The sequence below is a fragment of the Crinia signifera genome, chromosome 1 (genome assembly GCF_055691185.1).
Source record: "Crinia signifera chromosome 1, ASM5569118v1, whole genome shotgun sequence".
Taxonomy (NCBI): Eukaryota; Metazoa; Chordata; class Amphibia; order Anura; family Myobatrachidae; genus Crinia; species Crinia signifera.
This window is the reverse complement of record NC_139217.1, coordinates 324,004,653-324,133,249: the sequence shown is the minus strand read 5'-3', so window position 1 is coordinate 324,133,249 and position 128,597 is coordinate 324,004,653. Positions and strand designations below refer to the sequence as shown.

General features: G+C 44.3%; 4 protein-coding genes and 1 long non-coding RNA gene across 17 annotated transcripts; 2 read left to right on the top strand and 3 right to left on the bottom strand.

Annotated features, from left to right (window-relative positions):
* Positions 1–7,047: 7,047 nt before the first annotated feature.
* On the bottom strand, positions 7,048–23,341 carry NEDD8 (NEDD8 ubiquitin like modifier). Its single transcript, XM_083187970.1, has 4 exons — positions 23,055–23,341; positions 19,592–19,639; positions 11,860–11,942; positions 7,048–7,285 (listed from the first exon to the last, which is right to left on the bottom strand). The coding sequence occupies exons 1-4, from the start codon at positions 23,070–23,072 to the stop codon at positions 7,201–7,203; spliced, it is 234 nt and encodes a 77-aa protein (XP_083044096.1). The 5' UTR covers positions 23,073–23,341; the 3' UTR covers positions 7,048–7,200.
* A 39-nt stretch (positions 23,342–23,380) lies between these two features.
* GMPR2 (guanosine monophosphate reductase 2) lies at positions 23,381–53,479 on the top strand. The gene is made up of 10 exons (XM_083187958.1): positions 23,381–23,543; positions 23,928–24,023; positions 26,634–26,753; positions 35,951–36,034; positions 37,631–37,804; positions 37,898–37,979; positions 51,113–51,219; positions 52,224–52,266; positions 52,720–52,879; positions 52,992–53,479. Exons 2-10 carry the CDS (start codon positions 23,937–23,939, stop codon positions 53,176–53,178), a joined length of 1,044 nt encoding a protein of 347 aa, XP_083044084.1. The 5' UTR covers positions 23,381–23,543; positions 23,928–23,936; the 3' UTR covers positions 53,179–53,479.
* On the bottom strand, positions 52,412–65,059 carry TINF2 (TERF1 interacting nuclear factor 2). Of its 8 annotated transcripts, none has more exons than XM_083187928.1 (8): positions 64,924–65,059; positions 61,451–61,647; positions 57,625–57,726; positions 57,119–57,220; positions 56,902–57,012; positions 56,749–56,812; positions 53,515–53,617; positions 52,412–52,773 (listed from the first exon to the last, which is right to left on the bottom strand). In XM_083187928.1, exons 1-7 carry the CDS (start codon positions 64,979–64,981, stop codon positions 53,607–53,609), a joined length of 645 nt encoding a protein of 214 aa, XP_083044054.1. In that variant the 5' UTR covers positions 64,982–65,059; the 3' UTR covers positions 52,412–52,773; positions 53,515–53,606. The 8 variants fall into 8 exon arrangements, with proteins under 8 accessions (XP_083044054.1, XP_083044063.1, XP_083044025.1 ...); XM_083187937.1 differs by having other exon boundaries at positions 52,412–52,680; XM_083187899.1 differs by having other exon boundaries at positions 56,749–57,012.
* Positions 65,060–89,479: 24,420 nt separating this feature from the next.
* TGM1 (transglutaminase 1) lies at positions 89,480–105,862 on the bottom strand. Of its 6 annotated transcripts, none has more exons than XM_083187845.1 (15): positions 105,818–105,862; positions 102,803–103,058; positions 102,366–102,563; positions 101,478–101,696; positions 101,256–101,374; positions 99,472–99,579; positions 98,390–98,564; positions 97,245–97,383; positions 97,014–97,117; positions 94,303–94,391; positions 93,400–93,553; positions 92,874–93,158; positions 92,309–92,469; positions 91,069–91,205; positions 89,480–90,711 (listed from the first exon to the last, which is right to left on the bottom strand). In XM_083187845.1, exons 2-15 carry the CDS (start codon positions 103,047–103,049, stop codon positions 90,570–90,572), a joined length of 2,277 nt encoding a protein of 758 aa, XP_083043971.1. In that variant the 5' UTR covers positions 103,050–103,058; positions 105,818–105,862; the 3' UTR covers positions 89,480–90,569. The 6 variants fall into 6 exon arrangements, with proteins under 6 accessions (XP_083043971.1, XP_083043976.1, XP_083043994.1 ...); XM_083187850.1 differs by lacking the exon at positions 105,818–105,862 and adding an exon at positions 103,807–103,853; XM_083187868.1 differs by lacking the exon at positions 105,818–105,862 and adding an exon at positions 103,771–103,840.
* LOC146080503 (uncharacterized) lies at positions 98,282–99,675 on the top strand. The gene is made up of 2 exons (XR_014474896.1): positions 98,282–98,641; positions 99,446–99,675. It is a non-coding gene; the product is annotated as an uncharacterized LOC146080503 (long non-coding RNA).
* Positions 105,863–128,597: the final 22,735 nt, after the last annotated feature.

Genomic DNA, 128,597 nt, shown 5'->3' with positions numbered 1-128,597 from the left:
GTACTTCCGGGTTCGCAAAAGAAAGCCATGGATGGGTAGATTTCCACCACCTGACGCAAACATGTGACGGGTCACGTGATCGATCACATGACCAAGCCTCAGCCACAAATGGGAGCAGAAATATGACATGGCGCCGCATAATGGTGACACTCCGATCACGTGACATGCCACAATGCTCCCTGGGATGACGGCGCCGATCACGTGATGCAACAGATAGGATTATGGGCAGAATTTGCCGATCACGTGATGCACCGCCGAACATCATGGGAGGGTTGTCCTAATGTGATGGACATATAGCTTAAGCAATCAGCGATGTTTAATAGAACAGACCAACCCCTCACAATATAAGTGAAAGCCCGAGATAGGCTGACATGGATGTCAATCAGGGGGATGTAAAGGTACCCATACACTAGTAAGATTTATCTTCAGATCTGGCTGGTTGGAACAAAAACATGGTTATGGATGAGTGACAGTTTGTCAGTTTTCCAGCATTTCCAAGCAAATGGTCAACTGTCATTTGCTCTCATCCATAACCATGTTTTTGTTCCAACCAGCCAGATCTGAAGATAAATCTGCGTGTGTATGGCCACCTTAGGGATCTGACACCCGTGGAATGTCATGTGACCACAACTAACATGCCTGATTGGTGGCCTGATATCAATAAATATCTCTTGGAAAGGGCACCCTGGTTGGCCTTGAGAAAGCTGCGTGGGCAGTGAAACATGTGTTGGCTAGATCTATACTGAATGTCAATTAGCAGAATTGAAATAATCTTCAAATGTACATAGATATTTAAACTTTCCCTATATGTGCTACACCGAATGAAAAAAAATTGATGCTATGTACTCTTTGTAAACAGCAGAGGGCACCCATGCCTGTGAAGTATTCAAACTAGTATTGTGCTGGGGCTCTCTAGATCTGTTTACATAACAATTACTAGGTGGCAACAATAGAGGCAACACTGCCAGAATTAGTAAGACCACCCGGTTCCCGATTTAGGTGACTGTAGTTAATTGTTGGTACTTGAACATAACATATAGTACTCTTAATATATAAATTTTTTCCTGCATATAATACACTGACCAGGAAACAACTTAGTGCTATGTTCCCTTTATATACAGCAGAGGGCACCCTTGTTGATAAAGCATTTTAACTAACATATAGGGCGGTATTCAATGTGAATACCGGCGAGGTGCAGCGAATCCTGTTTAGGATTCGCTGCACATTCGCCACGTTACGGAGCCTCGCCGGCTCCGGTATTCAACGAGTCAGGGGCTCACTGCCCCTGACCGGCGAATATGAGCTCCTGCAGCGGACGCCGCAGGGAGCCTTAGGACCGTGGCAGGCAGGGAGATGGAAGTCTCTCTGCCTGCCCCAGAGCGTATGTGGGGGGGAGGTGGGCTCCCCGGGTGCCAGGCAGCACAGGCTGCCCCCCAGGAGTGCCAGCAGGGGACCGGGTATATTCACTACACCCGATCGTGCATATGTAACGATCGGGTGCAGTGAATATATGAATATCTAATGAGCGGCTCGGCTCCGGCGCCCCCTGCTGGCTGCTGTGTAAAAAAAATATATATATTTTTTTAAATTAAATATATATTCATGTGCTTACAGCACATGAATAAAAATAGCATGCCCCTCCTCAGAATAAAATTCCTGATTTTTTGACACCAAATGTAAAAAACAAAACACTTTATTTTAAACGTTCACATTCCACTTCACCATAAAAAGATAGCGATTGCTACTCGGTGAATCATGGCGAAAAAAACCTTCAAATGTATTCGCCATCTGGTCATTGAATAGGGTGATTCACCGTTTTAGTCAAAAATTCGCCAAACAGCACAAATTCGCCATAAAAACATGGCGAATCAGGCTAATTGAATACCGCCCATAGCCGGGCTCTCTAGATCAGTTTATAAAATACCTATTAGGTGGCAATAATAGAGGCAATTATGCCAGAATTATTAAGACCACCCGGTCCCTGAGCCAGGTGACTGTATCCATTTGTTGGTACCTGAACACAGTACAGGGGATATCCATATATCCACCCCTGGGCCTTATATATAAAAGTGCCTAGGACCCCTCAGCAGACCAGCAGAGGGCAGTAAAATAAGAGTATCAGAAATAAATAGTAGACATATTGGGTGTAAAAAAAGAAGAATTTTTTTGTCAGAAGTATTTATACAATAAAGACAATTTCTTGACGATAAACCTCTCTCCTATACATTGAAGATCTGCTGAACCAATAAAATTGACATTTTCAGTTAAAGATCTTTTTAGGATCACTTTTTCCTTACTATTTTTGGCACAAAAACACCACCTATGTGTATATATGTTTGTATGTGTGATTTTAACCCCTATAAATTCACTGCGGCCTCCCATCATATAATGGGATCTTTTAGAAATATGATCTATTAAAAGTTAAATTTTATGTAAATATTTTTGTTCAAAGTGCGCTCCCTGAATAACAGTCCTTTTTTCTTCTTGCCTAACACTGCAAAATTAAACTGGTTTCATAGTGCAAATGATTGCCGCTTAAAAAAAACCCTGGAGATTTCTTACCAAATCTCTCACCCTATTAATTCCCTCTCACCCTATTAATTCCCCCCCCCCCCTCCCCTATGTCTCTAATGATCCTGCTCTCATCCTAAATCAATAGGTGTACTAGATTTCCATGGTGCTATCACTGCGTTTTCCTGGGGGAAATGCAATAACCCTTTTTGCTGCTATTGCATTATAGAACAGAAATTGACCACAGATAAGAATCACTTGGCCCAATGAGTCTGCTTATTTTTTTAAATCTTTTTTGGTCACCTCAGCCCAAATTAATCCTTAAGGCACTACATCTACTTATGTATTATTTTACTGGAAATCATTTATTTTCATGAAGGATTGCGATCCGATGCGTTGCCCCAAGCATTGTTTTTTTAGTCTTCTTGCGGTGGGAAAGATATGAAAAGGTTTTAAAAGATTCCTTAGGTCATGCGCCGGGTCCCTGCTCTTGGGGTCGGGCGGCGCTTTGAACTAGTCTGCCCTAGTCTCCTCGCAAATGCTATGTTCACATTTGCACGCTGCAGCAAGGGACAGGCAAAGCATACCGCTCTGGTCAGGAAGGCAGTATACATGGACCGGACAGTAGCATCTTATGGTCTGACGGATATATTAGTGACGTAGCCCCAGTGACTAGTAATTTTTAGTCAACTTGAAAATAAAAGAAAGATCTGATTCTCTGTGTGCACAATGGTATCCAGACGAGTAGACAGCAAAAAGGTCGATAGCATTAGGTCAACATGGGTTTAGGTTGACATGTCCTTAAGTCGACACAAGCATTAGGTAGACAGTCAAAGGGTTAACATGGGGTTTTTCACTTGTTTTGGAGCAGACAGGCAGTATTTCATGCCCTACCATCCATTAGGGCATGGTGGGAGAATAAAATAGTGTGCCAAGCGTAGCGAGGCACAGTGCCTGAAGCTTGTGTCAACCTAAACTCTTGTCAACCTTTTTGCTGTCTACCCGTTGTCCCACACATGTGCACAATAAACCTGGATGCAGCTAAATAGTCAATGGGCGGTATTCAATGAGGCTGATTCGCCAGGTTTTTATGGCTGAAACGGTGAATCACCCTATTCAATGACCAGATGGCGAATACATTTCAAGTTTTTTTTCGCCATGATTCACCGAGTAGCAATCGCTATCTTTTTATGGTGAAGTGGAATGTGAACTTTTAAAATAAAGTGTTTTGTTTTTTACATTTGGTGTAAAAAAAAAAAAATAAAAAAATAAAAAATAAAAAAAAAAAAATCAGGAATTTTATTCTGAGGAGGGGCATGCTATTTTTATTCATGTGCTGTAAGCACATGAATATATATTTAATAAAAAAAAATATATATATATATATATATATTTTTTTTTTTTTTTACACAGACCAGCCAGCAGGGGGCCGGGAGCCGAGCCGCTCATTAGATATTCAGATATTCACTGCACCCGATCATTACATATGCATAATCGGGTGTAGTGAATATACCCGGTCCCCTGCTGGCACCCCCGGGGGGCAGCCTGTGCTACCTGGCTCCCGGGGGGCAGCCTGTGCTACCTGGCTCCCGGGGAGCCCACCTCCCCCCCACAAACGTTCTGGGGCAGGCAGGGAGACTTCCATCTCCCTGCCTGCCGCCGTCCCTCAGGCTCCCTGCGGCATCGCCGCAGGAGTTAAAATTCGCCGGTCAGGGGCAGTGAGCCCCTGACTCGTTGAATACAAGGCTCCGGAACGCGGCGAGCAGTGGCGAACGTGCAGCGAATCCTAAACAGGATTTGCTGCACATCGCCAAAATGCTCATTGAATACTGCCCAATGTAGTGGGTGTCATTCAAAACCACTTAAAGTACAGCAGTAAAAATAAACTTGAAAGCCAACGGGTGCACTGTCGGGGGAGTTTCCCACTTTCTGTCATGGATGTCAGAAAAGAGAAGATTGACAAAAAACGCGTAGGCACCTTCGCCACACAGCAGAGCTATTGCTGATCCACACAGCAGTGATAGCAGATTAGTCCACCCAATTCTTCAGGGTTCCACACTGCAAGCCTATCACAGAATCCTCAAAGCAGTTATAGTGAAGAAGTCTACAGTAGTGAATTTGTGTAAGTACACACAATGGAGAGTTGTCGAGCCCACACATGGCAGGTAATGCATTCCACAACGTACCTTGAAAAGTCTAACCCCATGAGCAACATCTTGGCGTTGTTCTGGATAGTGGCTTGAAACAATCAGGTATCAACCACAATCAAATTTTCATTGTTCTATGTAAGAAACATAACCAGAATCATGCACTTAATTCGCCCAGAAGATCCTCCTACACTCATACATGCATTTGTAACCTCACGCTTAGACTACTAAGCGTGAAAAAGAAGAAGAATTGCACCGCTTGCAGATGGTACAAAATGCAGCTGCCCGGCTATTAACCAACCAGCCACATAACACCCATTCCCTCTCCCTTCACTGGCTACCTCTACAATGGCAAATCACTTTTAAGATTGGCTTAATGACAGAGACCAAGGTACTTGAAGCAGCTCCTGATTCCTTGCATCCCTTCTAGATTACTGTGATCTGTATGGAATTCTTTTCCCAGCACAGTGCGAGAGGCCCCCAATGTATAATCTTTAAAAAATAGACTCAAGACTGTCCTGTTCAAGCATTTCACTAATATTCACTGTTAAAGCTTGATTTGTTTTATTATGTGCTGTAAAGGCAATGTAAAAGTACTTAAGGTGCCCATATACTTATCCGATTTGGAAAGAGTTCGCCTGAGAAATTGTCCCAAATCAAATGTGTTTGACACTGCCTCTGACACAATGCGCAATCCCAGATTTTAATATTCCATAATAGACCAAACAAGAACTGAAGTCTTGGAAGCATTCACGCATAAAATGAAACACCTGCTGTAATGGTAAGTTATATACAACCTTGATTATTTAATAAAATATCGCATTTTACTATCATACGTGTTTTGGCCACAATTTGTAAATGCGCCTCTCCTCTGACTCCGCACCCTTCATTCGTGGTTTGTCTGTGTGTACTCATTTTTTTCCCCGCATGGAGATAAAGCTCTGTACATAATCAAATAACTCTTTTTAAAAGAGAAGGTTATGGAGAAAAAAAAAAAAAAAAGACAGCTGCAAGCTACATTGTGTGTGTGGGAGGTTATGTCATGTAATACAGGTTGAGTATCCCCTATCCGAAATGCTCGGGACCACGAGCATTCCGGATAGGGGAATTTTCCGTTTTTTGGAATATATTTTTGTAGCCATACTTACCTGTCCCCTGATGGTGTCCGGTGGTCCCTCGGCGTCCGCGCAGTCCCCGGGCATCCACAGCAGGCCTCCGACATCTTCTCCTGGTCTCCAGCGGTCCCAGGAATGCATTGCGCGAGTGTGCGCGCGCGCACCGGTGACATCACCGGCGCGCGCGCACACTCGCGCAATGCATTCCTGGGACCGCTGGAGAAGATGCCGGAGGCCTGCTGTGGACGCCCGGGGACCTGGTAAGTATGAAAAGAGGGTTAGGGGGTTAAAAAAAAAAAAATTCGAATGGATTCCAAAAACCACGGTTTTTGGAATAATTCGGATAAGGGATGTCCGGATACCAGATACTCAACCTGTATATGACTTGCATACTAGTGATAGTATTAACCCCTTCCCGACATTTGACGTACATTTACGTCATGGTCGGGATGTACTTCCCGACACATGACGTAAATGTACGTCATGACTTTAAACTGTCACCGCGTCTATAGACGCGAAGACAGAGGGACGATGTCTGCTGTCCCTGACAGCAGACATCTTCCCTCATTGCCCAGGGGGGGCAGCGATGCCCCCCCCCCGATCGGCGATCGTTGCAATTGGCTGTTCAAATGTGAACAGCCAATTGCAGCGTTTACTGTGTTATGTATATAATTTTGACTCTGCTGCCCCCTAGTGTCCAAAAAAAATAAAAGAAAGTTGAAATAATGAATGAAACATAAAGTTTACATATGGTCTATGTTAGTTATGAACTATTTTGAGTGGTATGATTATTTGTCTCACAAGCAGAAAATTTAACATTTTGCAAATTGCTAAATGTTCAATTTTTTGACGACATTTTGGTATTTTAAAAAAAAAAAACTGTATCGACCAAAATTTACCACTAACTTAAAGTACAATGTGTCACGAGAAAACAATCTCAAAATCACTGGGATAAGTAAAAGCAGAAAAAAGTTATCCCCACTTAAGTGATACATGTCAGATTTGAAAAAAAGGCCTCTGTCAGGAAGGCAAAAACAGGCTGCGTCGGTAAGGGGTTAAAGCAAGTGCCATTCATGCCTTGCTACAGTTAAGCTATTAGGGAATGCTAAAACTATGGCGAGGCATGCTGGGATGTGTAGTTTCACTAGATGGAGGGGCACAGTTTGGCCATGCCAGTATTAGATATTAAATCCATAAATAATTTTTATCTATTCTTCAGTTTGAAAAATGACCAAAGCACCCTTATGTAAGTCGCAACAATGAGGAGGCAGAACTCTTGAAGGAGCATTTATTTATTGGTGAACAAAAACAACATCTAATTATTTTACATACAAGCTGGCAGAGGTTTGGACAGTCCAACACCACAGGACCACCGGAGGAAATCACCTCAACAGCTTAAAATACATATAGAAGGCTGTAGTTATCCTTCAGCAACCTCCTCTAAGTGCAAGAACCAAATGTAGCACGGACCCTCCTTGAATTTTATAGTCTGAAGCCGTTTTCTCATCATTCCTGAAATAAGGGACAGAGAAGGGAAGACGTTACCCATCAGAGGCAGAGCTGAACAGGCTATTGTTACCGTATAATAATAAATAAAAAAAAGCTGCCTTATGAAAAAAGTCCCAACATTTGCAGAAGACATTCAGAAATCTCAGCAGAGTGTTATGCGTGTCCTATTCTGTTTTTGATTTGCTAAATTCTTGAATCATCGCGCCCTAGGAGTATTAGAAACTTTTTGTTGGCACCCCTAGTATAAAAGGTTTTTTTTTATTGATTTGAATTAAAAAAAATAAAAAAATTATCCCTGTCAGTTATGTGGTGTGTACAACCAGAAGCACTGTAAACGTTTAATAAAAGGGGAAGCGGTCATCTATTTGAATGAACTTAGGTCTAGTCGACTGGCAGGAAGGTCGACCTGACTTAAGGTCGACATGGGCCAAGGTCGACATGACTTAAGGTCGAATTTGCATAAAGGTCGACATGAGGAAGGTCGACTGGTCATAAGGTCGACATGAGATTTTTCACTGTTTTTTGAGCCGACAGGCGGTATTTCATGCCCTACCATCCACTAGAGCGTGGAGGAGGTTATTAAAGCTGTGGCGAGCGAAGCGAGCCACCGTGCCCGATGCAGTGCGATCGAAGCAAGCGATGCGAGGGTCCGATTCTCATTGCCAACTGTGTCAACATTCGGATCAAAAAACAGTGAAAAACCCATGTTGACCTTATGACCAGTCGACCTTCCTCATGTCGACCTTTATGCAAATTCGACCTTAAGTCGTGTCGACATTGGCCCATGTCGACCTTAAATCAGGTCGACCTTCCAGCCAGTCGACCTAATGACTGTAGACCTAAGTTCATTCTGACAGATGTACCGATTCCAATAAAAGGTATCTAGGTCAAAATGGCAATGAAAAGAGTTGACATGAGTTTTTGTGGATAGTTTATTTTTTGGGGGCTTTCACACTGTACCATCCACGTGACCTCTAATGTTTGCAGACCACAGCAGAGTGAGGCACTTTGTCCAAAGCATGGAGAGCAAAAAGAGCCATGTGAGGGGACACAGAACACTAATTAGTGGTCCATGTGATGAAATCTACACACATTCACACACAAAAAAATAAAAATATATGAAACTCATACTAACCTTATGTTGACCTAGACACTATTGACCTTTATTAGCAGAACAGTTTTATGATGGCCAACCACTAGCACTGGTGTTACCCATCACTTTGACCATAAATTATTTGATATTTTACTTGGCCACCAACCCGAGGCACCCATGCAAGAGCAAGGCAGCACGCCAAGGTGTCTAGGTGCTTAATTGGGAACCACTCCACCGTATCGCAAATAATTTAGAGAATGATTGAATTCATCGAAATGTTGTCAAGATAAAAAGTGTAATCAATATTAAAAAAAGTGATTGTAACCTATTTTTTTTTTTTTTTAAATCGAACCTCTTATTACCTTTAGGGCAGTATTCAATGAGAAAAATTTGCCGTGTTTTATGGCGAGTTTGTGCTATTTTCGCGTTGGAAGGAGCATTTTGCTCTCCAAAGGTGAACCACCCTATTCAATGTGATATTTTCGCTGTCTTTCTAAGTGATTTTCGCTGTGTCTCTACGTGTAGCAATTCTCCATCTTTTCATGGAGAACTGGAATGTGAACTTTTAAACTAAAAAGGTTTTTTTTTTCATTTTGGTGTCAAAAAAAATCAGGAATTTTTTTCTGTGAAGGGGCATGCTATTTTTATTCATTTTTATTTATGCATGCTATAGCACATGAATATATATTTAATTTAAAAAATATATATTTAAAAATTTTTTTTTTTTTTTTTTACACAGAGCAGGGGGCAAGAGCTCTCGAGCCGCTCATTAGATATTCATATATTCACTGCACCAGATCATTACATATGCACGATCGGGTGCCGTGAATACTGGGTCCCCCCTGGCTATAGGGGGGGGGGGCAGCTTGTGCTGCCTGGGTCCCGGGGAGCCCACCTCCCCTCCACATATGTTCTGGGGCAGCCAGGGAGACTTTAATCTCCCTGGCTGCCACCGTCCCCCGGCTCCCTGCCAGCTCCCTGCCGTGGACGCTCGTCCGCTGCAGGGGTTAAGACTCGCCGCGAGTGGCGGCGAGTCTTAACCACATTGAATAGTGGGAGCAGGAGTGGCAGCGAGCCCTCCGGAACAGGGCGAGTGCATGCACGGAGAATAATTCTCATTGAATACTGCCCTTAGAGAAAGAGAAGAGCCTATATTTTATGGCTGAAAATGATTGCATCTAATTGGATACCTGGTTGGTCTCTGATTGTAGAAGCCGCACCTTTTTTCCAATATAAGTTCTGTTCCGCACTACGGGACCCGATTCTGGCTGACACACAGTGATCCAAATTCAGCCCCTGCCCCAAGGGTCGGGTTTGCACATGCGCATGTGCAAACCACAACAGCGAATTGGCATTGTGAGTTACACACTTGCCAGGCCGTTCAAAGTGGGTAGGGAGACCATTGAATGACAACTGAATGATTTCTCCTGCAGCAGCGGCATGCGTCTTAGTTACACATCCATTTACATGGTTGCTAGGAGAAATGGCAGTGTGGGGGGGAGGGGGGGGGGGGCACTGGCCTCTGACACTCAGTAATATACAAATGTCATCAGATCAACGGAGTGTACTCTTACACCTGAAAAAATTTACATTGTGACAAAGATGTATTTTCAGCAAAAAGCAGCCTGATGTTACCAGAGTTGCATGGGACATGGCTGCTCACTCATGCCAGGCATCTCATGCTGCATTGAGGCTAGATGTATGAGGACTCATCTGTATAAACAGCAGAGTCCTGGCTCAGACAAAATATTGGTCATTTATCCATTTATTATCCCCTTGGTGGTGGGTTTTTTTGGGGGAGCGCTCCCCACTGGGCGAGTTTTTTTATGGGGAGTGCTCCCTTAAAAAAAAGCCACCACTACCTCCCCAGGTCCGGGCAGCGCCGCTGCACTGTCAATCAGCGGCTGCCCGGACCTGCGCCCACACGCGGTGTCCCTGTCCCCGGCAGCCAGCTTGTCATAAGCCGGTGCCGGGGACTTCAATAAGAAACCCGGAGGGGAGGGGGGAGGAGGAGGCGCCGCAGAGGGGAGGGCTCCAAACAGTGGAAATCCCGAGAATTTTCCGGGCTTGCCAGACTGGGCACTGAGGCACAGCCCGGAAAATTCTAGGGATTGCCACTGAAGGGGTTAATGAAAATGTATTTCCCCTCCTCTTTTACTATTTTTTTACATATTTGAAGATATTTATTTTCATGGATGATTTGATGAGGATCCTATATTAAAAATATTGTTATGGTGCCTCTGGTGACCAGCCACCATTGTTGGTTTGCCTAGTCATTTGACACTGATGCCAAGACACCGTTTCTGCACCACCAATGCTAAGAAAAACATGGTTTCGCTATGAATGTGGTCTGTGCATAACACATCCAGCAATGTCTGAACGAGTGTAAAAACCATCAGCCAAGGATGATGCAGCCATTGCTACAGTTTACCATATAAATGGCTGTGACACCATGTGGTGCATTGGGGTACTTGCGAGGGTGCCATGGGTTGGTTGTACAGGACCAAATGTAATAGTTTCTAATCTTATAGGCCAAGCCAGTGGTAGTGACTGCAAGAAGCACAGCCCTGCATTCCACCACATAACTGACCCCAAGGATGACAGATAAGCGCAAGTCATATAATGTATTCATTTTTCCTGAACTTCCAAATGAGAAACTATTGGCCTAGGGGTATTGTGAAACAAATTTAGATACTCTGGGGATACCAGTTTTCAAGAAAGTTGGTAACCATTTGTATACTGAATGAATACATTTTCTTGACCCAATATATAGTCATAAAAAATTCCCAGACAATAGGAGCCGTTTTTGGACAAATATTAGACAGTTAAGTGATTAAAGTCATGGAAGCAGCTAAGACTGTAGCACGTGTACTGATTAATTACAAAATAGTTCAGTTACACATCTTACAAAAAGGTACAACTCTAAAAACACATGGGGTGAAGTTACTAAGATGGGAGTTCTATTGAAGATGGGATGTTGCCCATAGCAACCAGTCAGAGTCTACTCCTTATTTAGCACCTTTTAGAAGAGGATTCTAATGGTTGCTATGAGCAATATCCCATCTTCAATAGAACTCGCATTGTAGTTAATTTACCCCATGGTGGGCAGCAATGATTGATTTGTAATTTTAATACATTTAGGGCCTTATTCTAGTTCACTCTTTCTGACAAATTCCTTCTTAGATGGACACAACCATGTGCACTGCAGGTGGGGTAGATGTTACTTGTGCAGAGAGAATCAGATTTGGGTGGGGTTTTACTTCAAAGTGAGATCTATATTGCAGTCTAAAAATAAAGCAGCCAGTATTTACCCTGCACAGAAACAAAATAACTCACCCAAATCTAATTCTCTCTGCGCATTTTACATCTGCCCCCCTGCAGTGTACATGGTTTTGTCCATCTAAGAAGATTTTTTTTCAGAAAGAGTGAACTTAAATAAGGCCCATAGTTCGGATTCAGATACAAAGCAAACTACAACACTTACATTTGTTTCCCGCTATAGATCAGTCTTTGTTGTTGTGGTGGAATCCCTTCCTTCTCTTCCACTCGCTCTTTAATCCTCTCCACCTGCAGATTAACATCGAAAGCAAACACTGGTGAATGCACACAACATGGCATACTGAAATTAACTTGAAATGAACTGGTGGTACTCAGATCACTACTCACTAAGGGCGGGATGTAGTAATATACATCGCCGCCCTTCGCCTGACAGCCGCCGCATATGTACTAACATATGCGGCTAGAATCGGGTTACGGTGACGCAGACCCCCGCGATACCTGTGATGTGGTGTGCGGGGGTATCCATCACATCCCGGCGGCTGGCAGAGTCCCCCTGCGTCTCCTCCTCCCCCCTGCAGCCGGATGTCCTCCCGGCTGTGACACCTGCTGGGAGAGGAGATCAAAGGAGGACGGGAGGGGGGGTGCGCAGACGGCGATAGAAGTCCATAGGCTTCTATAGGGTATCGACACTCAGAGGGTGGCGATACCCTGCCAGGCGAAGACGGGGCGGACGGGTATTGGTACATAGGAAAATGCGGTAAAACCCTGTTTTACCGCATTTTCCCTTTAGTACATCCCGCCGTAAAATCAGTATTTGCACTAAGGAGGGGGGATTAAGTTAGCTCTGTTAACGTAATGGCAGAAAAAGAGGAGGTAGCCATCAGCATTAACTTTTTTTTTTTGAAAGACGTCACCATATAGAATCCTTCATGAGCTCCTGGACCAATGTATTAGCCAATGCCTGAAAATAAACTATTTAAAAGGGATTTCTTTTTGGGTCTTTTCAAATGCAACATGAAACTTCCTTTAAGTGCAGCCTGCAGGCTGCTTTTGGGGACTAACTAAATAGCCCACAGTGCTTTCATTAAGCCTTCCATTCACTAAGCTGCCACAGGATCCACTACTTCCTTGTGGCAGCCACAGTGATCTACGGATCCGATTGGATTTGAACCAAAGCACAAACCTGAGGTAAAACACATGATATGGCACTTTTCACATGACTTATCAGCCCGATGGGTCAAAATTATGTGAAAAAAGGGCCGTATCAAAAGTGTAAGGGCACATTTACTCACGGACATTTTAAAGCTATTTCATTTCCCTTATGATTCTGTGACGCGACCTGCAAGACATGCACTATGGCAGCCATGTGCAAACTGTGGCCCTCCAGCTGTTGTGAAACCACACATCCCAGCATGCCTTGCCATAGTTTTAGCATTTCCTAATAGCAAAACTGTGGCAAGGCATGATGGAAATTGTAGTTTCACAACAGCTGGAGGGCCATAGTTTAGACATGCCTGCACTATGGGGATCTGGTGGACAGAGTTTGAGAACTTGTGAGCTAGGTACCTTATAAAAATAAAACAAGAAATATATAACCAGTGATCATTTATGGCAATGGCAGGTTCCAATTGTGGAATTACAACAGTATGTGAGCACCAAGAGGTTCACAGGCGATTCCAGAAGCACAGCCAGGCTGGAAGCCAAAATGAAATGACGTAGGGGAGCCTCAGTTACAGAAACCAAACAGAGGTAGATTTGGCTTTTTTTTTTTTTAAACAAACCACATTCTCTTTAGAATGGAGGTGTATGAGGAGTCAAGTCAATATCAGTAATTTCATGTTTTTTGGTGTCTAGATTGACATAGGGCAACATGGACAGCATATAACATGGACAGCGTATAAGTGTAAAGGTGTACCCAAGCATGGCTTGATGTGCTTGCCATGCTTCGGGCATGGTGCCTTGCTGCGCTTGCCACACTATTATATTCTCCCTCCATGCCCACTGGGATAGTAAAGTATAAACAAGTCAATTCTAAAAATTGACTGCCGACCGAATGACTGCATACCAAGTGGGTGTGCGGGTCCATCTCATTTTCAAGAAGCAGAAATGTAGCCATTATATTCAAACTACAGACAGATTAATTATTGATTGACTGTATTAAAGGAGAAGAGACTATGTTGAACATGGCAACCGAAATGCCGTGACAGAAGATCAAAGCTGGTAAACTGCATTCCAAAAACACATTTGTGACCATTGTGAATAAGATTGCAGCAGAGGCTACAGTTATGCCATCATAAAGTTGGAGAGTCTGGAAAAAAAAAAAAAAAATCATAGCACCATGTGGCTTGTGGTTGGTCAACTTTTAGGGTGGCTTTAGCAGTGAGAAGTTTATATACAAAGAAAACAAAACCCTTCGCGGAGAAACAAAGCTAGCCATATAATAGCCACTGGCTTCTCCTGCTCTTATATTTAATTGTAGCTTACTAAATGGACCTCGGGTCTTGAGATTTACAATTGTGATATTTGTTCATCCAGATTAGTTTGTGGAGAGGATTATAATAATTTTATATTCTTTTTATTGTGGGGCTAGTCACATAGTTCCCACCTATTTGTTCCTTTTAGATCTATACCAATAAAAGGTTAGGTTGCACTTATAATGTGCTACAGTGATTGAACAAGTTTACTGCCTACTTCTATAGGGTACGAGACATAAGAGTTGCAGGTAGTCACAATGAGCCACTCCTGAACACACACTGCAGGCATTGCATAGAACAGATTTGCCTCCTAAAAGAGGCATCTTGTTGATATACTATAGGAGGACATAGTCATACAGCCGATGTATTATGGTATTTACAGTAAAACAGTTCAATCTGATATTTTTAGGAGTATTTTAGGAAACAAATTGATCAGAAAGACACAGGACAGTATGAGCCACAGTCATTTGAACCATTTCCTCGCCCTGTGCCGCAGTTCTCCAAACCTAAATAATGTATTTTAATTGCTGATCAGTATCATTCAATAACCTGAGTTGACTACCACTACTTGACTGTTTGCGGGAGTATTGCCAGGGTATATGCTGTATTAGACAGACTCGTCCAGAAAATATACAAATTATTTTCCATCCCATAAAATAGGAGAATGGGCTGGATTCCAAACAAAGGCACACAAGTTCCAGGGAACCAAAGGAATCAATTATTAATCAAGCTACTATAGTGGACAGTCTGCCACCAAACTAGTGTCCTTTCCAGGTTTATATTCCTTGCATGCGCAGAAGACGCTATGGGGCTGGGACGCAGAAACAGTTTTACTTTGTAGATTACAAAGAGCAGCAATATAAAGTCCATCCTGTCCTTAATGTGGTGAAAATGAATGTGCTTTTTTCCACTCAAATGAAAAGAACATAATTATTAGTAATCAATGCTCTGGATTCATCGCTTTTTTCGGTGAACTGGGCTGTTTTACAGCAAAACTGATTTTCTCCTAAAAGAATAGTCGCTGTATTCAATGTTCACCAAAAGCAATCAGTGAATGTTGGCCAGTTCTTCATTTCATAGTCGCTGCAAATCGCTGGTGTATTTTAATGGGGTTTTGACTCATTCGCAGGGAGTGTATTCAATGCTAGAATGGAGAACTGCTTTCACCGTGGGATGGTCATTAATATTCACTGCACTTGGTCCAGCTCATTCATATGCATGGAGCAGCACCAGAGCAGCACTCCCCACACCTCCCCTGTCTCCTGTCCGACCGCAGAAGACTCCTCGCCAGCCCCCTCCTCCCTGCCGTCCCCCCTGCTGCTGTGTGTGACTCTGGCAGGGAGGCCGCCATCCCCTATTCGCCGGCTAGGTGAAATTTTACGGTCGGGGCAGCGAGACCCTGACCAGTTGAATAGGTTGAAGCAGGGCGGGTAGCGAATCGGGTACCCCAGAGAATCACAGCGAATACAAAATGCTGTGCACTCACCGTAGCATTGAATAAGGGCCAATGAGTGAAAGTCATACCACATAGAAATCTTAAGTTACTAAATTTAGGAGCATGGCATATGTGTTTCCTAGAAGCAGAATGTGGCCATGGAGTATTTCTAAAAGAAAGCCATTTAACATTGTTCCCTATGTAAAATCGGGTCAATTGGGCCATTTAACATTGTTCTCTATGTAAAATCACAGTAATCGCGTCGGTCGCATCGCATGTGATTTTTTGGCCGCATGCGATGCGACCGACGCGATTTTTTACCTTGCGATGCCTAAGATCAAAATCGTGGGCGCCGTTCTAGGAAAAGAGTACCAAACGTAATTTATATTTTCTGTAGTTAAAGTCAAAATTAGGATATACCATTGCTTGTCCAATGTCTTCTTATATTCCACAGTAAATTAAAAACAGAAAGCAAAACGTCCATCAGACCGTGTATAATGCTGCTCTTTCCATCACTTGTGACTTCTCAAACTGCTTCTGATAAAACTTAATCTGAAGCAACATGTGTGATAATCTGGGCTGGAATAGGTCGAATAGGAATGAACGACAATTGGCAGTTTTGCTTAAAATAGCAATACCCTAAAAGTAAATTAAAAATACATTTCTACTGCTGGCATGTAGCACCGGAGCTTAATCCCCTTCAGCGCTGGACGTGATTGCATTGCAACCGTGACATTCATTAATATCGCATTATGAAAGATGTACATGTTTAAACATTTGGTATAACATAAGCTTTCTAGCATAGTGTTCACGCCTGACCAGGAAGCTACATTGTGGAGAGAACATCCATGCCTTCATTCAGGAAATGGGGCTTAGTTGTGCAACACAACCCTTATGTCACTTTAGGGGCATGCCTAGCACTTATGGACACGCTGGGCTGCCCCAGCACTCCTCTATTAAATGACATGTGCATGCACATGGCATCTACTAACCATCTGTGGGACATTGCAGCCTGCAGGTGGTGACACGGCATTGCTAAATTACAAAATGCGCCTTGCCTTTTATAATATAAGAATTGTGCCATGTGCAGCGTCCTATTACAACAACCAAGCATGAACCTTATAATATATTAAGTCCTCATTAGGCACATAATGTCAACATTCAGCCTTGATGGCATGACAGCAAGTGAAGTTTACCTTTATCTTACAGAGTCAGCAAAGGCTAATACATCCAAGGCTACATATGTAGAGAAGGCATGCACAGATAGCCCACCTTCTGCCTTCTAAATGTATGTCAAGGCTTAGGCCTCTTTCCCAAGAAGCTGAAACTGTTTTATTGAAATGGGCACTTAGTACTTCTAGAACCCTTTCATGAGCATTTCTAGTCTGCATTTAGGATTTCCTCTTAAAACAAATGGAAATAACTTGCTTTGAAGAGTAATGACATTTCCAAAGCAGAAGTTCTGGAAAACTAAACAGGGGCTGTGCACATTAGCTCTAGTGAACTCAGTGTTCTTTGATTTCATCCACCAATGGTGTGTAAAAGATAGCAACACACAGACCGTTAAAAAAAAAAAAAACCTGTCTTCAGTTTCATACTTCATTTGAACCTGTTTTGGTTCAAATTAGGCATCACCTGGAAATAAATAAATGACCAATTGTTCTAATGCACATATTTCTAAAAGAAAACACCTTCCGAGGATGTGTGAAATTGTTGCTTTAAATGGATTTAGATTAGAGTCACACCGTTTCAGAGATAGCTTTGAAAATCAGTTCTTCTCCCTTGCTTGTAAAGGCCCCCATACATTAGGCCGACTTGTCCTAAGGACAAGTCGGACCCAATTCTCCTCCGAGCCGCCCGGCAGCTCCCCGGGAGGCTCACATACAATTGAGGACTTGATGTGCCAATTTTTGCATGCGATTTATCACATAAAAAAAACAAACCGGGGAGCTAGAGGGCGGTGAGGCGGGCGGCGGCAGCTCTCAAATGAGTGGCCGGCGGGGGTGCCGGTGAAGAAGCAGTGCCGGTGGTAAAACAGTGGGGTGGGCTGTCAGTGTGCAGCGGTGATCAGTGTCCACAGCACCGCAGCGGGCAGGCATCAGCTGCAATTCCAACTTTTAAAAAGTGTAAAATGACTCTCCGGATCTTGATTGGCTGAGAGAGCACTCTCAGCCAATCAGCGGCCCAATCAATAGCTGGACAGTCATTTGACACTTTATTTTAAAGTTGTAGTTGCCGCTGCTGCCCGCCCACTGCGGTGCTGGACACACTGATCACCGCCGCCCGCCCGGTGCACACAGTGACAACATGCTGATGATCCCCGCCGCGGCTGCACTGCTTCCTCACGGGTACTCCCTTCACTCATTCAAGAGGCGCCGCTGCAGGTCAGACGTGATTGTACATGCTGTACGTCCGACCTCCTGATCCGGTCCGATGCGCACGGGACCGCGCATCGGATTGGATCAAATGTTAAACACATGTGATTTTGGTCCGATTTCACGCGAATTTATCGGCCCAAAATCGCATAGTGTATGGGGGCCTTAAGAGTATGGATTATGGACACCCAATACACCTTTATCTATGAGAAGTCAAATGCACACACTGAGGCAATAGGTCAACATTATTAAGATTAAACTTCCTACAGCTTCTTTACTTTGTGCATACTTACTACAAGAGTAGTTTTCTAAACACCTTAAAAATGTTCTGAATGGGAAAATTTACACTTATGTCTGACCTGGTGCTTGAAACTTTTTGACAAATCAAACTATGCTTTCATCCAAGCCATAAATACTATAAACCAGTGGTTCCCAAACTTTTTTGAATCACGGCACCCTAGAGCATCAAAATGTTTTCAAGGCACCCTAGGCCAAATGTTTCTTATTGAGAAATTTAGAAAAACAAATATTAAAGTAAGTACATTGTGTGTATATGTCACAGTTATGTGGTGAGGGACAGGGTTTGCTCATGTTTGTCCACATATATGATTGGCAGCCACAAGCACTAGTTTTGTCTGTTACATTGACCATTAATAATATGAATTGATCCTGGTCCACCAATCTAAGGCACCCCTGCAAGTGTCCTGAGGCACCCCAGGGAGCCTAGGCACACAGTTTGGGAACCACTGCTATAAACTGAAAGCTAACTCTTTCCTTTAGTCTACAGACTGCACTCAGTACAAAAGGCACCTACATGTTCAACATAGGTTACACATACTTTGTTGTTGTGACTTGTTATACTTCCACAAGAGGACTGAAAAGAATATGGTAGCTAATCCACCAGCTGTTTGGTAAGTCTCCATACAGCATTTGGGTGCAATTGCCCCCATAGGTATGAGCAAGTGTGCTAGGAAAATAGAACAGCCAAAACCCTTTTTTCAGCCTACCTAGCACTTCCTTAATGATGCACAGAACCAGCATTCCTCCAGGCATGCACTTTATTCATTTTTTATATCCAGATATGACTTTAGGTAGCTATCAATATTCCTGGCAAGAAGTAGTATAATTTTGCCAAAAAGATAGTAAGCTACAGAAAACCACAAACATGTCAGATCTGCCTACACTTGAGCCAGACAGAGGAACAGTAGATGCATTATACACACCAGGGAGACTGCCAATTGCAATGTCTGCAAACAAGGCAGATTTTAAATTAATCATTGCAGGCCGCAGTCGTCCCTTGGCCTGTTTTACCAACCAAATGGATCACTTCCCAGTGTCCTACTATGGAAAGTGGTTACCCACCCCAATGAAAATCACTCAGTGTGTGCTAAGTGATTTTCCGATTGTCGCTCGACATACACTGGGCAAAAACGCCCTATGTGTATGCGAAGTGGTAGCTAAGGAACCCAATTTTAAATGTTTTTTTTTTTTTAGAAATTAAAATAAAAACATTGAATTTGAAAATATTAAAAAAGGATATTGTGAAATAGGTTTCAGAATAAAAATAATAATACAGTATGAAACTTTACACGGCAAGTATCAGCAACAGCTAAAGGTCAGAAATGCTGCAATTAACTACCACCATTACCATACCTTGTCTGTAGGTTCTATATCAATTTCTATCTCCTTCCCCGTCAGCGTCTGAAATGATAGACATTAACGAGTTATTTTAAGCATTTAGGATTCATTAAATAGTATGCATGGTCACATTATCTCTCTCTCCACACATACATATACAGCTTTGTTAAGATGCACCATTTTGCAGTAGATGCCAAAAGTTTTTAAAAATTCACACTATTCTTTTCATTTTCACTTGAGAACGGGCCCAGCCAAGTTGCACAACTTGACTAAGTGCCTGATTCAGGACTGTGAGTGTTCGGAGCGCAGCAAGCAAGTAAACGCTGCCCTGCCAAACGCGTGCCCCCGCCCACGGACGCGTACATGCACACAGTGGGAAAATCATTCACCACCTAATGATTTTCCAGCGCTCGCGGCGCCAAGTAAGGCCATGGGGAGAAGAATGCCACTGATGACATCAGCGGCCCTCCCACCCAATGGTGAAAGAACAATTTCAGTTTCTGGAGCACACCCAGAGGCCGGCAGCTTCCCCCAAATGCCAACAGGGTTTCAATCACACATGCAAGCAGAGGCTAGCTTTCGTTCCATAACTTTGGACAGACGTCTCGCACATGTGCGTCGTTCGATATTAGCTCGGGCTGAGAATTTGCGGCCTGGAGAGCGGGACTGAATCAGGACCTACGGGCTTGATTCTACAGTATGTTGTACACTATTTGCATTACTCCTGCATCTTTGTACACAGCAGCGATGCAAAAATAGGTACTTGTGTATTTTGGCGGCGCCCACGATGAGGATCGCGTCCATCGTGTGTGAAAAATCGGGTCCATCGCGTCGCGTCGTGTGCATTAACATGGAACACGACGCGACCGACGCGATTTCTCCATAGGCTTCAATGTTAAAATATTTAAACATTGAAATCGTGTCGGTCGCGTCGGTCTTGTGCCATTATAATGGCACAAGATAAGATGGACTTGATAAAGTCCATTTTACATGGAATAAAATGGGAAATGGGCCAATATGGCCCATTTCTCATTGTATATGTCCCCGTCATGTCCAAATATAACTGCCCCCCCATTGTGAGCGGCACCCCAGTATTGACGTCAACCCGAAGCGTGGCGAGCGCAGCGAGCCCGCGAGGGGCGGCGGTGCGCGTCCCCCGACCTTTTCATACCCCTACTATCAACGTCGGCGTGGAGTTGAGAATAGAATAGCGTGGCGAGCCACCGAGCCCGAAGCGTGGCGAGCCCCGCGAGGGGACGCGGACACCTGTGAAGCCCGCGTGGGGACGCGGATACCTGTGAAGCCCGCGTGGGGACGCGGATATCTGTGAAGGTATCCGCGGGGCTCGCTGCGCTCGCCACGCTTCGGGCTCGGTGGCTCGCTGCGCTCGCCACACTATTCTATTCTCAACTCCACGCCGACGTGGATAGTAGGGGTATGAAAAGGTCGTAGGACGCGTACCGCCGCCGCTCGCCACGCTTCGGGTTGGCGTCAATACTGGGGTGCCGCTGACAATGGGGGCCATTTATATTTGGACATGACGGGGCCATATACAATGAGAAATGGGCCATATTGGCCCATTTCCCATTGTTTTCTATGTTAGATGGACTTTATCAACTACATTTGATCTTGTGCCATTATAATGGCACAAGTCCGACGCGACCGACAGTATTTCAATGTTAAAAATATTTTAACATTGAAGCCTATGGAGAAATCGTGTCGGTCGCGTCGTGTGCCTTAACTTTAAGGCACACGACGCGACGCGATGGACCCGATTTCTCCATCGGGTTCAATGTTAAAAATATTTTAACATTGAAGCCTATGGAGAAATCGCGTCGCGTCGTGTGCCTTAAAGTTAAGGCACACGATGCCCGCGACGGGCGCCGCCAAAATACACAAGTACCCAAAAATATGCTATACCACCTGGAGGCACCTGAGGACAAATGACGCCCATTGTCGACATTGCAGAATGACGCCCATTGTCGACATTGCAGAATGGGATCAGACCTTAGTTTGACATTATATATGATGGACTGAATAATCCATCAACAACGAAAATAACTTCTATACGTTATATTATCATTTAATAGTGCCACAAAGTGGTCAGTATTGTGCAAGCACTACACATAGTACAGTATTAGTGTAACCTGACTTATCATACAAAAAAAAAATATATATATATAGACTTGGTAAGATGAGAACACAAGGATAGGATATATTAGTGATGGCAATTCACAGCTGTCATCGATGGTTGATGGCTTTTTACCATTGTTAATTAGTTTTTGATGGTTTGACTATGTGAATGATGCACAGATGGCACCAGCAATCACCATCAGGGATCAGTAGGAAAAGGTTATCATCAGTAGCCTCCCATTGATGAAGAAAGCACTCACCATCAGATCATCGATAGTCAACCCTAGAAATCGTCCACTCACTATATTTTTCGAACTTAGTACATTTGGCCCTATATCTATATGAAAAGAAGCGATACATCAACAGGGAGGGAAAAGTAGTTGGTCACTCAATTAGTGGACCCAATTTAAGGGCAAGAGTGAAGACCAGAGCAACAAGCACAGCAGAACCTAAAACTCAGAGCAACATTTTGAAGCAAATTGTTTTTAAAATGTTTAGTATGAGTGTAGCTAGTGCTATTTTTGGTACTTATGAGTTATCTGGGCGCCCGATTTTTTGATTGTATGCCTTAAGTTAAGGCATACAATCAGATGCGATGTGATGCGATATCGCATCGCATGCGACCATCGGATGCGATGACCCGATTTTTCCATAGGAATCAATGTTAAAATAGACGGAGTCCATTTTAACATGGAATTCAATGGGAAAAAGGGGTCCTTTTCATACCCCTACTATCCAAGTGGGCATGGAGTTGGATATAAACCTGTAGCGAGCCACCGAGCCCGAAGCGTGGCGAGCGAAGCGAGCCCCGCGAGGGGACGGTATTCATTGTCCCCTCGCGGGACTCGCTACGCTCGCCACAGGTTTATATCCAACTCCATGCCCACTTGGATAGTAGGGGTTCCCATTGAATTCCAAGTTAAAATGGACTCAGTCCATTTTAACATTGATTCCTATGGAAAAATCGGGTCATCGCATCGCATCCGATGGTCGCATGCGATGCGATGTGCCCGATCCGACCCGATTTAGAAATCGGGCGCCCAGATAACTCACAAGTACCCTATTTTTAAATGTTAAAACTAATATTATGTTAATTTTACACACAGGAAACTCAATCCTTCTGTGTGGCTGCAGCATGCTCTCAGTGCCAGCACTGCAGCAATTGTGTCATGTAACGCTCAGGCCTCACCAAGTATTCCACCACCGAGTCGCCCCTCATTACACCTCAGGGGGCATTCTTCTCCCTCTACCGCCACCCGGATCCGGCGCTGGGTGTATTGCGTCTGACACCGGGCGAGCTGCCTACCCCGACCCCAACCCACACCCGCACGAGCCCAGCACCGACCTTTACTTTAATCAGCATGCTGGCGGCCTGCTGGGTGCGGGCTGCTTCCCTTCCTCTCTGTACTCTATGCAGTGGTGGCAGCAGCACTAGTCCTCCGGCTCTCACTACTGGTGGTGTGCACTGTGTATTGTCTTCCAGTTCCTGCGTCCGGGGGCGGAACAAGACGTTAGGGGAAGTAGGCGTTGTATAAAACTAGCCCCTCCCCTGGGAACAGGTCCGTTTATATTCCATCACGGTTACGACGAGCTGCTGTTGCTTTAGTTTCCCTGTCACTGCCGCGCGTATTGTTACCGCCCGGCAGAGACAGGGGCATTGCACAGTCTCTCAGACAGGGCCACTGGTGGGGGCAGAGCCCGCCCGCCATGCCGCTTCCTGTTGCCGGGGTCAGGAGGAGGCAGCAGGAAGCTGGTCGCTGTAGCAGCCGGATCTGCTTGTGTGACTGTGACACTGACAGCCGCAGCGACTGTCCTAGGATAACCTGAGCGCTAGGTGTGTGCAGCGCCGGGCACCCTCCTCTCCCGCGTCACTCACCTCTATCTACCCGCCTCGCATTAGCGTAATGCCCGGCACCGCTCCTTTGGCCCCTGTCGTCCCTGTCACCCGGCTGCCGGCCACCGCTGCTGTCTCCTCAGGCTTTGTCCTCTGCCACCCTCTGTGTAATGCCGGGGAACCCCCACCCACCCCCAAGTCACCTTATTAGTTGCCGCGTAGTGCTCTGTTCTCAGGGCTGCTAACCGCTATCATGCGCAGGTCCATCGCTGGAGGGGCCGCCGGGGTCTCTGATTCTAATCTATTATAGCTGTTCCCCGGGCTGTGTGTCCTGCCTCATCCCGTGCTGGGGTCACCTGTGTGTGTCTCTCTTTCTCTCTCTAGGTCACCACCATGCCGCGTATAGACAATGATATCAAGCTGGACTTTAAGGATGTTTTGCTGAGGCCAAAGAGAAGTACTTTAAAATCTCGCAGCGAGGTGAATGTTTGATAAAAGTCCGGTATTTTTGTTCTTGCTAAAAACCTGTCTATCACACAATAAAAAAAAGACAACTACCGAAGTAGTGATAGTCGGCGCTGCCAGGGATGTGTTGCCAAGAGCAGCCACTTAGAAGTGGGGGAAGAAGAAAAGCAAAAATAAATAAGTGGCACTTGGGAAATAATTAATAAAAATTCTTTATTATGCCAATTTGTAATAATAATAAAATAATATATTAAAAACAAGTGTGCATACATATAATAATGGTAAATAAAATGACAAGAGGACTAAGACCATTTACAATATATGAATGAAAGACGTTCCTATTATTCCGCCTTTAAGAAACCAATTCAATACCAGGTGTATTTGGGGTATGATGGTATTTCAATACTGTCTCAGAGGGTGCTGGATGATTGTTCTACAGTAGGGATTCCGACAGTCATTACACCGATGTCAGAATCCTGACTGTTAAAACCCAGACAGATGGGCAGCGGCTATTCTCCCTCGTGGGGGCAGCTAGCCTCTGTGCCTGCAGCGTGGCGAGTGCAGCAAGTTCGCAAGGGGCTTCGCTGCACTCCCTCTGCTGTCTGAGTCCCGGCAGTCGGCATTCCGACATTGAGCGGCTAATGAGGGCGGAATCCCGACTGTCGGTGTGCTATAACACACCTGTCTCGGAAGGGTAATAGTTACCAATCGCTGGAGACTTGTAATTCACAGGGGATAGCATATGCAGTAGGTGTCCTCACTAGATTCGAAATTCCCTGGGCAGCCAGGAGATATGCACAAGATGGACACCATGCTGATATATATTGTCAGGTGCAGCATTACAGGGTTCGGGCAGGTTAAAGATCAGTGTATCTAGTAGATCAGCTGAAAAAAGGAGATAAAAGTCAACGTGTTTCATCCCTTCTATCTAGGGACTTTTTTCAAGCCAATATCCGCATCAGTGGGACCCTTTTAGTGTGTATGGGGCTTAAGAGCTAAGCAATGTTGGAGAGCACGTGAATCTTTCCATGCTGACCAAAGGAGGATTGGTTTGCAAATGTAATGACAATTCCTGATCATACTGATAGCTAATAATTGTGGTTCTGCCCACGGAGCCAATATGTTGATCAGTGAGCACCTTTACTTAGTGATCAAGTCCACACTTAAAAATAAAATGCACAGTAAGTGAACTATAGTAATTTGAAATTCTTTTTAAGCATCTACACTTCTTATCAGCTTAACACATTTCATATGAGATGGCTAAAGTAGCATTAATAAAAAAAAGTTAAAATGTCTGGGATATAAATGGGATTTTCCTTTCTAAAATCTAAAGAAGCTACAATGAACCAGGTCTCTGCTTCATACTGAAAATTACTTAACTTTCAAATGTGATTAGTGTTAACCTTCACCAGTTCAGGCTCTTGCAATTTACTGAAAACTTATGTCTTCAGCATGTGAGAGTGTTTTCTGGATTTCAGTTCCTGCTATGTTGTCTCAGTATAACACAATATCATCATCTAGGGAAAATAGAACCCAATATTCAGTCCTAGGCAAAGCTTGACATGAGGGGTGAAATGTAATAGGGTGCGATTTTTTCAAATCGCACCCTAAATGTTACCAAAAATCGCAAGAAAAAAAATAGACCAGGTCCAGGCTGGCAAGTTTGACAGAACAATGCACAGGTCATTGAGATCTCTGCATGGTTCTGAACAAAAATGTGTCTAAAAGTAAAAAAAAAAAAAAAGAGAGACAACGATTCTCTCCCCACTCCCCGAGTATAACCAGCCCCGGGCTCATTGAGATGGTCCTGGTTACCCAAATTCTGAGGATAAAAACAGAGAGCAGCCTGTGAAAGTAAACATACCTCAAGCTTTTTTTTAGCCCCTTGGATAATATACTGGACAAGTGGACAGACTTGGGGGAGCATGTGCAAATTTGAGTATTTATGTCTGTGTGCGTGTATGTAATAAAGTTTTACTGTACATGGTGTGTGTGTGTAACTATTTCAGTCTTGGTCATGCTGTAAACTACAAGTCCAAGCAGGCCCTTTAATGCCCCGCATGCTGGGACTTTTGGTTCTCCAAGTCCTTTGCATGTGGGGGAGGCTTGCTGGGACTTACAGTTCAACCGCACAACCCGAGGTTACATGTTTAGGGCGGGATGTATTAAAATACATCGCCGCCCTTCGCGCGCCCCCCCGCCGCGATGCCAGCGCATATGTACTAATATATGCGGCTGGCATCGCGGTGCGGTAACGGAGACCCCCCGCGATACCTGTACTGTGGTGTGCAGGGGGTCTCCGTCACCTCCCAGCCAGCTCCTGATGCCTACACGCCGGGGACAGCTAAGCAAGCTGGCTCCGGCGCCTCCTCCAACCCCCTGCAGCCGGAAGGACGTATGGTGCAATTTTTTTTAGCTGTCTAAAAAACCACATCCTATTTCATCGCTCCATATGTTTATAAAAACAGTATTTTGCAATTCTAATTAATAAATGAATGAACTTTATTGTTTCCCAGAAAGTCTAATAATGCTGCATTGTATAAGATTATTCCATAACATTTTGAAACACTGTTCATGAGAATAATTCATTCTCATTAGAAATCATTATTTACATTGGTCTTGCAGGTGGATCTTTCTCGTACTTTTACATTCAGGAACTCTGGTCAGAGTTACCAAGGGATCCCTATAATTGCTGCTAATATGGACACAGTGGGGACCTTTGAGATGGCACGAGCCCTGTGCAAGGTAAGTATCAGACTGAACAGTATTAACATCATATTATCTAACACAGTGGTGCTCAAGGCACCCCAACAGTGCAGGTTTTAATGATATCCTTGCTTGTGCACAGATGGTTTAATCCAACTGACTGAGTTACTTATTAGATCACCTATGCCTAAGCATTGAAATTTGAACTGCTGGGGTGAATTGAGGACTGCGTTTGGGAACCACTGGACTTGCAGCGATATAAGCATTATAGATTGTCTTTGCATCACTTTACACTTACCTAAACTTCAATGCTGCCCCCTTGTCACCTTCTCAAAATAACTATACACTTAGTAGGCAAAATATTTTGACCACCGGATGCAGATAATGCTGATGTAGAATGTCTGACATTCTCGAAGAATCAAAACGCAAACGTACACAGACCCTGAATAGACCACTCTTGAAATAATAGGTAAATGATGCAACGCGACACTTTGAATGTGGAATAATTGTAGACAGCCAGGGAATTGTTTGAGGGCAGCAACTGTTAAAGTGTGCTCGGTGGACCTGCAGACAACCTAGTCTGAGAGAAAGGCATGTACTCTATGCTTTAGCAGAATATAGAATGCTGCACTCAAACACTACACTAGTGCAGCTATTGTGCTAATACTATTATTGCTGCTAGGGCTAACAATCAGCCCAAATTCAAATTACTGATAGTATAAAAGTAAGCATTACTGCCTTACAGCGCTGAGGTCATAGGTTCGAGCTCCCACCAGGGCTCGATTGTGTAGAGTTTGTATACTCTCCTGTGCAACTGACTAGGAAATATATTACTGGTTCCTGTCCGAATGTGCCCAGTAATGTCACTGATTCTTAGGGACATATTAACTAAAGCATGGGTTTACAGAAGAAGAGATGTTGTACATAGCAATCAATCACATTCTACCAATTATCTTCTAGAAGGTACTAGATGAGTAAGTAGAATCTGATTGATTGCCATGGGTAGTAGTGGTTTAGCACACAAATAGTATTCAGTGAGTTTGTCAAAAAGTGCTTTTAAACCTTCACTGTTCATTTGGGTATCCAGACAATGGGTGAAATGTAATTAGATGAGGGAATCAGAAAGTGAGAGATTTGGTAAGAAATCTCCAGTTTTTTTCAAGCGGCAATCATTTACACAGCAAAATCAAACTGGTCTTCCAATGTAAATGATTGCCGCTTTAAAAAAAACAAGATTTCTTACCAAATCTCTCACTTTCTGATTCGCTCATCCTATTAAATTTCACCCATGGTCTACGTCAACATGCATGATTGACATTGTCAAGAAGTCGACACACAAGCAAATGGCTATGGTCAACAGATGAAAAGTCAACATGAGGTTTTTGAACTTTTTCATACATTGTTTTCTACATTTACTATGATTGGGACCAGTAAAGTGTACCAAGCGCAGTGTTAGCAGAGCAAGGCACCTGGCCTGAGGCATGGTGAGGAAAACTACACTAATTAGGGGTCCATGTGCTCAGGTGTCAACATTGAACAAAAAAGAAAACATTAAGACTTATCGAACTAATGTCAAAAAATCGTGGGGTGTGTTACTTCAAATGCGCCCGTCCCAGCAGCCAATTTTTTCTCCACCAACTGGTTCAATCGGCCAGTGGAAATAATGCATGTAATAAAGAAATAGGTGGAGTAAATCAAAAGGCACTTAGGAAGAATATATGATTGGCTTTTTCAATATAAATTAATAAAAGTATTTATTTGTTTTAAAACACAAGAGGTCCGGAAAGCATCAAAAATAAGAAACCTTTTGCATAGTCCAGAGCATAACATAGATCGTATCTGTTTAATAAGACATGGGGTGGGAAATTAATGCACAATTCGTACCTCAAAGAGAAGGGGGTAGATGATACCCGCACCAGTCTTTAGTAATGAGACTTTCTTATCTCCTCCAATATTGGTATTCTTCAGGGATACTGTAACCTCTGTTTATCAATAGGAGGTGCTACCTACTACTTGAATACAGATTCATAACAAAAACAAGAAAAGAAAGTATATTGTAGGTGCACTGAAAGTCATTTAATGTCATATAAAATTTAACTTTTAATTGGTATGCAATAAAAATCGGTGAAATATTAAAATTTATAAGAAAGAAATAAAGAGCAGAAATAAGATTAAAATTTAATGGCCACAGCTCTACTCTGTCCTATATTTGCAGGGTTAAATAATCCCTGTGTGTTATCACTTGTGTCCTATTTTGGATTTTACCTCGGATTGTATTCCGTGATAATTGTCCCCTTACTCCCTATTTTTACAGTAGGAGAAATGATAGTATCGTACACTTTGCAATAACTATCGCTTAGGCTAAATAGCCTTCCAATAGGATTTGTGTTGCTTATGTGTGTCAGGGCTATTATGTCTATAGTTTTAATGTATGATTTCTTGGAGCAGTTCAATAGAAAGGTGTCTCCTATCACCTATAAGATTTTGTACTGTCTGATGATTCGACAGTTTGTATATATGCCGTCAATCATCCAAATTATTGTTGAATGAGGCTCATATATACAAAGGTCTTCTAGTATAATTACGATGAAGGGGTGGTGTGTCACTTTCGCAATGAGCAGTGTTGTTTGAGCTAAGGGAGATAGAATTTATAAGCCACTTAGTACTTAGTGGCTATTACCCCACTCGAACAAAACACTTATATATCTATCGCTGATATTGTACAATGTGTGGTACTCCCATCAATCCTTCAATCTGCCAATCTGCGGTATTACCTGTTTCCCAATAAGGCTTTAAACTACTGTTTTATGGGTTTATTACCTGTTAAATTTATTATAGAGAAGATGTTCGAATTTCACATCTGTTTCTACTGTTAAGTTTAGGGTACATATAATTTTTCAGCCACTTTGTATTTATTGGCTATTATCCCTCTTTAACAGTATCATTTAATGTGAATGGGTGTCAATACTTCATCATTCTCTAGTAGGTCCACTTGTCAGAATAGAGCCTTAATTGTACAGGTATTCTTCACGCTTTCAGAGTAACTAAATGGTGATAAGTTTTGCACAGAAATTACTACCATTGAGTTAAGGGATAGTGGTTAATCATCCGCTTTATATTCTACGGTTGTTACCCCACTCTAATGGTGTTTCTGTGTGATTGTCACCACTTATTGGACGGTGTGTATGGAGAACATCAATCTTCCAATTTCTGTTGTTTCTAGTCATAAAATAGACTTCTAATCATACTGTTATAATGAGGAGACAGTGTCACAGTTTATCACTAAAGAGGTATTGCGATTAGGGATATATCTTAGATTATTAAGTCGTTTTATTATTAGTTATCCTATTCACAATAATAGCACCCTGTAATTGCCACTGGAGATTGGATAGTGTGTATGTATTGCGTTTATCTGCCAATTCTTACTATTCCCAAATCTCTGATGATACACTGGTTAGTACAGTCAAGTTAGTTTAATTTTCAGAGATGGCAGTATCTCCGCTTTACATATATTATCATTCTTGGGCTAGATGCATGTTTTTTATGCGCCGTTAATTAGCCGGCAAATGTCCCCGTTCGGCTACTCCTTATTTCAGTAGCTGCCGTCTGTATAGTAGACGGCTCTCTCCTATTGCCGCGGGTCTGTGGCGGCTGTGACTCGCCGCTCTTGTGCTGTTACTCTGCGGCTATCTAGTGTGCCGCTCGCCCACCCAGGTAGAGTGATAAGCCTGTGTTTTCAAATACAGCAGGCTATCAAGCTGTTTGAGTGTCACTCGTGCTGCACTGTATGTCCCTCAATCGTCTGCATATATAGTACATCAAACGTATCCCTGACACATTTAAATTAGTACACATTAACACATTTTTATGAAACACAAACAGAGGAGCTGTGGTCGTTGCTAGCCAACGGCCGTTTCACCTAAGCTTCCTCAAGGCATTTGCCTTGAGGAAGCTTAGGTGAAATGGCCGTTGGCTAGCAACGACCACAGCTCCTCTGTTTGTGTTTCATAAAAATGTGTTAATGTGTACTAATTTAAATGTGTCAGGGATACGTTTGATGTACTATATATGCAGACGATTGAGGGACATACAGTGCAGCACGAGTGACACTCAAACAGCTTGATAGCCTGCTGTATTTGAAAACACAGGCTTATCACTCTACCTGGGTGGGCGAGCGGCACACAAGATAGCCGCAGTGTAACAACACAAGAGCGGCGAGTCACAGCCGCCACAGACCCGCGGCAATAGGAGAGAGCCGTCTACTATACAGACGGCAGCTACTGAAATAAGGAGTAGCCGAACGGGGACATTTGCCGGCTAATTAACGGCGCATAAAAAACATGCATCTAGCCCAAGAATGATAATATATGTAAAGCGGAGATACTGCCATCTCTGAAAATTAAACTAACTTGACTGTACTAACCAGTGTATCATCAGAGATTTGGGAATAGTAAGAATTGGCAGATAAACGCAATACATACACACTATCCAATCTCCAGTGGCAATTACAGGGTGCTATTATTGTGAATAGGATAACTAATAATAAAACGACTTAATAATCTAAGATATATCCCTAATCGCAATACCTCTTCAGTGATAAACTGTGACACTGTCTCCTCATTATAACAGTATGATTAGAAGTCTATTTTATGACTAGAAACAACAGAAATTGGAAGATTGATGTTCTCCATACACACCGTCCAATAAGTGGTGACAATCACACAGAAACACCATTAGAGTGGGGTAACAACCGTAGAATATAAAGCGGATGATTAACCACTATCCCTTAACTCAATGGTAGTAATTTCTGTGCAAAACTTATCACCATTTAATTACTCTGAAAGCGTGAAGAATACCTGTACAATTAAGGCTCTATTCTGACAAGTGGACCTACTAGAGAATGATGAAGTATTGACACCCATTCACATTAAATGATACTGTTAAAGAGGGATAATAGCCAATAAATACAAAGTGGCTGAAAAATTATATGTACCCTATACTTAACAGTAGAAACAGATGTGAAATTCGAACATCTTCTCTACAATAAATTTAACAGGTAATAAACCCATAAAACAGTAGTTTAAAGCCTTATTGGGAAACAGGTAATACCGCAGATTGGCAGATTGAAGGATTGATGGGAGTACCACACATTGTACAATATCAGCGATAGATATATAAGTGTTTTGTTCGAGTGGGGTAATAGCCAATAAGTACTAAGTGGCTTATAAATTCTATCTCCCTTAGCTCAAACAACACTGCTCATTGCGAAAGTGACACACCACCCCTTCATCGTAATTATACTAGAAGACCTTTGTATATATGAGCCTCATTCAACAATAATGTGGATGATTGACGGCATATATACAAACTGTCGAATCATCAGACAGTACAAAAACTTATAGGTGATAGGAGACACCTTTCTATTGAACTGCTCCAAGAAATCATACATTAAAACTATAGACATAATAGCCCTGACACACATAAGCAACACAAATCCTATTGGAAGGCTATTTAGCCTAAGCGATAGTTATTGCAAAGTGTACGATACTATCATTTCTCCTACTGTAAAAATAGGGAATAAGGGGACAATTATCACGGAATACAATCCGAGGTAAAATCCAAAATAGGACACAAGTGATAACACACAGGGATTATTTAACCCTGCAAATATAGGACAGAGTAGAGCTGTGGCCATTAAATTTTAATCTTATTTCTGCTCTTTATTTCTTTCTTATAAATTTTAATATTTCACCGATTTTTATTGCATACCAATTAAAAGTTAAATTTTATATGACATTAAATGACTTTCAGTGCACCTACAATATACTTTCTTTTCTTGTTTTTGTTACAATTCGTACCTCCACTCCTGTGTCTTCAGACACTTTCTCCGCTTGGTATAATCAGCGGTCAGCGAGTCCCCTGCAGCAAGGCGTCTGCTCCCGCTGTAGCTGTGGTCCAGGCTCTCTCTCCACTTGTTAAGATCAGTGCTCAGTGAGTTCCCCGCAGCAAAACGTCCGTTCCCGCTGCAGCCGCGGTCCCGGCTTTCACTGAGGCAATGGACAGTTCCTTTGTAAGCGGTGGATCCTTGTTAGAGTTCAAAGTCCCAGACTTTTGTGAGGTTAATGTAGTAAAATAGATAAAATATAGGTAACCACGTCCACCTGCTCTATGCCGCCAACAGGTTTGATACGAAATCGGAAATCCCGGCGTTCAAAGTCGCCACGCCAAAATCCCGACAAGGGGGGATGACGATCGCCCCACCTTGCGGGCTCGCTGCACTCGCCACACAGCGGGCCCGGTGCCTCGCTACGCTCGGCACAGTCATTTATTCTCCCTCTATGGGTGTCGTGGACACCCACAGAGGGAGAAAGTGTCAGGATTTTGGCGGTCGGGATTTTAAACGCCGGGATTATAACTGCATCCCGCCGCCAACGCATTTCCATTCACTTAGGGATCTTTATCAAGGCACGATCCTCCGCTTACAAAGCGCATTATCGAACTAATGAACCACATCTAATGACTACGTTCAACCTTAATATTTTGTCAGATCAATAAACATATTCAGAAGTGAGGGTTCTGTAGCAGAGTTTTGAATATGGTCATGTATCCTTTCAATTTATAATGTATGCTTTTCTTTGAACAGAGGGCTCTACTTTAGGTTTATTAAATGTTCTGTCTATTAGAGGTATTTTTAATAATGAATGATATCACTTATTACTAATCTTAAATGGTGTTCCAACCAATCAGCTCCTGTCATGTGTTTGAAAAATGACAGGAGCTGATTGGTTGGAGCACCATTTAAGATTAGTAATGAGCAATAACAAGAATATGACTTGCTACTATATATGCCACTTTGGGCCATATTCAATGAGAAAAATTCGCTGTGCATGGCGAGAGATTTTTTCTCTCGCCATGCACTCGCCCTGTTCCGGAGGGCTCGCTGCCACTCCTGCTCCCACTATTCAATGTGGTTAAGACTCGCCGCCACTCGCGGCGAGTCTTAACCCCTGCAGTGGACGAGCATCCGCGGCAGGGAGCTGGCAGGGAGCCGGGGGACGGTGGCAGCCAGGGAGATTAAAGTCTCCCTGGCTGCCCCAGAACATATGTGGAGGGGAGGAGGGCTCCTCGGGACCCAAGCAGCACAAGCTGCCCCCCCCCCTATAGCCAGCGGGGGACCCAGTATTCACTGCACCCGATTGTGCATATGTAATGATCGGGTGCAGTGAATATATGAATATCTAATGAGCAGCTCGAGAGCTCCGGCCCCCTGCTGGCTGCTCTTTGTAAAAAAAAAAAAAAATTAAAAAAAAATATATTTTTTTAAATTAACCCCTTCCCGACATTGCCTTTTATGGTAATTTTTTTTTTTTTTTTTTCTCCTTGCGTTCAAATAAGCGTAACTTTTTTAATTTTCCGGCTATAAAGACACATGAGGGCTTTTTTTTTGCGGGACAAGTTGTACTTTTTAATGGTACCATTTACTATACCGTATAATATTCTGGGGAATCAGGAAATAATTCAATGTGGGGTAAAAAGAAAAAAAAGCGCAATTCCACAATTTTGCGCTGGTTACGGTTTTTTTGGAGTTCATAGTTCGTTTAAAATGATGGGTTATCTTTATTCTATGGGTCGTTACGATTCCGGTGATACCAAACTTATATAGTTTTCGTTACATTTTACCACTAAAAAAAAAAATAGAAAATGTTACGGTTTTTCGAATTTGCGTCGCGTCGCCATGTTCTGCGGCTTATAACTTTTTTATTTTTCCACCTACGGACCTGGGTGAGGGCTCATTTTTTGCGGGCTGAAGTGTACTTTTTAATTAATACCATTATGGGATATGGGCGACTTTCTGATCTCTTTTAGCTATTTTTTTTTGGGTAGGCGATGCGACCAAAAAATGTAGTTTTGGCGTTGGGGATTATTTTCCGTTTACGCCTTTAACCGTGCGGGATAACTAATGTTATATTTTAATAGATCGGACTTTTAGGAACGCGGCGATACCAAATATGTTTATTTTTTTTATTTTTTATTTATTTTTATTTGGGAAATGGGGAAAGGGGGGTGATTTTAACTTTTAATATTTTTTTATTTTTTTTTTATTTTTAAACTTTATTTTTTTTTTTTTTTTACTTTTACTACAAGGCCCCCTAGTGTACTTGACCACTAGGGGGCGCGATCGCCTGTACTAGGTTCAGCCATAGAGCTCTATGGCTGAACGTAGTGATTTTATGCACTTCCTATTACATCCTGCCTCAGGCAGGATATGATAGGTATGCAGACACGGCCAGCACAGGGGTCTACATTAGACCCCTGGCTACCATGGCAACCGATCGGCACCCTCTGATCTCGCTGCGGGGGGCCCCGATCGGCGCCAGATGGGGGCGCCCCCCCTCCGATCAGCTATTTAAGCACTGCGGTCGCTTTGCCCGCGGTGCTTAAAGGGTTAAACGGCCACGATCGGCGAACTCGCCGCTCGTGGCCGTGAGAGCAGGGACCTGGCTGTAATATACAGCCATTACCTGCTCTCTTTCAAGCCAGCTCACTCCGTGAGCTGGCTTGATTCCCCCGCAACCGACATATGACGTATATATACGTCATATGTCGGGAAGGGGTTAAATATATATTCATGTGATAAAAGTACATGAATAAAAATAACATGCCCCTTCACAGAAAAAAATTCCTGATTTTTTGACACCAAAATTAAAAAAAAACCTTTTACTTTAAAAGTTCACATTCCAGTTCTCCATGAAAAGATGGAGAATTGCCACACGGAGAGACATGGCGAAAATCACTTAGAAAGACGGCGAAAATATCACATTGAATAGGGTGGTTCACTTTTGGAGAGCAAAATGCTCCTTCCAACGCGAAAATAGCACAAACTCGACATAAAACACGGCGAATTTTTCTCATTGAATATGGCCCTTAGGCTAGATACATACTAGAATATCCATCCAATCTTTTTGGTCGGAGTGAAAATCTGGTAATGTATGGCAGCAAATGACAACAAAAAATTGTTCATTTAAATTTTATATATCAAATGGGTTTAACTAATCCATTTGTGTCTGATTTCCAGTGTTTGGTGAAAAAAAATGTTTCCCATTTAAAAAGTTCTAATCAGTTTGCCATTATGACATGAAAGTTTTTCATTAATAAACCAGACCATAACCTGAGCTACCAATTTGAGAGAAAACAGTTTTATCATTTGTAATCTCTCTCTCTCTTTCTCCTTTTAGTATTCTCTTTTCACAGCAGTGCACAAGCATTATTCAGCTGAGGAATGGAAGAAGTTCGCTGCCAGTTCTCCAGAATGTCTGGAGGTGAATGATACAGTAGTCTTCTTTAACTACTTCAACTTGAGGAACTTCAACATGCCTTCATGCATTCTTCCTTTTACTTTTTGTTACCTACATATGACTATTTTAAAACGTTGCTGTTTCTTTACTCTCTCATGTATAATGATCAGCAGTGGTTACTACCCCTGGGTTGCAGTGCAGACCACAAAGTGCAGGGAGGAGGCACATATAGACATACATGTTATGATGCATGTAATATGGTTATCTACAGTAGGCATGTCCAAACTCTGGCCCTCCAGCTGTTGTGAAACTACACATCCCAGCATGCCTTGCCATAGTTTTAGCATTCCCTAATAGCAAAACTGTGGCAAGGCATGATGGAACTTGTAGTTTCACAACAGCTGGAGGGCCATAGTTTGGCCATGCATGATCTACAGTGTCTAGGTCTACAATCATATGGTTGACCACTAATGGTCGACAGGGTACAAAGGTCGACAGTCAAGAGGTCGGCATCAAAAAGGTCGACATGATTTTTTTATGTTTTTAGGGTGTCCATGTCGACTTAGGTCAACATGGACACAGTCTAAAGCTGTGTACACATTGCAATATATTGCTCAGTGTCTCCTTTTCATCAGGGACCAGAGATGGTCGCTGATGAATAGGAGACTCTGCCAGGTGAGCCGCAGAGGGAAACAGCTGATCTGAGGAGCAAGCCAGCGACCATAAGGAGGCTGAACACAGGAGCGTGCACCCGGCGATTTATCGCTGCAGCACAAACAAATTGCTGGCAATATGGTCGCTCAGCGTACTTTTCCTTCAAAGCCCACTCCCCATTGGCTAGTTTCACAGGAGTCTGGTGCAGAAGAAGCAGTGAATCCTAATGCCGAATACCAGGTGCTGCATGGTGGGTAATACACCCTAGAAAAACCAGGCAGCACCTATATTACATGGTATATACAAGAAGAATTGGAACATAACTGTAGTGCACTAAAATCTTAGCGCTGAGCACACTGAGGAAGACAACCTTGGTTGTCAGTGTGCTCAGCACTAAGATTTTAGTGCACTACAGTTGTGTTCCACTACCCAAGAAGCACCCTCTACTATGATGAATTCTGACATGGATGCAGTCCGAGATCTACACCTGGTAAAATATATCCCATTTGTGTGTAATTTGTAATTAGAACCCACAGTAGAGCGCTGCCCTCCGAAAAATTATTATTGTATATACCATGTAATATAGGTGCTGCCTGGTTTTTCTAGGGTGTATTACCCACCATGCAGCACCTGGTATTCGGCATTAGGATTTACTGCTCCTTCTGCACCAGACTCCTGTGAAACTAGCCAATGGGGGGGGGGCTTTGAAGGAAAAGTAAAGCCTTATGCCAAGTCCGAGGTGCTGCATGGCAGCTGTCATGCACGTAGCGTTGACGATCCCCGGATAACAGGCCAGCACATTTATACTACTTCTATCATAACACACGTTTATATTTGCTAAGATTCCCTTCCCCCTGCATTATGTGGTCAGCGCTGCAGCCATTGATTGTAACAGCAACCATCATTCTGCCACCAACCTTCTCTTCAATTGTCAGCTCTGAACACTACACTCTGCATGTTCTGCAGAATGTGGCTGTGAGCTCCGGTACGGGACAGTCTGATTTCCAGCATTTGGAGGATGTCTTATCTGCAGTCCCTCAAGTTCGCTACATCTGTCTGGATGTGGCAAATGGATATTCCGAGCAATTTGTACAACATGTGAAGGATGTAAGAGCCAGGTTCCCTAAGCATACTATCATGGTAAGCATAAAATACACACTCTTCTTACATTTACACGTTACAGATTATTGTTCCATTTTCTGATTCAACTTTCATAATAATGTTTGTGTTTAGGCTGGAAATGTAGTTACTGGTGAAATGGTAGAAGAATTGATCCTCTCTGGTGCAGATATTATCAAGGTTGGAATAGGACCAGGTACTCTTTTCTTACTTTACTGTTCACAAGAGAACTCGAATGGCAAGGCTGGTTTCACACACTCCGGCTCCTGCCGGACGGTGAAAGCCCGCACGGCCAGGGAGCCGTGCCGCACACACTAGTTTATCATGGAGGGGATGGCCAGAGCCCGGCAGCCGTCCCTTCCAGTGGTGGGATCCGGCTGCAGCCGTGCGGCCGGGTCGTGGCCGTCCCGTGTGAATGGACACAATAGTGTCCATTCACAACTAATGTGTGCGGCACGGCTCCCTGGCCGTGCGGGATTTCACCGTCTGGCAGGAGCCGGAGTGTGTGAATCCAGCCCAAGACTTTTAAAGCATCAACTGTTTGTTGGGAATGCTCTATGCAAGTTTATTGCTGGTTTAAACCATTATTCATTGTAATAAACCATTGTGGAAACAGTCATATCTAAACTATATTAAATGCAAGAGTGTAAGGCAGGCGTTCCCACCCATGCTCCTCAAATAACAGTCTAGGTTTTTCATGATATCCCTGCTTAAGCACAGGTGACAATGAATACTGCAGTTTTTTTATTTAATCATTTGGGCTGAAGCCTGGATGTCACCGAAACCCGCACTGTAGTGATGTATGCACATGGATACATGGATCTGCCTGCTTTTGTCAGAAATGCAACCAATTCCGACAGGTTTCGGCCCCGTTTCCAACAATCTCAGTCCGACTTTAAAATAAATTTGGATTGAGGAGATGAGGCAGGGAGAATGGTGCCGGATGAGCAGCACCAGCTCACCCGGTGCCGGCATCCTCCACCCATCATGATTGGCTGAGCATCAGTAGCTCACCCGGTGCCCTTTGCCATCCCACCTCCTCTCGTCCCTCACTCGGTCCCGTCAGTGGCTGGGAGAGCAGCAGCAGCCAAATCAGACAGTCGGATTTGGCTGCATTGAATAGGGCATGTTAGATCCATTCCGACAAATAAATGTCAGAATGGATCTAACGTTAATTGAATATACCCCTATATAGTCAAACGCAATAGTCCAAATCACACCGTGGGTACAGAACTTTGGACACGGGAAGTGGTTGCCAAACGGTTTTGAATCATGGCGTCCTAGAGTATCAAACTTCTTTTCACAGCACCCATAGGCCTATTTTTTTATATTTCAAAATGTAGAAAAAAAAATATTAAAATTAAGTAATTTTTTTTAAAATATGTCATACTAAGATTTAGGCCCTTATTCTGGTTGGTGCGGTAATGTCCGCGTGCGGTCGGTCCGCCGATGTTTAGTGTCTGCGCATGTGCAGAGGCGTCTCTGCGCATGTGCGAACGGGACGCACGTCCAAATTCCGCATGAAATGTGTACACTACGAACAGGGGGTGGAGAGGGGCGTGAAGGGCTGTTTGGGCTCATTAACATATGCATACGCCCCGCGTTTCATGGGCGTTCCCATGAAAACGCTGGGCGTACGTATGGTAATGCGGTCGTGACGCACGTGCAGGGGGCGGACATATCCCTGCTTTTGCACGGAGAAATGCCCGTGTTGTCTGAGGTTGCGGAAGCTGCCTGACCACTCGGTCCTGCATTCGATGGTCTGCGACCATCGAATGATGGGGAAGGTTCCCTGAGATGGAGGAGGTGTATTCATGAGAAATACACTTGCGGTCCGTTCGGACAGCTTCTTACCGCATTCGGACGGAGTGAGCGATCCGTACGAAAGGCGGGGTTTAGGACGCACGGTCCTGGCCGCATATTCGGCTCCGTCCGCACAGACCAGAATAGGCCCTTAACCCCTTCCCGACATTTGACGTACATTTACGTCATGGTCGGGAAGCACTTCCCGACACATGGCGTAAATGTACGTCATGGATTTAAACTGTCACCGCGTCTATAGACGCGGTGACAGTTTCAACATGTCTGCTGTCCCTGACAGCAGACATGTCCGTGCATGCCCAGGGGGGGCTGCGATGCCGCCCCCCCGTCGGCGATCGCTGTGATTGGCTGTTCAGTGTGAACAGCCAATTACAGCGTTTTCCTGTGTCACCGGCGAATAACGTTCGCCGGTGACACGGGATCGGAGGTGATTGGTGCTGTAAAGTACAGCACCAATCACCGCGGGGTGTAAGGGTGACACTGGTGTCACCCCACCTCACCCCGCCCGCCCCCAAAGGCCGTGATTGGTCCGTCGGACCGACGGACCAATCACAGCCATGGAGGGGGGTTTAAACTAACGGTGACTGCACTGCAGACGCCATTCCGGTCTGGAATAGCGTGCAGTGCGGTCACCGTGCCCACCTGCCGCCATATACTGACCTGATCCTTGCTCCATACTTACCTGATCACTGCTTCATCACTGCTTGATCACTGCTTGATCTGTGCCTAGTAGTGTGCTGGATGCTTCCTGGATCCTGTTGCTACTTGTGCCTTCCTGTGCTGTGAAATTGTGCTGCTGCAGTGTAATAGCTAGATAGAGAGATAGATAGAGAGAGATAGAGAGATAGAGAGAGATAGAGAGAGAGATAGTGTCAGAGAGTGCTATATTTTGTGCTGCTGCAGTGTGATATAGTTATAGATAGATAGAGAGAGAGAGATAGAGAGAGATAGAGAGAGAGAGATAGATAGAGAGGCCTAGTGACAGAGTGCTATATTTTGTGCTGCTGCAGTGTGATAGTTATAGAGAGATAGAGAGAGATAGAGAGAGAGAGATAGAGAGAGATAGTGACAGATTGTGCTATATATTTTTTATATAACTGACTGCTGCCCCCTCCTTTTGTGCTGATCAGTATAAATTAACTGATCAGCAACTTTTTGGGGGCGCAGGTTTTTTTTTATATATAGATATACCTGTCAGTGCTGCTGCTGTAGTGTCATAGAGTGATAGATAGTGATAGATAGTGATAGATAGTGATAGATAGTGAGAGATAGAGAGAGATAGTGACAGAGAGTGATAGAGAGTGTATATTTTGTGTCTGCTACCCCCCCTTTTTGGGGGTGCAGGTTTTTTAGTGTCCTAGAGTGATAGATAGTGAGAGATAGTGAGAGAGAGTGACAGAGAGTGCTAAATTTTGTGTCTGCTGCCCCCGCCTTTTGTGCTGATCACTATATCTGAGGTGATCAGCAACTTTTTTGGGGGTGCAGAGGTTTTTTTTTTTTTATATATACCTGTCAGTTGCACTGTCAGTTGCACCAAAGGTTGAGCACCTGCTGCACCTCACTGGTAATCAGTGTCGCATCACTGATCACCTTTTTTTTTTTTGTGAGTGCTGTGGGGTCTTTTTTTAATTTTTTTTTTACACACACTGTGATTTTGTGGGTGTCCTGTGGCCACTGTGCGCTGATCAGTGACGTACATCACTGATCAGCTTTTTCGGCACAGGGTTGATCTATTTTATTTTTTTTTTTGATCAAATTCCTGTTGCCTTTGAGCGCTGTTCAGTGACAGACGTTACTGACCAACATCTGTGCTCAATTTTTGGCGCAGGACCTTTTTTTTTTTTTTTTTTTAACCCCTTCAATTTTTTATTTTTAACCCCTTCATTTTTTTTTTTTTTTATTGGTATAAAGTATTTTTTTTTTTTCTGCACTACATACACACTACATATCCCCCGGGTTGAAATAAAGTTTGTACCCCCCCCTACACTATACACGTGTTGAAACATTTCACTACCAGTAACACAAAAATAAAAATGGCATCCCAAATGTCCTCCCAAATGTCCTCCCAAATGTCATCCCAGTCATCCAGAAGAATGTATTCAGCGGAGGAGGCATATGCCCTGCTTGCTTCTGACTCTGACACAGCCAGTGATGCAAGCGGGGAATTTGAAGGATTCGCCTTAAGCTCCTCTTCCTCCTCTGATGATGAGGGACCCCCTCAAAGACGCCCCCGTAGAGCAGCTGAGACCCCCCCCCCCAACAATTGATCTCGTATGGACCCCACCACCAGACAATTTTGAGCCCCAGGTTCCTGAGTTTTTGGCCATGCCAGGAATCCAATTTGATTCCACAGGTCTCAGAGAAATTGACTTTTTCAAATAATTTTTCTCTGATGATTTTGTAAATTTAATGGTGGACCAAACTAATTTATATGCCCAGCAGTTTATTGCTCAAAACCCCACGTCATCATTTGCTAGGTGGACCCCTGTAGATGCAGTAGAGATGATGACGTTTTGGGGTCTGGTGTTTCATATGGGCATAGTAAAAAAGCCAGAAATTAGGCAATATTGGAGTACAGATGTTCTGTACAGTACTCCATTTTACCGTATGGCCATGACCCGGACTCGATTTGAGACAATTCTTAAATTTATACATTACACCGATAATGCACAGTGCCCACCCAGAGATGATCCCACCTTTGACCGGCTATTCAAAGTCAGGCCGGTCATTGATCATTTCAGTGCCAAATTTGAAGAGGTGTACATCCCTGAAAAATTTATTTGTATCGACGAGTCCCTTATACATTTTAAAGGAAGGGTTAAATTCCGCCAGTACCTTCCCAGTAAGAGGGCAAGGTATGGCATAAAAATGTATAAACTGTGTGAAAGCACCTCAGGGTACACCCACAGGTTTAGGGTTTATGAAGGGAAGGATTCAAGAATTGAACCGCCAGAATGCCCCCCCTCCCTCGTAGGTGTTAGTGGGAAAATTGTCTGGGATTTAGTGCACCCCTTCCTGGATAAAGGTTATCACCTCTATGTGGATAACTTTTACACTAGCATCCCCCTGTTTAAGGCCCTTGGTTCAAGAGGTACAGCAGCTTGCGGTACTGTGCGCAAGAACCAAAGAGGCCTCCCAAAAACGCACATTGCCCAAGTAATGAGAAGGGGTGAAAGCAGGGGAATATGCAACGAAAATATGTTGTTGGTCAAATATAAGGACAAGAGGGATGTCCTTATACTGACAACAATTCACGGAGACAGTACCACCTCCGTCCCTGTACGAGGTACCAGTACCCACACCTCAAAACCTAATTGTATCCTGGATTACAATAGGTACATGGGCGGAGTGGATCTTTCAGATCAGGTACTGAAGCCGTACAGTGCCCTGCGGAAAACAAAAATCTGGTACAAGAAGGTGGCCGTGTATATCATCCAGATGGCACTGTATAACGCTTACGTGCTATTCCGTTCTACCGGCCAGAGGGGGACATTTATGCACTTTCAAGAGGAAGTCATAAAGGGCCTAATATTTGGGAACCAGCAGGCAGAGGGCCCCAGTACTTCTAGTACTGGCCCCCGTATTGTACCAGGGCAGCATTTTCCTGATGAAATCCCCTCCACTGGAAAAAAGGGCAGGACACAAAAAAGGTGCAAAGTTTGCTATAAAAAGGGAATAAGAAAGCAAACTATTTTCCAGTGTGACACTTGCCCCGACAAACCCGGCCTATGTATAAAGGAGTGTTTTAAAATATACCACACATCTATGGAATATTAGGTTCATAATTTCACCGTGCTTCGGGGGTCTTGCTAATGCCACATAGCACCCACCATTCATTCCACCAGAATCTGAGCCGCAAAATCCAAAAATCACTCCTTCCCTTCTGAGTCCTGCCATGCACCCAACTGGTATTTTTTGGTCACATGTGAGGCATTGCCGTACTCGGGAGAAATTGGGGCACAGATTTTGGGGTGCTTTGTCTCCTTCATTCCTTGTGAAAATGAAAAATTTTGAGCCAGAACTGCATTTTTGTGTAAAAAAATGTAATTTTTCATGTTCACTGCCCAGTTTTATCAAAATTGGTGAAACCCCTGGGGGTTTGAAATGTACACTATACCCCTAGATGAATTCCCTGAGGGGTGTAGTTTGCAAAATGGGGTCACATGTGGGGGAGTTCCACTGTATTGGTGCTTTGGGGGTCTTGCTAATGCGACATAGCACCCACCATCATTCCACCAGAATTTGTGCTGCAAAATCCAAATATCACTCCTTCCCTTCTGAGTCCTGCCACTTTTTGGTCACACATGAGGCATTGCCGTACTCGGGAGAAATTGGGGCACAGATTTTGGGGTGCTTTGTCTCCTTCATTCCTTCTGAAAATGAAAAATTTTGAGCCAGAACTGCATTTTTGTGTAAAAAAATGTAATTTTTAATTTTCACTGCCCACTTGTATCAAAATTGGTGAAACCCCTGGGGGTTTGAAATGTACACTATACCCCTAGATGAATTCCCTGAGGGGTGTACTTCGCAAAATGGGGTGACTTGTGGGGGGGTTCCACTGTATTGGTGCAACATAGCACCCACCATTCATTCCACCAAAATCTGTGCTGCAAAATCCAAAAATCACTCCTTCCCTTCTGAGTCCTGCCATGCACCCAACTGGTATTTTTTGTTCACATGTGAGGCATTGCCGTACTCGGGAGAAATTGGGGCACAGATTTTGGGGTGCTTTTTCTCCTTCATACCTTCTGAAAATGAAAAATTTTGAGCCAGAACTGCATTTTTGTGTAAAAAAATGTAATTTTTCATGTTCACTGCCCACTTGTATCAAAATTGGTGAAACCCCTGGGGGTTTGAAATGTACACTATACCCCTAGATGAATTCCCTGAGGGGTGTAGTTTGCAAAATGGGGTCACTTGTGGGGGGGTTCCACTGTATTGGTGCTTTGGGGGTCGGTACTCTTTACTTAGAAGGGCGCCCACGATTTTGATCGTGGGCATCGTTAGTAAAAAATCTCGGGCATCTCGGGGATTGAATGCACTAAAAAATCGGGTGCGATCAACCGACGAGATGCCCGAGATTTCCCATAGGGAACAATGTTAAATGTCTCAATTGACCCAATTTTCCTGTTCAATGCCTCAATTGACCAGATTTTTCCATAGGAAACAATGTTAAATGGGCCACAGAGGCCAAATAGGCACCCTGAAGTGTATAATGGCCACCCGAATTGTTAACGCCACCCCACGATCAACGTCAACCCGATGCGTGGCGAGCGCAGCGGTACGCGTCCTACGACCTTTTCATACCCCCACTATCCACGTCGGCGTGGGGTTGAGAATAGAAAGTGTGGCGAGCGCAGCGAGGCGAGCGCAGCGAGCCCCGCGAGGGTACGCGGACAGCTGTGAAGCCCGCGAGGGGACGCGGATACCTGTGAAGGTATCCGCGTCCCCTCGCGGGGCTCGCCACGCTTCGGGCTCGGTGGCTCGCTGCGCTCGCCACACTTTCTATTCTCAACTCCACACCGACGTGGATAGTGGGGGTATGAAAAGGTCGTAGGACGCGTACCGCCGCCCCTCGCGGGCTCGCTGCGCTCGCCACGCTTCGGGTTGACGTTGATCGTGGGGTGGCGTTAACAATTCGGGTGGCCATTATTCACTTCAGGGTGCCTATTTGGCCTCTGTGGCCCATTTAACATTGTTTCCTATGGAAAAATTGGGTCAATTGAGGCATTGAACAGGAAAATCGGGTCAATTGAGACATTTAACATTGTTCCCTATGGGAAATCTCGGGCATCTCGTCGGTTGATCGCACCCGATTTTTTAGTGCATTCAATCCCCGAGATGCCCGAGATGGGCGCCCTTCTAAGTAAAGAGTACCTGGGGGTCTTGCTAATGCGACATAGCACCCACCAAAATTCCACCAGAATCTGAGCTGCAAAATCCAAAAATCACTCCTTCCCTTCTGAGTCCTGCCATGCACCCAACTGGTATTTTTTGGTCACATGTGAGGCATTGCCGTACTCGGGAGAAATTGGGGCACAGATTTTGGGGTGCTTTTTCTCCTTCATACCTTCTGAAAATGAAAAATTTTGAGCCAGAACTGCATTTTTGTGTAAAAAAATGTAATTTTTCATGTTCACTGCCCACTTGTATCAAAATTGGTGAAACCCCTGGGGGTTTGAAATGTACACTATACCCCTAGATGAATTCCCTGAGGGGTGTAGTTTGCAAAATGGGGTCACTTGTGGGGGGGTTCCACTGTATTGGTGCTTTGGGGGTCTTGCTAATGTGACATAGCACCCACCAAAATTCCACCAGAATCTGAGCTGCAAAATCCAAAAATCACTCCTTCCCTTCTGAGTCCTGCCATGCACCCAACTGGTATTTTTTGTTCACATGTGAGGCATTGCCGTACTCGGGAGAAATTGGGGCACAGATTTTGGGGTGCTTTTTCTCCTTCATACCTTCTGAGAATGAAAAATTTTGAGCCAGAACTGCATTTTTGTGTAAAAAAATGTAATTTTTCATGTTCACTGCCCACTTGTATCAAAATTGGTGAAACCCCTGGGGGTTTGAAATGTACACTATACCCCTAGATGAATTCCCTGAGGGGTGTACTTTGCAAAATGGGGTGACTTGTGGGGGGGTTCCACTGTATTGGTGCAACATAGCACCCACCATTCATTCCACCAAAATCTGTGCTGCAAAATCCAAAAATCACTCCTTCCCTTCTGAGTCCTGCCATGCACCCAACTGGTATTTTTTGTTCACATGTGAGGCATTGCCGTACTCGGGAGAAATTGGGGCACAGATTTTGGGGTGCTTTTTCTCCTTCATACCTTCTGAAAATGAAAAATTTTGAGCCAGAACTGCATTTTTGTGTAAAAAAATGTAATTTTTCATGTTCACTGCCCACTTGTATCAAAATTGGTGAAACCCCTGGGGGTTTGAAATGTACACTATACCCCTAGATGAATTCCCTGAGGGGTGTAGTTTGCAAAATGGGGTCACTTGTGGGGGGGTTCCACTGTATTGGTGCTTTGGGGGTCTTGCTAATGCGACATAGCACCCACCAAAATTCCACCAGAATCTGAGCTGCAAAATCCAAAAATCACTCCTTCCCTTCTGAGTCCTGCCATGCACCCAACTGGTATTTTTTGGTCACATGTGAGGCATTGCCGTACTCGGGAGAAATTGGGGCACAGATTTTGGGGTGCTTTTTCTCCTTCATACCTTCTGAAAATGAAAAATTTTGAGCCAGAACTGCATTTTTGTGTAAAAAAATGTAATTTTTCATGTTCACTGCCCACTTGTATCAAAATTGGTGAAACCCCTGGGGGTTTGAAATGTACACTATACCCCTAGATGAATTCCCTGAGGGGTGTAGTTTGCAAAATGGGGTCACTTGTGGGGGGGTTCCACTGTATTGGTGCTTTGGGGGTCTTGCTAATGCGACATAGCACCCACCAAAATTCCACCAGAATCTGAGCTGCAAAATCCAAAAATCACTCCTTCCCTTCTGAGTCCTGCCATGCACCCAACTGGTATTTTTTGGTCACATGTGAGGCATTGCCGTACTCGGGAGAAATTGGGGCACAGATTTTGGGGTGCTTTTTCTCCTTCATACCTTCTGAAAATGAAAAATTTTGAGCCAGAACTGCATTTTTGTGTAAAAAAATGTAATTTTTCATGTTCACTGCCCACTTGTATCAAAATTGGTGAAACCCCTGGGGGTTTGAAATGTACACTATACCCCTAGATGAATTCCCTGAGGGGTGTAGTTTGCAAAATGGGGTGACTTGTGGGGGGGTTCCACTGTATTGGTGCAACATAGCACCCACCATTCATTCCACCAAAATCTGTGCTGCAAAATCCAAAAATCACTCCTTCCCTTCTGAGTCCTGCCATGCACCCAACTGGTATTTTTTGTTCACATGTGAGGCATTGCCGTACTCGGGAGAAATTGGGGCACAGATTTTGGGGTGCTTTTTCTCCTTCATACCTTCTGAAAATGAAAAATTTTGAGCCAGAACTGCATTTTTGTGTAAAAAAATGTAATTTTTCATGTTCACTGCCCACTTGTATCAAAATTGGTGAAACCCCTGGGGGTTTGAAATGTACACTATACCCCTAGATGAATTCCCTGAGGGGTGTAGTTTGCAAAATGGGGTCACTTGTGGGGGGGTTCCACTGTATTGGTGCTTGGGGGGTCTTGCTAATGCGACATAGCACCCACCAAAATTCCACCAGAATCTGAGCTGCAAAATCCAAAAATCACTCCTTCCCTTCTGAGTCCTGCCATGCACCCAACTGGTATTTTTTGGTCACATGTGAGGCATTGCCGTACTCGGGAGAAATTGGGGCACAGATTTTGGGGTGCTTTGTCTCCTTCATTCCTTGTGAAAATGAAAAATTTTGAGCCAGAACTGCATTTTTGTGTAAAAAATGTAATTTTTCATTTTCACTGCCCAGTTGTACCACAATTGGTGAAACCCCTGGGGGTTTGAAATGTACACTATACCCCTAGATGAATTCCCTGAGGGGTGTAGTTTGCAAAATGGGGTAACTTGTGGGGGGGTTCCTAAATTTTAGCATCTTATGGTGCCTAGAAACCTACATGGTGCCTAAAAAATAATCTCATAAAAAGGAGGCTCCAAAATCAAGTAGGTGCTCCTTCTATTATGAAGCCTGTGGTTTGGTCAACGTGCACACTAGGGCCACATATAGGATATTTTTGAAAACAAAAGAATTGGGGGAATCAATTTTTAGTCACATTTCTCTAGTAAAATGTACTGTGTTCCTTAGAAAAATGTATTAAAATTGCAAATCTGCAAAAAAAATGAAATTTTGAAATTTCACCTACACTTTGTTTTAATTCCTGTGAAACACCTAAAGGGTTAACAAACTTCCAAAATGCTGTTTTGAATACTGTGAGGGGTGCAGTTTTTGAAATGGCATCATTTATGGGGGTGTCTCACATACAAGTCCCTCAAAGTCACATCAGAACTGAACTGGTCCCTAAAAAAATCAGTGTTTGAAATTTTCTTGAAAATTTGAGAATTTGCTATTCATATTGTAAGCCTCCTAGTGTCCCAAAAAATTAAAAGGAAGTTGAAATAATGATGGAAACATAAAGTAGACATATGGTCTATGTTAGTTATTAACTATTTTGAGTGGTATGATTATTTGTCTCACAAGCAGAAAATTTAACATTTTGCAAATCGCTAAATTTTCCATTTTTTCACGACATTTTGGTATTTTTCACAAAAAAACACAGACTGTATCGACCCAAATTTACCACTAATTTGAAGTACAATGTGTCACGAAAAAACAATCTCAAAATCACTGGGATAAGTAAAAGCAAAAAAAAGTTATCCCCACTTAAGTGAGACATGTCAGATTTGAAAAAAATGGCTCTGTCAGGAACGCAAAAACTAGCTCTGTCAGGAAGGGGTTAATTATGTGATTAGGGAAAAGATTTGTTTCGGTTTGTCTAAATTTTGTATGATTTCCATCCACCAGCTCTGTATTTACCTATTACACTGACCATAAATAATTTGAATTGGTCCTGGTCCAACCTAGGGCACCCCTGCAAGTGTCTTGAGGCAACCCAGGTTGAATCAGCACACAATGAGCCTGATTCGCCATGTTTTTATGGCGAATTTGTGCTGTTTGGCGAATTTCTGACTAAAACGGTGAATCACCCTATTCAATGACCACATGGCGAATACATTTCAAGGTTTTTTTCACCATGATTCACCGAGTAGCAATCGCTATCTTTTTATGGTGAAGTGGAATGTGAACTTTTAAAATAAAGTGTTTTGTTTTTTACATTTGGTGTAAAAAAATCAGGAATTTTATTCTGAGGAGGGGCATGCTATTTTTATTCATGTGCTGTAAGCACATGAATATATATTTAATTTAAAAAAATATATATATTTTTAATTTTTAGTTTTTTACACAGCAGCCAGCAGGGGGCGCCGGAGCCGAGCTGCTCATTACATATTCATATATTCACTGCACCCGATCGTTACGATCGGGTATAGTGAATATACGGTCCCCTGCTGGCACCCCCGGGAGGCAGCCTGTGCTGCCTGGCACCCGGGGAGCCCACCTCCCCCCCACAAAGTTCTGGGGCAGGCAGAGAGACTTCCATCTCTCTGCCTGCCACCGTCCTCAGGCTCCCTGCGGCAATCGCCGCAGGAGCTCATATTCGCCAGTCAGGGGCAGCGAGCCCCTGACACGTTGAATACCGGAGCCCGCCGGCTCCGGAACGTGGCGAATGTGCAGCGAATCCTAAAAAGGATTCGCTGCACCTCGCAGGTATTGTCATTGAATACCGCCCAGTATGTCACTTGTCGGTGCCTTTGAATTTTAAAATTGCAACTAGGCATGTTTAGCAATGATACCTGTTGCCGGTTTAAAACAATCTTTTAAAGGTGCTGATGATTGACCAAATCCTTAATGGGTGCAAGTTTAAAACTATCACCATTACAAATAAACATCGGTACTTGTGTAGTTTCACGGCGGCAGTTTACATAGTGTTGTATTGAGAATACCAATACAGCACTATGCTGGCTACGTAAACTACTCTGTAAAGTGGCTCTGGAGCCCTGAAAATACACAATGCTTAACATCTCCACTATCCACATCATAGCCCCAGTATAAACATTGGCGTGGAGTTGATTTTATAAAGTGTACAGAGCGCAGCGAGGGACGCGGATACACGTCCGCTCGCCATACTTTATAAAATCGTATCCACGCCGACGTGGATACTGGGGGTATGACATGTATGATGTGGATAGTGGGGGTGAAATGGCAGGTCTATACTTACCCTCCTCCGTCGATCCCCGCTGACTCCAGGCTGTAATCCATGGGCACCGCATACCCGCTGAATCCTACTGTGATCCACGGTCACCCCCCGTTTGCAGCATTCAGTCCCCCTCCTCCGGCATTCGCGGCGGATGCTGCATGCAATTAGCGTAGTGCTGCTGGGAGAGCAGGGAAACCATGTGATCCGCCGCCAGCGGCACTACGTACAGGGTCCACTGCGAATGCCGGAGGAGGGGGACTGAACGATGCTGCCGGGGAGTGATCAGGTATTGCCGCCAGTAGGAGGGTAAGTATAACCCACAACACCCACCACCCTGCTCCCAGTGCTGCCTCCTGTAGTTTCATGGTGCAGGCTACGCTGACAATGTAGCGTAGCCGGCCGCCGTACACTACACAAGTTCCTAAACATCTGCTCTGGGACTACAATAGGTCGAATGAGGCGGGCAGAAATGCAATTTAATAATCGTCACACTATTTACTCTGTGGGAGATGTAGGAAGTGTTGTTATTGGGGGGGGGGGAAGAAGTATCGGTCAATCCACACAATTTGTCGCCCTTAGGGTCTGCCTTTGTTCTCAGGCAAATTACACAAATCTATGTTTGTATGAGTGGCTTAAGCAAACTTGCACTTTAGGTTGTGTGTTTCCCCTTACTCTTTTTTGCAATTCCTACTTAGGTTCTGTTTGTACCACCCGAAAGAAGACAGGCGTGGGATATCCGCAGCTAAGTGCAGTCATTGAGTGTGCAGATGCAGCACATGGACTGAATGGTCATATTATATCAGTAAGGATTACTACTTATTTGGCTTTTCATTTGTTGCACAATAAGTAACCTTATATTTTCACCAGAGACGGAGGTTCATCTTCCCCCACTACGGTCCTTATTCAATGGAGCTGACGAGGGGGTTAAATGGCGGAGATTGCAGAAAACCAGCGATCCTCGCTGTTTAACCCCCCTCGCTGTCCGCTCACCCTATTCTATGTTCCGGGAAATCCTCGCTGTCACAGAACAGCGAGGATACCCCCAAACAGTGAGGGTCATGGCTCATACAGGGAGCCCGCTGCATTTAGCCGTGAGTTTCGCTGCTTCTGCGGCCGCATATGCCGATCCCCCCCGCCGCTCCAAATAGGAGCGAGGGTGTGTGTCAGTTGAATACTGATAGGGCGAGCTGTGACAGTGAGCAGATAGCCCTGCTTGCGGTCACAGCTTGCCCCCAGCATTGAATATACCTATATCTAAAAGTAATTTCCCCATTCAACAAAGTCTATCCTCTTAACACTATGCACATTTGTCTTCTAATGGTGTCAATCGATGTTTGACAACTATCAATGGCCAGGGCCTATGGCTTCCCTTGATTGTTTCAAAGCAATGTTGTGCTGACCTAGTTGAAATGATCATCTATGAATGGCTCCTGGGCCCATGACATGAGCAGTTTAGCGGTGTGACTTCATCAATGTTCAAAAACAGAGGGTTCTCAACCAGAATCCTCAGACAACCTCTTCAAAATCAGGACTTTTTTTGTCACCCATGGTAGACAACAATGGCCTCTTCGAAGAACAACCCTTTTGCGTCTACACTGGCTTGCAAAAAGATTAAGTTCAATCTGTTGCCTGGCATGAAGCTGTAATAGAAAATCTTTCCTATCACTAATCTTTGTTACACTACAACAATTTTGATACAGGTGGTGAAATAATTGTCTTTGATGTTAACTGTGTATACAGATTTATAAATGTAGTGTGATATGAACTTCTGACAGAATTATGACTCATATTTTATGTGGTTCACAGGATGGGGGTTGCACATGTCCAGGCGATGTGGCCAAAGCTTTTGGTGAGTTTCCATATTTAAGTGAAATATAAACACTTCTTGCTCATACGGATTTATATTAATGACAATGGCTGTCTTGACAATACCTGGTGCCAGGTAAGTGGAGTCTGTCACCAGCCGAGGTGTAGAGATTTGTGCTGGAATGATCTCAAATTAAAAAGAGTTTATTTAGAATATTAAACAAGAAACATAATACTCTTCATGCCAAAATTATTTTTGCATTCGAAAAACAATACATTCCATATTGGGTGTTCAACACACAAGCATTTTAGTAATTAGTACCATTAGGCCTGGTTGGTAAACACCTGACAAATTATTAACTTGAAGAAGAAACATATATTTGAGTCATAGCAGTTAAGATATCTTTGTGAAGTGTGTGGAAAGTCCAAATTCTTTTGATGTTAAATCCTGGCGATTCTGGGGAAGATGAGAAAAATAGGATATTTTTCCTTGCAGGTGCTGGAGCAGACTTTGTAATGCTAGGGGGAATGTTGTCTGGACATACACAATCTGGAGGAGAAACCATTGAGAAGAATGGCAAGAAATATAAAATATTCTATGGTATGAGTTCAGAAACAGCAATGAAGAAACATGCAGGAGGTGTAGCGGAGTACAGGTGACTGTGGCCCAGATGCCATTTCTTCACTAGTTTGATCTCCTTGCCAAATGTCTGTCTCATGAGTAACCACAAAACCTTCTACCCCTGACTGCTTACTTCTTTCTATTAGGGCTTCTGAGGGGAAAACAGTAGAGGTCCCATTCCGGGGTGATGTAGAAGAAACAATCAAAGACATACTTGGAGGAATTCGTTCTACCTGCACGTATGTAGGAGCTTCCAAGCTGAAGGAGCTAAGCCGTAGAACAACTTTTATCAGGGTGACCCAACAACTAAACCCTGTGTTCAGCAATCCTTGACAATAATGCCACCCCCTAAGCGATTCTTAATTTAAGCAAACTTCACCAGTCAAATTCATTTCCTCTTGCCACGCCTGCATGCAATGGCTTCACAGACTTACACCATTCCACTCAGGGTCTAGTACCTGGGCTACACTTTCCTATTCATCAAGTTAATTTGCAATATCAGTTTCTTATAGCATTCCAGCAAGGGCCAGTCGCTACTGCAAAATATTAAGGTAGTATAAAACTACATGGTTTATGTAAGTGTGCTCCATATCAGAGTCCTTTTAATTAAAGTGTGTTTTATTGTAGAAGTAAATACGTATTCCTTGTGTACTATATAGTTCCTCTTACCTTACAAAGTTATTCACAGTTTTCACAAGCTAGTTTCCATAAATGCAACATCTTCGGCACACATTTTAAATTAGAATCAACCAACTTTTGTGCTAAAACAATTCTGGAAGAAAAAAAGAAAGGATTGCACTGACATGGTAACATTCTGACGCAATGACACGTTGCTTTAAGCAGTAGACTGTATATTAGCAGATATAATAATCATTTATGGTTTCAAAATGTAGGTAGGCTGATGAGAACGTTCGCACTTACAAGCTATGCAGCGGAGTCCATTGTGCCTGGTTTCAGACAAAGATGCTGTCTGCCACACCCTTTTCAGGTGATAGAACATATACTAGTTGTAGTCATTTACTGCACCAGGGAAATGGTGGTAGCCTCAGACTTTAACTACCAGGCTAATCAATTACAGTTGTGTTTCCTTGCGCATTAGCCCATAGAATCTGGAACAAGTTCCTTGAGTGGGTATGGGTCATAGGGGCAACAAGAGGAAGGTCGACATGCATCAAGGTCGACATGTCTGAAGGTCCAAATGGGGTTAGGTTGACAGGGTCATTAGGTTGACACAAGCATAAGGTCGACAGTCAAAAGGTCAACATGGGGTTTTTCACTTTTTAATCACAAATGTCGACACAGATACCAAAAAAGTGCTGCGCTCCCCATGCTTCGGGCACAGTGCCTTGCTGTACTTGGCACACTTTTATTCTCCCTCCGCGCCCTACTGGATGGTAGTGCATGAAATACCACATGTCAACCCCCCCACCCAAAAAAAAAAAAAACTATGTCGATCTAACCCCATGTGGACCTTCAGACAGGTTGACCTTCAGTGGTCAACCCAATGTATATCAACCTAGTGACCGTATACCCCTGGAGCTATGTGTAAGAGCTGCTGCCTAGTATCTATAACCCCATGCGGTAAATGTAAGCAGGTGCGAGAAGCCAGTGGTGTGGGAGTTTTGTGTGAAAATGGGTGTATTTTTAAACATAGAATTTGACGGCAGATAAGAACCACTTGGCCCATCTAGTCTGCCCCTTTTTTTAACATGTTACCTCAAACCATATTTGATCCTTATTTTTTTGTAAGGATATCAATATGCTTATCCCAAGCATGTTTAAATTGTACTACTGTATTTGCGTCTACCACCTCTGATGGGAGGCTATTCCACTTATCTACTACTCTTTCTGTGAAGTAATTCTTCCTCACATTTCCCCTGAATTTTCCTCCCTCTAGTTTCAGTGCATGTCCTCGTGTTCTGTTGCTCCTCTTCCTGTGAAGAATGTCTCACACCTTTACCTTGTTAAAGCCCTTGATACTGTATATTTGAAAGTAAAGTAAATGATTGCCAATTTGAAAATATGGGCAGTTTCACACTTCTCCATTCCCCCCTATTTCTAAAGGTCTGATTTATCCATGGATTTATTATATGTAAATTACAAGACTCACATTAGAGGTTTGCAAATGTTTTAAATATGCATATTGGAATAATGATAATTCATTTGAAGAGACACTAATGGGGCATACACACACGGGGCGATTAAGCCCCATTTCTACGCAATCTGACTAGATCTCTTAGAAATTAAGCACATAACGCTGTGTTTATGCCCCATAGTGATGCGCGGCCCTGCACATCGCTGTCGCCGGGCTAGATATTTCAAGCATGCTTGAAATATCTAGTCATCATCCATATTCTCTTTATTGAGAACATGGGCAGTGACAGATCACTTGGCACACAGCGCTGGTGCAGCGATCTGACCTATACAGTGTCACTCAGCACAAAGCTCAACTTGCCCCATGTGTACGGGGCATAAGGTATTTGCCGTAGACTCAAATTCCAAATCCAACCTAAATACCATTTACCTGATTTTTACATTACAGTACCTTGTAAACTAGCTTAGCAATGGCCCACCCTCACTCTACTAAAAATAGAGTGAGGTCATATAAAGGCTCTTTGTAAACATAGTTCTGTAAAAGACATTCTGAGTGGACATACAAAAAAAATAAAAGTTTGCCCAAGAAAGAAAAAGGGAAGCCAGCTTCTTCTCTACATGACACTGTGTTCTAAAAGGGAAACCACTGCAAAGTATTTACAGAATCTTCATATAATTCAAGGGTGGTTCAATAAGGTAAGAAGACCTTTATGTTCTCTATTTCATTCTAATTTCCAACCAGGTCAGAGCAGTTAGAAATGTTCTTCTCCTAAAGACCATGACCGCTCCCCATGTCAGTCATACTATCCCAATATGAGTTGGTTGCAAAATGGCAGGGCTGGCATGGTCAAACATTGAGGTTTGTAGCATGCACAGATTACTTTGTCAAAAGGACACATCAGCAGGCAAAAATTCATTGCCAACTTGATATAGGTACGGTGGTCATGTCATGAAAACAGGTTTGGTGCACTGCGTTTGGTAACGGCAAAAAAGACTTAAGATGAGCAGCGCTCTGACTGGCTGAGCAAGTCCACCACATGCAGTGCAGTAAACCCAAACATGTTTCCATGACATGATGTTATCACGCACGCCTCAACAAACTGCTGATGTGCCCTTTAGATATCTGATGACGGTCTTACTAATGATGTTGGGACAGTGTGACTGATGAGAATGTGGTTGAATTGTTTGGATGAAAATTGCATCCTTGCGAGCCAACCAAACCCCACCTTGTGCCAACCCATTCGCAGCTGGTGTTCGCACGCACTGGCTGCGAATGGATGTTTTACACAAACTTCCATTTGCAGCGTGCGGAGGAACACACATTATTTGATGGTCGCCGATCATCGAATGATATGGAACAGGCACACATATCTAAGGTTGCTTGGAGCAACCTTAGATGTGCGTGCACATTCTGAGTGAAGAGCATCTGCAGATATCAGCTCCTGGTCCTCACGTCACCAGCCGATTACCATGGGAATGCCCATGAAATGCGGGGCATTCCCATGGGCGAGTACCCCTGCCCACCACAAGGTTTGTTCGCCATGGGTGCCCGCACCCAGCATCTGCACATGTGCTTAAATGCATCTGTGCGTGCGCAGACGCTAAACCTCTCCCCCGTGCAAACGAATAAGGACTACTGAATGAGGTCCTCAGCGTAATGGCCATAACGAGAAGCAGAATGACATTTACAAGATTCCACATGTGAGAGGTCCTTACATATTGAACCACTCTTGGGTTATGTAATATGTAATCCTTCATTAATAAAAGTAACGGGACAATGAGTAGTGGATGTACATCAGTTGGTCTTACCCAGTGACTTTTCTTTAAAACAAGATTGAGGTCTGACAGAATATCTTTCTGGAATACACGTGAGCTGTAGAGGAAAATACAGCAAGAACTAAGGACAGGAGAAGAGTTGGTAACAAAATGTATGAGGAAAAAGAGATAAAAACACCTGTGTACCTCCTGTCTTCTGTTTTCTGGCAGTGCATCGGCAAGTCTGACCAACATTTCTCTGAACAGCTTCTCCAAAACAGCAATAAACGGTTCTCCAAAGTCTAAATGAACCTGTTCCTGCACAAAACACACTGACACATCACACACCGAAGCAAATAAAACACGGTCTTACTGCCACCTACTGTTTGACACTCTAACCATGCTAGACAAAATTGTACATTACCCTCATGTAACACGTCCGATATTGTTCATCCTTAAATAGGTTTTCCACAAGATTTTGAAAGTTAGAATTGGCTGCTAGAACCTTCTCCAGATCACGGCGTGTCTAAAAGAAGATCAAAGTTTAAGTTAATGTAAAAAAAAAATAGGAAGATGTTCTAATGTGAACTTTTTAGGAAAGAGAATATTCATTTATAAAGAAAGATAAAAGTAATGTCAAGTCAGCATACATTTGTAAGTTTCAACTTCCTTCTATTATTCATTTGTGTTATTTTTAATTAAACTTGCTTTTTCATAAGGGAGAGATTTTACGATGCCAGTCTAAGCTTAACAATTTATATAATGTCTTCAAAAATAAGTAAAACCAAAAGGAGATTTCACATGCAGTATATCTGCAAGACTGATACAATGACCCAGTACATAATATCACAGGCTTTCTTATTATAAATGTACCAATAAACCAATCCTAAAGCACATGGAAATCACATTGTGACTGGCACAAGCCCTTACCGCATATGGAGCAACATCTAATGGATTGTCTGGAAAAAGTTGTTGGAATACTTCCCATGCTTCTGCTGTTGTGCCATCTCTATCAATTAGGTCTAGTATAATCTGTGATAACATGAGTCTGATCAGCGCAATACATACATGCAGAAAATAAATAACTAAAACCACAATGTATCATGGGATAAATATGTAAATTACTGTAACATTGTAATGCTCACACATTTCATAAACAAATGTAAAATAAACTTCCACAAATTGAATTGCCATTTATTATTGTACATGTGCCATCCTACCAATAATAAACATACTAGTTAAAATCCCATCAAAAGGACAGCTTCGTTACTATACTTTCTCTTTGAGCTGCGGGTTTTTATTTTCACTCTGAGCTGGGACAGTTTTTAGCCAACAAACTCTCTATCCATCTCCCAGTCCCTATCTGCTACTACCTCCCTAGCGCCATATCCAACAAATGTTAAACATGTCAGTTTTCTTGCAAAAATCGCTTTCACTTTCTGATATGACTTCTTCCAGCACATTAAGGAGCACTTTGGTCCATCGATTGGCCTCTAGTGTTCACTGGCGGTAACTTCAGCTTATAGTGGTGAGGAGTAGTTGGTAGATAGAAGCAATATTCTCAATAATAATGGTATAGCGTGGGCAAAGCAAAAGGAGCACATGCTCTTGGTGATAGATGCGGATTATGTGTAGATGCCATAATATGGCTACAGTCCTACACTCAGCTGTAAGCTTCTGTCCCCAAATATTAACATTAATATTTCTGGGAAACCTAAAAGCTTGTCAGAGGAAGTGTAGAAGCTTCTTATCTATACCGGTTTCTATTTAATCATAAAGGATGCTGGGTACTTTTTTCAGCGCATGCTAGCTTGTAGTACATACATTCCATTATGTGAGGATACATTTCTCTTCATAATAAAAAAAACTGCCTGCACATATAATATAAGCAAGTGTTCTATATAGATGCTACTGAGGGGTGTGGATCATTAGGGCAACCACTATTGGATAACAGTTATGTTGACATATCAAAAATGTCGACACAAGTTTCACGATTTTTGTGTCTATGTCGTCATAGACCTCCAATTAGTGTAATGTGTCCCCTCGCCATGCTACTATTGACACACTATTGGAATATAAAGGCCCCCATACACCTATGCGACTTCTCAGTGGCAGCAAAATCACAAGTGGTCCTTTTTGCATGCGACTCCGCTGCCAGGAGGCTGCCTGTGTCGAAGGACAGACCTGCAAATAGGATCTCCAATACGATGCACACACGACCACGGATCGGATCAAATGTCAAACACATCACATCGGAGTCGGATGAAAAAAGGCTAAATCGGACAAGTGTATGGCCAGCTTAACTCTATGCTGACATGGATGGAGAAATAAGATCGGTTCAGTAGTGGTCAAAGTTAGACACTGTTGACCTATTAACCAGAACCAGCTACTGAGACAATGTCCATTACACCAGCACAATATCTGTAAATAGGACCTAATTTTGGTCCGTTCGCTCCCCCGCACGGTTGCATGGTGGAGCGATGTTTTCGTAATGCGCATTTCTGCACATGTGCATACGCTGGGTGTAAACGGCGGTGAGGGGACGCAACCATGGGAATGTCCAGAGTTTCAGGTGTGTTCACATGGACATTTGGCAGTGATGCGGCTGCCGGGGGCGGCCAGCTGACAACACGGGATGTCAGCTGCCCGCCCTGTTCCCGTACAGGGCGCACGCAAACTAAGGCACCTGAGAGTGTCTTAAGGCCCCCATACATTAGGCCAACTTGTCCTAGGGACAAGTCGGACCCAATTTACCTGCGAGCCGCCCGGCAGCTCCCCGGGAGGCTCACATACAATTTGGCACTTGATGTGCCATTTTTTACATGGGATAAATCGCATGCGATTTATCCCATGTTAAAAAAAACCCGGGGAGCTGCAGGGCGGTGAGGAGTAGTGGGGGCGGGCAGCGGCAGTAGTGGGGGCGGGCGGCGGCTGCGGTGGTGGGGGCGGCCAGCGGCGGTAGTGGGGGCGGCCAGCGGTGGTGGTGGGGGCGGCCAGCGGTGGTGGGGGCGGGCGGCGGGTGCGGTGAGCGCTGCTGACCTGGCCGGGCAGTGTACTTACTTACATAGCAGCAGCGGGGACGGGCAGCGCAGTGGCGGCTATTATATTTTGAAAATACTTGTCAAATGACCGGCCGCTCTCTGATTGGCCGGAGAGCTCTCAGCCAATCAGAGAGCGGCCGGTCATTTGACAAGTATTTTAAAAATATAATAGCCGCCACTGCGCTGCCCGTCCCCGCTGCTGCTATGTGTAAGTACACTGCCCGGCCAGGTCAGCAGCGCTCACCGCACCCGCCGCCCGCCCCCACCACCGCTGGCCGCTGCCCGCACGCACCACCGCCCGGCCAGGTCAGTCAGCCGGTGCTCAGGGACCCGCTGCCCGCCCGGTGTCTGCATGCATATGCCTGTCAGGTGGCAGGCATATGCATACAGGGAGGTCGGACGTGATCGTATGTACAGACCGTCCGACCTCCCTGATCCGGTCCGATGCGCACGGGACCGCGCATCGGATCGGATATCACACACATACGATTTTGGGCCGATTTCATCCGATTATCGGCACCAAGTGCCGAAATCGGATGAAATCGGACCAAAATCGCATAGTGTATGGGGGCCTTTAAGGTGGGCATACATTGAGCCGATTTCGGCCGATTGTGATCAATCGGCCTGATAAATTGGACCAAATCGGTTCTTCATGACATGGGGTCGGGTCCGATGCGCGGTCCCGTGCGTATCGGCCCCAGGGGTCGGACCAGCGGGACATACGATGTTTAATCAGATCAGTCGGGGCGGGCGGCGGTGACAGTCAGTCTCCAATGTCCAGCGCCGTAGCGGTGAGGAGCAGTGGGGGCGGGCGGCTGGGGAGGAAGCAGTGGGGCAGCAGCGTTACCAGATCAGTCGGGGCGGGCAGCGGTGACCATCAGTCTCCATTGTCCAGCACTGTAGCGGGCGGGCAGCCGCGACAATTACAACTTTAAAATAACATGTCAAATGACTGCCCGGCTAATGATTGGCTGAGATAGAGCACTCTCAGCCAATCAGTGGCCTTCCTCCGCGGCCGCTAAATGGCTGAGAGTGCTCTATCTCAGCCAATCAAAAGCCGGAGAGTCATTTGACACATTATTTTAAAGATGTAATAGCCGCCGCTGCCCTCCCACTACAGCGCTGGACAGTGGAGACTGATCTGGTCACCGCCGCCCGCCCCGACTGATCTGGTAACGCTGCTGCCCCACTGCTTCCTCCCCAGCCGCCCGCCCCCACTGCTCCTAACCGCCCTGCAGCTCCCTGTTATTTTTTTACATGTGATAAATCACATGTAAAAAATGGCACATCAAAGTCCTAATCGTATGTGAGCCTCCCGGGGAGCTGCCGGTCGGTGAGGAGGAGAATTGGGTCCGACTTGTCCTTAGGACAAGTCGGCTCTATGTATGGAGGCCTTTAGTTTTGCGTGCAGGTACCAAATGATTTGGTCCCTGCACCCAAGACTGCGAATGGATATGGTTTATGCAAAATATCCATTCGCAGCCGTGCAGGGAACTCTGAGGGGGGGGGGGGGGGGGTGGCGATGAACAAGTGATGGGCATCATTAAAACCACACGCGGCACTGCAAAATTCACAGCGCTGCGTGTGGACCAGAATAAGGTCCATAATGATATTGCTCTTTTATACCCACTTCAACATGTCCTCACATGGGGCACTGCTAGAGCTTGTCTAATGATCTGCACCCAACCATATATACGCCCAGACAATGTACCCACCTCAGCACGCAGCCCCAGGCTCAGTTTTGCATAGTGACGGAAGCGCAGCAAGTCTGGTGTTGCTCTGTATATGGTATTTAAGAAATCAAGCACTCTGTGAAAGTGAGGGAGACTGCGAGAGCTCAGCACGCACCAGCATGCAGCCGCGGTGATGGACAATTCTGATAAACCCTTTGGATTCACATTTTCATCTTGACCTGAGAAAGAGATTTACATATTATGCTAAGTGTGCGTTTTTCATATATTTTCCCAGCTTATGTCTCTTCAAATGGCAGAATGTCTCACAAACAAGAGCTGCTATTATCAGCATAGTGGATCTTTCAGAGTGAAAAATATAATTGTTCGATTTCAGAGTTGTAGATATATAATGATCATAGATTTGCCTGTGGGGTCCATGTTCTAAGCTTTGGATAGAGATACAATGGACAGAAATAGACCAACCAGCTCCTAATTGTCATTTTTCAAACCCAGCCTGTAAGGCTTAGTACACAGACCCCAAAGTTGGAAGGCAACATGAAAATAATGAGGTAAGACTATTGTGGGGAGATGTTCTAAAGGTGCGTACACACGGTACGATTTATGTTCCGTATGATATTGTATACGATTTCCCAGGAAAGTTCCAGTGGTCAAAAGCATAAGATTTGTGCTTAAAATAAGTACAATGTGCATAAGATATCATATACGATATAACGTCACAGCTGTACTACACTATACTATCTTATGCTTTCTAGACAGAATTGGGTTGCATGCTCACCCGAGCAGCGCCCTGCCAGACGACCAGCGAGAGCGCGCATCATACGTCGGATAGTGCGAACACACGGTAAGATATAGTGCACTATCTAGCATGCTATTCAAAACTGGCTAGATAGTGTGCTAGATTGTGCAATACAGTATATCTTACCATGTGTACGCACCTTGACTCTTATGCTGTATAGACACTATAAGATTGTCCAATCTTTCTGGTTGGAGTGAAAATCTGGTATTATCCCTGTGTAATGCTTATCATACATCTGACAAACTTTCCTCCATCCAGCCAACTAGTTGGTTGGATGGAATACAATTCTGGTACCATATGGGAGGAAAGGTCATTTTACCAATTTGCTCCAAACATCAGGAATCGGATAAAAACTGTCACTCAGACAAGGTACTGTAGTTTAATCGGTTTGTTCTAAGAAAAATAATAAAAAATTTTACTGAATGTTTTTATCCATTTTCCTGTGTTTTTGAGCAAATTGCTGTTTGTCATTTGCTCCCATACAGTACCAGATTTTCAGTCCAACCAACCAAGTAGTTGGCTGAAAGTTGGTCTAGTGCAGGGGTGGCCAACCCGCGGCTCGCCTGTCACCGAGCTGCGGCTCCCGAGATCACTCCCCCATCATTGTGATGTGGCTGCTAACTGGGACCACAGAGAGCGGGCAAGCGCATCCCTTACAGCGGGACGCGCTTGGCCAGAAGGAGCCTGTATATAGGCTCCTCAGGTGTCCAAGCCGGGATCTCTCCTCGGCGTGACTTGGTGGGCGGTGCATGCGCCCTCGCCATTGGAGGACGCTGACACAACCTCCTGCATGTGCCTTCTCCTCAGCCCTCCTACCTGTGCGCGCCCAGGCCCTGGTAAGCAGCAGCAAGAAAATTAATTTATAAAGATGGTCCAATAAAATATATATATATATATATATATATATACACACACACACACACCTCTCAACATGACCCTCTCCAGGAGGGACACATTGCACTGCTCCTGCACTCATTTATAATTGCCGTCTCCTTTGTTAAAGCACTTTTCTTAGCATTGTACCTGTTCAACAAAGATGATAGCAATCATACAGTAAGAGGAAAGTCCAGGAGCAGTGCATTGTGTCCCTCCTGGAGAGGGTCATGTTTGAAAGTAGGTATGTATGTATGTATATTATACTTCCGTTGGAGGGCGGGGATGGTCACATGCATGTGGAGCTCCGATCCCCCATCCATGGAGCTCCACCATCCCCGGCCTCCGGAGCGGCGCGCAGAGAGGCGGAGCACAGGCAGAAAGAAGGAGCGGAGGCTGCTGCAGAGACCTGGCTGGCCGCTGAAGGAAGGAGAAGGCTGCTGTGTCTGCCGGGGGGAGCGCCGAGTGCATCGACATCCGGCCGGAGGAGCGCAACGCTGCATCCCCGGCACCATCATCGACCCGGGAACCCCCCCGGAGAAAGATCACCTTCAGCTCCCTCTCCCCATGGACGGGAGGGCCCGGCACACTACAGCAAACCCCCCCCCCCCCCAGACAGGAGGCACATTGGCCACGAGGGCCCCTGTATGACACCCAGAGGCCGGTAGGAACTGTGCACTCAGCCATATGGCTGTGTACACACAGGGGCGATTTTGTCTAATATTGCGGTTACTATGGTCGCTGAGCGACCATATTACCTGCGATGGGAGTGTGCACTGGCGATATATCGCCGGGTGCACGCTCCCGTTTTCTCCCCCGTAGTGATCACTGGTCCCAGGAATATGCTCCTGCAACCAGCTAATTTCCACTGACGGGCTCCCCCGGCAGTTTCTTTTTCATCAGCGACCATCTCTGGTCACTGATGCAAACGGGACACTGAGCGATATATCCCCCACTGTGTACGGGGCTTATGTAACCCTGTGTCCCCAGTGTGATAACTGTACTGTCCGCTACAACTGTACTGTCTTTGCCTATACTGTTACCTACCTGGCTGCTGCAACGTCCAATGGCGCAGCTGATGGCTGCCTAGGTGCTTTGCAGCTCGGCGGGTAAGTGTCCCTGTGTGATAACTGTACTGTCTCCACTATAATTGTACTGTCTCTGCTCAAACTGTTACCTACCTGGCTGTTGCAAAGACCAGTGGCACCATCGATGGCTGCCTAAGCGCTGTGCAGCTTGGCGAGTATGTGTTCCCGTGTGATAACTGTACTGTCCCTGCTTATATTATTACCCACCTGGCTGCTGCAACGACCAGTGGCGCCGCTGATGGCTGCCTAGGCATTGTGCAGCTCGGCGGGCATGTGTCCCCCGCATGCAATGTCTTAATGTAATGTATGTAATTCCACCCCCCCCCCCCCCCTTCCTCCCTGCTTGATGCTGCACTGTAATCCACAAAAAATCCCTAGTTTTTGGCTCATTGCCCCTCATTGGTTGGCCACCCCTGGTCTAGTGTATTGCCAACAACATTAGTAACACACAGTCACACACACACACACAAGCTACAATGTGCTCACTCAGCACCACCAATCACTTATGTGCAGCTAAACAGGAATAACAATTAAAATCGGAATTAGAGAATGAAATATTGATTGTATTCTGCTAGTTCTGTACTTAGTAAGTTCGAACTCTAAGCGTCATTATTATGACCATTAATTAAATACTAATTTAATCACAAATACCAGAAACAACCTTTAAAATGTATAATTATAAATAACTTAAATTGCACCAAAATTAATATTAACATCCAGCAACTCTCAGCGCTTACATGATTCTACTGCTGAATTTCTACTCTGAGCACTGCGTGCAGCAGCAGCAGCATCCATAACCCCGGAGCCTAATCCACTCTTTCAGTTAGAGACGAGTCTAGCGCTGCCAGATTCAAAGGAAATGACGTGATAAAAGGGATTATGGGAATTGTAGTCCAGAACAGTACTATCACCAAGCATTTTACGTGCGAGTTGAACTACAACTACAACAATCCATTTCTGAAGCCTATGCGTCCTATAGCAAGTTTTCTGGAAACCACCCGCTGCTGTGTCACCTGTATGCTCTTTCTCGCGCTACAAATACAGTACATTAACTAAAGAGGATCTATACACACTACAGCTGAGCTAATGTACCTTTGTTATAAACTATACAGCATTGAAAATGGCATAGTGGTATACAAAGTGAAGCAGGCAGTTCACCCTTCTGTTAATTTTCTTGTTTACCCCTACTGGTCTGGATTGGAAGGGGATTTATTTAGGACATTAACTGTAGAATGTATAGAATTACATAGGGGGATAACTTTCTGCTAATATACCTGGTACAGTCATTTACCGCACGGAGCGTAGCATATGCCCCCTATTGGTCTGATACAGAGCATACTGCATGTGAGTGGGTTTTATAGCCTCAAACAAGGGGCATGCTTTTTACACAGAGAAAGTTTTTTTTCAACTTCGCAAATTGGTAGCATAAGCTTTGAGGCATCATGTTTTCACCCTTTCCTCCTAGTGTACTGTTTAATTATCATATAATAATACATTTTTTTGTTGGTAAATTTCAAATATTACTTTCTATATTTAGAGACCCTAAAGCCAATCAAAAGCAAATACAATTGAAAAAAAAAGTTTAAATTTAAAAATGTTGGGAATGCATACATTCTGAGAGACTAGAGACAATTTCTTAATAACTAGTTACCACCTGTCAAAAGGACAGCATGACATAACAGCATAGTTGCCTACCCTCTTGCATTCTGCGGGAGACTCCCTGAAATAGCAGCAATCTCCCTCTCTCCCTCATTATGCTGCTTTCACACTGCAAAACCTGCTTAGACCCGGTATTTAAAACGGTTCCATGCAGGTTAATGTTCCTTTCACCCTACACATATTACCCGGAATCAGGATCGGTGCTAGGCACCGGAGCGCCCCAGGCGGGGAGGGGGGGGCGCCCCGGCGCTCAACCACTTACCTGCTCCAGGGGGTCATCTTCCGGGTCCAGTGATGCGGCATACGCCGTGACGTTCCGGGAGGGGGGGGGGGGGGGCTTGCTGTGTAATGCACATGCGGCGGATCATTGTCTGGCGGGAAAGTAGATTCTTGTATTGCCATACTAGATGATCTTGGTGTCTCTCCTAGTAAGTTCTCTCTCAATTTAGAAACACGTGAATATATGACACAAATTATACCTGACTGTTAATCAATTTTACGCCATTGAGGGTCCTTTCACACCACACCACGGACCAGGGATTTTGCTGTGTTGCTGATGTAACGACCCAGGTTGATGTGCATTGTGAAAGCACCATGCCTTACAGTATAACCCGGGTCAAGCAATCCGGAAATTCGTCCCAGGTTATAAGAAGTGTTAAGCCTGGGTTGCCCTCTGTATAATGGGCAACCTGGGTTTAATGTGAATGTGGCGGACCCGGGTCCGACACGTTTGCTATCGGAAACGGGTGTGAATTATCTTTATGGTCAGATATTTGCATGGCTTTGTGGGGTAGGTTTTGGGAAAATGGCAGTTTGGGGCTGATGGGGGGGGTGTCAATTTATCTCTTACAATTTTATATCATTATATTACTTCAAGGTTGGCTAAATACCCTCCATAGGCTCAAAATTGAAAATTCTAACCAGATGGTAATGCAGAAATGTCATTGTAGCTAAAGGGGGTATGCAATGTGCCGCCGCTATTTCCGACGTGGGAAATAGCGGAGGCTCCCTATTCAATGCTGTCATTAACGACAGCATTGATGCGGGATCACGGCAGAACGGGCTGATTTCAGAAGCTGTCAGGCCCGTTCTGCCGATAACGGCCGTGGATTATCGTTATCCGGGCCGCAGTTCGACAATCCACGGCCGTTTTTGCGGCCACGACCCCTTTGCGCCCATCGGCAGGTGGGACATTGAATCCCGTCTGTCGTTATGTGGTCGATCTGACCGCAAACGGGCCAGGATCAAGGCTGTCGGCGGGGATCGACAGCCGTGATCCCAGATTGCATACCCCCCTAAATATTTATTTATAACAACATTAACAGACGCACAGTCATAGTTAATGTATTCAGAATTATTTGCATCAGTTAATTCCTTACATTATTAAGGTCACTTAATAAATACATTTTCAGCAAGATAGATACTAGAATGTAATCTTGCTGCTAATGAATTTAATTTGACTATATTATGTATAAGTAATTAATTCTGTTGACACTGAATCATCGCAGTAATTGTTCAGTTGCATGGGAGTGAATTGCAAGCCATTGATTTGATACACTTTGATGCAATTAATTGTGAATATATTAAGTATGTGTTAATATTTTTATGAGTGCTTACATAATTATTTAGCTATACGGATATTTATGTGATACCGAGTGTTTATAATATAAAATGTTACTTTTTTTTATTCAATAACTTTTTATTGATTTTATGTCAAATACAATTACAATAACGTATACAAACAAACAAACAAACAAACAAACAATGTGAATTAGGATTGGTAAAATGTAATTTGTATACAACACAAGGTTATCCAGAGAAAAATAGTAAAATGGTATAAAGTAGGTAGTAGTAGAAAAACAACGCATGTATTTACTTCATGATCCATCAATCATTAACCCTTTGAGTGCCAAGTGAATTTGTCAAAATTGGTGTGAAACGTGCCAAGCAAACATTTTTATTCATCATATAACCAAGGTCATATTATTCCACATTATAGTGCACTTCATTTCATTTTATACCACATTGCAATAAGTACGTCCAGGGACATACCTAGATATATTGTAATTCAGAAGATTGTAAGGGCCCTATATACCACCCAATGGTGAAAACTGTATATGATAAATGTAACTGTGACAGGAAAGGTGGGTCCTCATAGCGTTGGGCTCCAAAGCAGATGCACTCCCTACACATATGCTAGCTATGCCCAGTGGTGTAAGTTCGCCCCAGGTGCCCAGATGCAAGATGAATACTGGTGCCCCCCAAATACAAATGGACCATCTGTCAGCCAGCCTTTAGAAACACCAGATTGTCGGGGAGTGGATTCCCTGCCCGTCTCCGCTTCAGGGAGACAGGCAGGGCGAGTGGGGGGAGTGAGGGGCTACGGGGAGGACAAGGGAGCAGCACGGTTCCGGCAGAATGCGGTGACGGGCTTCCGACAGAACGGCGCATGCAAGCAACTCATGCAGCGGTTGGCGATTCTGTCGTCAGGAGCAGCTCCATTGAGAGCTGCACTGAGTTTCCATTGAGAGCTGCTCCATCTGTAGCTCACTCAGTAAGGTGTCTGTCTCAAGTAAGATGGGTCATGGGTTCTAATACAGAATGTGACACCACAGAAGCGATATTGATGGCTTTCAATAAACTGATCAAAACTCGCAGGGGTGGAAAGATGCCCCCTTGTGTGCAGGAGCCCAGCACAGTGGCGTAACTATAGCACTGCAGCCCCCGCCACCGCGGGGGGGGCGCTGTGCATATGGGGGCGCCGGGGGCTGCAGTGCTATAGTTACACCTCCCCCCAATCCCCCGCAGGCTTACCTATTTCGCTGGTCCCGGCGGCTCCGTTCTTCTGCTGAGGACCACCACAAAATGGCCGCCCCCATATAGCACACAGTTCTCTGAAACTGTCTGCTGTATGGGGGCGGCCATTTTGTGGTGGTCCTCAGCAGAAGAACGGAGCCACCGGGACCAGCGCGAAAGGTAAGGCTGCGGGGGATTGGGGGGGTTTGAATGGACGGCGGGGGCGCCCCCCCCCCCCGACGGCGGGGTGGCGCCCAAAACGTAGCTACGCCGCTGGCCCAGCAGCAGATGACTGCATTGCAGAGGCGTAACTCTGGGAGGCAATGGAGTCATCTGCCGCCGGGCTCCTGCTCCCAAGGGGGCACCTCTCCTCCTCTGCAAGTTTGAATCAGTTAATTGAAAGACATCAATATCGCTTCTGTGGCTGACTCCTCCTCCTAACATCATTTTTGCAAGTGTCACACCCTGTATTGGAACCCATGACCTATCTTACTGGAGACAGACACCTTACTGATTGAGCTATTTGGGGGCACCAATATTTATCTTGCCTCCGGCAACTGGGCCGAACTTACGCCACTGCTCCATTGCCTCCCAGATTTACGCCTCTGGCTACGTCGTTGTGTCTATATAGAGATGTGAAATATTACATCAAAATCAAAATGCAATCATAAAGAATCACCATTAGGTGGCAGCAGTGGCAGTAGAAATTTAAAACATTAGTGCAGTAGCATAAAATGGGACAAAATCTGCAATCCGGATGAAAAAGCGTGAAATAACAGTTTTAATAGTACATTGGATGCTCACCAAAAGTGATGCATTTAAAGATCATCTTAATACCATATAGTCACAAAGGTCTGTGAATCTTTAAAAGACTGCAACAACTATAATACGTTGAGGGTGATATTAATAAACACACACAACTTATAGAATGATATAGCTCTACAAGGAGCTGAGCTCCCGGTGAATTGGCAGGGCTCCAGCTACGCTGTGTGACAACAACCGGGTGGGTTAGCATCGAACACATGAGATTCCGCCATCTTCATTATGAAGAATCAGCATTCACTAGTGGGTACCATCGCCCAGTGCAGTAGTGGGTGCTTTGCCGCTTGCTGCACTGCAAGCTAAGCAGTCTCCTTTTGCAGGTGTTAGCAGAGCTCCTGGGACAAAACCAGTTAACTCTGATGGAAGAGGAGCAGTCACACACTTGGATCTTGCTGTGAGAGGCAGGTGTCTTTTCTGGTCTTGGGGCCCAGAGACAGACATTTCCATTGCATCTGGGAGTTATGCTCCTGGTAAAGGGCCTCTACTACAAATTGGGGGAAATTTACCAAAATGGATTCGTAGAAAAAAGGTGTATTCGTAGGGAGAAATACACCTTTTTTTTACGAATTTGTATTTTCGGGATTTTCTATCCCCAAAATACAACAATTAGTAGTCCTAGAAATGGAACATTCGTATTTGTATTTACAAATACGAATGTCTACACCATCGTTAGGATACGACAGAAATCACCATTCAAAAGAATGGTGGTTCCTGATTTACTAAGCAGCCGTATAGAAAATACGGCTGCTTTTGTCCACGAAAATACGGCAGAAAAATAGAACATCATTTTCCTGTCGTATTCTCGTTTTAACCTGCACGGATCAGTCAGATCCGTGCAGGCTGCGGTGTAAAAATAAATAAAATAAAATGAATAAAAAAACGGCGTGGGGTCCCCCCCACAGCCGAAACCAGCACCAGGCTGACAGAGCCTGGATCCGGTAATTAAAAATCAGGGAACCCGACAAATAGGGGTTCCCTGATTTTTAACAACCAGCCCCAGGCTCCTGCTCTGGGGCTGGTTCCCAAAATACGGGGGACAAAATGAGTAGGGGTCCCCCGTATTTTAAGAACCAGCCCCAGGCAAAACCAGCCAGCAGGGTAATGCCACAGCCGGGGGGAGACTTTTTATACAAGTCCCCCCGGCCAAAGCATTCATCCCTACCGACCAGTCAGCCTAGCCAGGGGCCCTGGGGGAGTGGGGACCCCCCCAATGAAGGGGTCCCCCCCTCCAGGACTTACCAGACCAGGCTGAAGCCTGGTACTGTCCCCGATGCCCCTGGGCGGTGGGCATCGGGCTGATTCAAGTGTAAAAAAAAGATTAAACTATTGTTTTTTACTGTGGCACTACAAGTGCCAGCAAGCTGGGACTTGGAGAACCACAAGTCCCAGCCTGCTGGGCATTAAAGGGCCCGCTGGCACTTATAGTTCCACAGTTAAAAAAATAGTACACAAAACACACTGACACAAATTTTAAATAAAAGTTTAATACACACATCACACACACACTGATACTTACCTATCTTGATCCCGTCGGTAGGTCGCTGGCTCCGGTGTCGGCGGCTCCGGTGTCGGCGGTTTCGATGTCGGCGTCCTGTCTGAAGAAAATCCATGGTGGACCTGTGGAAGGAAATCCTACTCACCAGGTCCTCCATGGATGGTCTTGTGTCTTCTGTCTTCTTTTCCAGGGCTTATTTCTTTATCTTCTTTCTTCTGCACTGCAAGCTAAGCAGTCTCCTTTTGCAGGTGTTAGCAGAGCTCCTGGGACAAAACCAGTTAACTCTGATGGAAGAGGAGCAGTCACACACTTGGATCTTGCTGTGAGAGGCAGGTGTCTTTTCTGGTCTTGGGGCCCAGAGACAGACATTTCCATTGCATCTGGGAGTTATGCTCCTGGTAAAGGGCCTCTACTACAAATTGGGGGAAATTTACCAAAATGGATTCGTAGAAAAAAGGTGTATTCGTAGGGAGAAATACACCTTTTTTTTACGAATTTGTATTTTCGGGATTTTCTATCCCCAAAATACAACAATTAGTAGTCCTAGAAATGGAACATTCGTATTTGTATTTACAAATACGAATGTCTACACCATCGTTAGGATACGACAGAAATCACCATTCAAAAGAATGGTGGTTCCTGATTTACTAAGCAGCCGTATAGAAAATACGGCTGCTTTTGTCCACGAAAATACGGCAGAAAAATAGAACATCATTTTCCTGTCGTATTCTCGTTTTAACCTGCACGGATCAGTCAGATCCGTGCAGGCTGCGGTGTAAAAATAAATAAAATAAAATGAATAAAAAAACGGCGTGGGGTCCCCCCCACAGCCGAAACCAGCACCAGGCTGACAGAGCCTGGATCCGGTAATTAAAAATCAGGGAACCCGACAAATAGGGGTTCCCTGATTTTTAACAACCAGCCCCAGGCTCCTGCTCTGGGGCTGGTTCCCAAAATACGGGGGACAAAATGAGTAGGGGTCCCCCGTATTTTAAGAACCAGCCCCAGGCAAAACCAGCCAGCAGGGTAATGCCACAGCCGGGGGGAGACTTTTTATACAAGTCCCCCCGGCCAAAGCATTCATCCCTACCGACCAGTCAGCCTAGCCAGGGGCCCTGGGGGAGTGGGGACCCCCCCAATGAAGGGGTCCCCCCCTCCAGGACTTACCAGACCAGGCTGAAGCCTGGTACTGTCCCCGATGCCCCTGGGCGGTGGGCATCGGGCTGATTCAAGTGTAAAAAAAAGATTAAACTATTGTTTTTTACTGTGGCACTACAAGTGCCAGCAAGCTGGGACTTGGAGAACCACAAGTCCCAGCCTGCTGGGCATTAAAGGGCCCGCTGGCACTTATAGTTCCACAGTTAAAAAAATAGTACACAAAACACACTGACACAAATTTTAAATAAAAGTTTAATACACACATCACACACACACTGATACTTACCTATCTTGATCCCGTCGGTAGGTCGCTGGCTCCGGTGTCGGCGGCTCCGGTGTCGGCGGTTTCGATGTCGGCGTCCTGTCTGAAGAAAATCCATGGTGGACCTGTGGAAGGAAATCCTACTCACCAGGTCCTCCATGGATGGTCTTGTGTCTTCTGTCTTCTTTTCCAGGGCTTATTTCTTTATCTTCTTTCTTCTTCTTTACGCTGCTGGCAGCTCCCGGGACTTTCAGAGCTTCAGAGATGTTTCCTCCTCGACGTCTGGACTAAGAATGAATTCTAGCCAATCAGGAGCCAGTAAAGTCGGCTCCTGATTGGCTAGAATTCATTCTTAGTCCAGACGTCGAGGAGGAAACATCTCTGAAGCTCTGAAATTAGCGGCCGTATATATGGCCAGCTAATACGAATGAATACAACATCGGAGGGTTACAAAGCAGTCGTATATTACTGCTTTGTAATTTCCCCTCCGGAACACGACTTTGCATACGTATGGGGAAGTAGGGGAAATACCAATACGAAAAACTAGGTTTTTCATATTGGTAAATTTCCCCCATTGTTTCATCATTCCCATTTTGTAGCCCATGATGTGTGCACCTACATGTATTTAACTGACAATCTCCTCTCACATATGAACAAGCATTTTTGATGACCATGTTGGTTGACATTGTTGTAATACACAAACCAGAGCATGACTTGGTACTTTGGGGAAATTTACTAATATGAATTTGTGGGAAAAAATTGTATTTTCCTAGGAAAATACGATTTTTTTGGGTGTATTCGTATTTTTGGCATTTACTATGCCAAAAATACAAATATTCGTATTCATATTGATGGGACATTCGTATTTGTGATTACAAATACGAATGCATACACCATCGTTAGAATACGACAGGAATCACCATTCAAAAGAATGGTGACTCCTGATTTACTAAGCTAATTGGCGTGAAACGGCCGGCCAAATACAGCAGAAAAATAAACTTTATTTTCCTGTCGTATTTGGCTTTAGCCTGCACGGATCAGTCAGATCCGTGCAGGCTTTAGTGATTAAATATAAAATTAAATAAATAAATGAAAAAAATCAGCGTGGGGTCTCCCCCAACAGCTGTAACCAGCACCAGGCTGAAAGAGGTGAGGCCGGTAATAAAAAATCAGGAAACCCGGCAAGTAGGGGTTCCCCGATTTTTTACAACCAGCCCCAGGCTCCAGGTCCGGGGCTGGTTCCCAAAATACGGGGGACAAAATGACTAGGGGTCTCCCGTATTTTAAGAACCAGCACCAGGCCAAACCAGCCAGCAGGGTAATGTCACAGCCGGGGGACACTTATTATATAAGGTCCTGCGGCCAAAACATCACCCTACTGACCAGGCAGCCTGGCAGGGGCCCTGGGGGAGTGGGGAGCCCCCCCCCCAATAAAGGGGTTCCCCCCCCTCCAGGACTGAAGCCTGGTGCTGTCCTCAATGCCTCAATGCCCCTGGGCGGTGGGCATCGAGCTGATTTGAGTGTAAAAAAATAGAATAAAAAACTATTGTTTTTTACTGTGGAACTATGAGTCCCAGCAAGCCTCCCTGCAAGCTGGGAATTGGAGAACCACAAGTCCCAGCCTGCGGGGCATTAAAGGTAAATCTTGAGCCCGTAGGTAGGTCCCTGGGACTTGTCGGCATTCGGCTCCATGTCGATGTCCATCCGGGTCCGAAGAAATCTATGGGGGACCTGTGGAAGGAAATCCAACTCACCCAGGTCCTCCTGTGAAGATCTGTCCTCTTGATCCGACGTAGTCCTGGTCTTCTGTCACCTTCTGTGACATGCTGGCGACTCCAGCAGCTCCCCGCATCGGACTGTGAGAGGCGCAGAGATGTTTCATCTTCCGCGCCTCTCCATAGAATGATTCTATTGGCCGGCTAGGCGGCAAATCAGGAGCCAACTGTCTCAGCTCCTGATTGGCCGCCTAGCTGCCAATAGAATCATTCTGTGGAGAGTCGCGGAAGATGAAAGATGGACGCCGACAGACGCCGCCGACATGGAGCCGAATGCCGACATGGATCCATACCAGGACAAGGCACCGGACCAAGACCCAGGGACCTACCTACGGGCTCAAGATAGGTAAGTATCAGTATGTATGGGCTATGGATGTATTAAAGTTTTATTTTTATTGTGTGTCAGTGTGTGCTTATTTCACAATTTTTTTTACTGTGGAACTACAAGTGCCAGCGGGCCCTTTAATGCCCCGCAGGCTGGGTTCTCCAAGTCCCAGCTTGCGGGGGAGGCTTGCTGGGACTCATAGTTCCACAGTAAAAAAACAATAGTTTTTTATTCTATTTGTTTACACTCAAATCAGCTCGATGCCCACCGCCCAGGAGCATCGAGGACAGCACCAGGCTTCAGCCTGGTCAGGTAAGTCCTGGAGGGGGGACCCCTTTATTGGGGGGGGGGTCCCCACTCCCCCAGGGCCCCTGGCCAGGCTGACTGGTTGGTAGGGTGATGTTTTGACCGCGGGACCTTATATAATAAGTGTCCCCCGGCTGTGACATTACCCTGCTGGCTGGTTTGGCCTGGGGCTGGTTCTTAAAATACGGGGTACCCCTAGTCATTTTGTCCCCGTATTTTGGGAACCAGCCCCGGACCTGGAGCCTGGGGCTGGTTTTAAAAAATCGGGGAACCCCTATTTGTCGGGTTTCCTGATTTTTGATTACCGGCCCCGGCTCTTTCAGCCTGGTGCTGGTTACAGCTCTGGGGAGGACCCCACGCCGTTTTTTTATTCATTTATTTATTTTTAGTTTTTTTTTACACCTTGCAGTCTGCACGGATCTGACTGATCCGTGCAGACTACCTACACTAATTCGTATTAGCGGACGTATATACAGCCGTTAATATGAATTAATACGACATCGGAGGATTACAAAGCAGTCGTATTTGACTGCTTTGTAAATTCCCCTCCGGAACACGACTTTGCATACGACATATGCAGTCGTATTCATTCGTAGCAAGAATACGAATACAATTTTTTGTATTTGTATTCTTAGTAAATTTCCCCCTTAATGTCAACTATAAGTCCATATAGTATCATACTTACCTACTTTTGAAAACTAGTTTCAGGGAGATTATATATGGTAATAGAATTTTACACATTGCCCCATTGAGGTGGCGTGTCATGCTCCACCCAAAGGGCGTGTTTAGTTCCATATATGGAGAGATTGTGAAAAGATATTGTGAACATGGCACCTTTTAAAATGACTTATATCCAAAAGTAGATGAGCCCCAAACCAGTTAGTAAGAGCTACTGTACTTGGTATAGTGCTGGGAAATGGTGCTGATGATTTAATGTAAATGTATCTATCTCTCATTCCTTTTTCCCCCAAAAATGTAACAGTGTAATGTGGGCTAGGTGAAATGAGGGAGATTGCTGGACTAATGAGGGAGAGAGGGAGATTGCTGCTATTTCAGGGAGTCTCCTGCAGAATGGGAAAGTCCAGAAAAAGTATGTTTTGTGGGTTTACCGCATTTTCTATGTGCATACCTCCCAACTTTGAAACTCCCTGAAGAGGGACACAGGCGCGCTCCGAAGGTGCACGGGCAAAAAATAGGGGGATGTGGCTACCTGGAAGGGGGTGTGGCCTATAATTGCATCTTCTAAGCTATGCGATGCTCTTAAGCATGATCGGTCAGCACACAACGCAGTATACCCGTGATGCACGCCGTGAAGTGTGCTGAGCAATCTGTGCAGTGCGGAGCTTTGCCTAGTGGCAAAGCCCAGCGAAATAGCAGGATGGACGCCAAAAGATAACAGCTTCTACTCCCTCCTCTCCCAGCACTTCAACAAGGTCTTCTCCCAGATATATATGGGCAACAGGTGAGCTATTGCCCCGAGTGGGGGTAATTAGAGATCATGGGTTTGAAATTCTAAGGTCTTCTATGGCAATATGTGGTTACAGCTGCTATGCATGTGCACCTGTATACATTATTATGTACAGAAAGTTTATGGTGGTATGAGCACAGCTTTACAACACTGGTTTTTAATAGTGTAGCTTTATGATAGTGGCAATGTACTATGATTACTTTTGAAGAACACTGGTGTTTTTTTCAAAGTACATTTTTTTAATGTTGTAAAAAGTTCACTGCAACTCCAACGACACATACATTTATTTTATGTTGGATTTATTGTTGCTGTGTATACATGCTGGGCACTAGGACACAGGCAAGTCAGTCCCTAAATCTATTGTATTGTTGTTCCATGAAACTGCAGCCATCTTGTAGATACTTACTGTGTACCGTGTTAAATTGTGTAAAATGGTGGAAACATCAGTGATTACCTGAATCAGTGGTATTTGTACCTGAGGAAACACCTGGGGCAGAAGGCTTGTTCATTGTATAAAAGCCACACCTGCAGGTGAAAAAGTGTGGGAGGGTATAGTCTTGTGGGTGGGGGGGGAGGCCTCATGGACCAGCCATGTTTTAATCAATTTCGGGGAATGGCATACCTCCCAACAATCCTGATTTCAGCGGGACAGTCCCGATTACCAGGTCCTGTCCCGCTGTCCCACCCGCGGCCGGAGGTGTCCCGCTGCGGGGGGGGGGGGGGGGGCAGTTCGGAGGCCACACCCTCTATCAGAGTATCCATACACCTAAGTCCCACCCCTTGTTCAGGCACAGAAGAAGCCTCTGGAATGGCAGGGTAAAGTTGGATAGTATGGGACTGCAGATTACAGCACACGTACACACATCACTACCAACATGTATTACATGCTGGATATTTGTTTGGTATAGTGCAAGTAGTAAATTTGTTAGAGTCTGTTCTACTTCTAATCTAATTGCATTCATAGTTTCTGTATACCGATAAAGGGGCCGATTCAGACCTGTTTGCATGGCCTAACATCATGGGTGATTATCGATAGATATGCTCATGCATATGGGCAGCAATGCGCGTATGTTATGCCTTCCAGCGATGAAATCCTGCTACTTTTTCTATTTACAAGCTGACCGCAAGGTGATTGACAGGAAGTAGGTGTATGGGGGTGGTAACCACCTGTTTCATGGGAGTGCTAAGGAAAATGCAGGCATGCCAGGAAAAGCGCTGGGAGTGAGAGGGAAAATGCAGGCGTGCCTAAGCATTTTAGGAGAGGGTGTGTGATGTCAGCAACAGGCCGGATATGTCTGTTTCCATCGCAGTAAATCTCTGGCTACCCTGAGCCTGTGATGACAGATACCCAGTGGAAAAATCATTAGATAATGAGTTTGGCTGGGATATCTTCACAAAGCACACACATCTATTCGTACGGCGTGCACATAAATTCGCAAGGCAGGATTTTACTACAGCACGGTGGCGTCTACCTGATCACTGGCAGCTTCACATACGTGGCCGTGCAATCAGGTCTGAATTTCCCCCAAAGAGAGACACCAAATGATAAAGAAAATGTACTCTCAGTACTAAATGCAATATAATTGGGGACCTTGACTGTATCAGCCTTCATTATTTCCTTATCTGAGTAGCTACAGATTGAACATGGGAGTGCAGTTATTTGGAACCATGCAGTATATAATAATAATAATAATAATAATAATAATAATAATAATAATTCTGTTTATTTAGCCCTCTTTCTCCAACAGGACCGAAGGTGCTTTAGAGACATCAAAAACAATCTTCTTACTACAGATACAGAAATAGTCACACAGACATAAAAAGAGAAAACCTAGAGCACACAATAAGCATAATGCAAGGTTGGTGTGGGGATTTTGGGTTATGACTTCCCACAGGTTGAGTATTCCACCCTCACAAGGTACCAGGTGAGGCAGCCATCTTGGGTTCCCTGCGTAGGATTACACTGGGTGAAATAGGGTACCCCAGAAGAAATGACACAAAATGGGATGAATGAAGCATCCTAATGCTCAGAGTAGGGTTCTAACAAAGCTGTCAGCTCCTTGTATTTACCATGTATATGTATATGCTCATTTGCATATTGGCCTTTATTCAGATCTGATCGCAGTACAAATTTGTTTGGAAAATAGGCAAAACCATGTGCACTGCAGGTGGGGCAGAGTGAGTTAGAATTGTGCGTGTAATTTTGTTTCTGTGCAGGGTAAATACTGGCTGCATTATTTTTACACAGCAATTTAGATTTCAGTTTCAACACACCCCACCCAAATGTAACTCTCTGCACATGTTACATCTGCCCCACCTGCAGTGCACATGGTTTTGCTCATTTTCCAAACAAATTTGTACTGCGATCAGATTAGAATAAGGGCCATAATGATGATTATGAAAGAGTACACCAGGAAAGAAGAAAGAGGAACACATAGTACTGTCGTAATACTGTTACAACTTTGTTCATTATTTGAGTGCTGGAAACCAATGACTGGGCTGGATACCCAGGCACTATAGTCTGCTGCCTAAAATAGCAGTTCTGCTAACAAAATACTTTAGACTTTCAGTACTGTTGTAGAGCTTGTGGGAAAATAGATTCATTATCACAAGATGTGTGCATGTGACAGAAATTTCTTGGCAGATAGAACATGCATTACATAGACAGCCTAAGAAATAATGGCCCTGATTCTGGTTGCTTCGGTCCCCAGCACATTCGCATGTCTGCAATGTTTTTCTGCTGCACATGCGCATAATGGCTTATGCGCATGTGCATGGTCCCTGGACTTGCATAGTCGCCAAGCTGTTCGCACAAAGCTGTGCGGCCTGGGGGTGTGGTGGTGGAGTTAGGTGTCCCCCATGGGAACGCTGGGCATTCCTATGGGAATGTGGGCATGCCGTTATGTGCTGGTACAGGTGGCTGACGTCTTCACCCTGTCTTCACCCGGAAGCCATCAAATAAGTCAGACTCCACTGACTTATATTTTCAAGCCCTGGAGAATTCATTCGATGGTCAGCGACCATTGAATGATTATTCTGGCTGCGGGCACATGCGAGGGGATTTGTCTGTGTGACTCATCCCCTCACACACAACAAATGCTCGGTAAGCTGCGACCTTTGCTGATTACCAAGCAAATTGTAATGAGGGCCAATGTGCCTCCTGAATGCTATAAAGCACTATTTCCCAACCTCAACCCTCAAGTGTGCCAACAAGTCATATTTTGAGGATTTCTGCCTGAATTTGCCTGGTAAAACAGGCCAAAAATGTCCAGAAACATTCAGATTATTAAAACAGTCTGACTTGCCAGAATATATTTCGTCCAAATGGGCCTTATACTGCTTGACACTTTGGGGGACAGGATCAGGGGCAAACACAGAATTTTTTGAGTATGCGGGGTGTTTCTATAGATATAGATATTATTAAGCTCCTTGTGGTTAAATGCCGATACTTATTGGCATTTAACTTATATCTAATTATATCATGTCATATTATCATATTGTCTGGGGGATGGGGTACTGGGTATTCAGGACCCCCTCCCCCTGCATATGCCACTGGGTGTGGCTCTTGATTCCACCTCTGCAAAATGTCATGAATTGCCTGAACTCCTGGAGGGGAAGGCAGTATGGGCCTTATTCTGATTGGTTCGGTTGGATCCGAATATGCGGCCAGGACCGAGCGTCCTGAGCCCCGCCTTCCGTACGGATTGCTCACTGCGTCCAAATGCGGTAAGCTGCTGACCGCACGGAGCACGAGTGGATTTCTCATGTATACACCTCCTCCATCTCTGGGAACCTCCCCCATCATTCGATGGTCGCAGACCATCGAATGCAAGACCGAGTGGTCAGGCAGCACCGAGTGCTCGAGACCACTCGGGCATTTCTCCGTGCAAAAGCAGGGATCTGGGCGGGCAGCTGACATCCGGCTATGTCATATGTCCGCCCCCTACACGTGCATCACGGCCGCATTACCATACGTACGCCCAGCGTTTTCATGGGAACGCCCGTGAAACGCAGGGCGTACACATATGGTAATGAGCCCAAACAGCCCTTCACGCCCCTCTCCTCCCCCTGTTCGTAGTGTAAACAATTCATGCGGTATTTGGACGTACGTCCCGTTCGCACATGCGCAGATATGCCTCTGCACATGTGCAAACACAAAACACCGGCGGACCGACCGCACGCGGACAGAACCGCACCAACCAGAATAAGGCCCTATGTGAGATCTGCCTACTCTTCCAGGGTGTGAGGCAATAACAGAGGTTATTTTAGGCAACTTCTGGGAGAGTATTCAAGTATGGTGTATTCTCTTAAATTAACCATATATCCTATGTTTATTCCTGGTTACCTCCCCATACACTACTGTAATTCAGTTTGTTGGCAGAAAATCGGTAGTGGGCAGCGTTTATATTGGGACCTACCACTGACAGAAAAATCAAACCATTTGAAGTTCCAAAATAAAAAAATTGCTTAGTGTGTAATTAGCTTAACAATGCATGTCTTTCCTATCTGCTTGCTGAATCACAGGTGTATTCAGAGCTATTTTTCAGCAGGCTCCAGCAGGAACTGAGGCCCTTATTCTAGTTCACTCTTTCTGACAAAATATTTCTTAGTTGAACAAAACCATGTGCACTGCAGGTGAGGCAGGTGTAAAACCCCACCCAAATCTAATTATATCTGCACAAGTAACACCTGCCTCACCTGCAGTGCACATGGTTTTGTCCATCTAAGAAATATTTTGTCAGAAAGCATGAACTAGAATAAGGGCCTCAGTTCCTGCTGGAGCCTGCTGAAAAATAGCCCTGGATGTATTCATTACTGGCTGATTCGTTGGGAAGTCCTAGGAAATATGTAATGTAAAGGCCACTGCATTGTAAAGATGGATCGTGACATTCCCCCAATCCCCAACACCGGGGTCAGGGAATCAGGGATATTCAATATGATCCCAACCTAAAACTGATTGAGGTGGGAATTTGGGGATTTTTAAGATGTTGAATTTCCCAAAAACCTGATGTATCACCAATTATCAGTGTCTGCCACTTGCCAGCATGAATCAGGGAATAGAGGAAATGCACCTCAGATGTATGGACACTTTTAGTGTGTCCTGAGAACTTCATAACAGAAGCATTACCATAAGTGGTTGCATGAACGATTACATGGATGATGTAAAAGTTAGCATTACTCTCTCACAGCATTGTATATTGTCCTATGCTTCCATAGGTTTCCTCCAGTTCCCCCCCCCCCCCCCCCCCCAAATTCCAAAAATGTACTGGTGGGTTGATTTGCTCCCGACCATTATTAACCCTAGTGTATGTGTGAATGTGTGTACGGGTGTTTAAGGCAGACTAGATGCAGTGAAATTCCATTTATATCATTAACATAATATTATTCCTATTTACAGTATGTATGTACTGTATATTATTATTGCTTTGATTGGAAACCTTTATTTCAATTCTGCGATTAGTTGGCATGTTTATATGAGCTCGGCCAAACTGATCAATCACATATTTCACATTACTGGCCATGGAGAACATTCATGGCACTTATAAAGTGTCACAGCAGGATTAAAGCAACCTATGCCGAAAGAGAATATTATTTTGACAACAATTTTATGCAAAACAGCGAAGAAAGAGTCATATAGCCCAAATTCCCATCCTGCAGGGAATCAGTACTCATCTTACATTGGAAGTTCAGGAGAAGAGCATTTGGCATTCTGGGAGAATGTTTATGCATTATTTAGGAATGTTTGCCTCACTAGGGTTAAAGGTTATTTTCCAGATGCTGACAAAGTTTTACAGTGTTTTCTGCTCTATTTTCAACTGTCTCGTGATAAGACTGTAATGGGGCATACACACGGGGCAATTTCAGCCCCGTTTTTAAGCGACCTGACTAGATTGCTTAGAAATGGAGCAGTGTTCGTTCCATGTGTATGCCCTGCAGTGATGGCAATGTGCTGTCCGGTCTATTGCTATGACCTGCAGGGACAGCCAGTGCTTGCACTGGCTTTCCTGATAGATCGCCAAGATTTTCCTATGAAAAATAGGCAAAGCCCCGCTCAGCACAATCGCTCAACACAAAGCATCGTTGGATCGCCACGACTTTATACCCCCTAACGTTTTGCTAGATCCCAGTATAAAATATTAAACAACTCTGCTGCTTTACTGTAAATATTTGGCTAAAATGCACAGGGAGACAAAGAAAATATTGTGTAGTTAGCAATAGTTATAGAATCGGCTATACCAAAAATGAAATTAATGTTTGGATTACAAGCCAGTGAATATTCTGACACTGTAGCAGGACCGGATTAAGAGGCACATGGCCTGGGGCTTACAATGTTTAAGGCATACCCGCCATCCCACCCGCAGGCCGAATTGTCCCGTGGTAAATGGATGCTGTGTGCTTGAGCTCACTGTCTATTCTTTGGAGAGATGGACTGGGGGAATGGCCAACAGCGCCTAGTGCACTGGGTGACCGTGATGAAATCAGGGGCGTAGCTCGCAGTTGCGACAATTTCCCCGGAGATCATGCCCGCCATGGTCCCCCTTTTCAGGCAGGCAGAGCTTCAGCTCACGGCAGAGTTCCGAATGTAACTATCAAAATGAAGAGGGACTATACTAAGATTTGTAGGAGCTATATAGTACTGTGTGGGGGAAGGACAAAGCCACATGGGTGCGTACACCCGCTACACAATCACCCTCACTGACTCCTTAAATATGAAAACTACAAATCTAATTTAAAAAATGATGACTAAGGCCAACTGGTCACTATAATGCTGCCATGATGATGAACCTATTTTTACATGGAGGCCTTTAACTCCTTATCCATCACTATAGTGAAGAATACATCCATACCAAAATGTATAAAAAAAAAAAATGAAAACAAAATATGCATGAATTAATTTCTCTCAAATTCATTATGATTTGAATAAAAACCCATATTGTTATAGAGGGTAGTTAGCACGGGTTGGGTATTGAATCCTGATGGTCAGAATGCTGGCAGCAAAATCCTGACAGTCAAAAGAAACTAATGGACCCTAACTGCCCTTCCAGCTTACCCTTCACCATCACCTTCTCTTGCCTAACCCTAGCCAAAGGGGACAGTCATCCTGGTCCCTGCTGTTTTGAGGACCCCCCCCCCTCACTTTTTAGGTTCACTCTTTCTGACAAAATCCTTCTTAGATGAACAAAACCATGTGCAGCAAATCACTGGTTAATGTGGAGTGTACTTAAATATAAAACATTTCTGGTGGTGGACTATTATTTTAAGCAGGAAATGATTATGTACTTGGCTTGTCCCTGCCGACCACATAGGGGAAAGTAAACACAAAACTGTGTGTGTGTGTGTGTGTGTGTGTGTGTGTGTGTGTGTGTGTGTGATTGCACACCTGCATGTGTTACTGTCTATACAAACAGCACTCAGCATTTGAAGACATGCCTAAAGGACTTAGTCAAGTAAGCGTTTTGTTTGGCCCCGTGTTTGTCCTGTATCCAGGTAACAGCCTGTCTGGGCAGGACTAAGTTATTGCAGTATTAATACAACCTCATGTAACATGTCAGAATGTTTGGCGATAGACCTGGCAGCATGACATAAAGATAAGAGGGCCTTGCTGTAATAGGTGACCGAGACACATCTGACACATAAGGCTGATGTAATATAACTGACTAAACTCAGTGATGCAGGCATTGTGTCCCACACAGCTGTCATCATCAGAATAAGGTATGAGAGGGTTTGGTATCTTGAGAGAAGCAAAAGAATTAAGGAACGAAATGTAACCTAGGTGTGGTGTGTGGTGACGTCTGCACTCTGACGAGATGAACTGGGAGTGAGTAAAGGAAAAAGTTGAACTGATGATTAAAGATTTTGCTAACGTGAATGCTTTTTTAATGGGTCTCTAAGGAGTAATAAAAGTAATAGAGATTTAAGTGTTTATTCATTGAAATATTTCCTATCGTGATGTTAAAGATGATTTAGAGCAGGGGTGGCCAAACTGGTACTCAAGATATAACAACGGTCCACGTTTTACATATCACCTAGCTGGTGCACAGCTGTAGTCAATACTAAAGCTGTGTACACACACAGTGCAATTTTAGCTCTGAGCGACCATATTGCCAGTGATTTGTATGTGATGTGGGCGATAAATCGGCAGGTGCGCGCTCCTGTGTTCAGCCCCTAATGGTCGCAGGAGCTTGCTCCTGCAACCAGCTATTTCCCCCTGCAGCTACCCCGGCAGAGTCTCCTTTTCATCAGCGACAATCTCTGGTTGCTGATGAAAACAAGACACTGAGCAATATATTGCACCGTGTGTACACAGCTTAACTGTCACAGTTCCCAACGTGCTGCATTCATTCCTACTACAGGTCCACAGGTTGCCTGAAATACATAAACTGTTGGTGGATCTGATTAAGATGATGATAAAGATAATTGGTCAACGAGTAAAGGATAGTGCCAACACAGCTATCAGTGGAAACACTCCATATCAACATACAGTAAGTGGAGAAAGCATTTGACATAGTAGACTGGTACTTTGTCAGGTCTGCTTGTACTTTTGTGAAGGCCTCTTGCAGTCTTCATAGAACTATAACATTGGAACACACTGTCTCAGACAGGATTAATAGTATTTGGTACCTATTCTGAATATTGTAGTGGGATCACAATTCTCAGATAGTTCCTCACTGCAATTGCTAACTCAGTGGTGTTTCTTTCTGCCCTAATGGTCACTACATCAGTGGCTCTAAGCTTGAGAGTACTATCAGAGAGCACCTCTCACATATTTGTTAGCTGGGGATCACCCTGACCATAAATAATTCAAACCTATTTAATAGCAATTCCTCTTTAATAGCCAAATTTAAATCAGATTTTCAGAAATGGCTTTCCTTGCTCAGGAGCATCAACATAGAGCAGCCAGGAACTGCTGGTGGATTTTTCTGGAAAGACTGGAGACATAGACTTAAGCAGGTGGTCCTACTGTAGTTTGGGACAATTTCAAGTGGGGTCTTTACTACAGAACATAATTTTGTCAGCTCTTTTCATTAAGTGAAGGATTCCTGAGAGATGTTTGGAGATAGATTAGATCCTGTCATTTTTCAAAAAGCCTGTAAAGGCTTTGTCACTGCTCAGATTAGTGAGGTACTTAGAGAAGATACTTGCTGTACTTGCTAGTACGGCTGGTGTGCAGGAAGTGGATACGTTTTATGTACTTCTTGTTCATAGGCTAGATATGGTATAAACTTGAACAGACTCCAGACTCCCCACTGGAACTCACTATTAGTCTGTGGGTTATAGACTGAGGTCAACTTCATTTTTACTTGAAGTGCTGAACATAGGGCTCTCCAGAATTTGGCCACAAACTGGACACAACAGTCTTCAATTATCTCACTAGGGAGGCTATGTAAATTGAAAAATTATCACAAAAAAAGTTGTGTTAGGCAAGGAGCAGTTGGTAGACCCACCAGATGAATTTTAAAGAAACAATCTACCACCACCAAAATGTTGTTGAGCCCATTGGAAACAGGCAAGCAGTTACAAAGTTCAAAGAAAGTTGCATCCTGGGATGACTTGGCACAGGTAGCGGCCAGAGTGGACTAACGGGTGCTTGATAATACACTTTGTGCTGTGCATACTTAATACGAGAAGCAATAAAATCTTTGATATCCGATCAAGTGGAGGGCCAAACTTGTAAGTTTTCTGAATGCACCCAAAAAGTGAAGCATAGGCCAAGGTCAGTAGAGAAGGACAGTGAACTGAGAATTAGATGTTTTTTTTATTAAAGAGCAGTCTCTTCGTCAGATGACAAGTGTCTGCCTTTCAATTCTCTTACATAAGACAGAAGTGCATGTTGAGGGTTAAGGCACTAAGCCATTTTCAAGTATATGAGATTTGTTATCAGTGAAGATTGTTACTGGATATTTATCAAGTTCTAGAAGGTATCTCCAATCTTCTATATCACGTTTAATGTCAAGAAGTTCCTGATCCCTAATAATATAAATCCTTTCTGCAGATGCAAATTTCCAAAAGAAGTATCAACAGGGATGTAATTTCCCATCTATGGGACTCATAAATAGCACAGCTACATCCCTCACAGAGGAAGCATCAACTTACAATACAAACTGTTTATCTATACTAGGCTGGTTAAGAACTTGTGCAGATGAAAACACTTATTTCAGAAGATAAAAGATGGTCAAGGCTTCAGAAAAACAAAGCATGGTATCCTTTTTGGTCAATGCGGTTATAGGAGCTACTAGCATCAAGAATCTATTGATAGTCTTCTTATAGTACAGATGTAGAGACGCTTGTCTTTGTAGTGATTCGGACGCTTTTCTTGTTTTGCATGGCGACAGGATCGTGCCAATTGCCAAGAGAGAATGGCTGGATCCTGGATCCATCTGGGGATCACTGCTGGAAATGAGGTACCCCGGAAATAAAACAGTGGGTACTTTGAAGATGCACTTGGAGAGTTTTCTGTAAAGATAGTTAGAACGGAGTGGTTGGCTTACTTCCTTGACTTGCTGGTGATGTGATAAAAATTCTGGAGAAAATATAAAAATTTAATCTAAGTAGACAATACAAACTTGTCGGGGCAAGTCTGGTCATGATATTCGTAGTGGCTATTTCTTGTGTTAAATGCTGTTCCCTCTCATCTCCATGGATCAAGCTTGGTAAAGGCAATTCTCCTCTCATCCTGTCAAAGAGCTCCGTGATTAGTGGAAGAGGGTATAAGTTCTTGATGGTTATGTCAGCCCACAGAAGTCAATGCAGGGGTGGAGACCCTTTTCTTTACAAAGAAGAACACATTGCAATGAAGAGATGAAGATAGTTGTAAAGACTCTTTCTGAAGATTATTTTTAGTATATTCAGAAATAGCGAGGGTCTATGGAACAGAAAGGGGATACGTGTGTCTTTTAGTACGAGAGGTATGCAGCTCCAACCTATAGGGTTTTGGCATAAATACTCAGAGTAACTGTACCTCCCACAATTCAGCTACCATATAATGTGGGGCATCAGACAGAGACTTCACAGAAATATACATCCCTCACCGATGGAAGGGGTAAGGGAATTGCTAGCTGCACAAGAATAATGTTTTTTTTTTTACTTCTGAGCTGTCTCCTGAATTACAGTGAGACTTCAGAGAAGAACTGGATAAAACTTACAAACTGACTCGTCCAGGACGTTAGGTCAAGTTGCTTTCCAGCAGACTTGGACAAAAATTGAGGAAATGATCTGAGGCTACACAAATATAGAGTTTCTCACATTTATGTATTTGATGCTCCTGAGGGGTCAAACAGGACTGATAGATTTACATGTGCTTGTCAGTAGTTAGAAAAGAGAAATGGGGTGAAAGGTGAGCTCCCTTGATTCTTCCAACAGTCCATTCCAGGATTCAAAGATCTATTTTTGTACAGCGAGAGATAGATTTATCCATTAAGATCACGGTAAGCTGTTTTATCTTCAATTTTGTCAGATAAACCATTCCAAAAGGCAGCTTTTAACACCTAATCAATTTCAGCAGAGTTTAGATGCAATGGTCTGAAATTGCACAATGTACTGTCCCACTGTGTGTGCCCTGATGTAGCCAGAGTATGTCAGTACAGGTGGAAGTAGACCTGTCAGGCTCATCAAAAATCATCTGAAAGGCTTAATTGAAGTCAGAGTAATTGGGCACAAGTATGCTTGTTCCCACAATGGGGAGACCCAGACCAGCGCAGTTCCAGACAAAAGGGAGATTATCTATGTAACCCTAGATTATGGTGTCCAAAAGTTTTATGTTAAAAGTTCAAAGTGGATCTCATACTGATTGAGAAAACCTTGAGCTTCAGATTCCTGTAAAATCTGTTGACAGATGGAAGTTGAAGTTGGGATTTTGTTAAAGCAATAGTCTGTGGACAAGCTGGAACTTTCACAACATTAGGAGCTGGAGTAATGCTGGTTTATGCCGACAAGCTGTCAAGTGTAGAGTGTTTTTGGTGGAACTGCATAACTTGACATTGGGGTGCACTCAATGCGGCCAGCGAGGGGGTTTTTATGGCAAGGATGGTTTGTTTTCTGGGAGGATCGCCGAAAACAAGCCTTTCTCGCCATTTAACTCCAGCACCGGCCGATCACCCTATTCAATGGTCCGGGGGAATCCACGCTGTCAGGAGATGCCAAGGATTCCGCCAAACGGTGAGGTCATGGCTAATACAGGCAGCCCGCTGCATTTAGATGCTAGCCTCGCAGTTTTGGCAGCAGCACACGCTGTTTCCACCTCTCTGTAAAAACCCAATGAGGTGGAAATGGTGGGTGCAGGGGGGTCAGTTGAATACTGACCCTCGAGCTGTGACAGCGAGCAGTCAGTACTGCTCGCAGTCACAGCTTGCTAAAGAGCATTGAATATACCCCAATGTCTCCTGACTTTCACCTCTGGATGCAAGACCCTGAAGGACACTAGCTCCCACAGCTTGGTCCTCCCTAGGTAGGCCAATCCCGGGATCAGGATCGGTGGGATCCCGTAATTTGGCTTTAAAATTGCTGGATTTTCAATCCCGGGATTGGATCTTCCAAGGGATTGGCATCCCGAGTCCTCTCCTGAATCCATAGGGCCAGCACACACTGTTACATCTCGGTACCCAAAGAAGATAAAATGCTGATGCTGTAGGATGCTGTGATTCAAGAAAAATTGGGAACCACTGATTTAAAATATATTTTACATGCTGTTCATGAATACATGTGCTTACTGATAAAAACAGATGCTGCTTCTGGCACCCGGCTGCTCTGGTTAAAGAGAAAATTCATGCTTGAGCACAGATGGTTAAATCAAAATAACTGAGGTAATAGTTAAACTAACTGCGCTCAAGTGCTAAAAATATGGCTATCCTTAAAAAAAAAGGACTGTTAGTTTGACTTGAAGACTATGGGAGGGACCCCCCCCCACACACACACACACACACACACACACACATCCTCAATCCTAGCCTCAACTTGTGTCTAAGCCCTCTGGCCTTGTGCTGATTATGACCCTCTGACAATGTTGAAATCTCACCTTAACCATTTCAGGGAAATTTGTCATTATAGGTGTGAAAATTGGCAAGCAAACACTTTTATGCATTATAATGACCTGTAATGTTTACCTTATATATGAAATATAATATTTTTTTTTACAGATTATTCTTTTTATCCTACCACTTTGTGCATATATCTCATCATTCATTTTTAATTAGCCAGTTTAAATACTAAAGAAAATATACATACATCTGATTCATATAATATAAAATATTTATTAAAACATTAAAATAAAATTCAGTAAAAAGTGCTCATACAAATCCAGTGCTTTATCTGATCACAGTCCGTGTGCCCACCAGTCACAGAACAGCCTGACAGATTGACAGGTAAAACACAAGGGTTATGGCTCCCCCTTGCATATGCATAGTCTATGTATATAGTCAGGGAGGGGTATGCATAGTCTGGGGATTGCATTGATCAAGGAATCTCATAGGAATGTTGCCTTCATATTCCAAAAAAGCTTGAGTGCATTTATGTGTAACATAGCTACCATCTTTTCTCTTTCAAAGGGTTTTCCATGTAATAAAAAATGGACGGGAAAACTAAAGAGATCAGTGCAGAAGGGACTAATGTAGAATAACTGCATGAAGGATACATGTGTTGGACACATATATTTTGGTTTCTTCAATGAGATTTTAAAATCAGTATGCCAGCGACATACAATCTTAGTTAGAACTTATAAATATGTATAATATACAAAGAGGATTATTTAAGGCTCACAGTTATGAGGAAGACACTGCAAATACTGTCATACTTTTGTTCACCCAGGACACCCCATCCTGTGTTATTGTCTAAACTGTGACATCTATATCTCTCATTTACTCATTATAAGTATCTTGGATTTTAGTTCAACCTATTATATATTTTGGTTTTCGATCCACTATAATATACAATAAGTGGACAATAAGAGTCTGGAATTGACATGGCTCTCCAAAGACTTACTCCAAACTCTCTACAAACACTTCCTCCAATACAATGGAACTTGCTAGCCTTTTAGAGAGTGGTATAGAGCTTATAACTGAATAACTGATACAGCATCCATTTAAATATGGGTGGTTCCCTCAAAAGCATGTTTTTTCCTAGGCCTCAATCCATGATTTCTTAACAGCTTGTCTAGGGTCAAGTCTGTGTGATATCACATTAGTCTTTTGGGATGTCTTCATATACTAGAAACTGAAAACTTAAAAAGGAGACCTTCAATTTTTTCAATGTGAGGGCAATATTGTGTTTCCATGTCATCCAATAACACTGAGTGATTAACAGTGTGGTGTTGAATGAAACAGGATCAACCTTGAACAACGACTTCAGTAACTCCATGGACTAGACTTATTTCATTGCTCTCAAAGCTTGCCATGAGTTGACGAGGACCAGGACGATTAGGTGTGAATCGTTCAGTGATAGATATTGTTTTCATAGGCCCAATGTCTCTGCAGAAGGGAAAAAAATGTTAGATCTACAGTAAGAAGATAAAGTATTTGTGATTAATTCATGGAGTCCTGTGTCAGACCACTTTGACACACTGGAGTATTTAAAGCGTATCTACACACTATGGTAACAGTCATTGTGTGGCTTAATCAAATATTAACAGGAGTGAAGTATATCAGTTCACTAGGAATTAAAGTGAAGCACTGATTCCTAGTGAGTTCTCATGAATACTAACACAAAATGGCTGCCATCATTTCAGGTGACCAGCAGTCTTCAAGTATTATAGCCTTGAGTATAATAAAATAATTAAAAAAAGCTAGAGAGAACAGGACAGACTGAAATATGAGAGTTTTACTTACCCAACTGGTACAACCTTTGGCCTCTGTAAACCAGGCCCTTCCACATGGAAACGACCATTGTGCAATGGTGTTTGGAGAGGATTCTGGAAGATAATTTCTGCCACAATTTGTTGGCCAACCCGAGGTTCACCATTTACCTGTAACACAAATATCACATTATGACCTTCAGTATTCCTGTTACCTACACAAATCTTACACACTTTATAACTTCACACAAAATTTTAAGATTTATTATCATGAAAAAAAACTGATATTATAAGCTACATATTTCTACATTCCATGTTACATTAATAATAAAAATATTTCAAGGCCATTAGTACAGCCAGTAATAAAGATGTATTAGGGGATTTGATTAAATTTTTAAAGGAATTTTGTGTCCACTTAATAAGCAGATCCAAAGACTGAACCATGGCTACCATGGCTATTGAATACCCCCCATATCTGACAAAGCCAGATCTATGGCATGTTTGGATATTTACATCCGATGGGGCATACTTAATGCAGCTGGACAATCACTGCATACAGATATAATTTTACAGCTCAATTTTCCATTGGATTGGAATCTTAAGCTGTGTACACATGGTGCAATATCGCTGGCAATATGGTCGCTGAGCGACCATATTGCCAGCGATTTGATTGTGCTGCAGCGATAAATCGCAGGGTGCACGCTCCTGTGTTCAGCCACCTAAAGGTTGCTGGTCGCAAGAGCTTTCCCTCTGCTGCTCCCCCAGCAGAGTCTCCTGTTCCCCCAGCAGAGTCTCCTGTTCCCCCAGCAGAGTCTCCTGTTCCCCCAGCAGAGTCTCATGTTCATCAGTGACCATCTCTGGTCACTGATGAAAACTGGACACTGAGCAATATATTGCACCATGTGTACACAGCTTTAGTGCTCCAGATCACATTATATGAGATCAATCAAGCAATCGCTAATGATTTTGAATTGTATGTATCTTGCATTTGTCTAACTAAACATACGCATTCAAGTAATCTTTTTTTTTTCTCCTGCGTATATTATGTTTGCAGATGTGTTCATCTCTAAATGGTAAACTATATTTTTAGAAATTGCACATTCATTATATACACATGTTGATACAGGTACATGTGCAATATAACAAGGGATTTATAGACACACCTTGAAGTTTTAGTATAGCAAGCTCAAAAATTCCAGACTATAAGAACAAATCAAAGTTTCTTCATAGACCCAGAAGCAGAGCCACAAAACAAACACAGAAATTGTGAATACCTTGATGATGAGATCTGGGGTTCGTATCCTAAATGTGTGTTGTTTGGCCAACTTCTGTCCACTTTCTTTCACAGCTCCAGACACTGTTAACATCATGGCTGACTGATCCACAAGCTGTGTACGGTATTCACTGTACTTCACGGTCATACCAACTGCCTTAGCTGTATAACGGATACAGAATGGTTTTATATTTCCAAAAGAGAAGCGTATTGTAAAATGAATCATATAAATGGTAGGAGATGTTTACACAGATTATGCTAAATCGCTATTGGATGTATCCTCTTGTATACATTTTTTAAATGTATTAATGTTTATGGAGAACATGTTTTTATGGACTTGTACTAGCGTTTGAGTTATAAGGTATCTTGAAGGTATAACAAGTTCTGGTAAAAAAATGAAGATATAATTGATCACTATAAAATGTGTACAGTACTATAATTGTTTAGTCAGCAGATGTACCATTAATATGATATATTGAATTAGTCATCACATGACTCCTTGGTAGCATGACACATTTGTGAAAAGTATGAAGTAACAATGATAAAAATGACTTAATATAACTTACATTCTCCAGGGTTCAGACTTAGTTCACAAGCTTCATTCTTAAATGATTCTTTGCAGACCCCATTATAATACATAACAGCGATGGACATAGATAAGGACACTGAGCGACGGCTGCCACTGCCATTGTTCACCAAGACACGGACACTGAGGTCGCTGCCCATGCTGACTCCATCTTGTGAGTCGACGGTAAGTGACACATCACTTGTATCACCTGATTCTACCTCAGCCAATGGCTTGTTGCCATACTGGGCAGCTGTGCGCACTGCATTCCGCTCTGCTGCAGACCCTGTTGGTGGAAAGCTAGCCGTTACCAATCAATGTCCAAAATACTGAATGTATGGGATGTGAAATGTTGTTGTGACCTGCTGTATAGTATATTACTGAGCTTGTCAGTGCGGCAAATAATGTAATAAAGTTATCACTGTTCAGTATGAAATGTTTCCAGCTTTATAAAATCTATTCCCCAGTCATGTTGGAGATACACAATGTTTTCTGCATAAATGAAATAGTAAATGTCATCGTGTTACCTTCAGGATGTTTGTACAGATAAGTGATGTCCTCTCTTCCATTTGACCCCACAGCCTTAGTGCTGATATGGTGTCCCACTGCTCGCTCTTCAACATGAACCTTCTTAAACTTCCCATTGGGCATGCGCTGGTAGAAGACCTTGTCACTGTTCACCTGCGTCACACAGAACAGGCAGCTTGGTTATTGTCATCTCTCTTTACTGCTCATAATTGATACTATTACAGTAAGGCCTGCTTTTATTGGTTGCTAGTAAAGTAAAAATGCAAACAACTGGGTAAAGCCATGCTGCACTGCAGGGGCATGCGGTCGGCAGCTCAGCAATAAATAGGTGGACGTACTGTCAGTAGGTTTACCACTATTGGCTTGGCGAGGCACCGTGCCAGAAGCAGGCCGAGCAAAGCGGGACACTTATATGATGTCCACAGACAACAAAAACAAGTGAAAAACTGATGTTGACCATTTTAATAGTGACCTTTTACATGGCTTCCTATTGTTTATGTCGACCATTTTGCTGTGTCGACCAATAGTGGTTGACCTATTGACTGTCAACCTTACTTGGGCAAACGCTATGACCACTGCAGGTGGGGCAGATGTAACGTGCAGAGATAAATAGATTTTGATGTGGCATGTTTAAACTGAACTCTAAATCGCAGGTTAAAAGAAATGCTATCTAACATTTCTCGGCTACATGGAAAAGCAGCCAGTATTTACCTGCACAGAAAAAATATAAATGTATTTGCTCCCCTTACAGTGCAACATGGTTTGTTCCAGACACAAAGTTATTTTCTTTTCTTTTACTTACAAACATGAATAAGGCTCTACAAATGTTAATTTTAAACAATGTGCCCAAATTAGATTTCCTGCACAGTATAATAGATTGAACAGGTCAGAGTTATAATTACCTCAGCAAAAATGAAAGGAGTGTCGTATTTTATATTTACTAATCCATCCTTAATAGCAAGTAGAGGAGATGGGCCGCAACAGTATATACCTGAAAGAGAGAGTAGGAATATGTTGAGTATAGATATAGACCCTCATTCTAGTTGGATTGCTCCCCTGCGCGTTCGCATTAGAGATGTGCGGGCTCGGATTCCTCAGATCCGAGCCAGCACGGACGTCAGCAATCCGGGCCCGGATACGAGCAGCGCTCGGCGCTTCCCGCCTTACTCGAATCCGGGCGCATGGGCAAAACGTCATCGCCCGGCGTCGGATTCTCGCGAGATCACGGAACCCTTAAATTCCGCAACCTCGCGCCGCCATCTTCACTCCAATCTCGGAGAAGGGTAGGGAAGGGTGTGCTGCTGCTGTGTGTGGTCTCTGCTGGGGCCTGTGCTGCTGTGTACTGTGTCTCTGCTCAGTGATCAAGACATCACCATTGCAAGGATGACTGGTGCTGTGTTCTGTCTCTCCTTTGTGCTGGGGCCTGCCTCTGCTGAGTCTGCTCCTGTATAGTCAGTCACAGTGTGATAGTCCACTGGTGCTGCTAGTGCCACTGCCTACCCTGCACTGCCTAGTGTCTGCTGCAGTCTGCTCTCTGCTGTTGCCACTGGCTAGTGCCTACCAGTACCTATTGCAGTATATAATTCCAGTGTGCTGTTGCCCCTGGCTATCAGTACCTATCACAGTATATAATTCCAGTTTGCTGTTGCCACTGGCAGTGGCTACCAGTATTTTATTAATTGCAGTATATAATTCTAGTCTGCTGTTGCCACTGGCTACCAGTATTTATCGCAGTATATAATTCCAGTCTGCTGTTGCCGCTGGCTACCAGTATTATTTATCACAGTATATAAAAATCCAGTCTGCTGTTTCCACTGGCTACCAGTATTTATCGCAGTATATAATTCCAGTCTGCTGTTGCCGCTGGCTACCAGTATTATTTATCACAGTATATAAAAATCCAGTCTGCTGTTTCCACTGGCTACCAGTATTTATCGCAGTATATAATTCCAGTCTGTTGCCACTGGCTACCAGTATTTTATTGCAGTATATAATTCCAATCTGCTGTTTCCACTGGCTACCAGTACTATCAGTCCAGGGGTGCCCACATGTGTGCTATATCCATCCAGGGGTGCCCACATGTGTGCTGTATTTGTCCAGGGGTGCCCCCATGTGTCCTGTATCAGTCCTGGGGTGCCCGCATGTGTGCCGTATAATTCCAGGGGTGCCCCATGTGTCCCATATCAGACCAGGGGAGCTGCCCTTTTTTTTAATGAAAATAAAATTAAGGTGTTTTTTTTTTTTTTTTTTACTGCAAGGGCTGTTAAATGCACTGTAGTCCAGGGGTGAGCCAAGAGTTCTGTATAATTCATGGGGTGTTGCTAAGTAAGGTGTGCTGCTCTTTTTTATAATTAAAAGAATACACATTTTTATTTTTACTGCAGGAATTTGTCTGCCGTATAATTCCATGCCTGCCGCTATGTGTGCCGTAACAGTCCAGGGGTGCCGCCATCTGTGCCGTATAATTCCATGTGTGCTGTATCAGGTCAGGGGTGCCACCTTCTGTGCCGTATAATTCCTGGGGTAAGCCAAGTCTGCCGTATAATTCATGGGGTGCTGCCAAGTGTGCTGTATTAGTCCAGGAGTGATGCTACCTGTGCCATATCAGTCCAGGGGTGATGCTAGGTGTGCCGTATCAGACTAGGGGGGATGCTAAGTGTGCCATATCAGTCCAGGGGTGATGCTAAATGTGCCGTATTAGTCCAGGGGTGATGCTACCTGTGCCATATCAGTCCAGGGGTAATTCTAGGTGTGCAGTATCAGCCTAGAGGGTATGCTAAGTGTGCCATATCAGTCTAGTGTTTGTGCCGCACACTTGTGTGGCTTATCATAGTTATCCAGCTACCTCGGTGCAACCTTTTGCCCTAAAAACAATATTGTAAGGTGTGAGCTGTTCAGAATAGACTGTAAATGAGTGGAAATGAATGTTATTGAGGTTAATATAGCGTAGGAGCAAAATAAATAAAAAACTCTGCGATTTTAGCAGTTTTTATGCTTTTTTAACAAAAAAATCAGAACCCAAAACCCAAGAAATCCAAACACAAAACACTTAGGAGGTGTTTTGGCAAAACCCATTAGAACCCAAAACCTCAAGGTAATCAGAACCCAAAACCCAAAACCCGAAAAGTGTCCGGTGCACATCTCTAGTTCGCATAGGGGAGCGATGTTTAGCGACTGCACATGTGCAAAAAACTTTTTGCGCATGTACAGCTGCATTGTGCAAGTGGGCACAGCAAATTGATTTTTTACCGGCCGCTTGATTTTTTACCGGCCGCAGTGCGGGTGGGGGGCGTGGGGCTTTGGGCTGTGGTTGCACCCATGGGAGCGTCCAGTGTTTCACGGGCGTTTCCATGAAAATGCTGGGTGCTCCCATGGAAATTCACCAGCGATGCCGTTATGGGGTGTGGGCAGCTGGCGTCAGCGGATGTCAGCTGCCTGCCCGTTTCCCGTACAGGGACCCGCATATCTAAGACACCAGATCTGCGAGCGCTTGCAAAATCATTTGATGGTCGGCATCCATCGAATGATTTTGCCCTCGCACGCAAGGCCAGGAAGGAAAACAGATAAAAAAGACAAAAGAACTTTAGTTTGTATTAATGTTAAGGAACACTACCATTGCTGGACTCTTGAGGTGTTGCATCTATGGCCTGCCATCCATTGAATTTAGCAGACAGATCAGGGCGTGTCATCCAGCAGTCATTCCAACAGTGATAATTCCTTGAAAATGAAAATACAATCATTATACAAATATAAAAATTTTGAGCAAAGCCATTTACAAAAATGGTTACACGTTTCTAAAATATATTCTCTTATTATGCTTTCTCATAGTTTTGCCATCACTTACCAGACAGAATCACTGTTTTTATCCTCCAATGGCTTCATGTCTTCATCAAAATAAACATCAAAAGTTAGGTTTCCATCAGTATCGTGAGCGGATGCAAAATTGGTGACCGTACGTCCTGGAATTCCCAGACAGCGGAGCACTGAAAGCATAAAGACAAGGCAATAAGCCTGAGCTGCTGTGCCCTCTTTATACTACATATTAGCTATTGTACTATGCACTGTTGCCAGTGTTGTATTATACTACACTTTATGCACATAACTCGCAACTGCCAATTTTTTCAGTGGAAAGTCCAATGTGTTGGTTTAGCTTTGTAAATCATTGCCGAGTTTTAAAAAATGTCTGAGATCGGCCAGCATCCTGCACCTCCGGCAAACTCAGGCCCTATTAGAAATGCCCCCAGGTCCCGATGACTCGGCTGCACTGAGCTTCTTTTCCACTCAACATGTGCATTTTAATGGCACAAAAATAAAACAAATAGAAGCAATAAAACTATATTGCTAGTTGCACTGATCACTTTGCCGTGTTACAGTTGTACACTTATATGTGAGACTACTTTTTTATCACGTCAAGTTCCACTGTCCTTTATCTGCGACTTTGTGAAATGAATTCCTGTTAGGTTAAAGGCCCAACAACACTTTGAGGTAAATTTACTAAGTTGGAAAGTTCGATTGAAGATAGGATGTTGCCAATAGCAAATTCTATCTATTAGCTTCTAGATGGTGTTAAATAATAAGAAATAGAATCTGATTTGTTGCTATGGGCAACATCCCATCTTCAATCAAACGCCCATCTTAGTAAATTTACCTCTTTGAGTGTTGTTTGAGTTCAACTGCAATGCAAATAAAATGCAAAACTTACTTATGGCGTAATTGAGGCTAGGTGTATGAGGATGTATAAATAAAGTTATTGACTTCTAAATTGAGTGGAATTGCTGTTGTAGGTTAATCAATCAAACAGACCAATGATGCTTTGCTTTTATTTAATAAAAGAAAATAAATTAAATATGAATTTATCCTGTTTAAATATAAAATATATATATTTACCATATGACTTATAGCCTCAAAGCACTTTAAATGTTGCTCTATATAAGAAACTGTAAATAAATACATTTAAATATTAATTTCCTAAAGCCCTTCTTCTATTACCTGAAGTGGTAACAGCAGCAAACACCCAGCACTGCCCATATTTCACAGATGACCCTGTCTGGTGATAGCGGAGCAGAATATCCACACTGCCAACCCAAGCAACAGGATTCACCCCATCAGCGTAATCACCAGACCAGCTGCCAGCAACGACACCATTATCATCCATAGAATTCACCTAGAAAAGAAAAGAAAGGAGAGAATGCTGGGAAATTAGCACACTGTATGTCATGGACAGGAAGCAACTGGTCCATTGTAAGTACAAATACAAGATAGTAACTATATTAAGTACTCAGAAAGTATTGATGGTGGTCTTTGGTAAAAGGTTGGATTAAAGGAACCATTTCAATGTCCATCGCTAGAAGTCAGAATTCATATATCAATGTAAGTTCTCTAGATTTTTCATTTAAAAGCTCAGTATCACTACCTTATATAATAATGTAAAAGTGAAACCTCTCCCGACACGATGAGGCACAGTCATGTGCTGATTTGCAGAAGGAAGGAACCCAAGTGGGAGTATTACTACTAGATTGTAAGCTCCTCAGAGCAGGGCTCTCTTCCCTCCTGTTGTCAAAGCCCTTTTCTCTTCACATTTCACTCACAGCTCTCCTATACTCAAACACTCAGTGACCATCTTTGTCCGTATACTCCTCTCCATCATTGACCACAAGCCTCTAGTAGTACATTGATCAAGTCCTCACTACTTATATTTAAGCTGTAATGTGTATTGAACTGTGGCGCTCTTTACCTGTACTCTATTTTTGTTATTTATTCAATGTAATACTATGTTTTGTCTCCCTGTACTGTTCCTTTGTACGGCGCTGCAAAACACTTGTGGCGCCTTATAAATAAAATAATAATAATAATATTAAATGAAATGAGCAATGCCATGGTTATAGGGCCTCATACTGACATCTTTTTCCACAGCTCGCCATATGTAGGTTAGTAAACTGCAAGTGTGAATTTGTGGATAAGGGGTTGCAATGAATAGATATCCTGGTGCCAAAATGTTTGTTCATTTTCAATGCACTCTATAACTACAAACTTTTGATACTTCAGCTCCGGTTCAAGAAGAAGACACTCACCATAGCAGAGATCACTCGCGTGACACTTATGGGATCTCCTCGTGATGAAGGTGAGAGGCCGCCACGATCCAGTACATACATTACAGCATCCAAAACGCCTTTAACAAACTGTTGAGTTAAAGAAAGTGAAATCATCACTAAAAGAGTAGTAGTGTCTGATAACATTATAATAATAAAAAGGATTTACTTCAGCTTTTAAATACATTACATGCTGCATTTGTTTGTGAATACAACACTCTGCATACAGCAAGATTGGTGTCATGAATAGGAAAGTAAATATTTTTCTTTAAATAAGCCTTCCTTAATCTATAACAAATCACAGGTTATGTTTGTTGCAGAGCTCCTTTAGCTACACAATTGTATCCATTACAGTGGCCTGAGTTTGTCCTATTGTTTCTTTTATCCAACTGAAAGAAGGATAAACAAACCAATCTATTCAGGGCCAGATGTATCAAGCTTCAAAAAGTGATAAAATGGAGAGTGATAAACAGCCAGCCAATCAGATCCTACCTGTCATGTTACAGGCTGGGTTTGAAAAATAACAGGCAGGAGCTGATTGGCTGGTTGTTTATCACTCTCCATTGTATCGCTTTTGTAGCTTGATACACCTGGCCCTAAATCTTTAAATGGACCTTCCTTTTAAACTTTTAACAAATATCACAAATAAAATTGTAATAATGTGTTATGAGAAATATGTGTTGACTTGTCCTGCTTAGAAAATATAACTACCCGTATATACTTGAGCATTAGCCGACCCGAATATAAGGCGAGGCACCTTATTTTACCACAAAAAAACTGGGTAAACTTATTGGGCAGTATTCAATGAGAATACTCGGCATGTGCAGCGAATCCTGTTTAGGATTCGCTGCACAGTTGCCATGTTCTGGAGGACTGGAGCATTCGCTGCCAGCCCTCCCTGTCACCGTATTCAATGCCGCAGGTGCTCGCTGCCCCTGATGGCGATTCTTAACCCCTGCGGCGAATGCCTGTGGGAGCTGGGGGACGGCGGCAGGCAGGGAGATGGAAGCCTCCCTGCCTGGGCCGGATGCTGTGGGGCAGAAGCAGGGCTCCCGGGGACACAGGCAGCAGAAGCTCCCCCCCGGGAGAGCTAGCAGGGGACACGGGTAGGGAACCGCTTGCACTGTTCCCGATCGTGCATATGTAATGATCGGGAGCAGTGAATATATGAATGGCTCTCGGCCCCCTGCTGGCTGTTATGTGTAAAAAATATATATATATGTTTTAATTAAATATATATTTATGTGCTGTAAGCACATGAATAAAAAAACATTTCCCTTTACATAATAAAATTCCCGTTTTTTTACACCAAAAAAAAACAACAAAAAACTTTATTTTAAAAGTTCACATTCCAGTACACCGTAAAAAGATGGCGATTGCTACACGGTGACACATAGCGAAAATCGCTTAGAAAGCAATTAGCCATCTGATCATTGAATACACTCACTGCGAATCACATTGAAAAACCCATTGAAAAACCACAGCGAATTGCGGTCATTCACTGTTTGCTGTCGGCGAATATTGCACGTTGAATAGGGTGAATCACTTTTTCAGTAAAAAGATTCACCTTAGAGCACGAAAATTGCACACATTCGCCGTAGAACATGGCGAATCAACCTCATTGAATACTGCCCATTGACTCGAGTGGAACCCTCACTCAAGTATAAGTGGAGGGGGGCTTTTTCAGCATAAAAAAGTCAGCTTATACTCGAGTATATATGGTATATCAATCTACAGTATTAATGCGAAAGATCTCAGGCACATACCTGTCCATAATTCCAGGAACGCTCCCCAATTTGATGTTCTGTACCATAATAAATCCTCCCAATCTCATTGAGAACATATTCCTGACGCCAAGATTCATTATCCATGAATACAGCATCCACTGAAGAATAAACCAAGTATTATAATGACTATAATGTAAAATGACGACTTAAATGGATGCGAGATTGAATAATTATTAATTTATGAAATTTTTGTATACTCACAGTTACACCAGGGATTAAACAGGATATAGACCTTCAGACTGGAGTCATTGTAAGTTCCTGCCCCACTTTTAACACTCATCTGATATTTTCCTACACCAGCCTGAGCAGAGGTGTTCACCCACAATGTCATTTTCTGACCGCTTGTATCAGCAACTTGACATCCCCAACGACCCTCATCAAACTCCTTTACCTGCGGCACCGTAATTTGTTGGGAGTTTCCTACAAAAAGAGTCCAGGTGACAAGCAGTATAAATGTATGATTTTCGTAAACAAAATAAATTAATGTACATACATTTCAGAATATTTTTGGAGGAGCCTCACAAAACACACCAATATAAAGGGAAGAATAGAATCAAACCAACATGTTTAACGCAAATATCTATCAAGTCATTTTATTGATGTACAATTATTATTTTACAACGGAGGTCAGATTGTTTCAGCTAAGACACCATGCAGAAAGCATATTTTATCAATCCCAAATATGGCTAATTAAAAAAAACATTAATGTTATCTACATGAACATTAATTATTCATTAGGGCACTCCTTTAATAATGGCTAGGGTGTTACTTGAAGTAAGTGTTGAGAACTGTCATAAAGATATCGTAAGATCAAGCGCGGCCAAGAAGAGACTTTTGATTCATTATATTTCGGAATTGCAAAACAGTGACACCCTTGTATAAAATATTAATATGGCTTTACTCACAGTGACCCAAAATGCTTTATATAGATCTCATTAAAAAATAAGTAATACAAGTTGGCTATTTAACAGATCTTAAGCTAAAATGGAACTCAAAGAATTTGAGCATATGTAAAATGGTCACTGATGTAGCATCACCTCAAAGGTGTCCAGATGCAACCCTTCATTCTTCTCACTTTCAGGGACTCACCTTGTTGTAGAAAGACACAGACTTGGTCACTTTTAGGAATGAATGCCCTTTGGAAAGTGATGCAGATCTGGAAGGGCTGCCCTCTCCTTATGATTAATTCATCATTCTCAAACTCTTCGGTGTGATGGGCTCGACGGTTTTCTCCATTCCGAGATTTAAGGAGGTCCACGCTTTGAATTTTCAAAGTTGACCCTGGAACTGAAAAAGTTTACACGGTTTCAGATTTGGATTCCTAAATAGAAAGTGGGTTTAGAAATAAGTCATGTGAAAGTGGATTTAGACACAAAACACATTATATGAAGTGAACAGAAGAGCTATCAAGCAGAGTTAACTTAATATTAATGTTGGTAAGAGGGGGGGGGGGACTGTTGGTATGACTTCTGAGAAAAACTGACACACGAGACAACTGAGAACTGAATAATAGTAAAATTCCTCACTGGATGGTATATCTTCCTCGATGCTTCCTCTTCTCCCTGGTTCTCTGCCATCGATTGGTCTGTCAATGTCTCCTTCACCTGAGATTCCTCCATCTGAGATTCCCCTACTTATAGATCCGCCACCTATAGTTCCTCCACCAACATTTCTATCACCACGTCCCCAATTTTCCTCATCCCGTCTGGAAGATGAACAACAGGAGCAGCAACTCAACCACCAGGACTTCTTCCTTTCCACGCCTCGTGACATGTTCTATATCTACAACAACAAAAAATAATGAAATTATAAATACGTCTTAAATAGTAACAGGTTTCGCCTAAGTGTGTGAGTACAGCACCAGAGTCAGATGAGTTAACTTCATCTTGTCTCTTCGTATGAGTAAGTGTACAGGTTGGATGAGTTGTCACATACAAGAAAACAACTCATTCTAATTAAACCTTATAAAAAAGCACAATCAGAGTCATGCCTCATGTAAAAACAAGCTAACTGCTACATTCTCACATGGTAGCACTCTAACACTGTACCAGGGACAGCAGTTTAGTTGCACAGAAGGTCGGTCAGTGGTTAGTCGTAGTCATCTATAAAAGTCCTTTGCTGAATCTCTCTAAACTAGAAACATAGAATTTGATGGCAGATAAGAACCACTTGGCCCATCTAGTCTGCCCCTTTTGTAAACATGTTACCTCAAACCATATCTGAGCCTTATTTTTTGTAAGGATATCATTATGCCTATCCCGAGCATGTTTAAATTGTACTACTGTATTTGCCTCTACCACCTCTGATGTGAGGCTATTCCACTTATCTACTACTCTTTCTGTGAAGTAATTCTTCCTCCAATTTCCCCTGAATCTTCCTCCCTCTAGTTTCAGTGCATGTCCTCTCTACACTTAGTCGTAACAAAAGAACGTGACTAAAGTAAAAATCTTATACTATAATAGTACTCTTATGTGCTATAAGCTGTCTAACACACTTCAAGCAATCTGTCCTATAAGTAGCAGTCTCATACAAGAGCAGTCTGGTGTCGTTCAGGAAGTGTAATGCTGTAGATCCCCCTCCCCTGTTATTCTGAACTTTAAACCACCTCTGTCGATATATCCTCCCTACCCTAAATTCATGCGTCTAATCAGCCTGCGCCTGTAACCCCTGGTATCCCGTACTGACCCGCATGATACAGAAACCAAAGTAAGAAATTAAAGAGGATGTGTTGCCAAAAATGGAACCACACCCTCCCCCAGTATCCTCCTTACCCTCTTCTTCTCACACATCTCTCCCACAGCCAGCACAGTGTTTGACACATGAAAAAAATGCTTAATTATACAGTATGCTGCCACATCTGTATACTCAACCTGTGTACTCCTAAAAATATACAGGAATACACACTCACATTCAAAAGTAACAAATACCCATCATTTAATAAAATATAACAGTGCTACACATAGAATTTGACCTTTTGCATACATATTTGAAATGACTGACATACCAGGGAGCAAAATACATAATCTTGTCATAACTTTATAGTACCATAACCATTATTTGTAAAGTATCACAAAGCACTGCAGCAATGGTATTTCAACCTAACAAGTCATACATAAATACTGCGATATACTGTATATGTCACTGGAATATACAATAACAAATATTTATGTAATCAGGGCTATATAGTATACATCAGGGGTAGCCAACTCCAGTCCTTGAGAGCTACCAACAGTTAACGTTTTCCAGGTCACCTCACATAATCACCAGTGAAGTAATTAGCTCCACCTGTTGAAAATGTGTCAGTGAGTAATGAGTGCACCTGTGAGGTGAACTGGAAAATGTGAACTGTTGGTAGCGCTCGAGGACTGGAGTTGGCTACCCCTGGTATGCATCAATCCATGAGCAATCATTCTCAGAAATCACTAGCCAAGTGCACCAACATTTATATAATGAGCAGGCTTCAGTGCTAGCCACCTACACATCAGTGCTAGCCACATACACATCAGTGCTAGCCACCTACACATCAGTGCTAGCCACATACACATCAGTGCTAGCCACATACACATCAGTGCTAGCCACCTACACATCAGTGCTAGCCACATACACATCAGTGCTAGCCACATACACATCAGTGCTAGCCACATACACATTTTTTTCCACAAAAACAATTTAAACCTTATGATCCATGATCAAAACCTATACACACAAAGATCTGTGTTAGTAATAAATTAATAGTTAAACGGAATTAAATGATGGCAAAACATACATCTCGCAACCATTTGCCACCCAGGATGATTGTTGGATTTTACCCATTTCCGGTCGATGGATCTACGATGTTATGGTTGACCACCCTTTAGTCGGATGCGTCTATTTACACTACTAAAGATATTAACGGAAGTTAGATGCTCAACGGGATCATGGTCATCATGAGTTTTTCACAATTTTGTGTTGCAGGTCGACTTGGTCATGCTTTACTATTTAAGTGGACATAGATTTAAATTATAATAGCCTGAAGCACAGTGTGGGGACACTGTGCACTTATACAGAGTCCCCGTCAACCTATGTCGACATAGCCACCAAAATAAAATGTGAAACACTCCAGTCGTCCATGTGACCGATGACCGCACTCCAGTGCATCTACCACTTTTGTTACTGTAAATCTAGACTCGGTCAACTATCTGTAGGCATCTATATAGACAGGTTCAACTAAGGGTGGTCAACCATAACATTGTCAATCTAGTCAGCTTCTATACCATAACCAATTTCATCATCTAGTGGATATTCCTCTCCTCTATGTGCAATGAGCTGGTTCAATAATAAGAATAAGAAAACTTAAATAATAATATATATCTTTAAAATTGTAACAAAACCATTCTTAGCTGAAATATCAAAAGCATTTAACTACCCATCTACCTTCACTGAGTGATCTATCTATCTATCTATCTATCTATCTATCTATCTATCTACATAACAGAAAGTCACAATCACAATATAAGAATGCTGCTTACAGAAACACAGTATGAAATAAACGTGGCACTGACCTCCAGCAGCTGCTGTGTGTATAATGACGGATCCTCTCAGTGTGGTTTATGTTGCAGGGGGTGGATATAAATCCTGGGGTGGTACTTAAAAAAAATGATCCACACCCCATAATACAACCCTTCCCATATTATGCTATGCCACAGAACTGGAATCCTTGGAATGTGGGACCTGTAACACTGTCAGTGCTCATCACCTCACACCCATAGAAGGTTGCCTCACACACCTTATCCTCCTCACACCGTATAACATACACGTCTCGCTGCAAGCAATACTCACAGGCACGCATTCTGCAACTAAAACAATATGTTCTTCCACATTACACCTGCAGCTACTGTACTGTATCAATAGCACAACTTGCAAGCACTGTAAATACTCAAATGGTACCATATTTACCATTTGCATAGAGGTAAACTTTGGAGGCAAACACTACCACGGGATACGGTCACTAGGTCGACACCATGAACGTCGACATACATTGGGTTGACCACTGAAGGTCGACAGGTCTTAGAGTGACACAGGTCGACATGTTTAAGGTCGACAGGGTCATAATGTTGACACATGCATTAGGTCGACATTGGGAAGGTCAACAGTCAAAAAGTGGACATGGGGTTTTCCCTTTGTTCTTGAGCCGACATGTGCCAACAGGCGGTATTTCATGCCCTACCATCCTCTAGGGCGTGGTGGGAGAATAGAATAGTGTGCCGAGCGTCCCGTGCACTGTGACACTGTGCACGAAGCATAGCGAGTGCAGCGAGCTAGGCGAGGTGACACGTTGCACCAATACGGTGTCCATGTTGACTGTGTCAACACTCGGGACAAAAAAATGTGAAAATCCCATGTTGACCTTTTGACTGTCCACCTTCCCAATGTCGACCTAATACATGTGGTGACCTTGTCGACCTTAGGCATGTCAGCCTTTTGTCTGTGTCAACCCAATGTATGTCGACCTTTATTTGTCGACCTAGTGATCCATACCCCACTTCCACAACCTCCTCAAATAATATTCACATAAAAAATGCGGAAAAAAATGTTTCTGCATATTTAATGTAATCCCACTATTCAACAAAGGATTAGAGGAGAAAATAGTGCTGTTAATACCCATCTTGCTGAGTATGGCACAGTAGGGAGCAATCCATTACCCTCTATTGTGGTTTAACATTTTCTGCTATTCAGCAAGCATACTAATGTTACTTCCAGTAATACCGTTTCAGAACAGAGTTAAATGAAGAAAGTTCTAAAATTTCCCAAAAACTGCAGAAAAAAGGGCATGGCCTCAGAGGTGGTGGATGTGGAATCTGGTTTGGGGGTGTGGCCTAGCAACAAGACACCCCCCCCCCCCCCCCCCATGTTTCATCATTTCAGGGGGGTGCCCATTGCTTCTTGAGCAGCTGGGCAGCCTCCAGCTCCGTGCGTCATTTGTTCGGTGATCCCCTAACTGTCTTCTCCCGTGGTTTTATAGCTAAAATTTTTATAGCTAAAATATATAATAATATATTTTTTATATTTCTATAAATATAGATGTAAATAGACTAATATGAAAGCATATGTACACTCTTCAATTTAGACTCTTTTTGGAGTCTGGAGCTGAACCTACACTTGCGACTTGTCACACTGCATTTTTATAAAATAGAGCCTCGCAGGCAGAGAGGGAGACCTGGGCTGCCACTGTCGGAGGTACACAGAAACTCTGCTTGTACTGAGGGGGGGGGGGGGGGGGGGGGGGTACACAGACCCTGCCTGTCAAAAGCCTTTGAAACCCCTGCTCTCTCTCCTCCCCCATCCTCCCTTCCCCCTCTCCATTAGCTTTTCCCCTTTCCCTAACTTTCTTCAGCCCCCCTCTCCCTTCTAATCCCTCTCCTTTATATTTGTCCCTCTTCATCCTCCTCCTTCCCCTCTTCCTCACTTTCCCTCAATTCTCCCCTCTTCTCCTCCCTCTCTTCTCCCCTTCTCTCATTTCACTTCTCCCCCATTTCCCTCCTTCTCTTCTCCATCCTCTCCCTTCTCCTCCCCTCATATCACTTTTCCCCTTTCCTCTCTTCTCCCTCCTTTCCCTTCTCTCCCCCAACTCCCCTCCCCCACTTTGTCCCCCATCTCTCCCCCTCGTTCTCCTATCTTTCTCTCTTGTCCCTGCTCTTTCGACCCCCTCTTCTCCTCTCTCTCCTCCCCACTTCTTTCATCCATGTCTCTCTCTGACACAATCTCTCTCTCTCCTTCTTGTCTCTCCCCCCTTTCTCTCCCTGATACCCTCTATCTCTCTTTCACTTCCCTTTGTCTCCTGACACCCTAACTCTCCCTATCCCCCTTTCTCTCCCTGACACCTTTCCTCTCTCTCCCTGACACCCTCACTCTCTCTTTCTCTCTCCCTCCCTGTCTGACATTCTACCTCTCACTCCTGCTCACACTCCTTCCTCCCTCTTTTGCTACTCTTAACCTCATTCCCTCTTTTTCCATGAAGCCCTTTCTCTCCGTGACCAGCCCTCTCCCCTCTCTTTTTTTTCTCTCTCTTTTCCCAAACCCCCTTTGTCTCTCACTTTTTCTCCCCCCCCCCCCCCCCCCCAAGGGGCATTGTAGTGACAACGGCAATGATAAATGTGTGTGTGAGGATGCCCGGTACTTGTTTCCTAGCACGGCGCCCATTGCATCGTATACCATTACACTAAATAAGGTACAGTATACGATGGTATGCGATGCAATGCGATATTGTACAATAAAATATCGCATCGTATGCCATGCAATGGCATACGATGCGATCGTATACGATTTTTGATTGTACAAGCACCCTGATGGGTCCTTACAATGTTAAATGGCCCCCCATAGTCAATGCCACCCCTAGGATCAACGCCAACCTGAATCGTGGCGAGCGGCGGCGGTACGCGTCCTCCGACCTTTTCATACCCCCACTATCCACGTCAGCGTGGAGTTGATTTTAGAGCCACCGAGCCGGAAGCGCGGTGAGCCCCGCGAGGGGACGCAGAATACGAGCACGAAGCGCGGCGAGCGAACGCGCAATACATGTAAAGTAATCCGTGTCCCCTTGCGGGGCTCCTTTGCTTGCCGCGCTTCGGGCTAGGTGGCTCGCTGCACTCGCCACACTATCTAAAAACAACTCCACGCCGACGTGGACAGTGAGGGTATGAAAAGGTCGGAGGGCGCGTACCGCCACCCCCGCGGGCTCGCTGTGCTCGCCACGCTTCAGGTTGGCGTTGATAGTGGGGGTGGCATTGCCAATGGGGGTGAATTTAACAGTAAAACCACCCATCAGGGTGCTTGTACAATTAAAAATCAGATCGCACCGCATCGCATGCCGCTATACTGCATGTGATGCGATTGTATAAGATGTAATACAATCAAAATCGGGGGTGCCGTGCTAGTAAACAAGTACCGGATGCCCTTTCAAGATTTTGCTATAGAGCCCACAGAGTACTGTTTAATCCCACAGAAATGCTGAATATCTGAAATATAACAGATTGCACACCATTGGTGTTTTCATAAGCAATATGCAATCTGATGCTCAGTAACTGTTTTCAAACTATAGTTCCTGCAATGCTGGGAGTTGTAGTTCCACAAAAATCTATAGATGCATAGGTTTGCAAATCCTGCTTTATACCACTATGGGGAACATCTTAGATATGAAGACTGTTTTATAGCAGCTGTTCATGTCAATAGATAGGAAAAGCCACAAAGTGATCATCTGACACATACAGAGTGCTTGAACAAAATTTTATTTCATTAAGACAAAAGAGGAAGACAAGATGATAGTAGATACTTCTCTGTGACTAATCAGAAATAAAATAATCCAGGCACATGTCAGGAAGTATAATTTCGCAGGAAACTAAATTATTGATCCTAAACTAGTTTCTTGTTGAGGACTTGAGAGAGGAGTTGTACAGATGGTACTGTGTGTGTGTGACTCATGGGGAGCAGTGCCTAATTCTGTGTTTCCGCCTGCTTTGTCCTCTGATTGAGACTCATGACGTTTTCTTAACAAGCTAACGTGACATATAAATAGGGTTTGCTGAGGTTATGTGTCACTATATACAAAATAATCAGCATTTTTCTAGGGCTGTTACATCTAAGCTCTACCTCTCTGTACACAGTAGTGTGACTTATGATGTGACTGCAGTGTGGTGTGACTACATAGCTCATTAGACTTTTGTCTAACCACATAACTTAGTGGACTAGAATTATTTTGCACACTAACATTTTTTTAGTATCAATAGAACATTGTTCATAGTGTGCAAAATTACCTTCAGGTTATGTGTATAAGGTGTATATGAAACATAAATGTGTTTAGACTTGGGTCACATCCCCAAGATATCTTCTTTTGGGTGGGATGTACTAAGCATCACTTCTGTAATGCTGCAACTTCTGCCAATTACCTGTCATGCTTGCGGGTCCTGGCGATTCTATTGGCAACCGCCAGGACCTGTCATCAGGTGGAAGACGCTCGCGTGCCCAGTTCTGTCTGAATCCACTGCTGCTCTCCACCACCTCACCATCACTCCCCCATCGCTGCCTACAGCCCCCCGCACCCCCCTAACCCTGAACATCTCCCTGAAGTGAAGACGGGCAGGGATTCCGCTCCCCGCCAAGTGATGGGGACGTGTGTGTAATATACTTGCGCGTCCCGTCAGATGGAACGCCGCTGTCACTGAATGAGAGGCGCTCCATCTGCACAAATCGCATATAGGGCTGACATCAGAAATTGTGCTGCACAGGTTGGTCTCTTTGTCAACAGCACTGGCACCACTACTCTACCACTACATTGCTTCAAGGGAAATGTCAACTTTGTTTATGAGAAATTATACTTGATAGACTCAAGTCCCAGGCTCCCTTCCTGTCCAGGCCTAGGACTGGTGTACCGGCCGTCCCCCCCCCCCCCCCCCTAATGGCATATGTACTTACATATGCGATTACTAGTATCACAAAGGACAGCTCTCCGATAACAGGTGTCCTTTGTGATGTCAGGACTTCTGAGTTTTATCTCTTGATTTTGCTTAGAGCTACTCATTTGTTATGAAGGATGTGGCTCAGAGCTATCATAGGACCAATGCTCAATTAAATAATTCTCCCATTAGCTATTTTGTTATTTTAGACTGTCAGGAGCACAACATAGTGTCAGTGTACTGCTTCCAGAGGAAATTCATAACCTTCTTGAAGACAAAAATTGAGAAACACCCAAAAGATTTCTAATGGTCGGATGGATCAGACGTACAATTTAAGAACAAGAAAATGTTTGCTAATTTATGCTCACATAAAGATGGTTTTGGCACAGAAGCAGAGTGTTATTTTTCAGCGACTGCTCATGGCAAAGGGCCGTGCGATGGTGTAGGTGGCACAGTAAAGAGGTTAGCACCCCGAGCAAGCCTGTTGTATCCGGGGCCATCCCAAGCCTCATTTTTTTTGTAAGCAAACATAGGTTTTAGTGCCCCCTGGGATGGTAAATTATGAAAAAGTTGCTTTAAAAAAAGTTGTTTGTTGGGATATTGAGTGCGTTGGCATGTCTAACTAATGGATGACTAACTTTTGTCGATGTCTAACTAATGCATGTTCTGCAGCAAGGTAGCACATCACACAGGTAAAAAGCGTTGTGGTGCGCAGCGATTCGTTTCACTTGGTCTATCCCAAATTAATTTAGCAAGTTTCAATCGCAACCGATAGTTTGCATTCAAAGATCAACAGATAGTTCACAGCATTCAAAGAAGTTGTGTTTTTTTTAACCATATGTCATAAAAATGTTTAGATTAATACTTGAGCAACATATTAACTTTTAAACTGTTAAATAGGACAAAAAATGCCCACCTAATAGGAAAAAAGAGGACAGCGTTTTGGAAAAATTATTTCTTCCTCCATCAGGACAACACACCAGCCCACACAGCTCTCTTTATGAAGCGGTTTTTGGCAGAGAAACAGATTGCAGTGCTAGAAGCCTCCATACTCACCAGAGCAAGCTCTGTGTGACATCTTTATTTTCCCTAAAGCTCCTCCTATGTTCACACATTTGGAAGATTATGCACATACAATGTTACATACAACCACCAATGCTGGGCAACTATACACTCACTTTTGTTTTCTTTAGGCCAGAGGTACATAGCTTTAACACCCAGTGACAATGCAAAAACTGTGTTGGGGGCGTGGAACTTCCAAAAAGAGATGGGCCCCATTAATCCTAACCCCCTCAGTGCCAAAAGCCCTACAAACCGAAAAGAGTCTTCAGGACCCACCCTGCTGAAGCTTAGGGGGACCCCTTCCCTGACCCCTGGAGCCAAAAGGGGGCAAGGGTATTCAAGCTTTAATCTGCCCAATGGCTCAGGTTTCCCCTTTCTCCCCAAGGTAGTAAAAAACTTCCCCCCCAAAAAAAAAAAAAAACACACGCAAAAAAAGTGTGGTGAAGCTCAAAAAACACATGTAAATGAAAAAAATAAATAAATAAGTAGACCCCAGCCAGAAGGCCACAGAAGAATAGAAATTGGCATCACCCTAGCACCATTAGGTGCATCCTGAAAGGTAGTATCATAGTATCTTTCTGGCACCCCGAACTCAGGAGGCACCAGGGGCACATAGCACTTCAGGCTTTATGTTACTGGCCTTCCAGTCAGAGGACCGAGCTGTATTCCATCCTTCAACAAGGGTACGGTCCGACCCGTCAGGTGTCTGTCCCTGGAATAAGAGCAGCAACTAATCCCAGAGGTTCTCTACTCCTAAGCAAAGCTTTTCTCCATTCCATATCAGTGGCTCTGCCACAGCCCCAGCATAGGAACAGAAACTAAGCCCGGCATTTCCCTATTGCTTAACAGACGCTTGGTCCAGACCCAATTATAGGAACATATTTTGACAAAGCATTCTTTATTTGCATAAAGAGAGTGAAACCCCCCAAAACATACAGAAACATTACAGACAATTGTACTTTGTTACAGCACAGCTAAAACACAATACAATATCCCAAATTTATCACGCATACGTTATAGCACATTACAAGACAAATGGCATAAGAACTCCTACACAAAATATCATAGTATGCACTATTCTTTCCAAACTGAAACAAATATAACAGTTAACAAGTCTATGAGTGTGGAGCAGTGGCGGCTCCTATCCATCATAGGAGGGGGGGGGGGGGGGCTGTCCGCTGCTCCCAGTCCCACACATCATTCAAGGTCATGGCACCTGTACAATGCAGATGAGAGGCACCGGGACCGGCGCATGGGCAGTATCCACGATGGTACTGCAAATGCACATACCCCCAGCTTCAATGGGCTGCTTTGGCTGCAGCCCACAGAAGCCAAATTGGGCTGTAAGCCAGAGAGAGGCTTCCTACAGGAAGCCAGCTCTCTACCTATAGCAGTCCTGGAAGGAGGGAACACCTACCAATGGGACTGCCTGTTATGTGGGGGACTGGCATGTTGGACTTCGAATTGGAAGTCACTGCCAGGTCACAGTGAAGCCAGTGGAGTCTCCGTGACAGATTTTACCTGTGGTGGGAGGGTAAGATGGGGAGGGGGCAATCACTCATATATTACACTTGATCTTAGCCAAAAGTGTGGAAGTGATGTTTTGTGATCTGTGTCTGATACTGCACATGTGCACATAGTTGCGAACAGTTTCAGAGGCTCCGCTGGGCATCTCAATACAAGTTAGGTGGCTGTTGAATTTGCCTATTTTTGCACATTCAAAACTACAAAATGCATAGCGTGCAACTATGAATCAGGCCCATACTGCAGTCGCAATGGTGAGAAAATCTGAATGCAGGTTTTTTATCCTTGCATATTAAGAAAATGCATATTTTATGCAAAAAAAAAAATATCATTCCAGCCCCTTGTTTCCTTACATAAGTCGTTCTAAACTTGATTCGGAACAAGGAAACATGAATCTTTCAATGCAATTTATTATTCCTAGTTCAAGTAGCATCATTATTATACTCCGATATATACATATACTATACATCCAATATGATTTTTAATATACTGTAGTAGTTAATAATCTCTGTTTGTAAATATCCCCTCTATGCAGGTTAACTACCAAAAAGATTCACAAATATTGTATACTGTATATGTCAAAGTATAAGGTCAGTGACCAGATATTTGAGATATTTGAGATAAGGCTGTGTGGAAAACATTTTGCCCTTTGCCTCTCAGAGTATTTTTCTACAGGGAGCAGCAGTCAATGAGTTGAAACAGCTTAAGCGGTGCCAAATATTCCTGCAACTCTTCATGGGAACATCTATTTGTGTGTTGTGTTCAAACATGGCTTCTTTAATGTAATATCTAAGCATGTAACACTGCATAACTCACAGTTGCACACAGATATGTAGCTGCATCAGTGGCAAACGCAGCATTTTTTAAAGGGGGGTTTCCAAATGTAATCCAAAATCCCCCATTCTGCATTGAAGTAAGTACAGGAGGCTGGGGGAGTGGTAACAGCATAGGCGAATCTAAGGGGTGGTCCAAGGGTGCATTGGACCACCCATTCGCCTGCCGTCCGCAAAGAATTTAAAGAAATGACAGCCGGGCAGAGAGCTGTGCTCTGCCAGCTGTATAGTCTGACTCTAAGGCAGGGGTGGACAATGTACGGCCCAAGTGCCGGCTGCAGCCCACAAACCAGTTCTGCCTGGCCTACTGCCAAGTGGAACAGAAGCCGCAGCGCTGCCTGGCGATGCGGCTATTTCTGGAATGCAGCACCCTCAGAGCTGTCCCGCCGCTGTCCTTAGCTTGAGGTGTAACCGAGTAGCCAGGCAGCGCTACCCCTGCAGCTCTGGAGTCTTATTGTGCATGGAAGGGCATTCTATAAGGTTGGGAACAGCCCAATGAAAGTCCTGTAATAGTGAATGTGAGCTGGTGATCCGTGCAGAAGAGAGACGTAGATCTTGTGCAGAGCGCAGTGGTCGAGATGGCATATATTTTGTGATAAGTAAAGAGATATATGCTAGTGCAGAATGGTTAATAGCTTTATATGCTAGCAGAAGGGTTTTATATTGAATATGGTAAAACACAGGTAAACAATGGAGGGACTGGCAGAGCGGATAAGCAGACGATGAGCGTCTTGCAACGAAGATCAGCCGAGCAGCAGCATTTTGAATGGATTGCAGTGGCGAGAGTCTGTTCTTGGGAAGACCAGTTAGGAAACTATTGCAATAATAAATGCAGGATATAATGAGTGCATGGATAAGAGATTTAGTAGTGTCTTGAGTAACGAGCAATTCCCTACCCCCCTTGGCAATGAGCAATTCCCTCCCCCTCCATTGGCAATGAGCTATTCCTTCCCCCCTTGGCAACAAGCAATCCCCCCCCCCCTGGCAACAAGCAATTTCACTCCCCCTTTGCAATGAGAATTTAACTCCCTCTTGGCATCAAGAATGTATTCCCCTTGGCAATGAGCATGAAGCCCCCTTGGCATCGAGAATGAAGCCCCTGGCATCAAGCAAGAACCCCCTAGCAATGGGCATGAAGGTAAGCGGCACTTATGTTTCAAATATGTAATGGGCATTACGGTTTGTTAGTATGTAATGGGCATCATGATGTGTGGCACAATGTGTAATGGGCATTATGGTGTGTGGCCTTATGTGTAATTGGCAATACGGCGTGTGGCTTTATGTGTAATGGGTATTACAGAGTTTGCTAAAATGTGTAATGGGCATTACGGTGCATGGTCTAAAGTGTAATACCCGTCCCTTTTTGTGATGCCGTGCCTCCTTCCCATGAAGCCATGCCCCATTTTGCTGCGCAAAGGATCCACCCTGCTTTTGTATTTGGATCTGGGACCACCCATTACGATAATTCTAGATTCCCCTATGGGTAACAGCCCTGAAATTTGGAATTTTTATAAACTGGATACTGTATGGAATAGAGCAGGGGTGGCCAACCCGCGGCTCTCGAGCCGCATGCGGCTCTCCCCCTGATCATGTGCGGCTCCTGCTCCCACTGGAACGGAAGCCGCAGCGCTGCCCGGCGATGCGGCTATATCTGGAAGGCAGCACTATCAGAGCTGCGCCGCCGCTGTCCTTAGCTTGGGGTATAGCCAAGTAGCAGGGCTACCCCTGCAGCTTCCGCTCCAGTTTTTCTCCCAGCTTCTACCTCTCCTGCAGTAGTAGCAGCCCACCCCCCCGTTAAACATGAGGTGCTGGCGTGCTCCCCCAATGTCAAGGATCGTCATTCATGGTGCAACAATAGTGCGCACAATATTTGAAATGTCCGCTGGAAGGGACACCAGGAGGGGAGCAGGAGAGTGCTCTGCTCCTCTCCCCATAGAAGCAGCTGCACCGCTGTCCATCTCTACCTGCAGCAGCAGGGAAGGCTGGGCTGGCCCTCATATAAAAATTTACAGTAAGTGCCACTTTTGGGGACATTGATTAAGGGACACTACTAGTGGCAGTATGTGGGGGTATTGAGTATTGCATAATGTGTGGCATGTGTAAGGGGCATTATGGGGTGCAGCATCATGTGTAAAGGGCATTATGATGTGCAGCTTCAGTGTGCAGCATCATGTGTAATGGGTAATGTATACTATGGTGTGCGGCATCATGTGTAATGGGTACTGTGGTGTGCGGCATCATGTGTAATGGGTATTATGGTATGCGGCATCATGTGTAATGGGTATTATGGCATGCGGCATCATGTGTAATGGGTACTGTGGTGTGTGGCATCATGTGTAATTGGTACTATGGTGTGCGGCATACTTCCAAATAGACCACGCCCCTTTTTTATGCGCGCACCTCCGGCTCTTTAGCTTGACTGCAGATCTTTTTTGTCTCTTTACCTCTGACAGGTTGGCCACCCCTGGAATAGAGTATCAATATTTAACAGCACAAATGGTCTATAGCAGCGGTTCTCAAACTGTAGCTCCTGATCCCAAAGTGGGTCCCAATCAATCAATTATACCATGTTCTCTACTCCTGTCCTTCCTACTCATATTTCAAAAAAATCTTATAATACCTTCATTTGAAAACTTACCTTCCATATTTCAATAAACCCTATACTACCTTAATTTTGAAACCTGAGAAGGATCCACTATTGATATAATCCTACCACTCTAACTTTCTTAAATCTCTTGCAAATTGCTTAAGATAATGGCCTTTACACTGCAATCTTTCCTTACATTACCGAAGGAACATAAGTTGGGTTGGGTCAGATGCCATCACTTAGGAGGTTATTCTAGTTCACTCGCAAAGGCACAATGACTCTCTAATGGACATATCATGGATAAAACCATGTGCACTGCAGGTGTTGTTGATATCACATGTGTAGACAGAATTAGATTTGGGTGTTTTTTTGTTTCTGTGCAGAGTGAATACTGGCTGCTTTGTTTTTACACTGCAATATAGATATCAGTTTAAAGTACACCCCCACCCAAATGTAACTCTCTCTGCACATGTTATATCAGCCCCACCTGCAGTGCACGTGGTTTTGTCCATTAGAGAGTGATTGTGACTTTGCCAGTGAACCAGAATAAACCCATTAGTTCAGGGTATTCATTTGGCAATGGTGACAGTTGTAGCATCTTCCTCAAATTCTAGCTACAGTTATACATTGCTCAGACTTGATGCTAATCAGGCCCTTGAGACGGTCTCCTAGATCTACTTTCACTGTTGTTGATCATTGTCTTTGTACTTACCTAAGAGGGACATTTTTATGTAATGGCCTTCTTAGTTGTTTAATTCACATGTTCTGAGGCACACAGCAAGGGTTTCTTCATTCCCAATTGCTTAGTTTGATACTTGATCCCATGCTTCCTAGGGTACTTTGCTTTACTTTTATGCTTCAATTAAATGTGCAATAAAAATCTCATCACTCTGGTCTCATTCTAATTGCCTTTCTCTGTTCTTTTCAGGTGTGTCAGAGTATTAGTAGTTTTGCACTGTTTTTTTTTGGCGCAGGTCCTAAAAGTTTGTAGTTCAAATATACAGGGGGCTATCTAACTGAAAATAAAATATCAGGTACTTTTCTGATGCATTTTATCGTGATTGCCATCGCAGATTTTAATAAGATTTTTATTGCCTGGTGACATTTTACAACATTGTTCTATGAGATATAAAAAATACTGTAAATTGTAAATTGTTATGTTTGCAGAAATTCGGTGTCAAGATTAAGCGCACAGCAATATACATTTCTTCTGTTACATTATCTTCAAAATATATATATTTTTTATTTCGTATTTTTGCATATTATAAGTGAAATCAACAGATAATGCCCTTGGGACTTCAGACTGGAGGCCTCTGGGATACAGTGTGCTGTGAAAAAAAAACCCTCTAATAGAGGGTACACATGGTGAGATATGTACTATTTTTCAATTCGATTTTGTGTATAGAAACAATATCGAATAGAAACCGAATAGAAAATGGACTGTTTTTTCTACATTGGATGCAGGTTTGATCCCAATGTGCACTTTCGTGTGGTGTAAATCGAATAGAAATATAGGAGGAGATTCTCTAAAGCAGAAATGCGGTAAATACTCAGTTATCTGGGTTTTTACCGCACTTCTGTATGCTCCAATGGCCCTCCGCAGTGGCAGCGCTGCAGAGGGAATCGCCAGCTTTTGCCCCTGTTGAAGCCTATGGGCTTCTTACCTAAATTGAATGAAAACATCATTGTGAGCTGTAAAGTGGTCAAAATTGGCTAGAAAGGGCTGGAAATGATTGTTATTGAGGTTAATATTACTCTAGGGACAAATGCAAAAATTACCTGATTTGGGCGTTTTTTGTCCATTTTTGAAAAAAATCCAAATCCAAAGCCTTTCACCACCGCTTGACAAAGTCAAATCCAAATCCCGGCGAGGAATCCAAATCCAAATCTTTGGCCCTGGCACCCATCTCTGTTATGTGTGCTGAAACAATTTCTGCCCCATGTATGAAGTAGAGGGGGGGAGGGGGGGGGCTCAGTGACATGGGCTAGCTACAAAATAGCATATCAATAGCAGGGTGCAATGTATGGACGGCCAGCAGCGCTGACTGTTCCCGACACCTGCAGCTATAAATATCGTCAGCCACAGGCATCATATGCTGCAGTAGGAACAGCGCTGTCCTTGGCTGCGATATATATCAGATCCAGACTGCACATGAGATATCATGAGACTCGTGCCCAGTGAGCAGGTTGAGGGTGGGGGGACTCAGTGCATAAGTACTAGGCTGAAGCGCTGGGGGGCTGGTACCGATCATTGGAAAGGGGGTAGTTTCTTACCCCAATACATCTCTGCTCTGCTGCCTCCCTTTTATGTATTGCATGGGTAATTCCCCTGTGAATGGAATCTTGTCTGTGGTCCCATCGCATATGCCCCCATTGAAAATTGCTATGCCACACCAGGTGGATAGCTTTACCAGAACAAGTGTTTATTGTAGGAACCATAGGAACCATTGATGGTACACAAACAGTGCTGATAGAACAAATCATATAGGTGACCAGCCAGTCATGTATGTAGGCAGGATCAGAGGACACACAGGTTTTACAGGGTCCCTGCAGAGATAAGTAGTACCCACGGTGGCGCACAAACACAGCAAACAATATGGCGCTGTGCATGCGCAGACAAAAATGCTTCAGATGTCAGGGCATATACCAATAAATGTATTATTAGGCAAATTATATCTAAACACCAATGCTAGTGTTTCTTAAACAAATGCTGATTCATCAATAAGGTAATTGATATCCTTACACGACAATCAGAGCGACAAGCAAGGAAGCACAAATGTAAATAAAAATAAACTATATATAAATAATTAATTCTATTTATGACAAATTCAGTACACATGGTACAATAAAAATCCACATACAAGGCAAGTATGCATTTGTGTGGTAGATTTGAATAGTAAAACTGAAAGACAAAGCATGTATATCAAACGTGAGAAACTAATGCTGAGTTCTGGAAAAAGTCTACATGATAATCCCTAACAGGTAATTTAAAGCCACAGGAGTCGCAGATAGTTAGGGAAAATGCTCATCCATTGATGCAGAATGTGTTTGATGTGGCACTAGGGAGGAAATGAGCGTTATGTTTAGCTTTTTTCATGTTTCATTTGTAGTCTTTGCTTGAAAACACACTATCTACATGTGGCAGTTACCAGAGACAGGTGTATATGTTCTGTAATCAAGGAGTGCAGAGTTTGTATATTCTCACAGTACTTGCGTGGGTTTCCTCCGGTTACTCTGGTTTCCTCCCACAATCCAAAAATATACTGGTAGGCTAACTGGCTCCCAACAAATGAACCCTAGAATGTACGTGTAGATGTGGTAGGGGATGTAACGCTCTTAGAAGCACCAGCTGGAGAGTAACAGAGGCTGGGTGCTTTAACGTATGGTGGTTGCATCCAGGTTGAGCCAGGTGAGAGCGGAAGCTCAGGATTGTAGTGAGTACTACAGAGCCAGGTAGGAGCAATGATGCTACGGGCTCGACATCATTGTACTGACTAGCCTGAGCAGCCAGTACTTACCAGATGAGCTGTGCTGGGATTGGTCAGGTAATCAGAGAGGGAGGCGGAGCCGTGCAGGAGAGGCTGGGAAGCCCTGATTGTATGCAGCTGCACAAGCACCGGCCTTTACACAGACACAGACCAGGCACAAACACACATGGCGATATGCTACTCATGTCCTGCATGGAGCTGGAGCACAATACACCAGTGTCACCACGCGATGACAACACGGCCACATGTACCCCAGAGGAGCCAGAGACATAGCAGAGGTGAGCAACATGGTTTCTAGAGCACCTAGAGGGTCCAGGACTGGGCACAGTACAGGGATCTTGGGCAAACGCCATGGTGGATGTGACAGGGGATATACATTGTAAGCTCCATGAGCGGCGGGGTCAGCGCCGCAGGGACCCCGCTGCTCATTTCATATTCCCCAAAGGGACCCTGCGCTGTGTGGCACTGGGGAGACTGGATCCACCGCAGGGACCCTGCCGCTCATTTCACATTCCCTGAAGGGACCCTGCGCTGTGTGGCACTGGGGAGACTGGAGGAGTGCCTGCCCCCTGCAGCCCATATCATCACCCCCGAACCAGGGTCTTGTCTCCCCTGCTGCAGCATCTGATCCCAGCTCCCCTGTCCACAGCGAGGTATGGACACATGTTGCCTGGATTAAAGGCTGGCTGTCCAGTTACCGGGGGGGGGGGGGGGGGGCTGCCTAAGACCGCACTGGCGTTGACCCTGTATTTGAAGGATTGTAGTGAGTACTACAGAGCCAGGTAGGAGCAATGATGCTACGGGCTCGACATCATTGTACTGACTAGCCTGAGCAGCCAGTACTTACCAGATGAGCTGTGCTGGGATTGGTCAGGTAATCAGAGAGGGAGGCGGAGCCGTGCAGGAGAGGCTGGGAAGCCCTGATTGTATGCAGCTGCACAAGCACCGGCCTTTACACAGACACAGACCAGGCACAAACACACATGGCGATATGCTACTCATGTCCTGCAAGGAGCTGGAGCACAATACACCAGTGTCACCACGCGATGACAACACGGCCACATGTACCCCAGTGGAGCCAGAGACATAGCAGAGGTGAGCAACATGGTTTCTAGAGCACCTAGAGGGTCCAGGACTGGGCACAGTACAGGGATCTTGGGCAAACGCCATGGTGGATGTGACAGGGGATATACATTGTAAGCTCCATGAGCGGCGGGGTCAGCGCCGCAGGGACCCCGCTGCTCATTTCATATTCCCCAAAGGGACCCTGCGCTGTGTGGCACTGGGGAGACTGGATCCACCGCAGGGACCCTGCCGCTCATTTCACATTCCCTGAAGGGACCCTGCGCTGTGTGGCACTGGGGAGACTGGAGGAGTGCCTGCCCCCTGCAGCCCATATCATCACCCCCGAACCAGGGTCTTGTCTCCCCTGCTGCAGCATCTGATCCCAGCTCCCCTGTCCACAGCGAGGTATGGACACATGTTGCCTGGATTAAAGGCTGGGGGGGGGGGGGGGGCTGCCTCGGAAAGGAAAGTGAAAGACATGAGACAAGTTTCCAGAAGGGATGCAGTGAGCATCCCAGTGGTGGTGATGCTGACTTTCACAATGCCAATGCTGGCATCCTGACTTCTGCCAGGAGACCAGTACTGGAATCCCAACATCAATAAGGATGCCAGTGCTGGAATCCCGGCTGCCGTGGTGCTGTAAGTAAGAATGCTGGGCGGGTTAGGGTTAGGCCAGGGAAAGGGGGTGGGGGGTGGTGTTACATTTAGTCACTAGGGGGGGACATTGGGTTAGGTTGCACGAGGAAAGTTGGGGTGAGGTTGCAGTGAGAGAGGGTTTGTCATTTAGAAGAGGGGCTAAGTGTATAGGAGTTAGTGTTAGGCTATAGGGTCAGGCTCCACAGGGGTAGAGTTTGGGTTAGATTGTGGGGAGAGAAAGATATGATTAGGGGGGGGATGGCAGGGGTTAAGTATACTTACCTGACCCCTGTCGGGGTTTCCCTCCTTTGGGGTGCCGGCGTTGATGTTGGCCATCCCATCTTCAATAGATTTGAAATCTTAGTAAATTTACTCCTAGATGAGTAGACTGCGGAGGGAGCCAATCCAAGGAGAAATGGAAGGAAAGGGGAGGGCACTTGTCTCATCCAGCCAGACCGTATCTCTCTGTGCTACAGCCCACAGCGGCATAACGAAATTAATCAGCCCGACTCATTAGTGTCAGACACAACGGGCCCCCTCATTGCAGTGTGCAATGCACCTGCTTCACCAGCGCTCATTTCAAGAAGGGTTTGTGGTGGTCAGTGACGTCACTGGTGCGCCCGCGCACTTGCACAATGCACCCCAGGGAACGGAAATGCCGCTGAAGAGGATTCCGAAGATCGCCGTGGACACCAGGGGACATATTGGAAGTCGAGGGACCCTCATGGCACCACCAGGGGACCAGGTAAATATGGAAAAAAAAATCCAAAATCCGCAACCTGTATATATATCACGCGATTGTGCCGTTTTAGCTCCGCCCCCTCCTCTGAGACCCGAGGATTGCGGCATTTTAATGCCGCAATCCGGGGGTCCCCCCTGAATCCGGGAGGGTTGCCCACCCTTCCGGGGGCCGGGAGGGGGTACCCGATTTTCGGGAGACTCCCGGAAATTCCGGGAGGGTCGGCAACCCTGATTTAATATAGCTTAATTTTAACAACCTCAGAGAAAAGACAAAAATGGGGGGAAAGCTAAAACAGTCAGGACTGACTTCAGAAATTACTGTGACAGGGGCTGCTTGCAGTTTCCAAGTGCGGGGGTGCTATTGGTGTCAGCAGTGCAGGGGTAATGCCAGTGTCTTCAGTGACGAGGGTGCTACCAGTGTCGGCTGTGCAGGATTGCCGTCATGGTCCTCAATGTGGGGTTGCTACTGTGCTGTTGAAGTCTACTGCCAATTGCTTATTGGCTGAGAGTTGTGACAGACAGCTCTCTCAGCATTCAGCACATTGAATTCAATGAGACTATAAATTTGGCACCCCATGCAAAACTTGCATGATCTGACAACAGGATCACGGGTTTTGTCTCAATCATCCAGGGCAGGCAAGCTAAAGCAATCAGGACTGACTTCACACATATTCCTTGCAATATGTCCACAAATAAATAAACACTTTAGATACTATGAAAAGTGTTTGAAAGGAAAAAAGTGTTTTGATGTATGATTTGTGAACGGTTAATATAAATATGGTAAGTGTAGTCTATACATTAGTTAATACCTATTTGCCTACTGGCCTGGAACCATACCTCCCAAGTTCTGTGTTGGGGAAATAGGGACACTCGCGTGGTGAAAAGGGGGCGGGGAGTATGCAAATAAGGGCTCGGCTTATGCTAATTAGTCGCAACCTCATTTTCATACGAGAATAGAAGCTGTGCACAATCTATTCTATTAGATTGGGGGGTCTCCCAACTGCCTCCCCCGCAGCGGGACAATGCCTGCCGCGGGTGGGACAGCGGGACAGGACCCGAAAATCGGGACTGTCCCGCTGTAATCGTGACAGTTGGGACGTATGCGGAACGCAAAATTGGGTGGTGCTCCTGAACACAGGAAGCATACCTTCCAACTTTGTAAATCCTTGCAGCGGTACTTCTGGCAGCAAAGTGCCTATCCAAAAGGGGACATGGCTTTTCAGGGATGACGTTCCCCTGAGACATGTCACACGCAGCCGCGGCGGTGCGCGGCGGGCATATTACTCACCCGTTCGCGCCCGCCGTCGGCTAGCGTGTAGTGGTCTCCGGGTCAGCGGCAGCGGGCAGCGGCAGTCTGGTGGGCAGCAGGCAGCGTGGGACGCTGACAGGTGTAGCAGAGTGTGCTGTAATGGTGCCGGGAGGCCGGCGTCGCCATCTTGGTTAAGGGCAAATAGCAGATTGGCCCAGGTCTGAGGTTTCCGCCCCTACTGACCTGACAGCCAATGGCAGCCGCCCTCTTGGGATATAGGGGATCTGCCTAGGGCTGTTCAGTGTCAGTACAAAGAGTCTCCCGAGGCGTTCACAGCTCCCAGCTGACTCCGGCTCTCTGACTCACCTCTCCTGACCTTGGTGCCTTGCTCGTGCTCTGTGGCTGGTCTAGGTTACTGCTTAACCCCATCGCTGCCAGGCCTCTCCACAGTCTGGCCTCTTCCTGTATCCCTGAGCTTCCTGGCCTAGCTCTTCAAGTCTCCTGCTTCCAAGCAATTCTGCAATCCTCATTTCATCATTCATCTTCTTCCAGTCTTCAAGGATCCTTCATTTACCATCAAGTACATTCTCTTTCCGGATCCTCTTATTCTTCAAGACCCCTGCCTGTCGTCCTGTGCTATTGAACTGTCATTATTCAAATGAACTTTCTTCTTCTAAAAGTGCCTTGCTGGCTCAAGTATTATTTACCACTAACTGCCACTTAAAGAAAGTATTCAAGTGTGTATTGTTTCCATTGATGAATTCTATAATTAAACCTGCACGATTTAATCCTTCCTCCTCTGGTCCGTCTCCGGTTGCTACACACCACACGACTTCATCCAGCCCTTCAGTTGTGACAGTTTGTACTGACCCGATGGAGTCGGGTGTTGAACAGGCTTCCATGGCGGACGTCTTTCAAAGCATCGTGGCTCGTCTTGAACAAGTGGAAACTACCCAACGCCAAGTGGCTCAGTTTCTTCAGGCCTTGTCCCCGCCCCAGGCGGCTCCCTCAGTGTCGGTGGCTCCCGCACCAGTGATTCCAGTTCCTGTTTCCACACCAGGATCCGTAGTTCCTCATCACATGCAACTGCCAACTCCCAGCAAGTTTGATGGTTCACCAAAGGGATGCCGTGGGTTCCTGAACCAATGCGATGTTCATTTCACCCTGCAGTCGTCTCACTTCCCAACCTCCAAGGCAAAGGTGGCATATATTGTGTCTCTCCTGGCAGGGTCAGCTCTGGACTGGGTGTCCCCTCTCTGGGAACGCTCTGACCCCCTGCTCAATGACTATGAAGCTTTCATTACCTCTTTCCGTCGCATCTTCGACGAACCTGGCAGAGTGTCTTCTGCCGCCACTGAAATCCTGAGGATTCGCCAGGGTAGCCGATCTGTGGGACAGTATGTTGTGCAGTTCCAGACCCTGTCCTCTGAATTAAAATGGAACGAAGAGGCTCTCGTCTCCGCCTTCTGGAATGGGCTGGCAGGTCGTATCAAGGATGAATTAGCTACTCGTGACTTTCCTGCTACCTTGGCCGAGCTCATCTCCCTGTGCAACAAAGTAGATCTACGGATGCAGGAGCGCCAACTAGAGAGAAACCGCTCCGATCGCCTCCGCCCTCGCTTTACCACCAATGTTGTTCCCGTTCCTAGATCAGGTTCTTCCACAACTACACCCCCTGATGAACCCATGCAGATCAATCGCTCTCGGCTCTCCTTGGAAGAAAAGTCCCGTAGACGACGGGAGAATCTTTGCATGTACTGCGGTTCTTCCGCCCATTTGCTGTCCTCTTGTCCATTGCGTCCGGGAAACGGACGCTCCTAACCTCCCAGAGGGAGGCCCGGTTAGGAGTTCTGCTTTCATCTCCCTCCTCAACTGTTTCCACCATTCCAGTTACCCTTGTGTGTCCTCAAGGGAAAATCAAAGTCCAGGCCCTATTGGATTCCGGAGCGGCAGGAAATTTTCTTTCTTCTTCCTTCGTCTTTCAACACTCCTTGACAGTACAACCCTTGGTCCATCCCCTGGTTCTCACTGCAGTGGATGGGAGTCGTATTTGTAGTGGGCAAATCACCCTTCAAACCAATCCAGTGACAGTGCTAGTCGGTGCTTTACATCAAGAGACTCTAGAGTTTTTAGTCCTTCCTCAGTCATCACACCAGATGGTCCTGGGCCTACCATGGCTCGCTAAACACAATCCTCATATTGATTGGACCAGCATGGAGATCAAAGCATGGGGTACGAACTGTCTAACCACTTGCATGCCTCGTATCCTTCCACTCAATCAAATTAATCCTCAAGAAGGAGGTCCCAGTCTTCCAGCTTCACCCGTGTCTATACCCACACCATACCATTCTTTTTCTGATGTATTCAGCAAGGGAGGTGCCGATACTCTGCCACCTCATCGTCCTTGGGACTGTCCGATAGAGCTGATACCCGGGAAGTTCCCACCGCGGGGCCGTATCTACCCCTTATCTCTACCCGAGACCAAGGCTATGTCTGACTACATTCGTGAGAACTTGAATAAAGGCTTCATTCGTCCATCCACTTCGCCAGCTGGAGCGGGGTTTTTCTTCGTAAAAAAGAAAGATGGAACTCTCCGGCCATGTATAGACTATAGGGGCCTAAACGATATCACTGTCAAGAACCGCTACCCATTACCCCTCATCACCGAACTCTTCGATAAGATCAGAGGGGCTTCTATTTTTACCAAACTGGATCTGAGAGGAGCATACAACTTGATCCGAATTCGTTCCGGTGACGAGTGGAAAACGGCTTTCAACACCCGAGATGGCCACTACGAATACCTGGTGATGCCATTTGGTCTTTGCAATGCCCCGGCCGTCTTCCAACAGTTTGTAAACGACATATTTCGGGACTTACTGTATCATTCCATCGTGGTGTATCTCGATGATATCCTCATCTTCTCCCCTAACCTCCATCTCCATCGTCAAACCGTCTCTGAGGTCCTGCGGCGTCTACGCCAAAATCAATTATTCTGCAAGCTAGACAAGTGCGTTTTCGAGGTCACTTCCATTCCATTCCTTGGCCACATCCTCACCAGCACTGGGATAGAGATGGACCCAGAGAAAGTAAGAGCCATCCTAGACTGGACAGCGCCTACCACGCTCAAAGGCATCCAGAGGTTCCTGGGCTTCTCAAATTATTATCGTCGCTTCATCCGGGACTTCTCCACCCTTGCTGCACCCCTTACTGCTCTAACCCGTAAGGGAGTAGATCCAAGTCAGTGGCCACCCGAAGCCTCTCTAGCCTTCCAACAACTAAAGAATGCGTTTGTCTCCGCTCCAATCCTTCTTCAGCCAAATCTCGACAAACCCTTCATTCTCGAGGTGGACGCATCCTCAGAGGGAGTCGGGGCAATCTTGTCGCAGAAAGGGGAGGACCAGGAACTTCACCCTTGTGCCTTCTACTCCAAGAAGTTTCTTCCAGCAGAGAAGAATTACCCCATTGGGGAGCAAGAGTTACTGGCAGTCAAGTCAGCGTTGGAGGAGTGGCGGTACCTCCTGGAGGGGGCACGACATAAGATCACTGTATACTCTGACCATAAAAATCTCTCTTTTCTCAAGCACGCCCAATGCCTTTCTGCTCGTCAAGCCCGCTGGGCCATGTTCTTCGAACGATTTGATTTCCAGATCAGATTCAGACCCGGGTCGATGAATGCCAAGGCCGATGCTCTTTCACGCTCTTTCGAGACTCCGGCAGACCTTGAGACTCCTCCTCGACCCATCCTCGATCCTCTGGTTTTTGCTCAAGTTACGGTCCAACCTTCACCTCCTCCGGGCAAAACCTTTGTTCCCCTCAATCTTCGCAAGAGAGTGCTGTCCTGGGCACACGCTTCCCGTTTCGCAGGACATACTGGTGCACAGAAGACCCTAATGTTTCTATTACGTTCATATTGGTGGCCCACCATTCGTCGAGATGTAACCAGCTTTGTCGCCTCCTGTGTAAAGTGCGCCCAGCATAAGTCCTCCAGAACGTCTCCTGCCGGTCCTCTTCTACCTCTAGCCATACCCACAGAACCATGGTCCCACTTGTCTATGGACTTTATCTGCGAACTTCCTCCCTCCAAAGGGCATACGGTAATCTGGGTGGTAGTTGACCGGTTCTCAAAAATGGTGCACTTCTTCCCATTGAAAGGCCTCCCATCCGCTCCAGTTTTGGCTCAGCTCTTCATTTCCACAATCTTCAAACTCCATGGGTTGCCCAAAGAGATTATATCTGACCGTGGAGTGCAGTTTGTTGCAAAGTTTTGGAGGGCCCTCTGTTCCGCTGTACAAGTCAAACTCAAGTTCTCCACCGCTTTCCACCCACAAACCAACGGGCAGACGGAACGCGTCAACCAAGACTTGGAAGCCTTCATTCGCTTATTCGTCTCTTCTTCTCAAGACGACTGGGTAGACCTTCTGCCTTGGGCGGAATATGCGCACAATAACTCTTATCATTCATCCTCCGGCACCACTCCCTTTTTTACTGTTTTTGGCAAACATCCCCGATCTCCAGATTTCTCAGACTTATCTTCTTCCGATGTTCCTGCAGCTGCTGCTTCCTTACAACGGTTTGCGAAAATCTGGTCAGACGTTCATACAGCTCTCCTCAAAGCATCCGCTCGATACAAAAGGATGGCGGACAGGAAAAGAAGAGCGGCTCCCAAATTGAAGGTTGGAGATCGAGTGTGGCTGTCTACCCGCCACAT

Coding starts and splice junctions, on each gene's coding strand:
- NEDD8 (XM_083187970.1), bottom strand. Junction 11,943..19,591: donor ATATAGAACCTACAGACAAG/GTATGGTAATGG, acceptor GTTAATCTGCAG/GTGGAGAGGATTAAAGAGCG. Junction 7,286..11,859: donor ATCTATAGCGGGAAACAAAT/GTAAGTGTTGTA, acceptor CCCTTATTTCAG/GAATGATGAGAAAACGGCTT.
- GMPR2 (XM_083187958.1), top strand. CDS start 23,937: ATGCCGCGTATAGACAATGATATCAAGCTGGACTTTAAGGATGTTTTG. Junction 24,024..26,633: donor CTTTAAAATCTCGCAGCGAG/GTGAATGTTTGA, acceptor TTGGTCTTGCAG/GTGGATCTTTCTCGTACTTT. Junction 52,267..52,719: donor CGATGTGGCCAAAGCTTTTG/GTGAGTTTCCAT, acceptor TTTTCCTTGCAG/GTGCTGGAGCAGACTTTGTA.
- TINF2 (XM_083187884.1), bottom strand. CDS start 64,981: ATGGATGCTGCTGCTGCTGCACGCAGTGCTCAGAGTAGAAATTCAGCA. Junction 57,221..57,624: donor TAGATGTTGCTCCATATGCG/GTAAGGGCTTGT, acceptor ATCTTCTTTTAG/ACACGCCGTGATCTGGAGAA. Junction 57,013..57,118: donor ATCGGACGTGTTACATGAGG/GTAATGTACAAT, acceptor TGTTTTGTGCAG/GAACAGGTTCATTTAGACTT.
- TGM1 (XM_083187845.1), bottom strand. CDS start 103,049: ATGTCACGAGGCGTGGAAAGGAAGAAGTCCTGGTGGTTGAGTTGCTGC. Junction 91,206..92,308: donor CCCCAGATCTCATCATCAAG/GTATTCACAATT, acceptor TTTGTGTTACAG/GTAAATGGTGAACCTCGGGT. Junction 90,712..91,068: donor CCAAAGGTTGTACCAGTTGG/GTAAGTAAAACT, acceptor TCCCTTCTGCAG/AGACATTGGGCCTATGAAAA.